At 42.9% G+C, this 144,179-nt stretch overlaps 2 protein-coding genes across 5 annotated transcripts in view; one reads left to right on the forward strand and one right to left on the reverse strand.

The window, feature by feature from the left end:
- The first annotated feature begins 11,206 nt into the window (after positions 1 to 11,206).
- Positions 11,207 to 108,012, forward strand: CHRNA4 (cholinergic receptor nicotinic alpha 4 subunit). Of its 4 annotated transcripts, XM_072996738.2 has the most exons (7): positions 11,207 to 11,429; positions 19,076 to 19,227; positions 47,622 to 47,666; positions 49,578 to 49,687; positions 79,722 to 81,105; positions 100,981 to 101,062; positions 104,926 to 108,012. In XM_072996738.2, the coding sequence occupies exons 1-7, from the start codon at positions 11,339 to 11,341 to the stop codon at positions 105,060 to 105,062; spliced, it is 2,001 nt and encodes a 666-aa protein (XP_072852839.2). In that variant the 5' UTR covers positions 11,207 to 11,338; the 3' UTR covers positions 105,063 to 108,012. The 4 variants fall into 4 exon arrangements, with proteins under 4 accessions (XP_072852839.2, XP_072852840.2, XP_078248127.1 ...); XM_072996739.2 differs by lacking the exon at positions 100,981 to 101,062 and having other exon boundaries at positions 11,209 to 11,429; XM_072996740.2 differs by lacking the exons at positions 11,207 to 11,429; positions 19,076 to 19,227; positions 47,622 to 47,666 and adding an exon at positions 48,217 to 48,340.
- An 18,813-nt stretch (positions 108,013 to 126,825) lies between these two features.
- The window catches only part of COL20A1 (collagen type XX alpha 1 chain), a 135,587-nt gene continuing 118,233 nt past the window's right edge, over positions 126,826 to 144,179 (reverse strand). The window contains exons 34-40 of the mRNA XM_072996741.2: positions 143,443 to 143,514; positions 141,536 to 141,571; positions 138,130 to 138,196; positions 136,745 to 136,933; positions 132,589 to 132,666; positions 130,380 to 130,535; positions 126,826 to 128,924 (exon numbers count right to left, since the gene is read on the reverse strand). Of these exons, the coding sequence (XP_072852842.2) occupies positions 128,905 to 128,924; positions 130,380 to 130,535; positions 132,589 to 132,666; positions 136,745 to 136,933; positions 138,130 to 138,196; positions 141,536 to 141,571; positions 143,443 to 143,514 (618 nt within the window). The 3' untranslated portion in view covers positions 126,826 to 128,904. The remainder of the gene's footprint in view (positions 128,925 to 130,379; positions 130,536 to 132,588; positions 132,667 to 136,744; positions 136,934 to 138,129; positions 138,197 to 141,535; positions 141,572 to 143,442; positions 143,515 to 144,179) is intronic.

Consider the following 144,179-nt stretch of genomic DNA (forward strand, 5'->3'; position numbering starts at 1 on the left):
TGTTGTTTTAAGGATTATTAATTGTTAGAACAGAAATCACTAAGAATGAATGAAGACATCTGGGAGTAGCCTCCATAAGGTGGCTTCTGTGGGTTTCACCTATGTGACACAGAACTAAGTGTCATGCAGAAGGGGCTGGCTGACTCTGATTTTGCAGGGGGTTGAATCTATTCTAGGTTCAGACTTTAAAAGAGCTATGCAATATGCTGAACCTATTGAGTAGGCATCCTTCAGTCTCGAGAGACTATGGAAATGTGCTCTGATTAGAGGTCTTGGAACAGCGTCTAGTGTGGCTGAGAAGGCCAATTGGAGAATGACCATCCCTTCCATACTGAAGACAAATGCAATCTGTCCCCTGTCCAGTTCCCTCGTTTTGCTGGTTTCAGGACTGCCTCTTTACCTCGGCCTGCTGGACAAGGGTCTCTTCAAATTGGGAGAGGCCGTAATGCACTGCCTGCCTCCAGGCTGAACGCTCAGATGTCAAGGTTTCCCATCTGTTGAGGTCCATTCCTTAAGCCTTCAGATCCCGCTTGCAGATCTCCTTGTATCGCAGCTGTGGTCTACCTCTGGGGCGATTTCCCTGCACTAATTCTCCGTACAGGAGATCTTTTGGAATCTGACCATCAACCAACATGCCCAAGCCAACGCAGATGTGAACCTATTACAGTGGGGTCTCTACTTAAGAACTTAATCCGTATTGGAAGGTGGTTCTCAAGTTGAAAAGTTCTTATGTTGAATCTACATTTCCCATAGGAATGCATTGGAAACCATTTAATCCGTATCTGTTCTTTTCCGTCCATAGAAACTACAGTGGAACCTCTACTTAAGAACTTAATCCGTTTTGGAATGGTGTTCTTAAGTTGAAACGTTCTTAAGATGAAGCAAAATTTCCCATAGGAATGGACTGAAAACCAATTAATCCGTTCTGGCTGTTTTTTTTGTTTTGTTTTGTTTTGTTTTTTGTTATGTAGAGGTGCATTTGTACATTGAAGCATTAGTTCCCATAGGAACTAATGCAAAGCTGGTTAATACGTACTCTACCACTAGGGGAAGATTTTTTTTTTAACCTAAGATGACCTAAGGTTAAAAAAAGAGCAGGAAAGGTTTTTTTTCCTGTTCTTATCTTGGATTTCTGTTCTCAAGTAGAAGCAAAATTTAGCAAATGGAGCTGTTCTTAAGTTGGATTGTTCTTAAGTAGAGACATTCTTAAGTAGAGACCCCACTGTAGTCAACTGAATTCAGCACTTTGGATAGTTCCCCTGATGGCTAGGCTTCAGCACATGGGATAGCTCCCATGACTGCTAGCATGAAACTCAGGGTACACCATCAGAGTCACCCACTTCCACAGTGATCAGGCCACCCTGGTGCTGAGAATTTTATTGCCTATACTGCTATGACTGATGGTATGGACAAGCAGTCTCAGTGTATCGTGTTCCTGAAAGGAGGAATGATCACTGTGGCATACCATGACCATATTCACAATTGAGCAGACATTGTTACCCTAGATTTTCAAAAATAGTGTCTGATATCTTTCCTTGTGAACTTCAAGTGGGTAATATAAGCAGCTCGCATAATCCAGGCTTTTACAGTCCAAGTCTAAGTGTGTTTACTCAAGAATAAGAATGCTTGTAGGCAGATTTTTAGTGCTAAGAACTACCAGCCAAAAGACATTGTGCAGTTATTCTGTCTTTTCCTTCTTTATGGAAAAATAAAATAAAATGGTAGGAAGTTAAGGATATAATGAAAAACAATGTTGTCTGAACATCAGTTAAACAGAGGATGCAGGTGGTATCACAGTAAAAAGCTTACCTTGAAACTCACTGAAGTCCATCCCATTCAATATGACTCACTCCCTTGTATTTTCAGATAATGGAAAAGTAACTTTGGGAAAATACTACCCCTATAATCCCCCTAGCCAGTGTGACTACATGTTTTCACCCACATAGGCCACTGAAAGTGCCTGTTAACCATGTACCTCTCAACATGAAACCAAGGAATTTAGAGGAATCTCTTTATGGACTCTGCTAAACTTCTGTTATTGCTGATCCATGTTTTTTACATCCTCCTTTAGGATGCCTTCAAAACAGCATCTCCATGATGAGCTCTCCCCGGTTGTACCATGAGGACCACTCATCCTATATGCCTTTGGTTTATAGTAAGGATGGAGAAAATGGACTGGGTGAGTCAACATTTACAGTTGTTGATCCTAAAATATACAGTAGCTCTTACTCTCAGGCTGGAATCTTAGTGGATTCTGAATTTCACTTGCCTTTGTCTACTCAAGTAAACAGCATGAATTTTAGTATTTATCCTGAGATGAAACAGAATATTGCGGGCCTCTTTCCTCTTGCTTTCAATATTGTTTTTCAACTGCTGATTAACACCTAGATCACACAAACCAGTCAGAGATTACAGTGGATTTAGGGATTTGTGGATCTCAGAAGATCGTTCCTCAATCAAAGGAATTCTCTTGTCTGAAAAAACATCCTAGAATGTAGGAAGGGCCCTAGAAGGGCTCAACCCTCTGCTCAATGAAGAAATCCTAGTTAAGGTATATCTGACAGATGACTCTCTCACTCTCTCCATCTAAGCATTTTTGGGGTTTTATGATCTCCAAGGTAGAGAGTCTTCTCTCGTCCTACTGCACTCACAAGCAAACTAGCAAGGAAATAAGGGAAGGCCTTTTTAGTGGCTGCTCCTACCTAGAGGAGTTTAGAATGACCCCCTTCTCTGATGTTGTTCTAGTGTTGTTCTAGAGTGTTTTCTGCCTTTGAGCAGACTTTTAACAACGAAGTGAACTGTGAAAAGAAGTGGACAGAGAATCTCTTAAAGGTGAATTTTTCACTTTTCTCTTTTTGGGAACTTATATTTTTTTAAAATTGTTTTATTTAGTAGACTTACCTGTTCAATTGCATTTTAATATTTTAATGAGCATCTTTTTTTGGTAAGATGTCTTGAATCCCTCTATCAGGGCAAAAGGCAGGGTATAAATAAAACTTGCCACAATCCCTGCTTTTAAGGAATCTTTTTTCCTTGGGAGGTACCTATTCAGAGATAAAATTCCACCTGATGGTTTTTCATTGACCTTTCCACTTCCTCAAGCCAAACCTCCCCCCCCCGACATGCACATAATCCCTTCCTTAAAAGAAGCCTATACGGAGGAATACACACATTCTTCCATAATCTCCCTATGGCCTGAATTAATACATGTTTTCTCTGGAGGATGGCACAGACCAACATCTGCCACTTGATAACCCTGATGTTGCCTCCAGTTTCATTTGCTACCTGTTCCCTAGGTAACCATCCCCTGAGGCACTGAAAACTTTTCTGAGGTGGATGGAGTTAAAAAAAGACCTGTGGCATGCCCACTCACTCCTCCCACCCCCAGACCATTAAAGAGCCTAAAGATATACAAAGCACACTTTGCTGCTATGAGTGGAAATAATGTATTTTGGGTAATGGAAAGACTGTCAGATATGACATTCCATCTTTCCTGAATGAGCATAAAATGAAACATTTTCCTTGTTTCTTTATTACAAAATGTGAAGGAAATCACCCATGGCTGATGGCATAGCTCAGTGTGGTAGTTCCCAACTATGGGTCTCCAGACGTTCTTGTACTAGAACTCCTAGAAGCCTTCACCATTAGCTGGCCATAATTTACTAGTCCAAGCAATCTGGGGACCCAAGATTGGGAACCACGGGCTCAGTGGGTTGGGACTTCTGGCTTGAGAGCCAGCTGTTGGAATCCCCACTGGGCTTCCTAAAAGAGTGGTCAGCCAAGATTCCCCAAAGTGTATGTTGCTGATGGGGCTCCATCTCCTGCTAGTTGTATGGTCTTAGGCAAAAAGATGCATGATCCTAGATACAACCAGAAGGATGGGCGGCTAAAACATTTCTGAGTACTTTGCACCTTGCGAGGGTCACCATCAGTCAGAATTGGCTTGACAGCCTAAAGTTATCATTCTAGTTCACCTATCCACCTCCATGGTCACACATTTTCTCTAAGAAGGATTTCACACATGTAGAGATGATCCCTAGCCGTGCTGTCCAAGGTGATTTTGGGAGTTGTGCTTCAAAAGAAGGGAGGATCCTGTCCAAGCTGAGAATGCTCCTGTAAGTTGAACATTCCAATGTACGAGAGAGAGAAAGGTGTGGCGCCATAACTCACAGATGCCTAGAGGCAGAGGGACTTAGAGGTCATCTAGTCCAACCTTGCTCTTTGATGGGAAAAATCCTGAGATGACATCTCAGGCTCTCTTTAAAGCACCATTCCAGGTCACTGTTGCCCTCGTCAAAATACTCTTCCACTCAGTTTGTTTGTTTGTCAAATATTATATCCAGCCATTTTTCCAAAAGAAAAGGAAGTGAAAGCATCTAACAAAAAGATGTCAGGTATCTTTGTGTGTACATACACAGGTACGCCTGATTTTTTGTCTTGGCCGACCCAATATATCACCTCACACCTTAAGCCAATCACATCTAATCTTATCCTCTAGAGCAGTTGAAAACAAGTATCTTAAGTGACACCTTTCAAATATGTGACAGGTATGAACCTGTTCTCCTTCCCTTTTCTCTTCTACAGCCTAACCATACCCAGTTCCTTCCAACACTCTAAAAACTGACAATTTATTATGGCATATCGTGTCTCAGACTGCAGCCCACTTCATTTACATCTAGCAGCACCACAGAGAGTGGCCATTGATGACTATATTTATGACTTGATCAGTCGGTGTTATTACTGTTGCTGATAATGCTGAAGAGCAGTGATTGTTAATCATAGAATCATAGAAAAGTGAAGTTGGAAGGCGCCTACAAGGCCATCCAGTCCACCCCCCTGCTCAACGCAGGAATACAATCAAAGCATGTCTTCCAGGAGATTATCTAAGTTTTTCTTGAATGCCTCCAGTGTTGGAGCACTCACCAACTCCAGAAGGAACGGGTTCCGCTGTCGTACTGTTCTAACAGTTGGGAAGTTTTTCCTGATTCTATGATTCTATAATTGCAGCACAGCTGAGAATAATCTGGTGGATCTGAGATAGGGGGTTATTTCATAGTCTCTGCTTGCTACCTAAATGATCCTGGTGCTTTCCCGCTGTAAGACCTGCCTGCACTACAGCTCTTTTCATGCCTAGTCAAGAATTGGACTGTGCAGGACCAGTTTCATACCTGAAACATTCATACCTGAAAACCTCTATGAAACTAGGGTTTGCATCATCTGCCTTTAGGACAGGAGTGCACAGTGTTTCCTGTGTCAGATGTAAATTCAGAAGAGTTAGGGTTTTCAGACTACAACTCATATGATGTCTACAGAACTCTTAAGAACATAGACAAAAAGGTAAATTTTCAAAATTCTAGCTAAGGGTTGCATCCCACGTCAGCTGGGGAGTGTCTGGACAGCCCGCACACAGCATTCACACTTCTCATCCCAGCCAAGACAACTGGGTTTGTGGAAGGGAAAAACACAGCTCCAGGGTTGATTAGAAAAGTGGGGGAGTGTAAAGCCTCTTTCCTCTCTCCAGTGACCACAATCATAGCTTCCCTGTTGTCATTAGGAGCACATGAGAAGCAGCTCTGGCTGCTTCAAGGTCACTGAAGGAGGGGGAAAATTAAAACCTCCCCCCTTCCAGATGCCCAGATTGACACTGCTGCTTCTGTGCTGCTGCTCACATACTCAGAGCAGCAGCATCACCAGCAAATTTGATTGGTGTGCATCAGGGGAAGAAATACAGGGGATGTCCATACAGGATCTCTAGGGGCCCATGAAGGTGGGAGTAGAATAATGGAAAATCCAGCTGAGGCTTGAGGTCAGCCTGCAACCTGACCTCCAGAGGCTGGCCACTCCTTTTCAAGGGAGGGGAAAGACCCAGGAAGACAACTGTTTTCTCTTGAATGCCTCCAGCCTTGGAGTGCTCACCACCTGCCGAGGTCATTGGTTCCATTGTCATACTGCTCTAACAGTTAAGACATTTTTCCTGATATTCAGCCTAAATTTGGCTTCCTGTAACTTGAGCTCATCATTGCGTGTCCTGCACTTCGGGATGATCGAGAACAGATCCCGCCTGCCCTCTGTATGAACTGTTGGAAGATCCTGCACAAAACATGTTCTGAATCTATCTTTGCCCTGTTCATAGGAGTTTTCCACCCTGTGGTTAGAATTCCACGTATGTACTTCATACATCTCCTGAGCATCTGGATGCCCCCTTGCTTTTTAACTTGCCCTGTAGCACCTTCTTCTCTTGCTTACACCATCTGGTTATAAAAAATGCACATATTTTGTTTCCTTAAGGCCTTGGAGTGCCTTTTGCTTTTCCTTCTTGTCACAGACTGTCTGCCTTAACTAGATGTTTTACAGCATCATCGTGACCAGATTACCTCAAAGCAGGAGGTAACAAGGACAGCTGTGGGGAAGCTGGCAATGTGCCCTGAATATAATGCTTCAGAACTATGCACACATAAAAAACATGATGTACCAGAGAGGGAAAAGGTTTGAGTTTTTGGACTGCAACTCCCAGAATTCTTGCATCAGCACAGGATTGTTGGCTATGTAATCCAACCCACCCACCCTCAACATTTTCCGCCTCAGCTCTATACTTGTATAAAGTCAGCTAGATGCAGAAAAAAAAACCTTCACGTCCGAAGAATACAAATTATAACTGGCTTTGATAGGCAAGTGCTGTCACAAAACTTGCCGAGTTTTCTCCTTAGCCATGGTATGTTCACACACACACACACACACACACACACAAACAAACACACACACACACACACACACACACACACACACACACACACACACACACATGTATTGGCCTCCTACATGCCAAAACTGCTTTGCAACATTTCAAAAGGAAAGGAAAACTGCTCTTCTTTCATTTCAGTATGATTTGCTTCCTAGTAATGCATCTTACGATGGAAACGTTTATCATCGGTTCAGTTCCTTTGAGGATGGGAGAAAGATCCACTCTCTTGAGGCGTGAAATGACTAGTTGCTGAACAGTTTTTTAAAAAATCAGTATTTAAACACAAAAGACCAGCTAACGACACCCATCAGTCACAGTGACAGATAATTTCTCCTCCTTATCGCAGCAATACACCCACAACAAAAAGCACACTGATCACCACAGCCACCCATCTCCTGAAAAGGACAAAAGCTGATCCCACAGCTATAAATACTCAACTATCCAACAAACAGCAACAGAGCACGGACAGAGTTCCTACTCTTATCCTCTGAAGATGCCAGCCACAGAGACTGGTGAAACGTTAGGAAGAACAATCTTCAGAACATGGCCAAAGAGCCAGAAAAACCCAGAACAACCATTGTTTATTTGCTTACTTCAGATGAGCTGAAAAAAATTGCCAACTGTGATTCTGAGCCTGGTGATGCAGGAGTTCTGGGCACCTTTTGAAAAGATCTGGGACTGATATTGTTATGTTGATGGTGGTGTTAATGAAGATGTCCAACTGCTGTGAACTTTTGTTGCTTCTGTGTCACCTGACATATATATTGGTCTGTTCTCACTCTCCCAACACTCCATTGGAGTGGATGTCCCCAGGTTCTGGTATATATATATATCTTGACCAAGTAGGTTGTTAGTCTGTGGAACTCCTTGCCACAGTATGTGGTGATGGCACCTGACCTAGATGCCTTTACAAGGGGATGGGACAGATTCCTGGAGGAAAAGTCCATCGCAGGTTAAAAGCCATGATGGGGATGTACAATCTTCAGGCTTAGAAGGAAGGGACCTCCAAATGCAGGGGAAGGGTATCAGGAGACTGGTTTCTCGTGTGCTCCCAGAGATGTCTGGTGGGGCCACAGTGAAATACAGGAAGCTGGACTAGAGGGGCCCTTGGCCTCATCCAGCAGGGCACTTCTTACACTATGTTCTCATCTGACAGATGTCCAGTTATATCTGATTGGAGCCAGAGGTTGGGAGTTTGATTCTTCCACTGTGCCTCTCAGGAGGAGAGCCAGCCTGGGTGACCTTAGGCAAGCTGCACAGTCCCAGGCCATTACTAGACGATGGGGATAGTAAACCGCTTCTGCCTATGGGCTCCCTGCAAAACACTGAAAATGCTCATCATAAGTCAGAGTTGACTTGACAGCACATAATAATGATTAATATTATGTTGCCCAAAAGAAGAAAAAATCCTACAAATAATTTCAGATGTTTCTTTCTCTTTTTCTCCATGTGTTGGTGATTTTTAATGAGATTAAGGCTGCCATAGAGACAGTTTCTTGAGAAGGAAAAATGCTGTCACACATTGAACACATCATTAGAGGACTAGACTCCCCGGAGAAGACAATGATGCTGTGAAAAGCGGAGAGCAGAAGAAGAGGGAGACCAAAGATGAGATGGATTGGCTCGATAAAGGCAACCATGGCCTTTTGATTGCAAATGCCGAGCAGGGCTGCTGAAAACGGGACATTTTTGAGGTGATTCATTCATAGGGTTGCCATGAATTTCAGCTGACCTGATAGCAGAGAAAAATGGCATTTTGCAATGACCTGAGAATAAGCAGAGCTTTGGGGCAAAAAACAAAACAAAACCACTGTTTGGGATTTTAGCTCTCATAATCCCCCATCACTGGCCATTCAGCTTGAGGGATTCTGGGGTTTGAAGTAAAAAAAAAAAATGTAACTTTTTGAAGCACTGGGAAGAAGCCTGATTAATATAACATATTCCTGAGAAACCATGTACAAGTAAAGGTAAAGGTTCCCCTTGACAATTTGTCCAGTTGTGTCTGACTCTAGGGGGGCGGTGCTCATCCCCATCTCCAACTAGCGTTTGTCCGAAGGCAATCTTCCATGGTCACATGGCCAGCACGACTAGACATGGAACGCCGTGACCTTCCCACCAAGGTGGTACCTATTTATCTACTCGCATTTTGCGTGCTTTCGAACCGCGAGGTTGGCGGGAGCTGGGACAAGCGACGGGCGCTCACTCCATCGTGTGGATTCGATCTTATGATTGCAGGTCTTCTGACCTTGCAGCACAGAGGCTTCTGCGGATTAACCCGCGTTGCCACCACGTCCCTTTGAAACCATGTATAGGTTTGTTCTATTCAAGGCTCTCTCTTGGGGAATAAAGGGGTGCCTTTTAAAATCATGACTAGGATGATTTTTCACACAAACCCCCATTATCAATCAATACTGAACACAAAACCTACCCCTGCTACTTTGTTAAATAGAGATCCTTCTCCTTGGCATGTGCAGAGTGTTAAAGGAAACAACAAAGATAAGCAGAGAACATGGACAAAAAGAATGACTGAAACACCCCCTCCCCAAACAAGGAATATGAGACGGGTGTCTTATATTCCTGGGAAGTCAGGAAATCTCATTGGTGCAAGGGGAAGTCTCACCAACTCAGAAAAACACAGAAAATGAGGGTGTTTTTTTAAAAAGTATTTCCTGCATCAAGTCCTTCCCTCTGTAACCAAAGAAAGAAAATTTGCTTTCCATGGCTGGAGGTGCATGGCGCATCCACCTTGGTGAGCCTCTCAGCAGGCCTGACCCTGGGGTCAAGATATGGATTAGATCAATGGTGATTAGCTGAACGGATGAAGGGGATAAAGATGAAAGAGATGGGAAATTAACTGCCCAGGGAGAGGGGAGATCCCCACTGGCGGTGGCTTTCTACTTTCTCTGGCCAGGCATCGGCTCAGTCAGTTCTCCCCAAGGGACGTCAGTCATTTTAATGAAAGGTTTCCTTGCTTTTTGTGGAGTCGGGGCTGTTTCCCCCCCCACCTCTGTTTTGATCGCAGCCTCTATTCTGTGGTTTTAAACATTGCAATATTGTGAGCCCCTTAGGGATTTTTTGAAATGAAATGTCGGGATGAAAGAGGGGGGAGGGATCGACCGTGTGGGTGGAAAGCAGCCTCTGGAAAAAAAAAAGACATGCCTTCGGAGGAGGTAAATGATCCCTCTCGGACCACGTGAAGGGCCACCTAGTGGCCAGTCAGAGGCGTTTCCAAGATCCCCCCCTGGAAGCCCCATCCCTCGCCTCTCCCTGGCATTCAGGGTACACTGCTGCTGACCCTGGAGGTTCCGCAAATCCTGGCACATCGCCCGTGAGACCCGCCATGAGACGGTGTTTTGTCCTCTACAGCAGTGGTCCCCAACCTTGAACCTCCAGATGTTATTGGATGTAAACTCCCAGAAATCCTGGCCAGCAGATGTAGTGGTGAAGGCTTCTGGGAGTTGTAGTCCAAGAACATCTGGCGGCCCGAGGTTGGGGACCACTGCTCTACAGCACTCTGACACAGGTGCGCGTTTTTTCGGAGACTGCTTTATAAAGGCTGAGAAGCGCTGACTTCCTAGCCCAGAATAAAACCCGGTCCAGAGGAAGAACAGAACATCGGCGGGGCTGGTTTCTGAGGAGACCCGAGGATCAGGATCCCAAGGAGTCAAAACGAGTGGAGATTTTAGTCAAGAGGCAGGCGGGTCTCCGAAGAATAAGAAAAAGAAGAGGCACAATAACGCGTGCGACGTTTCCACGCGCGGTGTAAATCTGGAGGGGAGTGAGTTCCAGAGTCTCCCTCCTTTCTTGAAAACACATGAATGCGTGGTTCCCCCCACCCCCCAGAGCTTTGGCGTGATTGAGGGGCGGGGATGCCTCCTCCTCCTCCTCTCCCCTCCTCCCCAAGACTAGGATGAGGGTCGGTCCGGCCGGAGGAAACGCACCGCCGCAGCGCTCTCCCTCGTCTCCTCCTCCTCCTCCCCACCGCCCGGGCAAAGCGGCGGGCTGGCTGCCATCCGCTTCAGCCGTCCACTCTGAGAGCAGAGAAATCCAAGAGGAGCAGCGCTCTCGGTGTGGGACTGAGAGAGACAGACAGAAAGATCCACCGGCTCCCTGAAACTCAGCGAATCCAGATCCCAGGCGAAGCCGGCCAGGGCAAGCCAAGGCAGAGCTAGAGGAGGGCAGAGGGAAATCCGAATCAAGGCAGACCTCCCCGGCGCCCCTGGTTTCGGATCGACCTCCCTCGGAGCTCGGGGACGGCCGACTTTTGAGTCCATGTCGACGTCCCTGGCCGGTAGATTCGCCTTCCCAACTCTGCCGAAACTCCACGCGGACTAGCGCCTCCTCGCTTGGGATTTTGTGGGACCCGCTCCGGCCAGAACGGGCGGAGAAGACGGGACGCTCAGCCGGCGAAGCCGCCGCCGCCTTCTCGCCCGGAGGAGAGAGGGAGAAGCAGATCGAGGGCCAGCGCCGCGCTGCGCGCCGCGATGAGTCGGGGTACCGCGAGGAGGGCGAGGGGGCCCCCGGGGATGCTCAAGGCACTGGAGCGTTGACCTCCTCTCTCCCTCCCTCCCCGCCCCAAGGCGACCGAAGGCGGCCATGGCTTGGCGTCGCCGTGGGAGCCCCACCTTGGGATTCCTGGCTTTCCCGGAGCATCTCCTCCTCTTGCTTTGCGCAAACTTCTTCCCCGGTAAGTTTCACGCGGAGGCGCTTCTCGCGCTGGTCCGGTTCTCGGTCGCGCCGCTTTCTGCCCGCCGCCGGACCGGGAAGGAAAGCCTGGCGCGCTCCCGGCGCTTTAGCGGAGCCGGCATTCCCCTGAAACAATGCCTCTCAGCCCCTTCCCTTCCCTGCTTTCCTTTGCACGTCCCCGGGTGCCTGTAAGATGCCTGAATTTATTGCCTTCTCCTGCAAGGTAAATCTATTTATCCACCTGTCTACAATCTCTCTCTCTCTCTCTCACGCACACACAGACACACACAATGTCTAAGGGCTGAAGAGGACACTCCGGAGCAGCCCAGGAAAGACCGCAGGTTGCTGTTGTGGGTCTTCCAGTCTTTCTAACTCAGGGTGGCCAGTGAAGCTGGCCGGAGAGCTCAGTGGTTTAGATCTCTGGCTGCCGAGCCAGAGGTTGGGAGTCCCCCCCCCCCCCGTGTCCCCACTGAGCAGAGCCAGCCTGGGTGGCCTTGGGCAAGCTGCACAATCCCGGGGCATCCCCAGAAGAAGGGAATAGCAAATCGCTTCAGAGTATTATCTACCTGGAAAACCCTGGAGTGGGCTGCCATAAATCAAAATGTATTGGCCAACAGAGGATAGTTGTTATTATGGATCGTCGACTGGCAGTAAATCCAGTCCTTAGCAGCCCCGCTCAGCTCTTGCAAATTCTAGGTCATCGGTTTCCTTTACAGAGCCCATCCATCTCATATTTGGCCTTCCTCTTTTCCTGCTGCCTTCAACTTTTCCCAGCATTATTGTATTTTCTAGTGAGTTTTGCCTTCTCATGATGTGCCCAAAGTAGGACGACCTCTGTTTAATCATTCTTGCTTCTAAGGAGTCTTCAGGCTTGATTTGGTCTAGGACCCACTTATCTGTTATTCTGGTGGTCCATGAGATCTAAGGAGCTTTCCTCCGACACCCCATTTCAAAAGAATCATTTTCCCCCATCAGCTTCCCCCCCCCTCTCCATTACTTCACCCACTCCCAGTGACTCTATTCTTTTATTTACCTGCACCTTCAACAAACAGCCATAACAACAGGCCTCCGAGGTAGGCTTAGGTTGAGCTAGAGCAGCTAGCCCAAGGTCATTCAGGGAGCCTCAGTGCTGAGATGAGGTGGGCTTTCTGCCCCAGTGGCACTCAGGACTGATGATGTTTGTTATCCTTCCCACAAAGATCCTCTCTAGAACAAGGACGAGGAGGCTGAAGCCTTATAGGAGCCTTCTGTGTTTCCCATGAACCCGAGTTCTAAGAAACAGCCTATGTGAATGGGCAAGTAGGTACACCAAGTGAAATCTTTTGCTCGCCTAGCTACAGCTTTGTTGTCTGTCTCTTCTCCACGGCCTCGGGTAGAGAGGATGGTCTTTCTCCTCACCCGTGGTTGCCTGGTACCTTGAACTCGAGATGAGCCTGGAAGAGCTTCAGGAACTTGTGCTCTAGGACTCAGCCCTGGTCCCCTGCCTGCCATTTCTTAGGCTTAGACTTCATCCATGGCATCACACCAGCTCCTGAATTGGGTTCCCCTTGGAAGATCTAATTCATCCTGGATTCAGTCGAATCCTAGATGTTGTTGATGTTTAGTCGTTAAGTCGTGTCCGACTCTTCGTGACCCCATGGACCAGAGCATGCCAGGCCCTCCTGTCTTCCACTGCCTCCCAGAGTTGGGTCAGATTCATGTCGGTCACTTCAATGACCCTGTCCAACCATCTCGTCCTCTGTCGTCCCCTTCTCCTCTTGCCTTCACACTTTCCCAACATCAGGGTCTTTTCCAGGGAGTCTTCTCTTCTCATCAGATGGCCAAAGTATGGGAGCCTCATCTTCAGGATCTGTCCTTCCAGTGAGCACTCAGGGTTGATTTCCTGCAAAATGGATAGGTTTGTTCTCCTTGCAGTCCAGGGGACTCAAGCAAAGTGAAATTTGGAATGAAGGGGATGGAGGTTGGGGGTCAGGTGCACCCCGAATCCACCCACAAGCTGCCATGGAGAGTGGTGTTCCCTTGCCTTTTCCTTCCAGCGATTTTATCATTTGTTCTTGCTGTGATTTTGATTGTAGGAGACACTTATTTCTATTCTGCTGGTGGTCTGGGGAGCATTAGAGGTTCCTCGGTCTGCCTTGCAGTTGCTTTAGATTTTATTTATTTTGCTTCTGGTTTTGGCACCATCTGAGTTCCTAGAAAAAACCTGTGCCTCCCTAAACATGTGCAAAGTATACAAAGCTTGCAAGTGAATAACCACTGTCAGTCACGGTAGCTTTGAGGTCGGGCCTCTGGCTATCCATATCAGAGATATCAAAGATCCCTATCTTGTGAAAAATAGTTTTTGACCCAGGCTTGAAATACTACAGTGGCCTAAAATAAAAAAACAAAACAAAAACCTTTACTTTGAAGTAACAAGGAACATTTAAAAAACAGGTTCAAACAGGCTCATTGTGCTTCTCTTTTATGGCCTTCACAGGAAAGAATTCTGATGTACCGTGTCTGCAAAGATTACTTGTACCATTTTATGTAGGCAGGCATGCAGGTATGATGTATTTTCGAATATTCAGATACTATCAGAAAAAAACATGAATTTCTTAACTATTTCAGGAAAGTTTATTTAGGTAATTAACAAATTTAGATGCTGCCTCCCCCAATGTGGCTCAAGATCAATTAACATAATCTAGTAAAAGCAATTACCTCCCCTACAATAAACCATCATATTTTTTAAACAAGAGAAATATTAAAAAGTGACATTTAAAAACAGAGATTTCAGATCATGGGGGGGGGATAAAATTTTACACTAAGAATTAATGTTTTCTTTGAGAACTTTGGATACAATATTTTTACTATATTAATAATAAATAATAATTATGTGCTGTCAAGTCAATTCTAACTTATACTGACCCTTTCCAGAGATTCCCAGGTAGAGTATACCCAGTAATAATTTACCATTCCCTTCTCCTTGGGACAGCTCTGGAACTATGCAGCTAGCCCAAGGCCACACAGGCTGGGTCTACTCATAGGAGGCACAGCAGAGAATCAAACTCCCAACCATACCTAAACCACTGAGCTATCCAGCCAGCATTACCATATTAATGAAAGAGAGAAATACAAAACACCACCTAGCATAACTGGAGTGAAAGGTGGCCTCCGAAATTTTGAGACATGGATCCTATTCTGTCCTGGCTAGAGAGGAATTTCTGAATTTTTCTACTTTTCCACTTTTTCTGGGGGGAAAATGTTTTTTCCTCTCTTTTTTTTTCATGGAAAAACTGGAAGTTATTGGGAATTTTACATCTCTAGTTCTGGCTCACTAGCTGCCTCTCCCACCTAGTAACAATTGATGTTCAATATGTCTTCTGCTAGTATTTCTGGTTGTGAGCAATAATTTTAAAAGTAGGTGTAGTGGATAGTGACTGACTCAGACAAGGAGTCCTGGGTTCAAATCCTTACTCAGCCATAGAAATTCACTGGGGGTATGAAACTGGTAAAGTAACTCCTTAAATATCTCCCTTACTTTGAAAGCCCTGCTAGGGTTGCTATAAGTTGATTCTGACTTGACAGCACATAACAACAACAGGAGTAATTTAGCGCAGGTTACAGCCTGGCTCACTCTGGAATATTGCTGGGTTTTCTGTTATTGGGTTCTTCTCTTCCCTATCAGACTCTCTCTGTGAGCACCCCTCTCCCCTCCACCTTTATCTCTTTCTCCTGCTTCTTGTTTCATATTTTTTATGTTCTAAATGTGGTCCAAATGCTGCCGTTAATCATTTCTGTTTGTGTGTGCATTTGTTCTGCATCTGTTCATTTTTCAGAAACAAATAATATAAGCCTAGACAAGTCAATGACTAAATAGTTTTGCAGATGGGTGCAGCAGTAAGAGCCCTAAATGGCCCTTGTCATTGGTATTCTCCGGTTGCTTTCTCTAGAGCAGACTCATTGGCCTGTATGGGTTCCCTGTTCTAGCAGAACAAAAACACAGCAAAAGCTTGTGGCATGGAGATTAACAACAACCATGTGCCATTACGTTAGTACTGGTTTCCAGGGTTTTCTAGGTAGAGAGTATTCAAATGTGAATTACCATTCTCTTCTTCCAGGGGTGGCCTGGGACTGCCCATCTTTCCCAAAGCTAAACAGGCTGAATCTTCTATAACCCAATCTGACTCCCAATGTCTGGTGTTGCAGCCAGATTCCCAACTCACTGAGCTTGCCAGTCATCTCTCTTAAAGATGAATAAGGTTTATTTCGGATAACCTTTCTTCAGTCATTGTAGACTATAGCCTAACACAGCTACAACTCTGCACTTTTCGAGTGTTATCATCAGTGGCCTAGAATAGATTGCAATGGAGTTCACTTACCTGTTTGAGAGCAAGCCCTATTGAATACTGATCAATAGACGTTCATAGGCTTCACCAACAAGAACGCTGACAGTGTGAGCAATCCATCCATTTCTCCATCATCCATAGCATTACTCCCTTTGACAACAGGCTGAGAAAAGAGAAATCTATTTCTTGGCAATTCCTCTACAAGCCCAAACAGGGCTTTTTACTTATTTATTCCTCCCCGCCCCCAATAAGCCTAAGATATACTCCCAAGAGTTCTGTTAATGGTTCTGCAGCCTCTTCAAACTTTTAAAGTCACTGCTCAGAACGAGGGTCATGCCCTTTATTTAATTCTCACCCAAGGGCTTATATATGCTTCTTGTAAATGCGCCGGGAGGAAAGAGTGGCCAAGGAGGACCAGTTCAAAGGAATTCTGGCACTGCAAATCCCCCGTCTCTCTTAGATTGGTCCATTTGCCTATGAATATTTATCACTTGTGTAGCACTTCCAGTCTGCAAATCAAACTTGGAAAATATTGTGTTTTCCTACATTGGCCTGCTTGGAAAACAAAGAAAACTCGAATCCCAAACAGTCTTGTGAGGTAGGCTAGCTGTTGGTTCTGTTACACACACACACACACACACACACACACACACACACACACACACACACACACACACACGACAATTTGTGAAGGACAACATGAAGAGCTACATTACAATGGTCTCACTGGTGGGGGAAAAAATAATCCCATCTGTTTCCTGCATCACCTTCTTCCTCTCTCTCTTTCCCTCTCTCTTTCTCTCTTTCCTTATAACAGCTGGCTAGGGTATCTAGCTATGGAACCAGAGGTTGGCGGTTCGATTTCCCGCTGTGCCTTCTGAGGGAAGAGCCAACCTGGGTGGCCTTGGGCAAGCTGCATAATCCCATGGCCCCCCAGAGGAAGGGAAAGGAAACCACTTCTGAATATTCTATACCTGGAAAATCCAGAAAGGGCTTGCTATAAGTCAGAATGGACTTGACGACACATTAGTATTTATTATGATGATGATGACAGCAGCCACAGCAACAGGAATATCAAATGTTCCACTGAATGCAAAGGGACTTGCTCTCTGCCATCACTTGTTTAGGAACCCTGAATCTAAACATCCCCATGTTAGGTTCACAGAAGCCTGAGAATCACCCGTTGAGCTTTTTAAAATGTCGAGTTGGCTGTCTGACACGTTTACTAAGTCTTGCAAATGGATTTTTCACAAGCAATCGACAAATCCATCCCAAGGCCAAGTGTGTTGCCATTTGTTATTGGTTTTCTGCTAAAAATTAATCCTAAAAGAGAGATGAATCTGTTAAACAAAGCAATCCCATTTGATCTCTTGCTCCTGTGTTTCCTTGACCACCCACAAACATACTGGCCAGGTGTGTATCCGGCACCTGTTTCAGTTCTGATGGCTGCCATTTTTTAAAATTGTGGGCAGCTTTTAATTATGAATTTGGGCTATGCTTCTAGAGAAAGATGTTCTCTAATGGTCGGCTAAGGAGTGTGTGTGTTTGGGAGAGGCTGCTATCTTTGATTGCTTCCTGAAGGGAAAGTATTCTCTGCCACTAGAAAGCAGTTGTGTTATGGGGTTTTCACTAGCTTGTTTCCTTTGGGGCAGAAATGTTTTGTGCGCAAACCATTCAAAGATGAAACCTCTCCCCATGCAGTTCAAAATGGTACGGTCCAAGAAGGACTGTGCTACATGTTCTTTGTCTATTTCGTAATCACTGCATAGTGATAGAACCAGAAGAACTGGGAGAGATCAGCCTCGAGGGTTTTGTAATGGATAGCAACACTAAGAGAGTTAGAGACAAGAGTTTCCACTAGGAATCGGGCCTCCTCGGTGGTGTCCCCATCACTCTGGAATGGTCTCCGATTGGAGATTCGGCAGGCCGCTTCCCTCCTGACTTTGAAGAAGGTAGTAAAAGCCAAATTGTTTAAAGAAAGCTTTAAGGATATTCTTCTCCTTAGATCCACAGCTTGATCTTTTATCTTAGAAGATAGACACCATCATTTAGTCATTAATTTGTGTTTTGGTCATTAGTTCGGTTTCTCTTATTCCATATTTGTTTCTTGAGGGTAGGGGCGGGTAATGAAGGGGTGATTTTTTTTCTGTACGACCACCCAGAATAGTGGATTGTCACTACATAAAAACGTCATAAATCAACAAATAACTGCAGGCAAACCATAGTGGATAACCAGATGCACTGTGGTCTTTTTCTGAAAAGCTGCCCTTGGACATGTTTCCAGTTTTTTTTAGTCATGGCCCTAGCCTATATGTTTTGTTTAAAACCCTCCTAATTATGTGATCCACCCATGCATACCAGTACATGATGGTTTCGGAGTTAGTGAGTGGGGATAAATCATTGCTTTGTATGTGCAAACAAATTATCCTAGAGACATGTTCAGACAAGGAACTCCTATATCTCCTGTTGTTGACTTAACAGTTGGTTAACACAGGCTTGTACATCATTTGACAGCTGCAGCATCAGGTTGTATGTATGAATGAGACTTCATAGACCTGACAGTAGAAGCTGACTCTTTACGTAACACATTATTTTTCAATAACACTGAGCTGCTATCTGTGAAGCTATCAAAACAACAAGGCAAAATTGGATCTTTTTGCCTGCTGCCTCCAGAATGATGTGGAAGTCCCTTTGATGTGCAGAATAAGAACTGTTGGATTTAGTTTAGGGCAGTGGTGCCCAAACGTAGAGTCATAGAGTTGAAAGAGACCACTGAAGCCATCTAGTCCAACCCCCTGCCATGCAGGAACATCCATCAAAGTACTCCCAACAGATGGCCATCCAGTCTTGGGTCTCCAGATGTTCTTGGATGGCAATGCCCAGAAATCCTGGCCTACTTTGCAACATTCTTCTGAGTAGAAATGGTCCTGAATCACCAGTTTCGTGGTTTGTGCTGGTTTGGATGATGGCCCAAAAGGTGTTCCATAGTTTGACACCCCACCCCCTTTGTTGGGTGGCCAATCAAAGGCAGCACCCTAGATCCTCTGCCCCACCTCCTCTGGATACTATCTCTGAGTGGGTGCCCACTGGATGGGGCAGAGTGCTGAACCACAGAACACCTGTTTGGCCACCATCCATACTGGCATGAACTACTGTACTGACGGTTCAATGCCCGTCTCTCCTTCTGAGTCTAATCAGGCATGTGCATCATCTGGAGCAACTTGGAAGGAAGATAATGTAAAATGCAGAGAATAATTTTTGAATTCCAATGACTATCACTTTTCAAATAACTCTTCTGCTTTTTTCCCCTCCCTTCTGGCAGCCTTTAGCCATGTAGAAACCCGAGCCCACGCAGAGGAGCGCCTTCTGAAGAAACTCTTCTCGGGATATAACAAGTGGTCCCGGCCGGTTGCCAATATATCTGATGTGGTCATTGTGCGCTTTGGATTGTCCATTGCACAACTTATAGATGTTGTAAGTACAGCTGATGGAAACTGTCTGTGTGCTTGCTTGTGTGAGGGATCACTCTGATTCGTCTAAGTTTAAGTAAGTAGGTGAGCATTCCCAGTCCGACTCTCATTTCTGCAAAGCCAAAAGCTCTTTGTATTAGAATGTCAAAGCAAAGACTAGTATAATGTAGTAAATAGAGAGTAGAGCCAAGACTGGAGAAATCCAGGGTCAAGCAAGATGCTAAGAGGATTGTGGATGTTCTGCTATTAACCTGTTTTACCTCCCACAGTGGGATTTCCTCAAAATCCCATGTTTTGGCAATCAGAATCGCAAATAAAGCATCTGTTTACTTTCCACTCACCAAACACAAAAGAAAGCACACTAAATGTGAGATTTGTAGGTGAGCAAAATCATACTGTACAGCAAACAGAAGTCTTTTACCACTGCAGGGAGCACTTCTCAAAAAAATCGGATAAATCTAATTGACTGTTAGGTGCAAACTCTCACTTAACTTGTGAAATTCTCTGTGTAGCCATGACAATGATTCTATCAGACCAGCCTCTCTGATAGAATCATTGTCGGGATAAAAATGGAGAGAAGGCCATGTATGGCACAGGTTTAATTACATGGAAACATTAATAAGAAATCAATTCTCCTTTTTAATCAAAGGAAATTCCAGTTTGAAGCATGAACCAAGCAGAACCAAGTCATGAACCAGCCTCATTTGTGGTGGGGTTTTTGTTGTTGTTGCTCATACAGTGGTGCCTCGCTTAACAAGCACACCGTTTAACAACGAATCCACATAGCAATCTATTTTTTAGATCGCTAATGCAATTGCATTGCGATGTTCTGAATAGGCAAAACTTCGCATTGTGATGATCGGTAAGCGTTTCGCTTACCGATCTTCACATTGCGATGTTTTTTAAACAGCTGATCGGCGGTTCCAAAATGGCCGCCGGGTGCCCAAAATGGCCACCGCAAGTGTTTTTGCGCCCTGCCCTCGCTTACCGAGGGCGCGAAAATGGCAGCGGCGCTATAGAGGAACTTCTCTGAAGAGTGAGTTTGGGAGCGTTCCTATGGCTTTTTCCGTTCCGTTTAGTGATGTTTCTGCATAGCGACAATTAATCCGGAACGGATTAACGTCGCTATGCGGGGCACCACTGTAGTTCAGTTCGTGCTCATCTCTGTTATTCTAGCAAAACCCCCAAATGTGTTTAACCCAGTCGAACAATTAGCTGTGACTGTGTGGATGAGATGGAATGGGATTTTTGCCACTTTTTGGGGAAGGAATCTAGGAGCTAATCCCCAACCCCTGTTAGCCACATCTGCAGAACCTGGAGCCATAATCCCGAGGGCTGGAAGAAATCGATTGAAACAAGCAGAAGAAAAACATATTTTGCGTGTTTTGAAGGTGTTACACTAAAGAGCAAGGGTAGTGAATAATAGACACTCCAGGTGGTTTTTTGAGGCTGGGGATTCTGGGAGTTGTAGTCCAAAACATCTGGAATGCCAAAGGTTCAACACCTCACGGCTGTGGGTTGAGAAACTTTATCCACCAGTAGACTGAATGTTGCTTTGCGAAGGGTCTCATGGACCCCATTCTAGAAGTGGATGGGGCTCCAGGAAGGGGTGGAGCCAATGGGAGGGGCTGCGTCAAGGACAGAGTAAGTGGGGCTAAGACAAGGGGGCTGAGCCAATTGTACTTCTTACCTGGACAAAATCCTTTTGCTCAGTGTAGTAAACGGCATTGGAGTCATCCCACTGAATCAATGGGGAATTTGTGAGTTAATACCTTTGTAAATTCTGTTGATTGAAACAGACCTACTTTAACTGCAACTTTAGCATAGTAAGTAGTAGAGAGTAAGCCAATTTGAATTGATGAAATTTACAGAATAGTTGACCCATAAAATCCCCATTGATTCAAAGGGCCTACGTTAGTGCAGTTTCCTATGTTAAGTAGCAGGATTGGGACCACTGTTGCACTGCACACAAGAAGCAAACTTTAATTTTAAGCATGTCTCCTTAGAACCGAGTTCCTGTGCAAGAGCTCTCATGCCCGCAAAGCGCAGCTGAGTCTTATGCAGGGTATTTGAGGCTGAAATACTATTAAATACCTTCTTATCTCTGACAGCAGATCACAGTTAATAGCAGAAAATGCTCTCAGACAGGATGCAGAAATCACCGCAAGCCGCATCTGGCCTTTTTGCTGGAGGTTTTCGTTCCCTGTTCATTCAGGTGATTTGGTAGCCTAAATTTAAAAAGAGTTATGCAGGTCATGGGTGGATTGATCTAGCCACTGTTGTAGAACCTCCATGTACAAATGCAGTCTACCCCAAAAAACAGAAACCGAGGGCAAACAACCTAGCCATTTCAAGGGGCCAGTGTTGAACTACAAAGCCCAGAACAGGATGTGCAAAAACTATCTGAAAGGCCACCCTCTTCATCCATGAGCCTGCTCAGAATTTGAAATTTTTCAGCAAGCCAGCTATGGCCTCTGGGGAAACTCCCAACCATTTTATAAAACAGGTTTTTAACATGTCAGGCAAAAATGAAAGTAAAAATAAAAAGAAGACAAAAACATTGCGCCACCTTAAAGATGAACTGCTATATACTTTCATGGACAAATCCACTTCCTCAGACCTGCTTTTAAATATTTGTCCATTGCTGTTCTGCCTTCCCGGGCTCTTGTAAGCAACTTGCACTACAATGTGTGTTTTGAAACATTCTTTTTAAAATAGATTAAAAACCAATTTAAAAGCCGCTCCAAGGTACAACAGGATGCTATCTGAAGCTGGACAGAGAGAAGCTGACATCCTTTGGAGAAGGCAGGACATTCCACCACTGAGGTGTTGTTGCGGACATGATCCCGTGTGACGGATTCATCCATCCAGGCTGTGCTTGAAAGAGAACATTGAGCCAATGAGCCCCCTCCTCAGGCTGCCTCGTCCCAATAATTCTTTCCACCTTCCCCTGTGGCTGTAGAAAGTCTGCAAGGGAGTAGGGTTGCCCCTCGGCAGGTCTCAGGACACCAGCCTAAGTCTCAAACCATTAGTATGTATCTTTGAGTCTTCATGTACAGATTAGAGATGGGCATGAACCGGTTCGTCCCAGTTCGTCCTTGTTTGTAAAGGGGGCCACACAGCTGCTGCTGCTTCTCTTCTGACTCAATCAGCCCCTCACCAGGCCCAGCATGCTCTCTTCCAGCATCATCTCAACTGATCTTCCAGTTCTGGCAGCAGCTCAGGTTTCTCTGGCCCCGCCCTCTTGCCTGATCTGCCAATCAGACAAAAGGGTGGGGCAGAGAAGTCTGGGCTCTTGCTCCTGACTGGGAGATTAGCCGAGGAGGTGGAAGAAGCCAGCAAGCTGAGGTCAGTGAGGGCAACTGCTATGAGAGAAGGATGGAGGACACCAGCAGGGTTCCATTTAGCCCCATAAGCCTCTTGACTTTTAGGTTTTCTCCGTCTGAGAATCTTGTTCAGGCACAGTGCGGGTTGTTCCCAAGCTGACTGAGTCCACCTCCTCCTGCCCTCTCAGCTACTTCCTCAGCCCTGGCTCAGAAATTCCATTCCTCCAACTGCAGGTTCTTGAAGAGTCTTGCAAACATTTGCCATGTGATAAGTTCGTTTTGTGAATCCACGAACAACTGGGAAGTAAACTTACAAGATGTTATTTCAGTTCTGGTGTCGACTAGAATGTTCTGAGTTCATACCCCATGTATTCTTGACGGCTTTCACAGCCGGGATCCGATGATTGTTGTAAGTTGTTCAGGCTGTTTGGCGATGTTCTTAAGGTTTTTCTTCCTAACGTTGGTGCAGTTTGTGGGAGAGTTGAGTATTTAAGCTGATCCCACAGCTATAAATAACTATCCCACAAACAGCAACAGAGCATGGACAGAGTTCCTACTCCAGTCCTCTGAAGATGCCGGCCAAAGAGACTGGCGAAACGTGAGGAAGAAAAAACCTCAAGAACACGGCCAAACAGCCCGAATAATCTACAAGAACCTTCAAATCCTATCTTTGGCAGCTTGAAAAAGTTATTATAACTCCCCGAATCCTCCAGCCAGTACATTTACTTTTTCAAGCTGCGTCTGAACCTTAATGGTAGCGTTCCTGGGTATCCACAGATGGATGGGTTAGACTTAATGGCGTTTGCATAATCAGAATTGTTTTGCTTGGGACTCCCTGCAGAATGTTGGCATTTTAACCAGAGTCAGCGAGAATCTCTGAGTGTAGGAAAGCCGAACACAAGAATGAAGAAAGATGCTTTTGGTGCGACTTGAATAGAATTTTATTGACCTGGGTTTTTTTGGTCTTTGTTTTTGATGGCACACAAGGGAGGACAGTCTTGCACCCGCTGAAAAGCTTTTTCCAGAGGACTGCTCATTTGATCTTTGTACAAGACTGCTTTTGTTATATATTATGCATAAGATGTTGAGTAACTGTGAAGTTAATTGGGAATGGACACCGTTATGTGTGGGAGATTCTTAACAGAAAAATAAACCAATGCCTTTTTCTTTGCTGGGAAAGTAGAAAGTAGAATCACTGCCCACAGACAGTTACCACTGTCCTGTGCAGTATTAAGCACTCTCACGGATATGGATTTAAATGGGCTTATGGGTACTTTAGTCCATATTGGACGGTAGATGATATTTTAAATGCATAAGTACTGTAAATCTAGGGGGTGTTTAGTCATTTTTAGCAGGCCAGAAGGAAATGCCAGCAAATTCTGAGGTGCAGACGATGGGTAACTGGATACAAATATTCTGAGGTTTTTATTGAAAAACCTGTGGATCAACTAACTATGTGCTTTTTGGTAAAAAGTGCAATTTTGCCCTCATTTTTATAATTTTCTGGCAAAAGATGGCATTGGCCCTGGTAAATCTGCCACTGTCCCAAACTCCTCGTCTCTTCCAAATATTTCTAATAATGTTGAGAATTTTGATTATAACGTGTATTCTCATAACTTCAACAGAGTAAGGAGATATTGGTTAGCAGAGATACTTATGACACTATGACACTGAGAGAGTAAAACCAACAACTTAAGTTTATTTACATATATACATAGAGAACAGACATTCCTCTTGCAGCATAACATGACATGAAGCAACACACAGCATAGGAAAAAGTGATCAGACTTACAGCAGATAAAGACGTTGATTTTACACATGACTTATGCACAGTTCTGTGACCGGTCAGAAAATACATTACTTCATTTTCTGTTATACACAAAGTTTCATCATGTACACAGCTGTACAACGTTAAGCCTTAATCCTCGATACCCACACCCAAATTCAATCAGTACAGTGACTCAGGTAAAACCAGCCATTTTACATTTAACTATACAGTGGTGCCTCGCTTAACGAGTGCACCGTATAACGATGAAATCGCATAGCGATCTCTTTTTTGAGATCGCTAATGCGATTGCTTACTAATGGCCTCTATGGCCAAAACTCGGATTGCAAAGATCGGTAAGCGTTTTGCTTACCGATCTTTGCATTGCGACGCCAGGAAATCAGCTGTTCGGCGGCTCCAAAATGGCCACCGGATGACCCAAAATGGCCGCCACAACCATTTTCGTGCCCTGCCCTCGCTTACCGAGGGGACAAAACTGGCGGCGCTATGAGGAAACTTCGCTTAACGGTGAGTATAGAAGCCATTGGAACGCATTAAACTAAGTTTAATGTGTTCCAATGGCATTTTGTGTCCCGTTTAGCGATGTTTCCTCATAGCAAGGGTTAATCTGGAATGGATTAACCTCGCTATGCGGGGCACCACTGTACAACATTAATATTTCATACATTTTCATATCAAAATCGCAACATGATATTTACACAATCTGCCCTATTTTATCAGATAAAATAGGGCAGACTGTGACTCTGGCTTCGAAGCCCTTCTAGTCACTGGCTGATGTTTCCTGTCGTCACGGAGTGTTCATGAACATTCGGACTCAGCAGTTTGTTGTAGGTGACAATAACAACACATTGACAAGTAACAACAACACAGTCTGGATACTGATTTTCAGGCTGAATTTGCGTTACAGAGCTTTGCAGTTCTGAAAGAATTCCTTTTGCTATATAGTAGAAGTACAGAGACTCACAGAGGAAAATAGCTAGAAATTCCATCCCTTTCTCATTAACTGCCACTGAAGGTCTCATTCATTTGAAGGAAAAGGAATAAAAATGTTTCATTACTTACACTTGGGGACGGATCAACAGCAAACGAACAAACTGACTTTCCAACCCAGGAAAGAGGAGGAATGGGCAATAGGGACAATCAGTGAAGAGGTGGGACTCTCTTTGAATTTCAAAAGCTGGAAGGAGCAATTGGTTAATGCTGGAGAGATTGACAGTTGTCCCAGGCTAGAAAAGCTCCTCCGAGCCCAACAAACAGCAGGCAGCCTACGAGGTTGTAAAAACTCCCAACAATTTGATCTTAGCACTTGAACTGCAAGGTCTGATATCAAAAAGAGCATGCTGGTCTTCCAAAATTCCTTAATAGCTTCTTAGTACTGAGAAATAACATTGCAGATTCAATATATTGCTGATTCAATTTTGCTTAGTTTGGACTTTAAGCCAATTCAGTTTGTGTTGTGGTCCCCACTCCCCCACCCTTTTTAAAATAGTGTGACTGATGGATGATGTAAAAATAGTAGGCTCTTAAGAAGCCGTGGCTTTCAGCATGTTCCAAATAGTCATGAGAAAAGTGGATCGAGATGAGGAACAGCGGTGGTGATAAATGCAACTCTATGTACCTTCTTGTCAATTTGCCATATGATTATAATGGCCTTTATTATGGGCAGAAGATGATTCATGGCTCGATGGACAGAACTGATGTGCCAAATCGGCTCAGCACAACCTTTTCAAAGTCAGCACATAGTTCCAGAGGCCATGATGGCAGCCACATAAAAGCTTTGCCCATTCTCTTAACCATAAACTGGATCATTGTGGGTTGTATTTTGTTGTGTGACCTCATATCTTTGGGCTTAGGATGAAGGAGATGGGGTTTTCTCACCTTTGCATGGAATGAAATGACTGATCAGAGATCTACCCATCCTTCAACACTTAGCAAACTAATGCAGTTGCTTATTTAAAAATATACGTATTTCCTAACCCTATCCCACAATTTGAAGTAGTCTGTGGTTTTAAACACAATAGCAGCCAAGTGGGTCCTAGACCAAATTAAGCCTGAACTATCTCTGGAGGTAAAAATGCTTAAAAGTGAGGCTGTCCTACTTTGGGTATATTACGAGACAGTACGATTTTCTGGAGGAGGCAATAATGCTGGGAAAGGTGGAAGGCAGCAGGAAAAGAGGACGACCCAACATGAGAGGGATTGATTGCCTAAAGGAAACCATAGTCTTGAGCTTACAAGAGCTGAGGGTAGGACATTTTGGAGGTTGCTCATTCATAGGTGGGAAGGTAATGGCATTCTGTGTCTAAGTCACACTGGCCATGTGACCATGGAAGATTGTCTTTGGACAAATGCTGGTTCTATGGCTTGGAAACGGGGATGAGCACCGTGCCCTAGAGTCAGACACGACTGGACAAATTATCAAGGGAAACCTTTACCTTTACCATTCATAGAGTCATCATAAATCAGAGGCAACTTGAAAGCAACAGCAGTAGCCAAAACCTTTTCTATGATATTCTGCATGTTTTACTAAGAAGTGAGCCCCATTATTTTCACTTGGACTTACTTTTAGGGGCATTTGTATAGGACTGAGCATTAAACATAAAACTGAGCATTACACATAAACACCAAGGCACTCAACTAAATGTCAATATACAGTACGTGTTAAGGAGCCTAGTGGCACAGTGGTTAAACTGCAGTATTGCAGTCAAAAAACTGCTCACAGTCTGTGTTCAATCCTAGCAGATTCACACAGCCAGCTCAAGTTTGAAGCAGCTCTCCATCCTTCCAAAGTCAGTAAAATGAGCACCCAGCTCTATGTGTAGCCTGTATAATGAAGTTATAAACTGACTGTTGCATGCTTTAAGCACTATGAGATGGTATATAAGCAGCATGTTTTGTTTTTCATCCAGAGCTTGGGGAAGTTACTTTTTTGGACTAGAAGTCCCAAGCCCTGGACATTTCTGGGCATTGTTCTTCAAAGAAGGTGTCTGTCACCACTGGCTACTGGAGCTTAGAATAGTTACTGCTCAAGACTACAACTCCCAAAAGTCTCCAGCATATAACCTGCATTTCAGGCTTCACAGTCTCTCCAAAAGAAATCAGGACCAAACTGGAAGTGGACATCCAACCTCTTCTGATTTTGATTTTTTTAAATTTTATTTTATTATAATTTTTTTTCATTTTCAAGGGTGGCGTGCCCTGTAGTGAAGCTTATAGGCAGACAAGTGGCTGCCAGACTATTGAACCTCACTCACCCTCGGTTCTTAGAAGAGCAGGACATTTTAGATCTGCAATAGGTGGTAAACTCACACAATTGAAAGTGGCACGCATAGACAGAATAAGAAATCACAGTAGAGAGGTGAGATGGGATAAGGCCATAGAGACCTTCATAGGCAAGAATAAGGAGCATGTGCTTGATGGATAAGAAGAGAGCGTAGAGACAAGTCATCCGTTACAATCGATCCTGGTTTTAAGGGAAATGTGTGCCTCCCATTTCTTCATGTTTGGGAAATCCAAGACCCAGCTATGGCTGCTGGGGGGTGGGTGGGTGTTTTAGGTTGCCATTGAATAATTAACAAGGTTGCCTGGTGGCGCTACATTAACCAAGATAGGCTTTCTTAAATTATACAGAAAGGGCGAGATCGATTCTTAAGCTCCGAAATGCTGTCCCAGCTTAACCTCAAACGAAGCAGGCAGCAATAGATTATCATATTTTCTAAATGCAGAGGGGAAAAACATGCAGCAAACAGGCTGTACTGGAGCATACCGTGATCCCTGTTTTCTGCAGGGATCACAGTAGGTTTTACGGTGCAGGATTCTGGGTGCCAGGTTTTTGTTGGGGGAAGTAGATTAAAGACCAGCCTCCTTTCCTCCTTCTGCTAGCCCATCTTTCAGGTCTCTGCTTGAGCTCTGAGGGACTTCTACTCAGCTTAGCTGCCTGTAATCCTTAACCGTTGCCCCTTGACTTGAACCCGGCTCTTCTGGGATCCGGTTGCCTTTAGAGCCGCTACGTACCCATCACTGAAAAAGGAAGACATTCACCCCCAAAGCAAAAAGGGGAAAGAGGGCGCTGATTTGCATTGAATTGGGACATGCTCCTTTATATGTAGAAATGCAGAATTAGAGGTGAGCTTTGCAACTCAAGTCAGATTTAAGCATCTCTCCGTGGTGAGCAGCAAATGTGAGTTTGTGGGTTTGTGTGCCTGGTGAGTTGACCGTTCAGGGGCTCCCTGAAAATGGGCAGCCTCAAGGTCCCTGAGCTCCCTTCTCGTGATACTTTATCTTTGAATCAGACTTGGTTCAGTCAGTCCATGTAATGGAGAAGACTTAAAAAAAAAAAAGATTGTCTTCACTAATCCTCCCTGTTGAGATCAAGGAATAGGGATTTTTTCTGTGCTGGATGGGGGTTACACTTTCTCTGAAAATATAGGTGTACAGCTTGGGGGTGTTCCTAGATTCATCTCAGAGCCTGGATGCCCAGGTTTCCGTGGTGGCCAGGAATGCATTTGCACAGTTAGTGTGCCAGTTGTGCCCATTTCTGGAGAGATCTGACCTGGCCATGGTGACATATGTCTTAGTTATGCCCCACCTGGATTACTGTAACATGTTCTACATGGGGCTGCCTTTGGAAAGTTTTTAGAAACTTCAGCGGGAGAAAGGTGGGTTAAAATATTTACGATGGTTCAAGTGTTCTCGAAGGCTTTCATGGCCGGGGATCCGATGGTTGTTGTGGGCTCTTACATGCCCAAACAGCTGCCGGAAAACCCACAACAACCATCAGTTGAAGTGTTATTGGTTACCTAAGATCCCTGGACTTTGCAGTTTTTTAAAAAAGGTAAAGCTAATTGGTACTAAATCATATAGAAACCAATAGAACACATTAAATTTTCACTAGCTTGTTTACTAAGCGCTGCAGGCACAACTGTCTTTAGCTGAACTAGGGTATTTATTTGATCTTCATTCAGTTGCTGCTCCTACCCAGAGTAGACCCACTGAATCAACTGTTGAATGGCAAGTCAAAGTTTAGGTAGATCTGACTGATTCAATTTGTCTACGCTAGTTTGTACTAGCAACTGGGTATAGGCTCCTGTCTTTAATTCTAGCCGTTACCATTTCTCTAGTTTATTGATTTATTCCCCACTGCCGCCAGTTTAGCTATGTATCCAAGGCAATTTAATGAAACAATTAAATTAATGCATCCAGAGTAATTTCTTATTGTGAGCTACAGCACTCGTTGAATATCAATGGCTCACAAATTACATTTCTGCAGAATTAGCACGTGAAATGCACACAATGGGCCACACAGGGAGGTGGAGGGAGAGTGAACAGCGTTCTAGCTGTAACTCAGTGTTTCAGGAGAAGCGAAAGCTGTTGGGGTAGAGCAGCAGTGCATGTAGCAAGTGAACGGAACCAGTGAATGGGTGAAGGATACACTGATGAAAATGTGTTCTAGATACATTTTCTAGATTTAAGTGTTAGATTGCTGCTCTTTGGCTCTCTTCCTTCCTCCTCTTTCATCTAAGGCAGGGGTCAGGGAACTTTTTTACCCTTTACCCCACAAAAAATTTATATACACCGACATTACCCCCTTGATTCGAAAGGAAGGAAATCATACATTATTTGAATTAAAAATATTATCGAATCTACACAGGCTGTGTACCAAACTAGCAGGATGCACCAAATTTGATAAAGATGTGCACTATTTTTGCTGGAACACATTGCACTCCAGCCATGGTGTGGTATAGGGAGTAGTAAGGTGTCCAATGTGCCTAGCAAGTTGATTAAATTTTTGCTAGCTTACAGAGGATCATTAGTGGCTGCCAGAGTGGTGCTAGCAATGACATGCTTCCTAGAGACAGCCAACGCAGAATTGGGGGGGGGGTGTTTCCCTACCACTTTAATCATTCTATGTGTGGTGTGCAAAAAGGAAGAAACCAGGCTAAAGGTCATGTCACCCACCCTGGTGCCACAACCCAATATCAAAGGACCAGTGTGCTTTTTTTTATCATCATCAATGGAAAACTCAGCAGTGGTCAGAAGATTGGAAAAGATCAGTCTACATCCCAATCCCAAAGAAGGGCAGTGCCAAAGAATGCTCTAACTACCATACAATTGCACTCATTTCACACACTAGCAAGGTTATGCTTAAAACCCTCCAAGGCAGGCGTCAGCAGTACATGGACCGAGAACTCCCACAAATACAAGCTGGATTTTGAAGGGGCAGAGGAAGTAGAGACCAAATTGCTAATATGTGCTGGATTATGGAGAAAGCCAGAGAGTTCCAGAAAAACATCTACTTCTGCTTCATTGACTATGCAAAAGCATGGCAGAAAGTGAGGAGGAATTAAAGAACCTCTTAATGAGCGTGAAAGAGGAGAGTGCAAAAAATGGTCTGAAACTCAACATCAAAAAAAGGAAGAGCATGGCTACTGGTCCCATCACCTCCTGGCAAATAGAAGGGGAAGAGATGGAGGCAGTGACAGGTTTCACTTTCTTGGGCTCCATGATCACTGCAGATGGAGACAGCAGCCACAAAATTCAAAGATGCCTGCCTCTTGGGAGGAAAGCGATAATAAATCTAGATAGCACCTTAAAAAGCGACCCCACCTTAATTCAGTTTCACTTTTGCTTGCCTGCCACACACACACACACACACAGAGCCCTCCCTCCCTCCATTTTGTACATTTAAATAAGCTCGACAAAGTCCTAGGTCTCTCGCACCTTTCTTTCCTCCCTCCTTCCATTGCTTGCTCCTTTCCCTCCTGCTGCTTGTTTGCAGTCATTTCCGGAGGAAGCAGTCATTCAGAAGCCCTGGACTGGCTGATTGCCGGGGGCTAATCCCCATCTGCATCCAATTAGGTTTATCTCTCCGATCTCTCTAACAGAACGGAGCATTTAGGAGCTCCCTGCTGCAACGAAGGAAGTAACAGGGCAAGGTGGTTTACAATTAAAGCTTTGGCTGCAGAGGGTGGGGTGGGTGGGAGGGAGGGGGTAGCAGCCAGCTCATTACCCCCAGGATTTTCACTTTTACCCCATTTGGGGTAATTTACCCCTGTTCCCCGATCCATGATCTAAGGTTTCTTCCTGCTCCTAGCCAAGCAGAGGCAGACTTGTGTCATTTCTGCATAATAGCTGCAAGCAGACTTTGAACACATGGAAGCCAAATGCAGGAACTTCTCTAAATAAGTTATGGATGCTTTCCTCCTAAATTGAGTTCTTGGAATAGTATAAAATAGGTGTCTCCTTCCTTGCTTGCTTAAAACCAGTCTCCAGAGAGATTGTTCCTTTTCTGTAGTCTGAAGCTCAGGACAAGGCCACTGCACTGGGTGGGTAGAAATGCCAAATAATCCCAAGAGAAAGATGGCTAGTATACAATTTTTTGCAAAATACAGGCTGATGTCAGGAGGTAGTTCACCACAGTGCTTGCACTAAAATTTCATGCAAAATCTATTCAGAGCTGAGTTCAGTGGCCTTTACTATCCGTTAGGTGTGCATTGAAAAGGATTACTGTCTTAGAGACCAGTGGGGGAGTATATTAATTACCATGGGGAGACAGTCAGATCCTCAGAGAGAGGGGAGTTGCACCAATAAAGTATAGTAAAAATAATAATTACATACTCTCCCCTGGGACACACAATGGGGAATCAAAATCCCAACCTTTACTCATCAAACCATACAGCTAACTAATAAAGCACAGTACTTAACTTAGATGTACATGTGAGGTTTTAGAACGTAACATTCTAATGCATTTGATGACTTGCGTTTATTTGCACAGTTAAAGTTAGCCGCCTAGAGTGGTCATATTGACCAGATAGGCGGGATATAAATAGAATTTATTTATTTATTTATTTATTTATTTATTTATTTATTTATTTATTTATTTATTTATTTATTGCAATATAATTATAATCTACACCTCATCACAGTATGATCCCAGGTTGGGTAATTTACAATATCCAATATATTAGCAAAAATATAACATGCAGAGTAGCCAGTCAATCACAGTCGCTCGTGGTGGTATAGAAGTCTAATGACTTATCAATGGCCTCTTGAAAAAGGGTTGCTTTCACCTGGCATCCAAAGCAGACCATTCAGACCTCTTCTCATAGAGCTGCGGTGCCACCACCAAGAAATTCCAGTAAGAACTCCAGAAATCTGGAGTATGGTTGGCGATCAGTTAAAAGGGCTGTCCTAGCAGGTGTTAATTCCTAGGTAGGGTAATAGAAGGAGACACAACCCTTTTAGGCAAGCTGTTCCTAAGCTGCTTACACTTTCCTGCATGAAAAGCAGCACTTTGAAATGGACTCGGTGATAAACAGGGAGACAGTGCCTCTCTTTAAGAATGGGAGTTATGTCGGCTTACACAGCCAAAGGAGCTTTGCATGGCTGCATCTTGCATAGGCTGGCCATTTTTAGATTGTTATCAAGGGCAGCCCCATTTAGAGAGCCTTACAGTACTCTAGCCAGGGAAACTATAATGGCATGAGTAATGGTGGCCTTATTGACTATGTTTAGGTGGGTTTGTGCAATGTGCATGCCAATGAGCTCTTTGTGCTAATTATACCCCCTAGTTCCCATTTATGGGGAAACACCCATGGAATTATCCAGTAAACTATTGAAATCAGGGAATGTTGACTGTTACGGACATCTGCGACAGGGTGTTTTCCCCTCCCATCCTAATTTGATTTATTGGTATACAAACAGACGCACTGTGTTGCAGTGGTGCATGTTATGCATATGTGAATTTTATTAACATATACATTATGCACCCCCCATTGTAAATCCTGTGGGCACTCTTGGTGACCTGGGTAAAAAGAGTTACTCTCTGGTCCAGCATTCCTGCTTGAATTAAATTCAGGGTCTGTTGCAATATCCTAGAGTCAAAACTGAGAGCTCAAAAATCATAGCTCTTCATTGTAACTTATAGTTCGGCCACAATTTGAACACTTAAAAATGACCACAGGACTGGATTTATTCTTCTTTCAACTCCACCTTCAATCCAAGTACATTAGGACACGTGCGTTTTGATGTTCAGGACACACAAGTGGTTGTTTGACACAGCAGAGGCCAGCAAAGGTCGGAATAATGTCCTTAACTGTGAAAGCATTGGCCGTTAGCAATCTGAATTAATTTGGAGCTCGAGTTAATGGGAAACAACCTAGTTCTAAAAGAATCGCTGGTATCTGACCTCGTTTGCAGTTTGGCTAGAGAGAAAGGGATAAGGAAGCGGGAGAATGTAAGATTTTCATCAGCGATGTGGACTTTGTTACTGATAAGTGAGATTATTCAGAGTTAGAGATATACATCCTTCCTTTCATGTTTTATTCCTGAATATTCTTTATTCATGTTTTATTTTCTGATGTTTTATTCTTGAGAGAGAGTTCTCAAACAATTTTCTCTTTACCTGTGAGACAGTGAGGTTTCTGTGGTGGATCTTATTCAGACATTTTGCATTTACAAGAACAGTTTGGGTATAAATTCAGGGACCAGATTTTGCATGAAGAAACGGACTCTTGCACACTGTACAATAACAATTACACAATTTTTAAAAAAGTGAAAGCACTGGATGGGTTGCTTGCATTTTCCTGATTCATCTGTCTTCTGCTTGCTCTGCGTGGCCACAGCATTCTTCACAAAAGGAAAAGACACACAGAGATTTTGCCCAAAATGGAGGTGTCTTAGGGAGGAAGTACACATTGTCTACTTAGTATAATGGTGAGAAATATCATGGGATTAACACACTCTGTTAAAAGGCTGTCTCCACATCGCAAGACAGCCAGTCACAATGGAAGTCAGAAGTTTAGCATATTCCAGTCCAAAGAACCAATGTTTCTAGTACAGCTTTGTTGGGCTTAGAAGTACAATTGTTGAGGAACTTGTGGCGCCGAGTGAGCATTAACATTCTTCTTGAGCTTGGACAAAAATTAAAGCCACGAAGTCATCCCTCTCAAAAGCAACCCGCCCTTCTCCATTCAGTCTCTTATTCATTTCCCCTCAGACACATTTACTTGTATGGCCTGACACCTGGCTAGCTAAAGGTGGTAAACAACTAAAAGGATAGGGGAAGAAGAACATTTCCCAGTGTTCCAGGATCCACTAACCAGATGTTGCTGTTGTTTAGTTGTTAAGTCGTGTCCGACTCTTCGTGACCCCATGGACCAGAGCACGCCAGGCCCTCCCGTCTTCCACTGCCTCCCGGAGTTGGGTCAAATTCATGTTGGTCGCTTCGATCATCCATCTCGTCCCCCTCTCCTCTTGCCCTCACACTTTTCCAACATCAGCGTCTTTTCCGGGAGTCTTCTCATGAGATGGCCAAAGTATTGGAGCCGCAGCTTCAGGATCTGTCCTTCCAGTGAGCACTCAGGGTTGTTTTCCTTCAAAATGGATAGGTTTGTTCTCCTTGCAGTCCAGGGGACTCTCAAGAGCCTCCTCCAGCACCACAATTCAAAAGCATCAATTCTTTGGTGGTCAGCCTTATTTATGGTCCAGCTTTCACTTCCATGCAACACTACTGGAAAAACCATAGCTTTGGCTATGCGGACCTTTGTTGGCAAGGTGATGTCTCTGCTTTTTAAGATGCTATCTAAGTTTGTCATTGCTTTCCTCCCAAGAAGCAGGGGTCTTTTAATTTCGGGGCTGCTGTCACCATCTGCAGTGATCATAGAGCCCAAGAAGGTAAACTCTGTCACTGCCTCCATATCTTCCCCTTCTATTTGCCAGGAGGTGATGGGGCCAGTGGCCATGATCTTAGGGGTTTTTTTTTTTTGTTGTTGTTGTTGTTTGATGTTGAACTAACCAGATAGCTGTAGGGAAATGAAGCTTTTCCTAAGACTACCCACCCGGTACCCTTAATGGCCCATGGGAAATGTAACATTCCCAAGGTTACTGACCTAACTGTAACCCTTGGAAAATTTACAGCTCCTGTGGAGCTTTGCAAGATCCTGTGCAGTTTGCAACATTCAAGAGAAACTTGTTCTTGTTGCTGGAATGTAAATGTGCACGACGTCAGCTGGGCAAGAGAGAGAAAGAGGAGTTTGCAGGATTATGGTGATGAGAAGAAGTGGCTGGATGAGAGGCATTTTTGAGCTCTGACAGGGGCGTGGGGCTGGATCTGGCACAGATGAGGAAGAAGCTGAGCAATACCTGCCCACCCTGCCGCACATGTGTCTTTGCTGGACAGCTCAGTGGTTTAGGTCTCTGGCAGCAGAACCAGAGGTTGGGAATTCAATTCCCTGCTGTGCCTCCTCGACAGGGGCTGAGCTTGATGACCTCTGCAGTTCTAAGATGATGATGATTTCCAAGTGAAAGCATCACAAACTGGGATTGCCCATCTCAACAAGAGCACCGGTTTTCAAGCTAGTACTGCCAGTTTAAAGCCGGTTGGGCAGGGCGATGTTTGATCAATCATCTCCCATCAACCCCACACTGCATAGCCAATGATAAAAACAGTATGGTAATTGTAGTTCAGTTTTTCAAGAGGGAGAAAGGGGCCCCCTCTGTGGTTAAATGGAATTTAGAAAAGTATTTCCATTACTAGCTTATTTCCTGCTGAAGCCAGACTGTTTCTTCCCCTGTATGGCCCACTTAGTATCCTTTGGGAAACCAGCTATCTCTCTCATTATCCCATCAAGTGGTAAGAAGTAACTAAATCTACTTCTCTACCTGATCTGTAATGCAGGAGATTAGGAAAGTAGTAAACATCTGGGTTTGATAGTGCTATTTGAGTGGCTGGTTTGCCAAATTGTCTGTACAGCTTCTGTTTAGTTAAAACTTACTGAATGATCACACCTAGGAACCAACAGCACCAACAACCACAACCTTTGAACTGCACACCTACGGATCATCAAATCCAACCCCTATCAAGGAGGCATCCTGGGGTACTGAACTTCCAACCTCTGGCTAAGTAGCCAGATTCCTAAACCACAGAACGATCCAGCAGTCCTTCATTTGTGAATTCGGAATTTTGTGGGCCCATGAACTGGTTTATGGATTACCTGCATGAAGATAGCTTGGCAGAATTTTAGTAGAAAGGGGGACAGAGCATTGAAAAGTTCCATTTTGGACTCTGGACCCCCTCATCCCTAACCAGCTATGGCAGTTGTTCCCAACCTTGGGTCTCCATATGTTCCTGGACTTCAACTCCCAGAAATCCTGGCCAGCAGAGCTAGTGGTGAGGGCTTCTGGGAGTTGTAGTCCAAAATCATGTGAAGACCCAAGACTAGGAACTCTTGAGCTAGGGGGATTCTGGGAGCTGTTAATTAAAGTGGGGAGCACAGAAGGTGGGTGGCTGTATCGTGTATAATCTAGTTCCTTATTCCCAGTGAGTGGGCAATCTGTCCCCATGTAATTTGGAATTTGATGAAGCTGAATACTGTTAACGTGACAAATGTTTATGGGACACTTTCAGTAAAAGTATTTGAGTTATAAGCCCATTTTGACTCTAATGAGCACAATTAGAAGCGCAGATGGTCCGAGAGACGTGTGCCAGGAGCTCATCCTGAACTCATTTAGCTGTTTCAACAAAAAGCCTTCTTACATTGATTCCTTCTTTTTATGATCTTATACTCTGCTTTTAGCAAAATGTAGATTACTTTCTCTGCACAAACAGTCCTGTACTATGAATTTACGAGTTAGATTTATACCCTGTCTTTTCTCTAATAAACCAATGGCCGCTTATATGGATCACCTCCTCCATTTTACTCTCTGTAACCCTAGGTCACATTGAGACAAAATGGTCATCCGAAGTTCACCCAGTGAGGTTCAAAGCTGAATGGAAAATTTAATCACAATTCAAGTCACTCTTTATTATTTTAATTTTAATTATTGTAAGCCACCCAGAGACCTCTGGGTAGAGTGGGCGGCATATAAATTAAATAAATAAATAAATAAATAAATAAATAAAGAAAGAAAGAAAGAAAGAAAGAAAGAAAGAAAGAAAGAAAGAAAGAAAGAAAGAAAGAAAGAAAGAAAGAAAGAAAGAAAGAAAGAAAGAAAGGGACGTGGTGGTGCTGTGGGTTAAACCGCAGAACCCTCTGTGCTGTAAGGTCTGTAGATCTTCAGCTGTAAGATCGAATCCACACGACGGAGTGAGCGCCCGTCGCTTGTCCCAGTTCCCTTCAACCTAGTGGTCCAAAAGCATGCAAATGCGAGTAGATAAATAGGGACAACCTCGGTGGGAAGGTAACAGCGTTCCGCGTCTAAGTCGCACTGGCCATGTGACCACGGAAGATTGTCTTCAGACAAACGCTGGCTCTATGGCTTGGAAACAGGGATGAGCACTGCCCCCTAGAGTCAAAAACAAACCTTTACCTTTATTATTTTTTAAGTCTTTTCAGTCTTTCTTTTCTTTCTTTATTCACATCAGAGTATTGTACTATTTTAAATTATGGATATATATAAAATATAGGTAAAATTAAAATATTAAGATAATTAGACTTTTTTAAAAAAACTAGAAGGGAGCTACTTCAAAAGCATTATCTCGGCTATTTGTTTGATCTTCTTTTGTACACATGGCGGGGCATAAATTGCATGCACGTAAGTGCAGCATTGATTGAATTTCTCCACAGTCCCAGAATATTGTCCTGTATTGAAGTATCCCCATTTTACTTGATCTTACTGGCTGCTCCTAGGTTGTGGAATGCCCTCCTTCTTGACCTTCTAGCAAAAGGTAAAGATTATCTTTATTTTTTATAGGCCTTTAACAAATATTTTGTTGTTGTTTAGTCATTAAGTCATGCACCATGCACCAGAGCATGCCAGACCCTCCTGTCTTCCACTGCCTCCTGGAGTTTGGTCAAATTCATGTTGATAGCTTTGATGACACTGTCTAGCCATCTCATCCTCTGTCGTCCCCTTCTCCTCTTGCCTTCACACTTTCCCAACATTAAGGTCTTTTCCAGGGATTCTTCTCTTCTCATGAGATGGCCAAAGTATTGGAGCCTCAGCTTCAGGATCTGCCCTTCCAGTGAGCACTCAGGGTTGATTTCCTTCAGAATTGATAAATTTGTTCTCCTTGCAGTCCAGGGGACTTTTAAGAGTCTCCTCCAGCACCACAATTCAAAAGCATCAGTTCTTCGGCGGTCAGCCTTCTTTATGGTCCAGCTCTCACTTCCATACATTGCTACTGGAAAAACCATAGCCTTGACTGTTCAGACTTTTGTTGGCAAGGTCATGTCTCTTCTCTTAAAGATGCTGTCATGGTTTGTCATCGCTATCCTCCCAAGAAGCAGGCATCTTTTAATTTCGTGGCTGCTTGTCTCCATCTACAGTGATCATGGAGCCCAAGAAAATAAAATCTGTCACTGCCTCCATATCTTCCCCTTCTATTTGCCAGGAGGTGATGGGACCAGTGGCCATTATAGTTTTTTTAATTTTTGGTCTTGTGTGTTGGACACTATGATTATTTCATGTGTTCTTTTAATGGGTCTTTAAGGGATTTTTAATCCTTTTACTGAATTGTTTTAATACTGTTGCATTGGTTTTTAGCAATATAATTTACTGTGGTTTTAATCTGTTAATAATTTTGTAGTAAGGTGGCATATAAATGAGAATACATAACATCCATCCATCCATCCATCCATCCATCCATCCATCCATCCATCCATCCATCCATCCATCCATCCATCCATCCATCCATCCATACATACATACATACATACATACATACATACATACATACATCAGAAACAGACCAATGCCATCATGGGCCCAGACAAAAACTGGATGAGAGTGTCCCTTTCATTTGGGTGTGAGATTTTGTAGAATACGAAAATATATCTAGATATTCAAAACTTCTATCCAGTCTGATTTCACCCTTGAATTAGATTGTTTCCTCTCCTGGAATGGGAAAGGGAGCAACCCTTCAGTCTCCTCTTCAATTAGACATTAATTAATGGAAATGAATGCAGACTTAGCGGTCTGTTCTTTTGTGTTAAAATGTGTTAAATACATCTAGTAGAGGGAGAAATTGGCCAGATTGGTTTCCGACGGACCAGATGTCAACTGAGGCATGCAAAAGGCCCCGGGGCAGAATTCTGTTCGAGTGGACCCGAGTAGCAGATATTTCTGCCAGAAAACCTGTCTGAATTCTTGCATTTGAAATCATGCCATCTGCACTGCCAACCCTTGTTTTGGTTTGAGCAAGGGGAGGGAAGCTCTGCCTTCCTTGGTGTAATCTGGCCCATGAAGACCCTCTTTCCGGCCAGCGGAGGTTCCTCCCGTCCCCCAAGTCCTGTCCGCTTTTCCAAAGACCCACGCCTGCTGAAGCAGGGAGATTGACCTATAAATGCAAGCAAGTGGTGCAAGGAAATCCTGCTTTTATCTCTGGTAGAAATGGGAAATTTTTTATCTATATACGAATATGAAGCCCCATCTCTAATCTCTGGCCGTGGCTCAAAGAGCAGGATTTGCCCCTGCTCGCTACCCGTACCTTTAATCAGTTGTAAAGTAGGAATTGGACAGACTGAAATCAACCCTGAGTGCTCACTGGAAGGATAGTGTCCGACTCTTCATGACCCCATGGACCAGAGCATGACAGGCCCTCCTGTCTTCCTTTGCCTCCTGGAGTTCTGTCAAATTCATGTTGGTCACTTCAATGACCCTATCCAACCCTCTTGCCCTCTGTCATTCCCTTCTCCTCTTGCCTTCACACTTTCCCAACATCAGGGTCTTTTCCAGGGAGTCTTCTTCTTCTCATGAGATGGCCAAAGGTTTGAAGCCTCAGCTTCAGGATCTGTCCTTCCAGGGAGCACTCAGGGTTGATTTCCTTGAGAACGGATAGGTTTGTTCTCTTTGCAGTCCAGGGGACTCTCAAGAGCCTCCTCCAGCACCACAATTCAAAAGCATCAATTCTTCTGAGGTCAGCCTTCTTTAGGGTCCAGTTCTCACTTCCATACATCGCTAATGTTCTGGAAAAACCATAACTTTGACTATGCAGGTCTTTGTCAGCAAGGTGATGTCTCTGCTCTTTAAGATGCTGTCTAGGTTTGTCATCGATGGGTGATTCATGCCCATCTCTAAAAGCAAATAAGAAAAAATACAGGCTCAAAAAAAGTAAACTCACAAACCTGAGAATCCCAGAAGCTTAATTCTGAGATTCAAGCTGCACAGCAAAGTTCTACAGTACCTGAATATTGCACCCAGGGCATCTCCCCTGTGGACCTCCCCCTGCCCCATGCTACACCATTGAGTACTGGGGAGTAAGGATGAAATAGAAGGAAGAATGCAGCTGACTCACTTCAAGATTATTGGTGATGGAAAGAACATCTTGTGATTCTGTACCTTTCCTTCCCCTGCCTGGATCGTTGTGAAGATTGTGGTTTAAACAAGGAGAAAAGATGCGGAGGTGATAATGGTTTCTCCCTTAAGCCTTCAGCCGGTAGCCCTCTTCCTTTTATTCATTAATGTTCTGACCATCTGGAAGTGGAATTATAACTACTGGGAATTAAGAACCTTTTCACACTGTAATTCCCTCAGGAAAAGCGAGACGTGTGTGATTCCAGTGAAAACAAATCAGCAATACCTATTACGTCTGGCCGAGCACGGTTGATTTCCTCTCTTGCAGCTTTTTGCCATGATGGCCTAAAGGGTCATGGCCTCTTCATGGTTTTTATCAAAAAGGATGCTGTGGGTAGCCAAGGCTGGGGAAGCAGGAGAGAGGTGGCATGTTCCACAGACGCGGTTGATTTGAGAACTTTTACTCAGATTAAAGAGCAATGTCAAAAAGAAAAAAGAAACGGAAAGATGCTCTGATTTTTTAAAAAAGATTACAAGTCCCATAATCCACACTGGATGACAGAGGGTGTTCTGGGACTTACAACAACAACAACATCATCATCAACAACAGCAACAACAACAGTAAACTGTGTCACACCTCATTTGTGAATGTCCAAAGACCGCACAAAGAGACTACAGTATAAAGTTAAACATGATAGCATGGCAAAATTAGTGCACTGATCATTGTGCAAAACATATAACTTGCCAGCTGCCAAAAACCCATGGGAACATCAGGTAGAGAAGGTGTCGGAAAATGAGGAAGTGGGATTGTGGGATTTCCGAATCCAAACGGATAGACACCTTGAACATAACACACCAGATATAGCAGTAATAGAACGAAGAAATATCCGGATCATTGACCTTGCAATTCCAGGGGATGCCAGAGTTGAAAATAAAGAATCAGAAAAACTAACAAAGAGAACTGGCAACTGAAAAATCTCACCTCTGGAAGAAACACACTCCAGTGGTTCCTGTAGTCATTGGGGCTTTGGGAACAATATCAAGAAACACCACCCAGTACTATAAGCAGGAAACACACTACCATCAGAGCTACAAAAAAGAGCAATATTAGGAACAGCAGACATAGAGCGTTGTTATTTAAAGATTTTAATTTAATTTTGGTTAAGTTTAACCAAAGATACTTAGGCCTTTGGTTAAAACTTGTATCTGTTACATAATGCCAGTCAATGTTTTTATAGTTTTAATTCACTGTGCTTGGTATTTTTGAACAATCAGTCAGTCAATCAATCAGTCAATCAATTCATTCATTCATTCTTTCTTCCCAACTCTTTGCTAAAAAGTATTTATTAGAAAATAATTCTGGAGGGACACAACAGTTTGGTTCAACAAACAAGAAACCGAGGCACGGAGATACCAGAGGAAACAGGGCCAATTGTTTCAGTCTTTCCTCCTAGAGATTGGATTCAAGTCCCCTGATCATCCTTGTTGCAAATGCTGTTTTAGACAGCATTAACAGAAATACACTTTCCAAATCCTATAAAGCACCAATTCCCCTCTTTTCAGCACTAGTCAGACCTCGTCTTGAGTATTGTGTCCAGTGCTAGATACCTGACTTTAAGAAGGATCCTAACAAACTGGAACAAATTCAGAGGGGGGGCCACAAGGATGGCCATGGGGCTGGAAGCCAAGCCCTTGAGGAAAGACTGAAAGAATTGGCCATGTTTAGCCTTGAGAAAAGAAGACAAGGGGGAGATAGGATAGCAATTTTTCAAATACTTGAAAGGTAGTCATACAGAGGATGGGCAGGTTCTGTTCTTGATCATCCCAGAGTGTAGGATGTGTGATTATGGGCTCAAGCTATAGGAAGCCTGGTTTCAGTTGAATATCAGGAAAAATATCCTAGCTGCTAGAGCAGTATGATGATGGAACACATCACAGTGAGCAAACTGAAGGCAGTTTGATTCTGAACATGTTTATTACTGTTGCTAAACAAGGCTGAATTTTAAGAAAATGATGGCATCTAGTTTCTCTTTTTCTCTGTAAACACATACAGATACACCTAAAGAATGATATACTGTATATGTACATTGGAACCAGTTGCCCTGGAAGGTGGTGAGTGCTCCAGCACTGGAGGCATTCAAGAGAAAATTAGACACTTTTAGACACTTTTAGATCGCCTGTGACTCTTTAACTGACATAAGCAATTGAGTGTCACAGCACCACCTTCTTAAGCATTCCTTTGAAATTCCATTTCACAAACATGGAAAGTCTGTTCCAGTCACCCCTCTGCAACATTAAAGTGCTTTCAGCTCTAATTACAGGCGATCTTTAATGTTGTTTCTTGTGTCAATGTGTAATGCTTCTTCCATCAACCAAAAGCCTGTTTATTTGATCAGCATCTTCCTGATGGCAAAATATGGTCGGTTGTTCCTAATTTTTTTAAATGAATTCTTAATAAGGAATTAATAATTTCTTCTTCTTCTTCTTCTTCTTCTTCTTCTTCTTCTTCTTCTTCTTCTTCTTCTTCTTCTTCTTACTATTACTATTACTATTACTATTACTATTACTATTACTATTACTATTACTATTACTATTACTATTACTATTACTATTTATTTATTTATTTATTTATTTATTTATTTATTTATTTATTTATTTATTTATTTATTTATTTATTTATTTATTTATATCCCGCCTATCTGGTCAAGCGGGGACCACTCTAGGCGGCTAACAACCTTAAAAATAATACAGTAAACAATGTAAATAAACAGTTCTAAATCATAAAAACACTACATTACGATGCCAAAACACAAAACAAATATTGCTATTACTATTACTATTACTATTACTGTTACTATTACTATTTATTTATTTATTTTTGTGTCATATCTAGTAATTAGCTTTACTGTGTTTCTGTTTAAATGGAAACCACTTTGGGATTTTTTTAAAAACCAAGTAACAATGTCAGAAATATTTGAAAGTAAAATAAATAAATCGGCGTATAATAAAATGGCATTGACATTAGTTGAGGATAGTCTGTTGTGCAATAAATGGATGCATTATATACAAGGCAAAGTAGAACTTTCACAACTGGTGATAGTGGCAAGGCCAAGATTTACTTCTTGGTGTAAAATTGGCACAGCCCTATTTTATCTGTGAAATGTTGAAGGGTCCGCCTCGGTGGCTACAGTGGACACAAAGTTGAATAGGGCGACTCAGCAGATGACAAAACTGCTGGCCTGTTGGACACGACGGAACCATTCTCATCACCCAAAGGGAGAAAGTGCATCACAAAAAATCAACTGAACAGAGAGATGCATAAAATCTCCATTCACAGATTTATAGATCTAGATGCATAATGTTATTCCTTTCATTATGAGCTGTCAAGTTGCTTCTGACCTGTGGTGACCCTAATAAGTAATGACCGATAAATGATTCTGTTATTAACCAACTTGCTCAGGACTCATGAATGGAAAGCTGTGGCTTCCTTTAATGATACAATTCATCTCATATTGTCACTCTTTTCTTTTTACCATACATTTTCCCTAGAATTATTGGTTTTTTTCCCCCCTGTGAGTCTGTCTGTGGAGCCAGAGGTTGGGAGTTGTTTTTCCCCCAGTGTGCCTCCTGCAAGTAGAGCCAGCCTAGGTGGCCTTGGGCAAGCTGCACCGTCCCAGAGCTGCCCCCAGAAGAAGAGAATAGGGAAAACACTTCTGAGTATTAGCTGTTTGGAAAACCCTGGAAAAAAAACGTCAACGTAAGTCAAAATTAGACATGTGGATGAATAAAAAAAGGATTGCAATATTCGTGAGAAGTTGCTGGTTTGTTAAATATTCATCCCTTCATATTCGTCAGTTCCAGAGACCCTTACAAATACGAGGGGATGAATATTTCCCCATTTTTCTTCATTCCCCATAGGAAGAGAGGGAACGTTTCCCCCCCTGTCTAACCCCTCCACAAATTGATGAATAAATTTGTGCTTTGTCAGTTCATGGGGGGGAGCTTCATGCTTCGTGATTCGTCAGCTTTGACGGATCATGAAGCAGGACGACTTGCCAAAATGGTGAGTCGTCCCCATCGCTAGTCAGAACTGACTTGATGGCACATCATTATTATTACCTGGCTGGGCAGCTCGGTGATTTAGATATCTGGATGTGGAGCTAGAAGTTGTGAATTCGATTCCCCATGAGGTGTCTAGGGAGAAGACCCAGCCTGCGTTGCCTTGGGCAAACTGCACAGTTCCAGGGCACCCCCACAGAAGAAAGGAATGATGAACCACTTCTGAATATCGTCTATCAGGAAAACCCTGAAAAGAATTAACTTAATGGCACATCATCATCATCATCATCATTATTATCGTCATCGTTGTTGTTGTTGTTGTGATGATGATGATGATGATGATGATGATGATGATGATGATGATGATGATGATGATGATGATGATGATAGTACTGGCATGCAAGGAGAAAACACTGCCGTTTTCTAGCTTCCTCCTTTCCAAAATGTTTCCCACCACCATGTCAGCCAAGGTTCATCCATCTGCCAGTCAAACGAAACCTTAATGTTGAAGATGATTGTCCTAAAATGTTCCCCAGATTCTTCTCTGGTGATTCATTGTGGAAGATCAATAGTGGCAGGTCATGCATTCTTCTAGTTGATCTTGCTCTAATTAATAAGCTTTAAGAACCACTGAGCCTAATGAGAAAATGGCAGAACATATTTGACAGTATTTGATGTGCGATAATGCCTACTGTTAAACTGCAGCACGAGCAGCAAAGGAGGGGGTGGCGGAATGGGAGGCAAAAAAGCAAGCTCACACAGACGTTGTTTTAGTGAAGAAAAAGGCCAAAACTTGATTTGTTTCAACCGAAGCACCTGGGCGCAGGATAGAACAGCCCTCCAGGCACTGACTGATCTCCCTCTTAACTGATGTCCTCTGACGGATGGATCATCACACTCCACAAGGGAAAAACAGTGCAGGGAGGAGGAGTCCACATGGGTACCAGCCCAGTATAGTTCCAGAGTCATAACTAGCCCATTTTCTGCCCAAGGCAGGAGCGTAAAATTGCACTCCTCCTCCTCTGATGCTCTTTATAAACAGCAGAGAGGGGTGGGGAGTGGAGAGGGTGGATCCATGAATGCATAGGATACCAAACGAGTTCTGACATTCACAAGGCTTGGCTCCATTTGGATTTTTTTAAATCCGCCCTCTTGCATGGCGTGTCTGGGGCTGTCAATGCATGAAACACAGGCAACAGTCTCAGAACTATGTGTGATCCTGTAAGCTTCCACACACAAACACATACACATGCGGTGACTTAAGGGTATACCCAAAATTGGGCAGAGGGCATGTATGTCTGATGGCCATGGCCAGTATCTATGTTGGAAAATGGCTTGTGAGAGTCGTGGTCTAAAAAAGCACCGTCTTCAAGCTAAGAAGGGATAACTATGGGGTGCATCAGAAGATTAGGATTAGGGCTGGGCATGGGTCTCCTGGTCTGGTTTGGAAGCCAATGTGGGGCTTCTTAAAAGGTCCTGGTCTGATTTAGAACACTTTGGTCTCTGTAACACATTGGATTTTTAAGCCCCCCATTAACTCACACTGGAAAGTCTCTGTATGTCTTAGCCCAGATTTCCTCGGATTTGGGGCACAGCTCCAGATAAGACACTATTTTTTTTCTATGCATGTGTGACCAAGTTCTTAATCGAGCAAGGACCACAAGGATGGGCCTTGGTCTTGGACTTTTCCCAAAGGATCCTGCTGCTTTAAAAGAAATATAGAAGGGAAGGAACAGCATGGCATGGTCAGGAGATAGCTGGAAGGCCCATAGCAAAAAAAATAATTTCAGATTTTTCAGCCTCCTTACAGTGAGTTAACAGACTCTCTGGGTACAGAATAAAGACTGCAGCATTCTCATATCAACCAAGGTGGATTTGCTGGGGTAAAAAGCAAAGAAATCAAATATCCTTCCCTTAGCATCTCATTCCATCAGAGGACATTACAAGAAGGTTCCTCTCCCCCACCAACATGTCCTTTTAAAAATAAATAATAACGGAGGGAGGGTCTCCAATAAATATGAGGTAGGGGAGGAATTCAGCGAAGGTATAGTTGTATTTTAAGGAGCTCCAGCATCAGAAGTCAATATTACTGGATAGTTCGAGATGTCCAACCTCTAGTAAGTGATTCCTTGCACATCCCCTGAGAGAAAAAGAAGTTAAGAGTAGGGTTGGATCTACTGTGAAACGAGGGAAGCTTAAGCTTCAAGGCTCCTAATCTTGAAGGCCTCCTGAAGTGACTTTAGTCCTTTTTTTAAAAAAAATTGTGGTGACCTGTCATGGAACATCCCCATTGTTCAAGATAACAGTGGTTACCCAGAGCTTGTTGCTGGTTGCAAAGGGACTTTCCATAATGGTCCAAGCTTCAGGTGCCCCCAAAATGTAGGTCTACCACTGGTTAGGAGCGATGGAACTGTTTAGAGGTAGGGGTTTTCAATCCATTCCAGGTTTCGGACTGAATTTTAAGGGAGCGATCCATGACACTGAGCTTATTTTGGGGACAGGGTTCAGCACGCTGGAAAGCTTCTGTAAGATTCGTACACAAAATTGGGTGCAGATTCACAAGCTGCGGCTGGCGTCACCCACTTTCACTGCTTAAGAGGACACAGGTTAGTATGGGCATGAAAAACCAATAGCCCATGATTGCTGGGGATGACGTAGGTCATAGTCCAAAATACCTGGTGTGCAACAGATTGGGGTGCATTGCCTTCTAGAGCACATGATGGTCTGATTAAGAATCTAAAACAGCATGGATGCTGCTGGGTTTGGTTTCTGACGGGGCAAAGCCAATGTGTTACGTTTCATGCTAAGCTTCTGTAAACATCTGCTTTTTTTAAAGCAGATGCTTAACTGCATTTAGTACTGCGATTATTGGTGATTTGCAAAATAAATGTGGATGGCGAGAGGGAAAGCTGCTGTTTCAAGAGCATTTGGGGACAGTGGTTGCTTGTTGAACAACTCCATTTTCCTTATTTGTCTTTTTTTCCCCCCTTCCAGGATGAAAAGAACCAAATGATGACCACGAACGTGTGGGTGAAGCAAGTGAGTCAACAAAGATGCTTTGTCTTGTATTTATTTCCCACATATTCCTAATGTCTCACTAAGCAGGGGATGTGACGCCAGTCAAACCAAGGACAGACATTCTCTCTTTTGGCCTCTTCTATATACACACACTCTGCACTCTTTCTCCCCACACTTCTGCCATTTCCTCTCTCTCTGTTTCTCTCTGTTCCTCTTTTCCACACACATATTCTTCTGCACCTTCTCTCTCACATGCACTATACTCTTCCTGAACATTCTTTCTCTCTCGTACACACAAAACCCACACTCTCTGTTTGCTCTTTTTCTCTCCCTTCCACACCCTTCCTGCATTCTCTCCCCCCTCTCTCACACAAACACGACATTCTCCTCTCCACAAACTTTCTTATTTTTTTCTCTCTCAGTCCTTCACACACATTTTCTCTCTCACACACACTCATTTTCAAACTCACCCTTTTTTTCCTCTTGCATACCTAATGCCTGCCTTCTCTCTCTCTCTCTCTCTCTCTCTCACACACACACACACACACACACACACACACACACACACACACACACACACACACACACACACACACACACACACACACACACAATTTAAAAACTCTTGCTGTGAAGATTTTGTGTTCCCTTGCCCTCTTCATCTCCCTTCAGACACTATTCCTGCACTCTCCTAGGTAGCTATTTTTCTGTGTTGTGAATTTTAAAACGCGTTTGAGTTCACAACAACAACAAAATCAAATCCAGGTGATAAACAAATTTTGTTCTTCTTTCCCAATCTTCATCCAAAAGTAAGAGCTGCATTTTGCACACTGAGCAAAGACTTCCATTAGAATTATGGGCTCTCCAAAAAGTCCTTGCGTGTTTACCAGCATCTCTATGTGACCTTGTAAAATGATAGAGATCTTAATATCTGTATGCCTTCCTCGATTACAAAACTGGGCAAGAAATCAATTGTTCAGTTACTCCAAAAACCAGTGGCGGGGGGGGGGGAGAATACTTATTCAGCACGGATGTTGGCAAGTTTCTGCCTCCCTGAAACTTCGATATATTTATTATTTGACTGTATGAGAACAGGTGACATTTGTTAGAGTAACCAATGTGAATAGTGTGAATTATGCCAATACCCCACTCTACAACTTCTCTCTACTCCACCTCCTGTGTGGGAAAAAAAATATCTGTAAATATTCTTATTCTTTAGCACACTCTCTGAAATTTCTTTCCTGGCAGATAAAATGCATAAGCCCACTTTTTCAATTAACTCCCCCTAATTCGTCTTCCTGTAATGCATAAATTTGGGAGAAAATAAGGGCCTAACTGTTCCCTTTTTGAAAATAAATAAACAAGTATTAACAGAATATTTTTTTTTTCACATAACAAGCAATGGGCATTCTGTGCTCCGAAATGTTGCTTGAGGGGAAACATTTTATTGGGTGATGTGGCCATTTCCAAGTGTTTAAAATTAATTAAAAATATTAATTAAAAAAAGGAACCAAAAGCGATGTGGATATTTCACATCAGTTGCCTGTAATCTGTTGCAGCAAAACCAGCAAAGAGTTTTGGGATCACTGTAAGTATTTGTGGGTTGTAGGCATCATCATCATCTACCACAAAGTTGGTTCCAACTTACGGTAACTCTTTCCAAGATTTTCTAGGTATAAATAAAGCAGAAGCGGTTTAACTGTTCCCTTCAGCAGTGAAATCAAAACAGAGTCTTGAAGGCTAACGAGTTTTATTTGACATTAGCTTTTCTGGACTGTAGCCTGCTACACAGGGTGGCTTTTCATATTCGGCTGAATATCAGGAAAAATGTTTTTCTTCCTCATGAACTGCACAGTTTTGTTTTTAGATTAGTCTGAAATTCACAATTACCCTTCTTAGACTTTTTCAGTTGATGACCCTTTTTCCCCCCAGGAGTGGCATGATTATAAACTTCGTTGGAACCCTGAGGAATATGAAAATGTTACATCAATACGAATTCCTTCCGAACTGATTTGGAGGCCTGACATTGTTCTCTACAACAAGTAAGATGCCATTTTGACTACATTTCTATCTGGACAGCACTTTTAAAAGGATGTTGTGGGACACCCAGAGGTTCCTCTGGGACTTCCCAGCTAGAAGTTCTGTAACAGCTGATAAACTTTTTTCCTCTTAAAAGCAGGCTTTGTTCCATCCCTCTTTCTCTGCTGGGACTTGTTGGTTGTGTTTTGGCCATGGGCAACTTTGATGGGGCTGGAGTCCAAATGTTGTCCCCACCCTCATAGGTTGCCCCAGGACCTCAGACGCTGACAGCTGGTGATGGTAGTGGTGGCAAATTAGAGTTAAACGTGACTGAATGTCTGCTTTCTGTGTTGTTGTTTTTTTAATTGGGCTTGGGCTTTCGAATGGTGGTTGTGACCTTACAACACATCTGGAGGCTTCAGAAGCAGAAAACGCACTGTTTGTTTGCTTGTTTCTGCTTTCCGGGGTATCAGGGATGGCTTTATAGGGCTACAGGGCAGCAAATGGCTTTGGAATGTTTATAGTCTACCATTTTCCCATTCCAAATATATGGGAACCATGCAGTCCAATACTCAGAAGTGGCACCTCAGAACTTGTATAAGTTCACATTTTGGGCCACAACTCCAGAATCGCTCAATGAGCATTCCTTCTGAGTCTCCATAGTAACCACACAGCTTTTCCCAGAAACTCTAACCTGTCTTGCTGTCATCGAAGACAAGATAATACACTGTCCTGGTGGGAAGAATGAATTAAGATTTGCTTACCTGTTTGTGTCATTTCGTGCTGTGGGCCAGGATCTTGTCCTTAGCATCATCAAGTTGTAATTTTTTTTACATCATTGTGTCTGGAGAATATGAGGTCACATGAAAATCCTACCTGGTGTAGAGCTTGGTGTTCATGGGTATATCACAGGGGACTGAGTGCCAGAGTGGGGTTCAAGTCCTGTCTGCGTCTCCCAGGAGAAGGGTGGAGATCATCTGTAGCAAGTATATCTGTTGGGGTTACATGCCTTACTACCAGGGCAGCCTTGGGCCACCTGCAGTGGGTTGCCAGAGGTACCACAAGAAGGAGGGAACCCTTAACCACCTCTCAGTACTTTAGACTTTAAAAAACCTGAGAGGATCACCATATACCCAAATCAACTTGATAACACATCATTCACATTTTAACAAATTGGTTTTCCACAAAAACCAAGCCCCAAACAAAACCCATCTAGATCTATATCTACCTCTACATCTAGGTCAGATACTTAGGGTGGTTTAGTGCAGCGGTCCCCAAATTTTGGGGGGGCTGTGGACCGGCTGGAGGGAGCAAGCTCCATGCGCAGTGGGTGGGTGGGCGGGGACACCCCTGCGCTCGTGCAGTGGGTGTGTCACGCTTGCACACATGCACACAAGCGTGACATGCTCCCGTGCGTGAGCGCAACACGGCCACTGCGGATGCTACATGCCCCCTGTGCATGAGCGTGACGTGCCTACCATGGGCCACGACATGCCCCCTGTGGGTGTGACCCCCCTACAGGTTTGACACCCCCCCTACGGGTGCAACACACCTGCTGTGCACATGACATGTCCACCGCGGGCACAATGCGCCCACCGCGAGTGTGACATGCCCAGAAGAATCTTTGTGGAGCAGAAGTAGAGGCTAAGTATTGGAGATGCCATTTTGATTGACAGTTGTTTTGAGAAATATCAATCTATCAGTCTATCGATTTGCCTGTCTCCGGCTGGAATTGGCATTGAAAGATAAGGTAGAATATTTTCGATTTCTCATAACTCATTACTCAGTCAGTTTCTCTGAAACCCCACCATGGTGGCAGCTGTGCTGGAGGAGAAGAGAGGTAGCTTGTAAAAGTGGCTATACAGGCTGTAAAGGCACAGCTCTCTTGTTAGAGGTACTGTGCAATATGAGGTTTGGAAAATGGTTGAGAAACTCAAAGTATTGCTTTTATTTTTCTCATTGCGGTTTAATATTAAGAGATCACCACTTGCCTAAAAGCACCCAAGGCACTATCACAATATGTAAATATTCAATACTGAGTATCTGCTTAAAAACCCAACCATTTCAGAATAGGGCATCTTATAAAAATGGAAAAATCAGGGGATAAGCTGTTTCATTTAAAACCACCTGTAATGAAAATGAATTGTTGTGTTTCTTTCCAAAGAAGTTATTCAGCTCCTCTGAAGACTATTTTTTTTCTCGTACCCTCTGCATCGTCTATGGAATTAATAATCTATGAGCACATGAGACTGCCTTATGCTAAATGGAACGCCGGCACTTTAATATTCTATGATTTGTCCCTTGGACCAGAGCCAAAGAAAAGGAAATATTTGCTTCTGCAATCTTCTCACGTAGTGGGTGTTTCTTTTCAATGTCACGGAGCTTTATGCCAGGATTATTTAGCCCGGCGTGATGGATTTATTTTAGTTTTACATTTTGATACTGGCCAGTTTGCAATCCTCCAAGTATTTCATTATTGAATTTCAAATATGTCAAATATTTATTCTGATACGACAAAGTCTGGACTGAAGGCTGGGAGAAATGCATAACAGGCGTGGGTCAAACAGATGCAAACTTTTCGCTCATTCGGGCATTTCTTTCCTATTGGTGTACCTTGCAATTCTTTGATGAGAAGTCATTGTAGAAGGCAGCCTTTAAAAATGTCATAATGTAATAGAAAAGTCTCCCAAGGAATCAATCAAAGCTCTGACTTGCATTTGAGCCCTTGAAACTATATAAGGGCCAGGCTCCTGTTTGTGCCATGTTATGTTGGCATTAATGTGCCAATCATTACACCTGGCAGTGAGCAATTGTGTTCTGCAACTGTGCAAATAGTCATGCATCTCCAGCTCCCTAGTGTAAGTGCTTTGGGGATAACATGTCTATCTTACTATAGGCACAACCTTGAGTTTTGTATGCGTAGTGGTGCAAAAGGATTTGGCCAATCTTATATTACTTACAGATAGGTGTATGCCACAGATAGGAAAATACTATCTCTCCAAGTCTTTTGCACCAGAACTACAATAGTAGAATATTAGGAACCTGCCTTATACAGAATTCAGTCCTTTGAGACCCATGTGACATCATGGTAAACTTGCAGTTTCCAGATTTTCATTCTGACATCTCCATAGCCAGCCAGCCCTAGAAAGAGAGTCCGTAAAATGTAGGCCACTGGATCTGTGCATATCAACAACTGAAGAGCAGGTCTGTTGCATGGTTAATGGCTCTTAGTTGCCCACTGAAGACCAAACCATTGTCAAATATTTTACATTGCAACAAGGATAGCTTGCAATTGTATACTGTGTTTTTTGGGGAATCCACCTTTCCCAGCAGCTGTACGGATTGCAGCTAAGCTCAAATGGAACAGGGAAGTTTTAAGGGACTGGCAAATGATGTCATAATCACTGCCACTCAGAAAATCCCAGGGGTTCAATCCAGCGAGGCTTGGCTCCACTACAAAACTGTTTGGACCAAAACTCAGTAACAGGAATCTGTGAAGATGCCTTATATTGAGTCAGGTTCTTGACTCATTAAGCTCAGGAATGTTGGCACTGGCTGCCAGTAGCTATTCGGGATTTCAGGTGAGATTTTTTTTCCCTCTTAGTTCTACCTAGAAATCTTTAGCTTTTGAAACTTGATGAGGACAGTGTGCCCAGGGTGAGACTGCAGTGGGAATAATCACCATTAACCATGATCATGACCCTTCATGCGGGCTTATGGATCACCATAACTTAGATTTCAGATAGAGGTATACAAGTCTCATAACTAGGAGTGCTGAGATGGGTGGAGTATATTTTGGTGCAGGAAACAGAGCGGACACAGGATTCAGACAGGGTCAACATTGCAAAATAAAACTAATCCAGGGTCTCACAAAGGGGATTTCACTGGATTTAAACAACACACTTAAAAGAGGAATAATTAGCCACTCCCTTCGTCAAGTGACATGCCTGAAGAGGAAAATCTCTACATGTGAGCAAGAACCCTGATTGTCTGAGCTCTTGCTTGCATGTAGACCCTATGTATGAACAAGAAAGTGTCCTTCTGGGACTCTCCATTCCCCTCAAAAGTGATGATGAAGGGCCTTATAGTTTTGTTTATACACATGTCGATTACAGCTGGGAAGGTGATGATTGGATTGGGCAAGGGTGATTGATGGGAACCACTTTTTCCCCAAACGTTGTGATCATGTCCTAGTTACAAGCAGTCTCTGCTTTTAAGTGCATCTCCATTACATAGTTATCCTTGTAGCTGTTTTTTCTCCACTTTAACTGCTGTGACTCCATCCTGTGGAATTCTGTTACAGATTTTTGAATGGTTTGTTAAAATTCTCTTTTGTTGCATAGAAGAATTACAGAGAGCCTTAAGAGCAGACTAGCTTTGAGTTCCCAGATAGTCCACTCCTTTTCTCATTAACTGGCACTCAATGAATCACTCTGAGGCATTAGTAGCAGAAAGAATAAAAATGCTTCAGTACTTACCGTTGGGAACAGCAAAACAGCAAACGGAACAACCCGTAAATTGCTAACTGACTTCAACAGAGAGGGAAAAGGAAATCTCGGCAGAGGGGGGGAGCCCTCTTTGAATTCTGAAGCAGGAGAGAACGATGGGTTATTGTTGATGGATTGTCAATCGCCCCAGCTCAGAAAGGTCCCTCCCAGTCAAATAAACTACAAGCAGCATGCGAGGTTATAAAATACTCCAGCAAATTCTGGGATGTCTAGTTTGCTGGGGTACTTAGAGTTGCCCGATATAGAGTGCTTATGGCATCCTTCAAACTACAGCAAAATGTTCTAAGTACCCACTAAGTTACAGAGCACAGGATTGATGGCATAGGATAAAGTCACAGCAGTTAAGTGGTATTCTGCCTCTGTAACTCTATTGTAAAGAGTCAGTCCTTGAACCGGTTTGTTTGTCTCCCATCTGCCCGCTTCACTTCTCATTCTGTGCAGCCTCTAGGAAAGCCATTTTATACCCATCAAGACAGAGATCAGCTCAACTGGGCTTCACAGGGCTGATGCAAGAGACATGTACAGGACTGCGTTGTCTGGGGTTTTAGACAAAAATTGAAAGCCCAAATAAAATGTCACGCGTCACTAGGGCAAAAGGGGTGGGAGACGGTTGTCCCAATCTTTTTTTTTACAGGTATTCCTCCCACTCTTATGGTTCAGTTACCCAAATTCAAGTTTTAAGTTTATTGGCTAAAAGCCGTCACAATTGATTGAGAAACAAATATAATCAAGTGAAATTATGACAAAATTACAGAACTATCCACAAAATTACAGACCTATCCACAGGAAGAAAAATAATAATAAAAAAGAAGGGAGGGGGATGAAAATCTGGGGGACACATGTCAGTGCTTCTTCATATCTAGGAGTCCCCCCCCCCCCACAGACACAATTGATCGTGATGGTTTTCAGGAAATTAGCACGAATGTTTCTGGCTGCTTTTGCAAAGAGCGCTGTTCTGTATGTAACAGATGGGCCACAGTCCAAAAGTAACCTGCCCACCTTTATCTGAGGGCTTTCCTCCTGTAGGGCAGCCAAAATGTTTCCCAGGAATTTTTCCCTGGGGTTTTGATAGAGCTGACAATTGAGTAAATAGTGAACAACATCCACTATCTCACCTGCTCCGCAAATATGCAGCCTTAGATGCTTAAGGACATTCATATGCCTGCCATCTAAGACAGCGGCTGGCATGGTTTGAAAACGAAGTTCTGTGAATGCGGATCACAGGGAGGCAAAAATAAGTGTATGTAAGTATTGAACCCTTGAGTGGTTTGTTTTCAGCAGATGGAATCAGTGAGAGAAATTTGAAAAATCTATTAAGGCTAAGTCCTGGTCATTATCCAATTTGTACATCCAGTCCCTCAACATTCTTTTAACTCCAGGAAAAACATGTCTGTGGAGAGGGATTTAGATTTTAGTAAGGTTTGAACTGAAGCTGCCCAGCCACCATTCTTCCATTGCTCTACCATACAGCGTTTAGGTAGACGGTGAATCTGACATATCCATCATCCTCTTATAGTAGAAGAATATAGCTAGAGTTGCCCTGGCTTTAATGGACACCATGCCTGTCTCTGTTCTAAGAAAAGCTGACGGGGTCCCCCGAGGTGCCGTGAGAAACTTGTTCTGTCCTACTTCAAGATGGTGTAGGTTGTTCTGATTCATACCCCAGACCTCAATTCCATAAAGCATTGGAGAGATCATCTTCCCCGAAAAGACTTTTAAAGCTGGGGAGGTTCAGTTACCCCAGACACACATTTCTCTTTCCATCAAAAGATTCATCTAACCAGTTTAGTAGACCTCCTATGGCCTTTTACATCTGATTTAGTTTGGACAATGTTTAGAGTGCTGTTTACAAGCACAGATCTCTCTTGCTAGATCAAACTACTAGTAGTGATATAGTTATTACTTAATTTCTTTATTCCACCCTTCCCTGCCAGAAGTACATACTTAATGATCTTAAGTTATCTGCCTAATGCTCCCATGAAGTAAGAGGTCAGAGCACAGCAGTCTCCCTGTCACATCTGGCTTTTTAGAAGACAACAGAGGTTGTTTTTATTCCAGGGTGTTTTATACAGTTAAAACCTCCTTATTTCACAATTTTTTCAAAGTGCTGTTGTCATAATTTGCCACTTTCTTTTATTTGCAGTTTTGCAGTTCTGTTTCATTTGTCTTGGGAACATCATAGGCATCTTTCAGTCTCGAGAGACTATGGTAACGTGCTCTGTATGGAAGACTTGGAACAGTGTCTAGTGTGGCTGAGGAGGCCAATTCGAGAGTGACAATCCCTTCCACACTGAAGACAAATACAATCTGTCCCCTGTCCAGCTCCCTGATTTTGCTGGTTTGGGGACTGCCTCTTTGCCTCAGCTTGCTGGATAAGTGCCTCTTCAAATTGGGAGAGGCCATGATGCACCGCCTGCCTCCAGGCTGAACGCTCAGATGTCAAAGTTTCCCATCTGTTGAGATCCATTCCTAAGGCCTTCAGATCCCGCTTGCAGATGTCCTTGTATAGCAACTGTGGTCTCCCTCTGGGGTGCTTTCCCTGCACTAATACAGGAGATCTTTTGGAATCCGACTATGAGCCATTCTCACAACATGCCCAAGGCAATGCAGATTCACTGTTTCAGTAATGTATACATGCTAGAAATTTTACCTCGATCAAGGACTACTCTATTTGGGACTTTGTCTTGCCAGGTGATACCAAAAATGCATCGGAGACAATGCACATGGAACAAGTTCAGCTTCCTCTCCTGCTGTGCACAGAGGGTCCAGGACTCGTTGCAGTACAGGAGTGTGCTCAGGACACAGGCTCTATAGACCTGGATCTTGGTACCTGTATATGCCATACTCTCTTTTTTGAGTCTGGAGAACATGGTAGCTGTTTTGCCAATGCGTTTATCCAACTGTCTTGGGAACAGTTGCTGCATTAAAGACAGAATAGAAATGATTCTAGTAACTAAAAATTGCAGTTCCTGTGCCAAGGTCACTCAAGCAATTTCAGCGCTGGCAGAGGATTTGAACCCAGATCCCTCTTGGCCCAAGTCCAACCCGCTGTCTGTTACATCATCTCCTTATGTTGCTCATATAACTGCCCTCCATACAATCATAAAATAGGACCGGTACCGTATTTTGTGTATTTTGCAAATGACACAATATTATCGTTTGACAGCTTGGGAAATGCAAAAATCTGTTTTTCATTCCAGCAGCTTTTCCGGGTTGCAGAGGTGGCAAACGTCATAAACGAGCTGGTTTTGCAGAAGCCATGGATTTGCAAAACATGGGAAGATGGGAGTTTTGTTTGTTGATGTGTTTTCTAGCTTAGCCTTCATCTTTAAAGGATACTTCACAGGCAGCCTTGTGTGGGTTGCCTGCTTCAGCATTCAGGGTGAGGCAAACAAGAAATGTCAAGGCTGAGCTAAATGTGATATGGGAATCAGGAAACAGTTTCCCAACTTCATCTCCACTGCAGCAGGTGAAATGGAAGTGAGGTCAAGAATTTCTTCAGTACAGCAGCAAAGGCAATTAACATTTTCCCTGCAGTTTTTTTTTTAAATCCACAATTTGGAAGCAATCCATTAAAATTACCAAGACAACAACAACAATAAAGTCAACGTTTGTGACACCTTAAACACCAACGAGTTTCATTTAGCATAAGCTTTTGCAGACGGTAGTCCATCTCTTTGTTATAAAGTTCTGAATTTTTGATAGAATACTTTTTTTTGCTATGCAGTAGAAACAGATAGACTCACAGAGGAGAATAGTTTCAAGTTCCCCAGAGTCTGCCCTTTTCTCATTAACTGGCACTTTAGGTCTCAATAACTCACTCAGAGACATTTGTAGGAGAAAGAATAAAACCATTTCTTTCCTTATAGTTGCTTGACATTACAGAGTTAATAATAATAGTAATCTTAGAACAGCAAAGCAGGAAGGGACTCTATGGATCACATATGGATCATGTATCCTATGGGTTGCATATTCTGCTTTCTTTACTGCACAAATACTAGCAATCAACCAAACAGATCAACAGCAAACAAGCAACTGCTTCCAATGGACCAGAGAGAGGCGGTTCTCTTTGAATTCAGAGGCTGGATAAACAACCATCACTCCAGGCCAGCAAAACCCTTCCCAGTCACACAAACTACAGACATCATGCAAGGCTGCAAATAAAATCCCAACATTCTTCAGGTGCATGTGGGCATCTTCCAGAAGTTCAAGGGCCACCCCTGGACCTTGGAGAGCCACCCCTGCTTCTATGCCCCCCATACACCATAAAAATATAAAATTACCTTTTTTAAAAGGCTGGGAAAAAAGGGAGAAAGCTCTCTTTCGCCTTCTAGTGGCCAGTAGAGATGGGCATGAACTGCTGAACCAGCTTTCCTGCCCTGCCTCCTCTGTGTGCTGCCTAAAAGGGGAACCTAACAGAGGAGGCTGAGCTGGGAAACAACTGTTCGGCCAAAGGACAGACTGGGATGAACTGGCTATCTTTAGTGGCCACCTTTAAAAAACATGTACAAATCTCTGGGAAATTGGCCACCTACACCCCCTAGAAAACACATAGGGCTTCTGGGACTTTTTGTTCGTTTGCTAGATGTATATGCTAAAACTGATTAACAATGCCACCTCTTTGAAAACTGCTTTTGTAGTTAGAGGTGATGATGTTGCTGGCAGTATTCTGAGATATTTTAAAATGATAACTAAAAGTAATTATCTTAATTGTTTTTCTACAATGAGAAAGTAAAGAATTCCTGATTATAGTTGCAAGTACAAAATTGCTAACATTTAACATTTGAAGCTATAATTAGAACACATGCTGTTGTTTTTTAAATGCCTCCCCAAGATGGTATTAAATCATCCAAATCTATGGACAGCTTTTGTTCCCCATCAAAGGGAGAAGTGATCCATGGTTTCTGTGGATTGGATTCAGGAACGCATTTATGAGAGTGCCAATTGCAATGGGGAAACTGAGCTGGAAGGTTGTTGGATTTCCCCCACCCCTTGTTTCTTCTTTCACCCCACATCCTTCGGTGTCTGGAAGGTTGGAGGAACTTCTGGCATAGCAGGAGAGGAGATGCAGCAGGTTGAAAGGGGACAGGGAATAAATATACAGTGGTGCCTCGCTTAACGGCGATAATCCGTTGCAGGAAAATCGCCATTAAGCGAAAACATCACAATGCAAAAAAAACACCCCAAAACATTGAAACACATTGAAATCCCTTCAATGCGTTCCAATGGGGTCAAAACTCACCGTCCAGCAAAGATCCTCCATAGGGCAGCCGTTTTCTCTGCCTGTCTTGCGAGGAATCCGTCCCAGAAAACAGCGGGGAGCCATTTTGTTTACCCAGCTGCCATTTTGAAACCACCAATCAGCTGTTTAAAAAACATTGTTTTGCGAAGAATTGGTTCCCAAAGCAGAGAACCAATCATAGCAAAGTGAAAAAAAACCATTTACGCCATCATTTTGTGATCGCAATTACGATTGCAAAAAGATCATAGTAATGTGGTTTCGTCGTAATGTGGGGCAGTCATAAAGCGAGGCACCACTGTATATCACTTACCTGACCCCTGGAGGCAAAAAGGTTGAAACCAAAGGTGACCTGCTTTAGGCACATCCTGAGAAAGCATGAATCTCTGGAAAAGAGAATTATGCTAGGAAAAGTGGAAGGCATCAGGAAAAGAGGAAGACCAAATATGAGATGGACTGACAACCTAAAGGAAGCCATAAAGTTGAGTTTACATGAAATGGGCACGAGTATTGAGAACAGGACATTTTGGAAATTGCTCATTCATAGGGTAGCTGTAAACCAGAAGCAACTTGGCAACATACAACAACAACAACAATTTGCCCCCTTCCTTACTTGCAAAGCATTCCCTAGACTCTGGGATGTTTCTTGAATGGAAGGAGCCCTTCTTTTCCTAGATGACTGACATCCAACTGTACATTATATACATGAAGTATACTTGATAAATCCCTTGTTCTTGCCCATTCAGGCTGGCTCAACATGATCAGAGACTATGATGAAGAATTTTCAAGGATGTCTTGATTCTAGATGGAGAGATAGATAAGGAGTGCTTGTTTGCCCACTATCATGGTTTTGACAGTCTGTGCACAATCCCTGTACAGAATAAGAGTCCTTTCCCTTCGAGAAGCAAACCATGTACAAGCAGCAAGGGCAGAAAAGCTGGCTGACTGTTCATAAAGATGGGTATAACCCATCCTGTGCTTCTACTTCAGTGATGGGCGTAGCATGGCCCTTGGACTGCAAGTGCTTCCCAAGCTATACAAGGTATTTTTGAAGCTCCGCCTCTATCCAAAAAATAATAGCTAAAAAGCAAAATGGAATCCCTGATGAAAACTGTGGCTTGTCTTTTGCTTACCCATCTGCTTAGCAGCTTCCCAGTTATTTTCACCGGTTTTAAAAGTCTTTAGCTACTGTTAGTTGAACTTTAGTAGTTAAAAAGGGCTCGTGCCTTTTATTTCTGTCTCAAATGTCTTCCTTTATGTTGACACTCTTCATTAGAAGGGAAGTGTCCAATTGCTTTTTTCGTTTCCTGCAGTAAGAATTTTCCATTCCATGTTTGTTGGACAGTTTTACATTTCCTTTAACAATCTTGCTGGTTAGGGCTGTTTCAGGCCTGTGTGAAATGTAGTTACTTAGTTCTTTGATGTCTAAACAGACCCTAACCAGTGAGGTTGTTACAGGAAATAAACCAAGAGTCCAATCAAAACCCCTTTCTGAACATTGCATTCACAAAATTTCTTGTGCACATGCCTGCAAATGCACACATATTCAGGAGAGCTGTTCATTTGAAAATGCCTACAATGGGCCTCTTTTCCTGGATCTTCCAGGTCACATCTAGTCCAGCTTTCAGGACTAAAGATGGGCATGAACTGCTAGTTTCAGCAGTTTGTGCCGGTTCGTACTTTGGACAAACAAGGGTTTCGGCGCTTCCCAGCCCCACCTCCTCTGGTGGGTGATCACTCAGAGTCAGTGCCCCAGCTTTCCTGTCCTGCCTCCTCTGGGTACTGCCCCGATTGGGCGTCTGCCTGAGGAGGCAGAGATTCGAACTGCTGAACAGCTGTTTGGCCAAAGTACGAACCAGGACAAAAGGCCAAATCAGTGGTTCATGCCCATCTCTGTTCAGAACAAACGCAACAGAACAAAATGAGAAGCTTCACAGACTGAAATCTCTAACAGGAGACTTCCTCACGTCTCCCTTCTCTTCCCTGGGGAGGACTAAAGAAGAGTGGATGTGAAATTGAAATTTCAGATTTCTATCTTCCAGGGACTCATCCCCATGGTTGTTCAGTTATCTTCTCATCTTGGCTCATTATTGTCAAAAGCTTCCACTGACGCTCTCCGGAGGACCAAATTAAATCAGTAACTGTGGCTAAGCTTGTATATATACTTGTCAACATTCATGAGGAAACTAAAGCCAAATTAATATCCTGAGGGGTAATTAATATGCAGCTGGGTTTCTCTTCTGCAAGCTTTGTTGGCTTAATTTGAAAGCTCAGCAAATCGACTTTTTTAGACCTGGTAAAAGTATATGCCAAAAGAAGGATAATGCCAAAGATGCTTCCAACATCACCCTTCATTTTATTTTCTCACAGCAGGTTGTGCCGGTTCGTACTTTGGACAAACAAGTGGCTCACTGCAGAAAGGGCTAGAGCAACGTGGGGGAACACATGCCCTTACAAATGGCAACTCTCATTGCCCATCACAACTGCAACGCTGGCCAAAATAGCAGCAGTTGTAGCCCAACAGCATTGGGAAAGCCACACATTTCTTATCACTGGAAGGCAAAGCATCTATTATAGTTTACCCATCACTAAAAGAGGGAATTCCATAAGTGCTAATGTTATGTGATTGTAACAAGAAGAGTTTTCTTACATTTCATAGGTTGCGACTTGACAATCCAATTATACCAGCCTGGATTGGTCTCAATCATGCTAAACAAAGTTGCTTTGAGATGCAGTATATCCTTTAGGGTGATCCTGGTATCCACATGCAAGGATTCTTTGCATTGCACTTCAGACAACCCTGTTTAGCACAATCTAGACCAATCTTCTTTCCCTTCAAAGGGAAAGAAAACAATAGCAACATCTGTCTACTTCACTGTGCAAAGCTTTCAGTTTCTTTTTAGTTTTTGCTAAGTGACATGGCGCGTTGGTGATGCCTTGAATTGGCTTTTTTTTAAAAAAGTGTTAGCAATTGAAAAGAAATAGAAAACTTCCTCTCCCTTCCCCTTTGCAGCACATCAGGAAGGAAGCTATCCATTTTTAAAAGATTGTTAGGCAATTTAACCATCAATTTTGGTTCGATCCCAACAATTACTCATGCTGGAACAGAACCAAAATGGAGTGATCCTATCCACACACACAAAAAGAGTAGTTCCTGCAGAGACCCCCTCCCTCAAAAAAAATGTAGGCAGGCATCGAGTAGGGATAGGCTGGTTTGTGATATCACATAGGTCATGTTGTTGCTAGGAAAAGGAGTGAACCAGACAATCTCCAATCCAGACCAAACTGCAAAACAGATCCAATATCCATTGGATCTGTTTTGTGCCTGGGCTCCAGGCCATAAGCACCTTTTCCCTTTGTATGTGTGTTTTCTCTGCCATGAAAGACAGCACCAGCCTTTTAGTTCTAATGATGGGTTATCTTTATGTGGTTTGGCTACAAGTAAGATCTGAGCAGAGCAGAAGAGAGTGTTACTGTGACTTCCCTTGATCTGGATGCTACACTTCTGTTGATGCAGCTTAATATTGCATTAACTTTTTTTGTTACACCATATTTAACTCATATTTAACTCATGGTCAACTGAAATCCCTCCTTTTGGTCCATTTTGCTGCCAAGCTGGGTATCATTCATCCTGCATGTAATTTTTTTAAAGAGTGGAAACTAGAAGTTCTGATGACTTCTGTGTGCGCAGCACTATGTAAAAGACTATGAAATAAGGAATGGACTGACAGATGATCATTAATCATTCTCTAGTTCTACTTTGTATATGTTTCCGGGGGTGGGGGAGGAGGTGTGTTAATCTTTTGTTGCAAAACCAACAGGGCCTCGTGGCACATGAAAGAATAGCACCTTTTATTTGGTGAACTTTTGTGAGCTGTAACCTGCTTTATCAACTACAGTAGATGCCAGGTGGGTCACCAAATTTGGCCTCTGTGGTCACCTAGCTAGCTGTACACAAGTCAACCCCTTTCATACATGCAGAGCAGCTAGAAAGGTCCTAGGGCGAGGGAGAGATGTGGGGTTTTAAGACTGAGATTCTGAAGTGTCCTTTAAAAAGCTGCCCAAAGATCTAGCTGTCAAAGCAACAAATACTTCCTGCTGTGGTGTTATCTCGGCCTTGACGTTTTTGGGTTCCTTTGAGAATGGACTCAGATCTGTGTTTCAGCCCTCAGTTGGAAATGTGGGAAGGCTTCCTCCGCTCAACTCATTAATTTGTAGCTCTAATTTCCTTTGTACTCAATATTTGCTGAACAAAAGCTTTCTTTAATTGGAGAATATTACAATTTGAATGTTATCGTTCGTGCCTCTCTGATGTTTAGCCAGGCACTTTAAAGTGAAGAAGCTGTATTTGAGTAGCCCGCTTCTGTGTGAATGTTGGAGGAGGAACATCTTTGGCTGGATGATGCTCAGAGCCTTGAAAATTAACACAATCCTAGTGGCTGATGAATTTTGGGAGCTGTTGTCAAAATGTAACCTTTCCAAGACCTATGAACCCACAGGTCCAATTTTCAAAATCAGGGCTGGGAAATTTCTGTCAAGGAGCCACGGCTTCCAATGTCTGTCACCACTGACCACATTAGCTACAGCTGAAGGGAATCTGTGTCCATTGACATCTGGAGAGCCAAAGATTCTCATATCTTTATTTTAATGGGCATGCTCTGTCTATGAGAAGGTCTTCATGGATTGTACCTTAAAGCTGCCATTTCTTGGTCTCTTCAATGCATTTCTCAAAGACATTCATAGGCACATATTCAGTACGAGCTGAACAGTCTTCCATGCTCAGTGAAGGAAAAGGAAATAATAAACACGAGGTGTGCAACCTGAATGTAATTATACATTTCAAAAGCAAATATTTAACTCTGTAACAGGAATACTCAAGAAATACTAATTGCATGAGGGTGGATTGGATTTAGGCATCCATCAGTATTGAGAGATTACGGTAACATGCTTTGAACAGAGGACTTGGAACAGCATCTATTGTGGCTGAGAAGGCCAATTTGAGAGTGACATTCCCTTCCACACTGAAGACAAATACAATCTGTCCCCTGTCCAGCTTCCTGATTTTGCTGCTTTCAGGACTGCCTCTTTGCCTCAGCCTGCTGAACAAGGGTCTCTTCAAATTGGGAGAGGCCGTGATGCACGGCCTGCCTCCAGCCTGAATGCTCAGAGGTCAAAGTTTCCCATCTGTTGAGGACCATTCCTAAGGCCTTCAGATCCTGCTTCCAGATGTCCTTGTATCACAGCTGTGGTCTCCCTCTGGGGTGATTTCCCAGCACTAATTCTCCATACAGGAGATCGTTTGGAATCCGACCATCAGCCATTCTCACAACATGCCCAAGCCAACGTAGACATCGCTGTTTCAGTAATGTATACATGCTAAAAATTCCAGCTCATTCTAGGACTACTCTATTTGGAACTTTGTCCTGCCAGGTGATACCAAAAATGCGTCAGAGACAATGCATATGGAAGATGTTCAGATTCCTTTCCTGCTGTGCACAAAGGGTCCAGGACTCACTGCAGTACAGGACTGTGCTCAGGACACAGGCTCTATAGACCTGGATCTTGGTACATGCCATCAGCTTATGCCTAACACCATATCCTCATGACAAATTCTGCTGATAAGAAAATTAATTACAGGCAAAATGCTACCATCTTAAAACATTCATGGTTGTTGTGGATTTTTCAGGCTCTTTGGCTGTGTTCTGAAGGTTGTTCTTCCTAACATTTCGCCAGTCTCTGTGTCCGGCATCTTCAGAGGACAGCACTCTGTGCTCTGGTGCAGTTTGTTTGGAGTTAAGTATTTATGGCTCTGAGATCAGCTTTTGTCCTTTTCAGGAGATGGGGGATTATGGTGATCAGTGTGTTTTTGTTGTGGATATATTGTTGTGATAAGGAGGAGAGATTATCTGTCACTGTGATTGTGACAGATAATACTCAACCCCCAAACAAACTGCACCACAGCACAGATTGCCAGCCACAGAGACTGGCGAAACGTTAGGAAGAACAACCTTCAGAACACGGACAAGGAGCCTGAAAAACCCACAACAACCATTAGTTCCTGGCTGTGAAAGCCTTCGCGAATACATTAAAACATTTAAATTCCACACCTATCTTTTCAGAAATTCCCAGGTTTCTGAAGCACCTCTGTTCAGTATATTTCTTTGCTGTGCCACTCCCCACAAAAACCCTATTTCATCCTCTTTCTTTCTTTTCAAACCCCCTGTCCTTTCACAAAGCTACCTGAACCTAGTCTTATCAAACCTAGAGGATCTGACTTCCAAATCTTATCCACGTTTTGTCATGAAATAAAAAAGTTACCAGTAATTCTGTTTTTACAAAATTAAAATTCCAAAGGAGATAGCACAGATACTCCTTCATTTTTTTCTGTCTGAAATTGTAGAGACATAATTACTCCCTAAAGGACTACAACGTCTGAACATTTCGTCTAATTCTGGTTAACAGGCAGACTAAGTATCTTAGCCATTTGCTGCTTTCCATTTATGCTCATAGGAAACATAAAGATTTGGATTTCAAATCAAGTTTCAAATTTGGAAAAAAAAAAGTCAGAATGTAAGCCTCTTAATTGATTTCAGCCTAATAGGACTATTTTGCAAATAACTGAATGCAGATCCAAATGACACGTTGTGTTGTGTCCGTACCCCTAATAAGCGCTACAATAAAATTGCTATCAATTTTTTTCCAGATAGGTATTTTATCACATTGTGAAGTCTGCCTTTCCTCCAATCCACCTATTCTGATATAAATTTGCCAGACTTCCTGAAAGCCAGTGTGGCATAGTGGATAGAATGTGGGATTTTAGCTTAGAAGTCATAGAATCGTCATAGGGTTGGAAGGGACCTTGGAGGTCTTCTAGTCCAACCCCATGCCCAGGAGACCTCATATCATCTCGGACCTCATACCATCCTGGACAGATGGCTGTCCAATCTTTTCTTGAAAACCTCCAGCGATGGGGCACCCACAACGTTGGGAGGCAAGCTGTTTCACTGCTTGATGGTTCTCACCATCAGGAAATGCCTCCTTATTTCCAGGTTGTATCTCCCTCTGATGGATTTCTACCCATTGGTTCTTGTCCTACCCTCAGAAGCCATGGAGAATGAATCGATGCCCTCTTACCTGTGGCAACCCTTCAGATATTGGAATACTGCTGTCATGTCTTTCCTCAGTCTTCTCTTCGTTAAGCTAAACAGACTTATATTTTTTAGTCATTCTTCATAGGATTTAGGCTCCAGTCCCCCTTATCATCTTTGTTGCTCTTCTCTACCCCCCTTCCAGGGCCTCAGCGTCTCTTTTTTTGCATTGTGGTGACCAAGTCCTGGATTCAAATCCCCAATGAGCCATGGAAACACACTGGCACCAATAAGGCCACTCCTTAAGTACTCCTCTCCCTATCATAGAAACTCTGTTAGGGTGGCCATAAGGTGGAAGTGATTTTGTGGCATAGAATAACAACAGTCTGCTTCCTGGGGATATAACTGCCATTAAAAAGAAATAAGTTTCTGGACATAAGCCCGAAAGTTTGTAGGAACAACAGGTAAAACCTCATGAGCTAGATAGGAAGAATCGGGGGAATAAGGACCAAAATGTCTCTGGCATGGAGGAAGGCTTCATACTTGCTTCTGGAAAGGTGATCGGGGAAGAAGAGGCAAATGACAAAGGAAAGAGAAAGCAAACGGGAAGAAGGGGCTGGACGAATGGCAGAGACAGGGGAAAAACTCTTACCCGTCAAATGAGCAGCAAGTAGTAAATCCATGGGGCGTGCCCTCTCCCACTGATACTCAGTGTTAAGGCATGCGAGATTGCAATTTTCCCAGTGGAAGAGACTGTAGTGAATGCAAAGATCTGTCTTGTCTCAAGAGTATTGCCTCTACTGAATCCCTGTAGATCTACAAGGACTTCAGTGGGATTTGTGACCCGTGTCCTTCCTAGACAAGATGGGGAACGGAACCTAGAACCTTTAGAGCAGTGATCCTCAACCTTGGGCCTCCAGATGTTCTTGGACTACAGCTCCCAGAACCCTTCACCACTACCTCTGCTGGCCAGGATTTCTGGGAGTTGAAGTCCAAGAACATCTGGAGGCCCAAGGTTGGGGACCACTGCTTTAGAGTGTGAAGCAGGGACTTTGTTTTTTATCAGTTCTTCTGCGTCTGGCTTCGTTGAGATTTCTTGGCACTGAGCTGTTAATCTGCAGTAAATACTTGGGTGTATAAATGCCAGCCAAGTTCTCCAGCCATCCTTACAAATGGAATTCTCTCCATAAACCAAAACACAATGTGTTGTGGGTGTGCTGACTCTGTAATTGGCTGTAAGAAATTACTTGGCCGCTTCTTCATAAAGCCATGGAAGGCGTCTTCTTCTGCGAACCAAATTGAGGCTGCGGAGGAAAGAGAGGGAGGAAGAAATAAATAGACAAGAAAAGACACAGGCGTGTAGGTTGAAGGCGAGGCCTTTGCAAAACCAAGTGCCACATGGGGTCAAAAAGCAAAGCGGGCACAAAGAAAAGGAACCAAACCAACAATCAGAAAGCCAAAAGGGGGTCCTTTCCTGAAAAGTTTAGAAAAGTTACATTTTGGACTACAGCTCCCAGAATTCCTTGGCCGGCTTGTCTTATGGCATCCTGAGAATTCCGCAAGTTGTTGTTTATCCAAATTCTGCCTCATCTCTGCAAATCAGGGTGGCCCATATGTGTCCCTCAGCACCTTTAGGGTCTCACAAGACCCTCAACACCTCCACTTAAAAAAAATTTAAAAGAAAATTGGCTTTGAAAATTTCCTTATGTCTTATATAATTTTGGAATATCATCTCATTCATCTTATCCATGTTGTTTTGTCTTCTGTTCTTAAGAAAATGCTAATAATCATTGCAATATCTCAAGGCTGTGAGTTGCATAGCTAAACAAATGAATTTACATTTTACATTTTACCACCCCAGAGAAAGTGCTGTGTCACAGCCTCCCTTCCAATCAGGATTATGTACACTCTTTTTACTTTTACTCACTGCTTCTAAACATTTGTATCATACTTTCAATTAAATGGAGTGGTCAAGATGGCCAAAGATAATAACATGAAGATAATATACATAATTATTAACACAACACAAACACAACTTCTTCTTCTTCTTCTTCTTCTTCTTCTTCTTATTATTATTATTATTATTATTATCATCATCATTATCATCATCATCATCATCATCATCATCATTATTAATTAGGAGAGGAAGTTGAACATGTTCTATATGCTTTGTCTCTGACGCATTGGCAGGACAAAGTTCCAAACAGAGTAGTCCCAGAACGATCTGGAATTTTTAGCATGTATACATTACTGAAACAGCGCCATCGACATTGGCTTAGGCATGTCGTGAGAATGGCTGATGGTCGGATTCCAAAGGATCTCCTGTATGGAGAATTAGTGCAGGGAATTCGCCCCAGAGGGAGACCACAGCTGTGATACAAGGACATCTGGAAGCAGGATCTGAAGGCCTTAGGAATGGACCTCAACAGATGGGAAACTTTGACCTCTGAGCATTCAGGCTGGAGGCAGGCCGTGCATCACGGCCTCTCCCAATTTGAAGAGACCCTTGTTCAGCAGGCTGAGGCAAAGAGGCAGTCCTGAAACCAGCAAAATCAGGCAGCTGGACAGAGGGCAGATTGTATTTGTCTGCAGTGTGGAAGGGATTGTCACACTCAAATTGGCCACACTAGATGCTGTTCCAAGACCCCTATTCAGGGCACGAAACCATAGTCTCTCGAGACTGAAGGATGCCTACATATTCTTGGGAATTGAACTACCAAACTCTGACTCCACAGCTAAAGAACTAAGCCACTGAGCCGTTCAGCATTCTCAAGTTCTTCCCATACGAAGAAGAAAGCAACTTGCTATTAATAAATAAAATGTGACACAATTCTCACTTGGATTTTTTGTGACTGGGATTTTTTGTTTTTGTCTTTGGGGCAGATGGCTACCTCCTTGTTTTTCTTCGTTTCCACTTTTTCTTCCCATCTGAGCTTCCTGATCACAAACCATAGAGGAAGCGAGTCGAAGCTGAGAAACATCTTGGAGATCTTTTTGTGACAAACCCAACCCCAAATGCTTACTTCTGTGCCCCTCGTATATAAATAGCAAAAAACTGAAAGGATGAGCTCTCTCTCTCTCTCTCTCTCTCTCTCTTTCTCTCTCTCTCTCTCTCTCTCTCTCTCTGTGTGTGTGTGTGTGTGTGTGTTAAAGACAGCTGGGAAGTGTACTAGAAACGCAATGACCTGCTTTAGAAATTTTCTGTATTCTCCTGTGGCAAAGGACACCAAGAAACAATTATGTAAAATGCTCCAGACCAGTCATTTTGCATTTGGATCATAGAAATGTGAACATCTCCTTTGCTCCACTTGTTTCTCTCCCAGTTTTGTTCACCACTGACAGCTGTTGTGGTCCTCACAGCTTGTTCCTTCCTCCACATGTACAGAATGCCCTGAAAAGCATGGAAATGCCTCATAAACACAAAAATATTGTGACACCTTTAAAGCTACCAAACCATAAGAGCTTTCATAGATTTTAATCCACTTCTTCAAACTGACCGTAATCCGCAACGGCTCACACTGAAATAAATTCGCTAGACTTAAAGGTGCCACAAGAGATTTCTTTAGTTTTATCCTTTTTTTTTTCCTGAAAGGGGTGATACAGTTACTTCTCTTTTAAAAATGGAAATTCTTGAACATGGCACTAAAGCAATGCTGGCTACTAGTTTTGATACTGTATTTGGTTCCTTCACAACATTTGCATCTCCTCAGTCATATTAAGGGATGAAAATTGGTTCAGTTTTTTATTACATTGCTAATGTACATTATCCGGACATTTTGGAACCAATGTGTAGACGGAAATACAGCTATCTCTTGAAATTTTAGTTTCTTTCGCTTCTGCAGTGCAGTGTTTTTGAATTCATGCATACAAAAACATGTATACTCATAAAAATTGCAAATAGAAATAATTTATATTAGAGAAAAGTGGTTGCAGAAATATGTCTATTAGGCGAAATGGTTTAAAATCGTATATGCTAGAAAGCAATTACCAAAATATTTATAAATTACAATGTGTTCCCAAGTTGATGCAAAAATGGTTTGAGCTTTGGAAAAATGAGAAAGTTAGAGAAGCCGGACTGAAGGAAGCCATCCTTTTACTGCATCCAGATCCTGTGTACCTCTTGTGCTGAGTGCTAGTGTTTGTTTATAAAACACCACAAAAGGCAGGCTTTTGAGTGGGGTTGGAGTAACCATGTTTCATCAGTGTGTTTTCATGTAGGTTTGTTGTTGTTATTTGCCATCAAATTACCTTGACCTATGTTTTTTTTTTAATTTTATTTTTAACAAAGGGTGACAGAAAGGAAAAAGGTTAAGGGGGAAAAGGAGAAACAATGACATAATAACATCCATTCTATACATATTGCCATATCAAAATTTCAGATTGCTCTTTTTACTATTTTCTGCCTTCCAGATTTAAGTTCTCATTTCAATGTATGCTCTTCATACAATGTCTGTTGACTCAGTCCATTTATAGAATAAGTCCCTTCTTTCAGTTGCCTTTTGTAAAGGACAGTCCTTCATCACTTCTGATAAAATGTCCATTTCCGCTGTTTCCCGTATCTTCTCTATAAAATCTTCTTGTTTCGGTACCGTCAGACTTTTCCAATTTTTGGCATAAAGAATTCTGGCTGCAAAATTACCTTGACCTATGGTGTCCCCACCCATGAATAACCTCCAAAATGTCCTGTCCTCAACAGCCCAGCTCAGCTCCTGCCCATGGCTTCCTTTAAGGACTCAGTTCATTTTGCATTTGCTCTTTCCTCTTTTCCTGCTGCCTTCCACCTTTCCTGGCGTTATGGTCTTCTCCGGGAAATCCCCCCTTCTCATGATGTGCCCAAAGCAGGACAGCCTCAGTTTGTGGATCTACTTGTTTGTCTTTCTGGCAGTCCAGGGTATAAAGCTTTACTTTATTTTACTTTATTTAGATTTATACCACACCCCTCTAGACAAAGCTCTCCTCTAGCACCACATTTCCAATCAATTGTTGTGTGTTCTGTGCTGTCAAGTCAGAATCGACTTAAAGCGACCCTAGCAGGGCTTTCGAGATAAGTGAGAGATTTAAGGGGAGGTTTTACCGGGCTCCACTCCCACAGTGAGCTTCCATGGCCACGTTGGGATTCGAACCCTGTTCTCCAGAGTCCTAAACCATCACTCTGCTTGCTATACCACACTACATTCATATAGTTAGAGGGGAGAAGAACATATGATGACATTACAACAGAGATTAAAAGCTGCAACTAATGGAGCCACCTCTGCCTTCTGTTCAAGATTCGGAAAAGTGGAGGGAAAGTCCCAAATAAGTGGTTTCTCCCCCCCCCCGGGCCATCAAAGCCCCCTCCGAGACTTCTAAAGATTCCAGGAGTAGTAGTTTGAATGGAGGGAATGTACTGTCCCCCCCCCCCAGCCACTCTCTTAACCTCAGAAATAAAAGATGGAAATGGCCTATTTGGGGCCATTTTCAAATTGGTGCTAAGGGCAAAAATGTCAGGACCAGACTTGCCAAAATTGTCTGCCTCTAGAGCAGACCCCTGAAATCCATGAAAGTTAAGGTTATCATGATGCACTTACTATAAATTCCATTGATTTCAATGGGTCTTCTCTGGAGCAAGTTCAGAGGAGGGCAACAACGATGATCAGGAGACTGGTCTATGAGGAAAGACTGAAAGAACTGGGCCTGTTTAGCCTTGAGAAAAGAAGACTGAGAGGAGATAGGATAGCACTTTTCAAATACTTGGAAGGTTGTTATACAGAGGAGGAGCAGGATCTGTTCTTGATCATCCCAGAGTGCAGGATGCACAAACACGGCCTCAAGTTACAAGAAGCCAGATTTTGGTCGAATATCAGGTAAAACCTCTTGACTGTTAGAGCAGTATGACAATGGAACCAGTTACCGGTAGCTTGAGAGGTAGTGAGCGCTCCAATGCTGGACGCACTCAAGAGAAAATTGGACAACCCTCTGTCAGATCTGGATTCGAATTTGGATCTCCCCCTTCAGCAGGGGGGTTGGACTCGATGGCTTTATTGGCCCCTTCAGACTCCATAATTCTATGATCCTCTTCATCTGGGTCCAAATGATTGTGGAGTCAGGCAAGAGGCCTTTTTTTAAGGGGTTGGTGGAAGAGAAGAGAAAGTATGGAAAGAAGGTTATCTTGCAGATGATTGCACAAGCAAAAGCAAATAAAGGCCTACAAGGAAAAGATAGTCTGCCTTTAATTTGAAATAATCTTACTAAATTTATTCTATGGAGAAGCTGTCTCTTACCAGCCGTCCCCTTCCTGAGAGAGAACTCATCTAGGAGAAACATGTTCCATTTATGAAAAGTACAGATTTGCCCCGAACTTTTCATGGTTGCTTCGGTGCACAGATGTGATGCGACAGCAACAGCATGGGGATTTGATTGCTTTCGCTTGCCTTCTGGAAGGAGGACTCTAGATATACTGAGATGGAGAGCGGAGGATGTAAATGACATACCACTCAGAACTCGAGGTGGCAGAGATGAAATTGTCAATCGGACGAGCTGCTGGCAGAGCCTACGGTTTGCAAGAAATTGCTGTCAGCCATGATCTATGTCCATTCCAACACAATGCAGAGAGAGTGAGAAAGAAAGACAGAAACTGTTTCAGCGTAAGATAAGAGATGGGAAGTAGTTGGTTACAATCGGTGGTGTAGTGGAGCTAGTTCTCTAAGTCCTGGAATGTTCTTGGTGGCAAGTTGTACAAAATCATCCACCTCTCCAGGCTTCCCTGTCTCTTGTCAGCGTAGATGCAATCTGCACAATAGCTGGCAGGAAAATGGATTTTTGCACTGACTGTATATTATTGCAAGCAGTCTCTGTTATAATGCAACGTATGTGAGGGTAGTTAGGTCTTTGATGGGGCATTAAGAGCCACTGGCTTTACAAAAGACCTGCTCCTGGTAGAAACAAAAAGGGCTAAAACTCATTTACTTACATCAATAGAGAGTTTTTCAGATTCCCCTTGCTGTGGGACTGGCTATGTGAATGGGTCTTCTCTGGAGCAAGTTCAGAGGAGGGCAACAACGATGATCAGGAGACTGGTCTATGAGGAAAGACTGAAAGAACTGGGCCTGTAATGTCAAAATCTGACATTACAGTATTGGTTATAATAAGCAGATTTATTTGCAGGTAATTGCTGTAATTACCCCCTTCATGGATCACTGCCTTGTCGTGGTGAAGGGGCTTGAGTAACTCAGAGAAGCTATGGGCTATGCCGTGCAGGGACACCCAAGACGGACAGGACATAGTGGAGAGTTCCGACTAAACGCAATCCACCTGGAGTAGGAAATGGCAATGCCACTCCAGTATCTTTGCCAAGAACGCCCCATGATCAGAAACAAAAGGCTAAAAGATATGACGCTGGAAGATGGGCCCCTCAGGTTGGAAGGCATCCAACATGCTACTGTGGAAGAGCGGAGGACAAGGACAAGTAACTCCAGAGCTAATGAAGTGGTTGGGCCAAAGCCGAAAGGACGCTCAGCTGTGGACGTGCCTGGAAGTGAAAGGAAAGTCCAATGCTGTAAAGAAAAACACTGCATAGGAACGTGGAATGTAAGCTCTATGAACCTTGAAAGAAATTGTATTTGAATAAATGCAGCCTTTCATGCTTCCCCCTTCTCCTTACAGTTCTCTGAGTTCCTCGACTGCAGAAAAATTCCATCCTAACTGGAAAATTGTGTGCCCAGAAGCTTCTGGAACAAGTGAGCCTCTATTTGAAAGCTGTTTTCCCCACCCATGCAAATGCCACAGGGCCCCCGAATAATCTTCAAAACATGGTGAAATTTTTAGGAAATTGGTCTTGCTTCAAAAAAGTAGAATCATAGATTCATGAAGTTGGAAGGAGCCTATGAGGCCATCAAGTCCAACCTTCTGCTCCATACAGGAATACAAATCAATAGAGATCTGCCAGGCGGTTGTCTATGTTTCTCTTGAATGCCACCAGTGTTGGAGTGCTCACCACGTCTCGAGGTAATTGGTTCCATTGTTGTACAGCTCTAACAGTTAGGTTTTTGCAGATATTCAACAGAAATCTGACTTCCTGTAACTTGAGCCCATTGTTGTGTGTCCTGCACTCTGGGAATGATTGAGAAGAGATACTGCCTCTTCTCTGTATGGCTGAGTATTTGAAAAGTGTTATCCTGTCTCCCTTCAGTCTTCTTTTCTCAAGGCTAAACATGCCCAGTTCTTTCAGTCTTTCCTCATAGGGTTTGGTTTCCAGTCCCCTGATCATCTTTGTTGCCCACCTCTGAACTTGCTCCAGTTTGTCAGCTGCCTAGAGTAGTCCTAGTAACCAGATAGGCGAGGTATAAATGGAATAAATAAATAAATCCTTCTTAAAGTGTGGTGTCCAGAACTGGGCACAGTAATCTAGATGAGGGCTAACCAATGCTGAATAGGAACAAAAATGGATCTTCTAGGAAGTGAAGCTGGGGAGCAGTTTTCATAACCGTGGCACACTGGGCCAAAGTTTTCATATGCAATGCCAAGATCCCTTGCTTGGTTGATTGCCACCAGATTGGATACTCAGTGATTAGACTGGAACTTGACTGTGATAATTAATAAATTGGGTGTCAGCCCTTCCAGACTAAACATTTACTTGCAAAGCAGACTGAGTAATTACGTTTCCCAATTGCAGACATAATATGCAACAATGTGATGTCATTAAGTTTCTATCATCATCTGTCTGTCAGTAAAAAAACAATTTGACAGACACAAATATGCTGCCAATCCATTATGGGTACTTTGATGGTAATGTACCAGAGTGGATAAGAATCTGGATTTTGAATGGAAAAAATTGCAGTTTACCTTGCCTCCTCCCCATTTCCATTCCATGGTCTGTTGAAGTTGTATCTCCTCTTCCATTTCCATGACAGTGGAGGACAGACTACAACTCCCAGCGTAAATATTACTGGGGTCCAGAAAACAAGTATCGCCCATCTTTCTACTCGTCCTGTATAGAGATGGACATGAACTGAAGCATGTGCTAGAAAAAAATAAACATAAACTGGGCTGGTTCATGGTTTGGTTCATGGTTCAGATCAAGGATCCTGTTTTGCTGAAACAAAGCAGAGTGCCAAACTTTTTCTCCCTTGCTGCTTTGTTTTGCTTTAGCAAAATGGGATACACACTACTGCCCCACCACTTAGCTGACCATTTAGCAGGCACATAGGCAGCAGGCCCAGCTGCCGTGCAAGGATCTGGGCCTGCTACTTACCAAGATGGTGGAGGCAGCCTCAGTAACTTCAAGGCAAGGGAGGGAGATGATGGGGACAAGAGGAGGTGGTCACCCCCTCAGCATAACCCTGAATAATGAACTGGGGACAGTTTGTTTTTTGGGGGACAGTTGTTATAGTTCATGGTTTGGAGGTACCCACAAACCACAAACCATCATGAAGCACCAGTTTGACACTTCGTGCCCATCTCTTATCCTGTAGTTCAGTGCTTTTTTTAAAACTCTAGCTGTATAGGACTTCCTCTCTAAGAATCTCCAACCACCTTCGTTAAAAGCCAGGGATTCTGGAACATTGTATCCAGACCTTTTGGAAAATCAAAAATGGAGAAAAACTTCTCCAATTGGCCTAAAAACAAAAAACAACCAAAAAAATGGAGTCTCCAGTCAAAATGTATTATTTAATTTTGACTTGAGAAAATGCCATCTTTCGCTTAATTCTTTAGATTTCATCCCCACCAAATGAAGTAGACCCCTTCACGGATTGCTGCCTTGTCGTGGTGAAGGGGGGGGGGCTTGAGTAATCTAGAGAAGTTATGGGCTATGCCGTGCTGAGACACCCAAGACGGACAGGACATAGTGGAGAGTTCTGACTAAACGTGATCCACCTGGAGTAGGAATTGGCAAGCTGCTCCAGTCTCTTTGCCAAGAAAACTCCATGGACAGAAAGAAAAGGCTAAAAGATATGATGATGGAAGATGAGCCCCTCAGGCCGGATGGTGTCTGGCATGGTACTGAGGAAGAGTGGAGGACAAGGACAAATCGCTCCAGAGCTAATGAAGTGGTTGGGCCAAAGCTGAAAGGATGCTCAGCTGTGGACGTGCCTAGAAGTGAAAGGAAAGTCCGATGCTGCAAAGAAAAATACTGCATAGGAACCTGGAATGTAAGATCTATGAACCTCGGGAAGCTGGATGTGGTCAAACAGGAAAAGGCAAGAATAAACATTGATATCCTGGGCGTCAGTGAACTAAAGTGGACCGGAATGGGTGAATTCAATTCAGACGATTACCATATCTACTATTGTGGGCAAGAATCCCGTAGAAGAACTGGAGTAGCCCTCATAGTCAACAAAAGAGTGGGAAAAGCTGTACTGGGATAGAATCTCAAAAATGATAGAATGATTTCAGTATGAGTCCAAGACAGACCTTTCAACATCACAGTAATCCAAGTTTATGCACCAACCACCGATGCTGAAGAGGCTGAAACTGATGAATCCTATGAAGACTTACAATACCTTCTAGAACTGACACAAAAAGGATGTTCTTCTCATTATAGAGGATTGGAATGCTAAAGTAGGGAGTCAAGAGATAAAAGGAACAACAGGTAAGTTTGGCCTTAGAGTTCAAAATGAAGCAGGGCATAGGCTAATAGAGTTTTTTTTTTAAGACAACAAGCAGGTCATCACAAACACTCTTGTCCAACAACACAAGGAAATCAATCCTGAGTGCTCACTGGAAGGACAGATCCTGAGGTTTCAGTCCTTTGGCCATCTCTCGAGAAGACTCCCTGGAAAAGACCCTGATGTTGGGAAAGTGTGAAGGCAAGAGGAGAAGAGGATGAGAGGGTTGGACAGTGTCACTGAACCTACCAACATGAATTTGACCAAACTCCAGGAGGCAGTGGAAGACAGGAGGGCCTGGCGTGCTCTGGTCTGTGGATTCATGAAGAGTTGGACATGACTTAACAACTAAACAACTAACAACAAAATGAAGTAGATGGAATTGTATCAGTTCCTCTCAACTTTCTCATTCTTAGTTTCTTCCTTGTTGAAATCTAATCTGTGAACTCTTTGAGGCTGAATCTTACGTTACTGTGTAAACTGCCATAAACAAAAATGTGCTAAGCAAAAATCTGTGTGAAAATTCCCAGTTTTGTGCCATTGCTATAGATGTGTAAGACTTCACAAACACTACCAAAACATATAATAAAATTTAGTCAGATGGGCATATTTCTGAACATGAGATTTTTATTTTATTTTATTTTGGATTTTTCTGGGCCCCATGTGACTTGCCCCCAATTAGCAAGTTTCATACAGGAGCACAAATTAAATCTCCAGCCTGTAGCAATTGAACAGCTTTGTGCTAACAAACCTCCAAACCAAATCTTAATGGGAAAGACCACACAACGTGTATAAATCTAAAACCAGTAGGTAGTATTTGTGTACCAAATACCCCATCAGCAGCAATTGGTATCTCTGTAAGAACATGGTCAGGGTTAAGCTGCATTATCTTGTAGAACTGGAGACCTGATTTTGGGTGAACTCTTTGTGAAAGAGGCTACCAACAGAGGTAATCTTATTTTCTATATTTAAGCAAAATACTACATATCCTGAGTTAAGGATTGAAAAGATGAGATCTCTGGGAACATCTTTGCATATTGCTTATACTTGAGAACCTGCTTTTCCCTTCCTCCTTATTAGTCTCTACTGCAGTCCCTACATAACAATCCAGTTTGATAGTTAAACAAATATCTCGTTGTTATTTGTTTTGTGTGATGCTAAGAAAAAGGAACCCAGTCTACTAACAAAAAATGCACCCGCCACTGGGATTTTAGGCATTAAAAGATGTGTAAAGGTGTCGGAGTGGTCCCCGCAACAGCCTGAGAAGTGTGTGACCCAGCTAGTGTAAAAATTAATGGAAAGGTCAACGCCTCCCCCGGCTAGACCATCACAGCCTTGTTGAGTGTAAAAATAGGACTTCTAGTCTTTGAAGCAAGGAATCTTCTGAATACTGCAAATTCCCCACTGAGGTGCTTCAACATGTCAAGACAGAATAAATCAATGAGGAAAAAAAAAGAATTTAGAGAACAAAGAATTTAGAATGTGTGTATGGGGAAGAGGGGATTCCTGTGTGACTACAGTGTTTAAATGGATCAGTATGCTTCAAGCATTTAAATGTGAAGCCATATTACAAAGTACTAACGAACCATATTTATTCAAATCTGTATTTCTGTCCCTGTATATTTGTCTCTTTAGCTATGGGAGACAGACCATCTGGAATCAGAGAGGGTTGTAAAGTAGGTAACTTCCGTGAAGCTGGTGGCCAGTTTCCTGGATCATGTTATAGAGTCACTGTCATACATTGTCATACTTGGTAGTATGTGAGGGGGACCCTCACTTCTAGTTGTTAAGAAACAATATCTTTAGAACAAAACAAGTTGCCTGAGAGTTGCTTGTTTTGGAATCATACAATCTCAGAATAATGGAGTGGGAAGGGGCCTATAAGGCCATCTAGTCCAACCCCCTGCTCAATGCAAGAATCCAAGTCAAAGCAGATCTGACAGATGGGGGTCCCATTTTCTCTTGAATGCCTTCAGCATCAGAATGCTTACTACCTCCCAAGGTGATTGGTTCCATTGTTATACTGTCGATGCTGCAGAGCAAGACGCACTGTCCCTGTGCACCCTGTTTTAGTGGAAGAATGCAAGATGGTTTCTATCTGGACAAATGTATTTGGAGCAAAATTCAATGGCTTTTCTGTGCTCATTCATTTTACAAATTGCATTGGAGGGTAGTTGGGTAAGACACACAATGCGTGACAGGTGTAGCCATAACTCTATTTATCATTGTAATCTCAGGTCTATTTGAAACCAATTGACACACCTCCCACTAGAGAAATAAGTACTTTTGATGTGTGCTGTCCTAAGTACTCTTTTTTTAAAGAGGAAGCAAATAACAGAGAGGAGGAGAAATATCCATACTGCTATTTATTTATGTTGCGTACTTCTGTCCCACTCCATCTTGAAAGATTTCAGGACAGGCTGCAAGAAGGGCAGGACAGGGCGAGTGTCTATGCAGGACGTGGGAACACATGCTTCAATTTTCTAGGCAACCCAGGATATCACAAAACACAATTCACATTAAGCAATGATCCATCCAAGCATAGCTCATTTTGGGACAACTCCGTAATAACCCTATGTCTGAGAAGGTCTTGTTCTGATGGTTATCTTTGGTTTTCTTCTTCTTCTCTCCTCACGCAGTGCCGACGGGGATTTTGCCGTCACCCACCTCACCAAAGCCCACTTGTTCTACGACGGACGTATCAAATGGATGCCTCCAGCCATCTACAAAAGCTCCTGCAGCATCGACGTCACCTTCTTCCCTTTTGACCAGCAAAACTGCACCATGAAGTTTGGCTCGTGGACTTACGACAAGGCCAAGATAGACCTGGAGAGTATGCATCGCCATGTGGACCAACTGGATTATTGGGAAAGTGGAGAATGGGTGATCATCAATGCCGTGGGCAATTATAACAGCAAGAAGTATGAGTGTTGCTCAGAGATCTATCCTGACATCACGTATTCCTTCATCATCAGGCGGCTCCCTCTGTTCTACACCATCAACTTAATCATCCCTTGTCTCCTGATCTCCTGCCTGACTGTCTTGGTCTTCTACTTGCCTTCAGAATGTGGGGAGAAAATCACTCTTTGCATCTCAGTCCTTCTGTCTTTAACTGTCTTCCTTCTCCTCATCACCGAAATCATCCCCTCCACCTCCCTGGTCATCCCTTTGATTGGGGAGTACCTGCTGTTCACAATGATTTTTGTCACCTTGTCCATCATCATCACTGTGTTCGTGCTGAATGTCCACCACCGCTCCCCTCGCACCCACACTATGCCAGATTGGGTGAGGAAGGTCTTCCTCGATATTGTCCCACGTCTCCTCTTTATGAAGCGCCCTTCGACTGTGAAGGACAACTGCAAGAAGCTCATCGAATCCATGCACAAAATAGCCAACTCTCAACGTTTCTGGTCTGAGACTGAAGTGGAACCCAAGTTCACTACCTCATCCTCCAATAGTCCCCAAAGCAACGAGCAATCACCCACTTCCTCTTTTTGTGCTCATCTTGATGACCAAGTGAAACCACCCCCCGTCTGCAAGTCACCTTCTGGACAGTACTCCATGTTGCTTGCAGAGCCCATTCGGGCTAGTTGCACGTCCCTCCAACCTCCCTGTCACCCACTGGGAGACGCCCAATCCAGTTCGATCTCCAAAAGCAGATCACTCAGTGTCCAACAGATGTACAGCAGCCCAGGAAAGGCAGAAGAAGGAACCATACGCTGTCGGTCCAGGAGCATCCAATATTGCTACTTGCAAGAGGAATCCTCACAGACCAACGGACAGTCCAGTGGGTCACCGGCCTCTCCGCGGTGCCATCTCAACGAGAAGCAGCCCAAAGCCAAGCCTACTCATTGCAAATGCAAGTGTAAAAAAAACGAGTCAACCAACACAGCAGGGCAAGGGAGCAAGACTCTGGGCATGAAAGATCAGCAGCTTCTGCTGATGTCACCTGCCTTGAAGTTAGCTGTGGAGGGTGTCCATTATATCGCAGACCACCTGAGAGCAGAAGATGCAGATTTTTCAGTAAGTAAGAACGACTTATTTTCATCTTCCTCTGTTCAACTCTGTGAGACAACCCCCAAAGCTATTTAGCATAGGGTCTCCTTTGCTAATAGAATCAAGGAATCATCGTATAATTGAGTTGGAGGGGGCCTATAAGGCCATTGGGTCCAACCGTCTGATCAAGGCAGGAATCAAAATCAAAGCAGATCTGACATAGGGTTGTCCAGTTTTTTCTTGAATGCCTCCCAAGCTAATTGATTCCATTGTCGTACTGTTCTAACATTTAAGAGGGTTTTTTTTCCTGATACTCAGCCTAAATCTGGCTTCCTGTAGCTTGACCCCATTCTTTGTCCTACACTCTGGGGTGATTGATGACAGATCCTGCCCCTCCTCTGTATTTGAAAAGTGCTACTAAGTGTTGAGTGGCATGAATCGTAGGCTTGCCTTTTGCCAGAAAAGTGGTGATGTCAATATTTAAAGCATGCCCAAACTTTGACTCTTAACCTTTAGCCTTTCTTCAAAATCAATGTCCCTTATTATTTTTCCTCTTTGCTATCTTGCCAACATCTTTTTCACCTTCCACTAGTTTGCTTCGTCCTCCCGTGATCCTAGCCAGTCTGGAATCATGAACTGGATATGATATCTTCAGAAGAGTGTGAAGGCAATTAGTCTTAGATACAGTGATCTCAGAAAGGGCAAATAAAAACTATTATTAAGATGAGGAGAGTGCTTTACTGGTCATGGGGCTGATCTTCAGGGATCACTCCCATCTTCAACATCCTCAGACCCTTAGCAAGGATTCATAAACAGATCAGTGCAAAGGTCTAGGGCAGTGGTTCTCCACCTTGGGTCCCCAGATTTCTTGGACTAAAACTCCCAGGAAACTTCACCATGAGCTGTGCTGGCCAGGATTTCTGGGATTTGTAGTCCTAGAACATCTGGAGATCCAGGTTTGGGAACCACTGGTTTAGATAATGTTTTGATTTTAATAAGCTTTTCTGTCAAGCTCCTCTTTCTTCCCATTTCAGATCAGCATTAATTCCTGTTGTTGTTGTTAAATCTCCAGTTGTGCAGCATCCTGCAAACACATAGAACCATGCTTAACCAGGAGTCATCTTAGAAAAAAATTATTTTTTGGACTACAATTGCCAAAATCCTCCAGCCAACCTGGCCACTAGCTGGGGTGTGTAGGTGGGTTGGAAGCTGGACACCAAAAGACACCAAAAGACAATATCTCTAAGTTCTAGCATTGGTCTTCTGTAGATGCCTATGTGTGATAACTTGTACCCATTTGTTCAGAACTTTTAAAAAACATGGTTGAAATATCTGAAGCATTAAAATCTTTCTCTCGTCCTTAAACATTAAAATCTTTCTCTCGTCCCCTCCTGCCTGGCTGATCCAATCACTATACATAAGCAGAGCTGGATGTGTTCTGATGTTCATAACTGAAAATGTGATTTTGGGCCAAATTGCAAAAAGCTGGGGCATTTTCTCTAACAGCAAGCTCTGAACTATACTGGAAGGAACACCTTGTAAAGTATCTAGAAGCCAAGGGAAGGTGGGGATCAGGGAATCTGAACAAGCGTGGCGAGGGCCAAATAGCTTTCCTCCTTCAGAAAGAAAATACAAAACCTTTTGTTCTTGAGGCATATGCTTCTTAATGGTTTTCTCATCTGTCAATTAGTTTTACTGTGTGAATGATTCATTCGTTTTCCAGTATTGCTCATGTTTTCTCACTCCATTTTCTGTAAGCCATCCTGAATAGTTAATTTGGAGAAGTATATATGACCTCAACGCTTCTCGCCCTTAAAATCTTATACCTTCTCTTCAGTAGCTATAGATGACGCCTTAACCTTTTTCTGACTTGGCAGCTTATGGCCTTACAGAACTCGGGGGGGGGGGCTATTTCTCCCTCTACCCCAAACTCTGTAATGCCTGCCTTGAGGAAAAATCATCAAAATCCTCCTTTTAAATCACATTTTTGTTGTTTTCTAGGTCATCAAGTTACTTATATGTATGGTGTCCAAGCAATGGTTTACCATTAATAGCCCCCCTCCAGTGAGTTCCTGTCGTCCTGTATGGATTTGAACCCAGGTTCCCTGAGTCCTAACCCAACACTCTTTCTATTACACCACACTGGCTGAAATCCAGTAGTAAGTTACAACAAAAGTAACCCAATTGAACTGATGGGATTTGGTGAATTAATACCCCTGTAAATTCCATTGATTCAATCGGCCTCCTCCAGTTGTGACATTCTACTGGATTTGGCTCCTTATTGGCTCACCAAAATATCATTTAAGTGGGCTAATAAAGTTATTGTAGTGAGACATGATGGCGCTGTGGGTTAAACCTCGGTGGGAAGGTGATGGTGTTCCGTGTCTAGTCACACTGGCCCCGTGACCATGGAAACTGTCTACGGACAAAATGCTGGCTCTACAGCTTGGAAATGGGGATGATCACCATGCCCTAGAGTCGGACACGACTGGACTAAATGTTAAGGGGAACCTTTACCTTCACTAAAGCTATTGCCTAACATTGTTTTTGATTCTTCATAGAGAGACTTTGTAGTTTGCCCTTTTGTGCTGTTGGTCTCTTTCTTTAGATGCTATTCTTGGGCCTTCAGGGCCAAAATCAGATGTCAGAAAGGTTAGCGAGAAAGGCCGAAATGACTTCCAGTCCAGGAGATTTCACAAGCAGGCACAAAGCCTCTCTTTCCCTGCTTCGCTCCCATGATGGGTTCACGGAGATGAGCTCACCATCCCTTCATCTGTTCTGCTTTTTCCGACCCAAGCTAGACCATCGGTATCCTGCTTTGCCCTCTATCCTATGACCTCCCCACCTCCTTTGCTTTGGGTCACTCGTCGCCTCTCCAGCAGCTGCAACGTGACCTAGCAAAATCTCCAGTGGCCTAACGCTAGGTCTTGCCTTCATGCCTAAGTTTAGCATCCTGCAGTTTGCTGTGAAAGCTTCAGGAGCTGAGCTTCTTTTTCATCAAAAGGGGGAGGGAAGAGAATTGAAATGTTCAGTAATCACAGAGGAGAGAGCTGGGATCCTTCCCCAAGGAAAATCACAGGGGGAGAGGGAGGGTCAGAATTTCCCAAGGTTTGCCTAGAGACCCCCATCAGGTTTTGAGTGCTGGGATCGGAGAGGGCTCCACACGGTGAACCTCATGGATCCTAGCCGCTGTTGATGGCGCTGAGCTCGCTTGCAGGACTGAGGACCAAAGACTGCTTGGTATAATAACCCATCCCTAAAGCTATTATCTGGAAACAGAAAGTCTGCACCTTGCAAGAGACAGATAAAAAAAAGCCAAAGAAGAGAATTCAAAAGGCAGGCTGCAGTGTTCATTTCTGGAGAGTACGACTGCATTTGCTTTTAAAGATAAGCCACCAACAAGACAGGGAATTATTATCGCCTCTGTCTGCGATTTACAAAAAACCGACTCTGGGTCATGCCTTGGTTCGGAAAGAGTGACACAGCAAAGGAGTGCTCTGTGGGGAAATCTAGACAGACAGGCTAGCTTTTCCTGGCGGGACCTAAACTTCAGATTTCTGCTGGGTTCCAAACAGAATTTGGAGAAGCTGCTTTTTCAACTACAATTACGTCAGAATGGCTGAAACCCTGTTCACAGCACATGCCAAATCATAACGCAGTAAACTGTGCTGCTTATATACTGCCTCAAAGTGTTTAAAACACTCTCTAAGCAGTTTACAATTTAATTATGCGAGTTATACATTGCCCGCCGCCCGTAGTGAGCTGGGTACTCAGTCTGGAAGGACGGAAGGCTGTCAACCTTGAGCCAGCTGCTTGAGCCCGTCAGGATTGGACCCATGTTATGAGCAGAGACTTGGCTCCAGTAACTTGGGTGCATAAAGAGCTGGCTTATATATACACACTGTACATATTTTATATTAGCATATTCAAATGCTAAGCATTAATTACTATTAATATGAGTATTAATAGCAATATTTATTAATAATTTGTATTAAATATTAATAATATTAATATTAATTAATAGTAATTTTTAATGATACTAATTATTAGCATCTGCAAATACAAATATACAATATTAGCATATTAGTATGTGTGTGTGTGTTTAGTCGTTTAGTCGTGTCCGACTCTTCGTGACCCCATGGACCAGAGCACGCCAGGCCCTCCTGTCTTCTACTATCTCCCGGAGTTGTGTCAGGTTCATGTTGGTTGCTTCGCAGACACTGTCCAGCCATCTCATCCTCGGTCGTCCCCTTCTCCTCTTGCCATCACACCTTCCTAACATCAAGGTTTTTTCCAAGGACTCTTTTCTTCTCATGAGATGGCCAAAGTACGGGAGCCTCAGCTTCAGGATCTGTCCTTCCAGTGAGCACTCAGGGTTGATTTCCTTTAGAACTGATAGGTTTGTTCTCCTTGCAGTCCAGGGGATTCTCAAGAGTCTCCTCCAGCACCACAATTCAAAGGCATCAATTCTTCGGCAGTCTGCTTTCTTTATGGTCCAGCTCCCACTTGCATACATCACGACAGGAAAAACCATAGCTTTGACTATTCGGACTTTTGTTGGCAAGGTGATGTCTCCGCTTTTCAAGATGCTGTCAAGATTTGTCATCACTTTCCTCCCAAGAAGAAGGCGTCTTTTAATTTCAGGGCTGCTGTCTCCATCTGAAGTGATCATGGAGCCCAGGAAGATAAAATTTGACACTGCCTCCATATCTTCCCCTTCTATTTCCCAGGAGGTGATGGGACCAGTGGCTACGATCTTAGTTTTTTTGATGTTGAGTTTCAGACCGTTTTTTGCACTCTCCTCTTTCACTCTCATTACAAGGTTCTTTAATTCCTCCTCACTTTCTGCCATCAGAGTGGTATCATCTGCATATCGGAGGTTGTTGATATTTCTTCCGGCAATCTTAATTCCGGCTTGGGTTTCTTCCAGTCCAGCCTTCCGCATGATGTATTCTGCATATAAGTTAAATAAGCTGGGGGACAGTATACAGCCTTGTCATACTCCTTTCCCAATTTTGAACCACTCAGTTGTTCCATGACCAATTCTAACTGTTGCTTCCTGTCCCACATGTAGGTTTCTCAGGAGACAGATAAAGTGGTCAGGCACTCCCATTTCTTTAAGAACTTGCCATAGTTTGCTGTGGTCCACACAGTCAAAGGCTTTCGCATAGTCAATGAAGCAGAAGTAGATATTTTTCTGGAACTCTCTGGCTTTCTCCATAATCCAGTGCAAGTTAGCAATTTGGTCTCGAGTTCCTCTGCCTCTTCGGAATCCAGCTTGTACTTCTGGGAGTTCTCGGTCCACATACTGCTGAAGCCTACCTTGCAGGATTTTGAGCATAACCTTGCTAGCGTGCAAAATGAGTGCAATTGTACGGTAGTTGGAGCATTCTTTGGCACTGCCTTTCTTTGGGATTGGGATGTAGACTGATCTTTTCCAATCCTCTGGCCACTGTTGAGTTTTCCAAACTTGCTGGCATATTGAATGTAGCACCTTAACAGCATCATCTTTCAAGATTTTAAATAGTTCAACTGGAATGCCATCACCTCCACTGGCCTTGTTGTTAGCCAGGCTTTCTAAGGCCCACTTGACTTCGCTCTCCAGGATGTCTGGCTCAAGGTCAGCAACTACATTGTCTGGGTTGTCCGGGATATCCAAATCTTTCTGATATAATTCCTCTGTGTATTCTTGCCACCTCGTCTTGACGTCTTCTGCTTCTGTTAGGTCCCTCCCATTTTTGTCTTTTATCATGTCCATCTTTGCACAAAATTTTCCTCTAATATCTCCAATTTTCCTGAACAGATCTCTGGTCTTTCCATTTCTGTTATCTTCCTCTATTTCTTTGCATTGTTCATTTAAGAAGGCCCTCTTGTCTCTCCTTGCTATTCTTTGGAAGTCTGCATTCAATTTTCTGTAACTTTCCCTATCTCCCTTGCATTTTGCTTCCCTTCTCTCTGCTATTTCTAAGGCCTCGTTGGACAGCCACTTTGCTTTCTTGCATTTCCTTTTCTTTGGGATGTTTTTCGTTGCTGCCTCCTGGGCAATGTTACGAGTCTCTATCCAAAGTTCTTCAGGCACTCTGTCCACCAAATCTAGTTCCTTAAATCTGTTCTTTACTTCCACTGTGTATTCATAAGGGATTTGGTTTAGATTATACCTGAGTGGCCCAGTGGTTTTTCCTACTCTCTTCAGTCTAAGCTTGAATTTTGCTATGAGAAGCTGATGATCAGAACCGCAGTCAGCTCCAGGTCTTGTTTTTGCTGACTGTATAGAGCTTCTCCATCTTTGGCTGCAGAGAATATAATCAATCTGATTTCGATATTGCCCATCTGGTGATTTCCATGTATAGAGTCGCCTCTTGTGTTGTTGGAAAAGAGTGTTTGTGATGACCAGCTTATTCTCTTGACAAAACTCTATTAGCCTTTGTCCTGCTTCATTCTGAACTCCAAGGCCAAACTTCCCTGTTGTTCCTTTTATCTCTTGGCTCCCTACTTTAGCATTCCAGTCCCCTAGAATGAGAAGAACATCTTTCTTTGGTGTCAGTTCTAGAAGGTGTTGTAAATCTTCATAGAATTGTTCAATTTCAGTCTCCTCAGCAATGCTGGTTGGTGCATAAACTTGGATTATTGTGATGTTGAATGGTCTGCCTTGGATTCGTATTGACATCATTCTATCATTTTTGAGATTGTATCCCATTACAGCTTTTCCCACTCTTTTGTTGACTATGAGGGCTACTCCATTCCTTCTATGGGATTCTTGCCCACAGTAGTAGATATGATAATCATCTGAGCTGAATTCGCCCATTCCTGTCCATTTTAGTTCACTGATGCCCAGGATGTCGATGTTTATTCTTGCCATCTCCTGTTTGACCACCTCCAGCTTCCCAAGGTTCTTAGATCTTACATTCCAGGTTCCTATGCAGTATTTTTCTTTACAGCATTGGACTTTCTTTTCACTTCCAGGCATGTCCACAGCTGAGCGTCCTTTCGGCTTTGGCCCAACCACTTCATTAGCTCTGGAGCTACTTGTACTTGTCCTCCACTCTTCCTCAGTAGCATGTTGGACGCCTTCCGACCTGAGGGGCCCATCTTCCAGCGTCATATCTTTTAGCCTTTTTTTTCTGATCATGGGGTGTTCTTGGCAAAGATACTGGAGTAGCTTGCCATTTCCTACTCCAGGTGAAGTAGGAAAGTATAAATTTATACAAAATTCAATATACAGTAGAGGTAATACAACATTCTTTCCTTGATGTCCTTTTTAATAATGCATGTCAATTTTTTTAAAAAAACTTAACTTCAATTTAATTTAATTTGGCAATCAATGTTTTCCATGTCCTCCTCTCTGATGGTGGAACAACGATAACCCGAGTTGTTGTATAGCATCTTGAGTGCATTGGTGGAAAGGCGACATAGAAGCCAAATAAAGGAATAAAGTTATGTTCTATGATCCCTATTGTGAGTAGACACTCTGGCATCTGTGCTCCTAGGGCTGTTTGACTCATACCCAATAGTTTAAACTGAAAGTATGTCCAGGTGAAAATGAACTGGGCAAAACTCTTGATCATTTCATCCACGTACTTACTCTGTATGTAAATAGCCAGAGATGCTGCTTCTGTTTGTGGTGCAATGTTGGGGGCCTTACATAATTTATTGATGGGTGGATAGTACTTAGTGCAGTGCAATGGACAGGGTGACAGCCTAGGACTCAGGATACCAAGGCTCAATTCTCAACCATGGAAACTCAGTAGGGATGGTGGTGGAGCAGATAAAACCCCTTCTTGAACACCTCATTTGCCTTGAAAGCCCTGTTTAAGGTCACTATAATTTGGTTTCAGTTTGACAGCGCTTAACGAAGTTTGCGCCTGAAAGAATGTAGAACCTGAATGTAATGATACATTTCGAAACCAAATATTTAACTCTGTAACAGGAATACTCAAGAAATACTAATTGTATGAGGGTGGATTTGAATTTAGGCATCCATCAGTCTCGAGAGACTATGGTAACATGCTCTGTATGGAAGTCTTGGAACAGCGTCTAGTGTGACTGAGAAGGCTGATTCGAGAGTGACATTCCTTTCCACACTGAAGACAAATACAATCTGTCCCTTGTCCAGTTTGCCGGTTTTGCTAGTTTCGGGACTGCCTCTTTGCCTCGGCCTGCTGGACAAGGGTCTCTTCAAATTGGGAGAGGATGTGATGCACCGCCTGCCTCCAGGCTGAATGCTCAGATGTCAGGGTTTCCCATCTGTTGAGGTCCATTCCTAATGCCTTCAGATCCTGCTTGCAGATATCCTTGTATCGCATCTGTGGTCTCCCTCTGGGGCGATTTCCCTGCACTAATTCTCCATACAGGAGATCTTTTGGAATCCAAACATCAGCCATTCTCACGACATGCCCAAGCCAACGTAGACGGCGCTGTTTCAGTAATACATGCTAAAAATTCCAGTTTGTTCTAGGACTACTCTGTTTGGGACTATATCGTGCCAGGTGATACCAAGAATGTATCAGAGACAACACATATGGAATGTGTTCATATGTGGGTGTACGCATGTATGAGGGTATATGTGTTAAAAATGCCCTTTGTTTATGCTGTCCCTTCACCTTCCCGATGTGAGAATCTGAAAATCATAGTCTGAACGAGTAATTTTTTCTTTCTCTGAAATTCATAATCATAGCCTCGCACGCTGCAATTCAGCCCCTGCAGACATATACACACCTCAGCTCACATCTTTATCTTGCAGTTTTAATAATAGGACTAGTTCCATTTCTGGAGTCCATACAATAGAATTTGTTCCATATGAGGTTGTCCATGATGGCTTATAAGTGAAGCAATCTTTCTGAGGATGTTAGAGAAATCCTATCACAAATTTCCAATAAACATCTCTTCGTCTGATGTTATTGCAGAAATCATTCTGCTATTATTATCCCCCCACCCCACCCCAGCCTATTCTTTCTCCTCTCTAACTTTCAACATGAAACTTTGAGACAGAAAACTTAATACTTGGATGCATCTTTTTCTGGTGTGTTGGTGTATTGTGGCTTTGGGTGGGCATGCGCTTTACACCGTAAATGTCAAGCCAGCTGTGCTGGCAATAAAGGACAGGCCCATTACACGGTTAATCCAATGGAACTAAAATAATAAGGGACAGCCACTGTGAAAGAGAGGGCTCAGATGGCAAAGAAATACATTACCATCAGTGACCTTGGGTTTCCTTCAACTTTATTGCGGAAAAATATAGAGAGAATCTACCATAGGAGAATACTTGTTTTGTTCCTGGTTTGGAGCTGAAAAAGGAAATTGCTTCTCTGGCTTTCAGTGCTGTAGGGACTAAAATAATTTTCAAAAGAAAAAATAAATTAAAAAACGCTTTAAAGTAATCTTGGGATGGCCTGTAAATATTTCATACCAGCATTTACAACATGCCTTTTGCACCAGAGAAACTCCAGTTTTGCTCCAAGAAAGCAAAGTTCCACTATTTACATGCATTGTATTAATTAGGAAGAACACTGACAATTGCTTTTAAAAGTGTCATATCATCACTCCTTCTAGTTTAGTGTTGTCTGCATAGACAGGTCCTTAAGTTCTTCCTTCCTTCCTTTCTCCCTCCATCCCTTCCTCCCTCCCTCCCATCCACCATCAGCTTGCTCCTTCCTTCCTTCCTTCCTTCCTTCCTTCCTTCCTTCCTTCCTTCCTTCCTTCCTTCCTTCCTTCCTTCCTTCCTTCCTTCCTTCCTTCCTTCCTTCCTTCCTTCCTTCCTTCCTTCCTTCCTTCCTTCCTTCCTTCCTTCCTTCCTTCCTTCCTTCCTTCCTTCCTTCCTTCCTTCCTTCCTTCCTTCCTTCCTTCCTTCCTTCCTTCCTTCCTTCCTTCCTTCCTTCCTTCCTTCCTTCCTTCCTTCCTACTGCCTTTCTCCTGAAGGATCCAAAGCAGCTTCCAGCATTGAAAAGAAACAAAGTTAGAAGCCAAACAATAAATTATTACACTATTTTAAAAAGCATTAAACATATTAAAACACAATAAGAGCAATATTAAAAATACAAGTAAAACACAGGAAAAAATGCTCCCTTATCAAATCTCCTTGGTCAAGTGGACATGTAAAGAAAAGCCTACCTGAAAAAAAAAAGGTCTTCGCTTGTGGAAGGACAGCAGAGATGGGGTTAGCCTGGCTTCTTGTGGGAAGGAGTTCCAAAGTCTGCAACCAAGAAGTCCCTCTCCTGTGTCCTAACTAATTGTGCAGGTGATGAGACCAAGAGAAAGGCCTCTCCTGGTTATCATAACACCAAGCAGGATCATAATGGAAGACACAGTCTTTTAGATAGCTTGGACCCAAGATTCTTAGACAAGAGATCTTTCCCAGAGTTAACTAGAGATGTTCAAGGTGGAGCCTGAGACCTCCTGTGTTCAAAGCATTGCTCCACCACTGAGTTGCAGCAATTTGTGGTATATTCACACCTTCTGCAGAATGTATACCTCTTTGCTAATAGACTGAAGGTTCTGTGCCCGGGTTGCCCACTCCAGAAGGAACTTAATCCCCACAAGTTGAGGATGAATTCTTTCCATATAAAGGACTTCCATATAGAGGGCATTGTTCTGGAAGATGGTGGCTCTGATTTCACTAGAACAGTGAATCTGTTCCACTTGTCTCTTTGAACTTTCCAGGAGCCGTCCAAGTGGCCAATTCTACTCTCAAAATAGATTCAGCACCTTGGAGAGGTCGTGTGAGCATCACATTAAAATATGGGGCAAATTCACCACTTCTGCAAAAATGGGAGTTGGCAGCCTGGGAGTTGGTAGTTTCCCTTTGAACAAGGGTGCTCCCCTCACATATGTTGCTTTAGCCAAAATCTGAGCTGGGTTTTTAAAAATGAAACTTTAAAAATCATACGTAAAACCAGCCTTCTCATCTGGAGAGGTTTGTCATGCCCCGGAGAGGGTTCTTAGGCTGGAAAAAGGTCCCTGGATTCTTACCTATCCCACTCTTAGAACAGCATCTGCTGAGACCATTCTGGGAATGCTTCCCTCAAAGCAAGAGCCAGGCTTCCCAGGTGGCTGGAACAGTGCCCCAAAATCCTGGCCTCAAAATTTTTGTTTCTAATTTTAAGCTCACCTTTGCCATCTTATGAACTAGACAGTTGGTGTTTTTTTTTAAAAAAGTAAGCTCATCAAGTACTGAATTCTATGTTTGTCGGGTAGTCCTTTTAAGGAGAAAGGTGGGGTAAAAATATTTTAAATAAATAAATAAATAAGATTGCAAAAGACATGTTTCCCCTATCTAAAACAGCAGTCGTTGAGGCTGCGTCTCCTCTCCTGTCTTGCAAACATTGGGGGTTTGGTCTTATTGAGCGTCATAAATGGGAGCTATTAATCCTCGGGAGAGGGAATGAAATGTTCCTGCATAAACTAGTGATGGGGGATGTGATTTATTCATCCTTTGTACCTTTGCAACCATTACAATAGAGCAGCACAATTACTGGAAACGGAATTGGTTTTTCCTCACCCACTTAAACAGTTTCCAGGAAAGTAAGAAAAGGACAACTTCCTCATTGAACCCCATTAAATACTGGGTCTCTTAAAGACGGTTGCTTTGTGTGTGACCAATTGCTTTGAAAACCAGAAGCTATTAGAACAAGCATTTCCTAGTTGTCCTTGAGTCAATAGAACAGTTGCAATATCAAAATAAGCGGTTGTGCTTTTTCCATTGTTAGTTCAATTATTGATAAATGGCAAACTGCCTACCATTATAACAGGCTGGCAGGAAGCTGAGCATCTATGTTTGCGTATTGTTTGGTATTGTATTAAGCAAACTAGCTCAAAGAATACATGTAACACTTTAATGCACAAAGCACATATTGTGAAAAACGGCCACCTGTTTTGTTGCATGGACATGGAAGATGGAGTAGTATGCGATGGGTTGTTTGCTTCTTTTGGCACATCCACCCCATTATCCTGTGATTGTTCTGTATGTGTGTGCTTTGCTTTCCAAAAGAAAGAAGGACACTAATTTTGCAGTTTGTAAAAAAAATATGATTCCTTGTCTCTCTCTTGCATGGATGTGAGGAATCTTCCAAGTAGAGATGGGCATGAATTAAAAAAGAATCACCAAATTTGTTCAAAAATCACTAATTTGTCACTTGGTATTCATACGAATCAATGCCCTGAGGAATACGAATCAATGAATTTTTTGTGATTTTTTAAAATTCATTGATTCATTTGGCTATAAAACAGCCCCCCCCCAAGCACCTGGAGACATCATGGTCACAGGGAAGCTTCTTCTGATTCTTCTGTACAATCCTCCCATGTTTGGTGGGGAATTTCAGATGTCTGATGTATACACACACAAAGAGGATCCCCAGGAACCTAGAGAAGCCAAATAGAATCTTCCCCTGACTCGCCTCTACAAGCCCTCCAAGTTTGATGAAGATTGGGTTTCCCCAAGACTGCTGTTAAAGGGCACTTTTCTGGAGAGATATAGCTTAGATGTCTGAAACCTACTCTTAACCAAATCTGGAGGGGTTATAGAGGTGGTTCATGGGAAGCTTTCCTTTTATTTTGGTGTCTCTAGGTGCTTGTAGGGAACTTTCCGGGGGGGGGGGCTCCTTGTGGGTCTATAACTCAGATGTCCAAAACCCAAACCTCACCCAACGTTCTGAGCTTGTAGAGGACAGTCTGGGGGAAGCTTCCCTGTGAATTTGTTTTCTCTAGATGCTTGGAGGGGGGCATTTTATAGGGTTTGAAAGTTAAAAAAGCAATTCACAAAATCAACAATTCATCAGAAAATATTCGTAAATTCTTAATTTGTGATTCGTCAACCTTGACAAATTATAAATCGAAACGAATCACTATTTTTTTCTGATTCATGCCCATCTCTACTTACATGGTTTGAACTTTTGCTCATAACTTATTTCATCACATTGAGACAGCCTAAATTGAGGAGAAGAAAGAATTCAGCGAGCTTTCCTTACATGTCCTACGGACTGGCAATAAGGCAAAAAGGAGTCACACTGTTTATTATTTATTTTTAGAAAACCAATTTGTAGAAAGTATCAGTGGGGGTAAATGATGTCTAACTTGTTTACAGGAGTCCTGCAGCTGGCTTCCATGAAGTCTGTCTCTCCGTAGCTAAGAGAAGAAAGAAGACACATCTTCAGAGTAGGAAAGAGGCAGCTTTCACAGTATTAGCTGAGAAATAATCAGAATTTCTATACCGTAAGAGGCCCTCCCTGTGTCTACGATTCATTTCTGTGTGATATTTTCGGGATCCCAGATCTGGATTGTCTGGAGACAGGAGGGATACTTAGAAAAGGAACTCCCATAATCCTTAAATGTTAGTGGTGATACCAGTTTCTCCACAGAAGTGAATAATAACCGTTTGCCACCACTGAACACAGATGTCTGCCTGTCTCTCTGTTTTAACCATAAGCACTCAGTCCTGCTCTACCTATCATAAGAGCTAACAAACTCTCCTTACTTCTTTTTGCAGGCAAAGAGACAAGGTTGTTTATTTCTGGCTTGATAGAAAATTCAACTGAAATTTAAAGAGGAAAGCAGAGCCAAGAAGAGTGGGAAAGGGACGGAGTCTGGATCTAGCCCAAAACACAAAGTTTTAATATTTAGCTCTTCAATGATTAACGTGTCTTGTTAATAGGCAAGGTGAATTTTTCATACTTCTGTGAAAAAACTCCCCTTGGTCATGGAAAGCTGTAAGTGAGGAGACTTTTAAGGCCTCTTCCTGATGAGGTTTTAGTTGTCTGTGCACTCATCATATATATGTATGAACCAGACCTTAAATATATATATTGAAGGTCTGATTCATACATATATATGGTGAGTGCACAGACAATATATTGAAGGTGTGATTCATACGTTGCTCATGTTCCCATTTGTTAAATGGAGGCTTTGTTAAATGGAGTGGGAAAGTTGCTCATGTACTTCATTTGCTCGTGTTCTCCGTTTGTTAAATGGAGGCTGTTATGGTCTGGCACACCACCCAGTAAGAAGACAGTTCTGACAATCATGGGGTGGGTGTGTAGCCTCCATGACACCCATTTGCAGTAACCTGGCTAAGGAGCTGAGGAGCCTTGGTTAGCTGGTCACTGTCTTCCTTCTTAGGGCGAGAGATAGTTTAATCCTGTTTCAATTGTAAACATAATTTCTACATTTCCACCAGTACATATCAATCAGCACATGCAATTTCCAGCATATCAATTATAGAATAGAGTAATGTAGCTGGAAGGTGCTTATAAGACCATCAAGTCTTTTGTCGCCCCCTTTGTGTGCTGCATAAATCATAGAATCATAGAATAATGGAGTTGCAAGGGGCTTGCAACTCCATGGTGGCGCTGCGAGCTAAACTGCAGAAGCCTGTGCTGCAGGGTCAGAAGACCAAGCAGCCGTAAGATCGAATCCACGCGATGGAGTGAGCGCCCGTCGCTTGTCCCAGCTCCCACCAACCTAGCGGTTCAAAAGCATGCAAATGCAAGTAGATAAATAGGGACCACCTCAGTGGGAAGGTAACAGCGTTCCGTGTCTAAGTCGCACTGGCCATGTGACCACGGAATATTGTCTTCGGACAAACGCTGGCTCTATGGCTTGGAAACGGGGATGAGCACCGGCCCCTAGAGTCGAACACGACTGGACAAAAATTGTCAAGGGGAACCTTTACCTTTACCTAAGGGGCTTATAAGGCCATTGAATCCAACACCCTGCTCATGGCAGGAATCCGAATCAACACAAATCTGAAAGATGGTTGTCCAATTTTCTCTTCAATGACTCCATCGTTGGAGCTCTCATCACCTCCTGAGGTAATTGGTTCCATTGTCATACTGCTCTAATAATGAAGAAGTTAAATCTGGCTCCCTATAGCTTGTGCCCATTATTATTTGTTTTCACTCTGGGATGATTAAGAACATATCCTGCCCCCTCCTCTGTACGACAGTCTTTCAAGTATTTGAAAAGTGCTGTCGCATTTCCCCTCAGTCTTCTTTTTCGAGGCCAAAGATGTCCAGTTCTTTCAGTCTTTCCTTGTAGGGCTTGGTTTCCAATCCCCTGATCATCCTTATTACCTTCCTCTGAACTTGCACCAGTTTGTTGGCATCCTTCTTAAAGCATGGTGTCCAGAACTGGACACAGTAATCTAGGTGAGGCCTAACCAGTGCTGAGTAGAGGGGGACTAACACCCCACCCCTACATTAGCTACCCTGCATCCATGCCATTATGCCCACAGGAACCATTCCTTGATGTTCATGTTACCACTGTTAGTAGAAAACATTCAGGAATCCCATAGACTCACCTCGAGGACAGCTGCTTCCCATTTCTCATGTGGTCTAACTCAGCCCTTAATCCCCATGAAATCACTAGGATTTACCTGCCAGCAGCAAAGCAAGTGAAGGATTGGGCTGGAAGCCTCTTGTGAGTTTAACAAGACATCATTTAGCAAGATGGGTCCATCCTCAGTTCCCTGATCAGTATTCTGTGGACACGCCACTGCTGCAGGGAAAAGGTGGTGGTTATATTTAAAGTAAATAGTTCCTTTAATTAAGTGATTGAGGCTGTTGCTTTTCGTTCAGTCTTTAAAAATAGCAAAGCCAAAAGGCAGGAAATGACTGTCTGTTGCAGAAATTGGCTCATGTAACTCGAATCTGTCAGGTGCTAACAACTTGTTATGTGGTCTCATCTGCTCTCAGGATCACCACTCCATGCCCATTCTGCATGACTTACTGGGTAACAAGATCAGCCGATTTATATTGCTCACATTACTTAGCTAGAATCCTAAATACCCTAATTATAGAATCCTGTATGTCCTTTGTTGTTGTTGTTTAGTCGTTTAGTCATGTCCGACTCTTCGTGACCCCATGGACCATAGCACGCCAGGCCCTCCCGTCTTCTGCTGCCTCCCTGAGTTTGGTCAAAGTCATGTTGGTCGATTTGATGACCCTGTCCAACCATCTCATCCTCTGTCGTCCCCTTCTCCTCTTGCCTTCACACTTTCCCAACATCAGGAACTCTTTTCCAGGGAGTCTTCTCATGAGATGGCCAAAGGATTGGAGCCTCAGGTTCAGGATCTGTCCTTATTGATAATGTTGTTCCAAATATTATGTTTCTATGTTGAAAGAAAATTGATTTTCTTTCGGGAGAAATCACATCTCCATATAATGTGTTTCTTGTGCTTGGAGTGTTTTCAGTAGTAGACTATTTAATTTCTTGTTAGAGATACAATGAACTTCAGGAGAACTGAACCTTAAAGTGTTTGCCCGCCATTTTGGAAAGCATTCTTTGATTTTGATCTAATCCTCAATGCTGGATTTCATGCAAAACCACTTACAGGAAGAACCACACACACGTGTGTGTGTGTGTGTGTGTGTGTGTGTGTGTGTGTCTGTCTGTCTGTCTGTCTGTCTGTCTGTGTCTCTCTGTGTGTGTGTGTGTGTGTGTGTGTGAGAGAGAGAGAAGGCAACTTGACATAAGGTTTCTCATTGTCTTTGACCAGTGTTGTGCCGCACGCCTCATTATAGCAAATCAAAAGGGATCAAATACCAGTCCTCCAAATGCATTTTCATTTTAAGTTGTTCTTTGAAATAAACGTAGCTCCTTTTCATTTCACCTCTTGCCTCATTTATCCATAATTTGGGAATTAATTGCCCTCCAGAGATTACTTCGGGTAGTCTAGTATTAATTTAATTTAACTCTTGGGAAAACATATAGACGTTGATGGAGTTAAATAACTTTTGTTCATAAGTATGAACAAAAAAGAAAAGAAAATTGAAATTCTGCCACAAAAGTTAGCTAGGCCTAATTAGAGTTGTACAACTTTTTCCTGTTCTTTCTGTGTCTTTTTGAAGTTATTGTCTTCTAAGCTAAAGGTGGGACAGAAAGAGAGAAAGAATGACATATCATCAGACCTATGGAGGCATTAATGTATTTTAAAGTTCACATTTATGTCTTGTCATCTTATCGCTATCCTCGTCCTCAATTAATTAGCAGGAAACAGTGCAGATAATAAAGACCTATGTCATCAAACCTATGTAGATCAGCAGCAGTTTATATTTATCATCATTAGCATCAGTTATCCTGGCAGGCTGGTTGCCAGTGTCTGGTGCCACCCATATTACCAACAATTTCTTCTCAGACCACATGAGTAGAGACGGGCATGAATCACCAATTTACCACTGTGACAGGTGTTTGGCGATACTCCACGTCCTCCAGTGGGCACCTGTAGGACATGGGTCAGGACACTACCTCTGAGTGGAGTCGGCAGCCACTCAGAGGGGCCAGGGTGCGTAACTGCCAAACACCTGTTGCAGCGATAGACGAATCAGGAGAAACTGCTCAACCAGCAGTTCATGGCCCTCTCTACAAACAAGTAATCTTTGGTGTGCAAGACGGGAGGCTGACTGACCTCAGAAAAGGGCAAGACAATTTTATATGAAATCCAAAAGGTTGTGCTTCCTCTCATTCGTTAAATTGAACTATTTGGGTTTCAGAAGCTCTCTTTCGGGAATTAGTGCGAGAAGTTCGAAAGCAAAAGAAAGAGCCTTCTTTGTGTTGTTATTTGTCGGTTACTACTCAGAAAGCCCAGTCCTTTTAATAGCAGGACCTTTTGCAGTTAATTCATTCATAAAGTCCTTAAAAGTCAGAAATAACTTGATGTCCCATAACATAAACTGTGAAGCCTAAAAACTAGCATGTTGTTGACGGCCAATAAACAGACAGGGACCCAGGGGATATTTTGTTTTAGTATGGAATGAAGGGAACACTATATGTGGGGTCACAAACTGTTCTCTCAACACTTGCAACTTGATAGCGCATTATAAGAAACTGGGGCATGTTTTTGAAATGATGTTCAGGTAGAGCAAATTGCAGGATAACTCGTGCCTTGTAAATAATTCTAAGAGCTGTTAGCAGAATCACAACAGGCTTCACTCTGAAGCGAGCACAGCCTTGATGTGACATGATTTTCCTGGCATATGAGATAAAATACATACTGTGTGGTTATAATTAATGTACAAAGGGAAAATGATTGATGATTCTACACAGCAGCCGTCCTCGAATGTGTCAGTTAGGCAGAACGAGAGATCAGAAGACTGGAAATGTACATAAGGGTTGATATTGTCAAAAGGGTGAGAACAGTCCAACTTGCCAGCACTATAGTCAGGCCAACTCTCTTCCCCAACTACCCAGAGTAGCTTTCTTTTTCACTTTGGTTGTTTCCAAGTACAGTGGTGCACCGCTTGACGCTTATCCTGCATGACGTCAAAATCGCTTTAAGATGAGTTTTTTTGCGATCGCTATTGCGATCGCAAGACGATGGTTCCAATGGGCTTTTTTCGCTTGATGTCGATTCGAAGCCTGCTTCGCAAACCATTTGTTTTCTAAACGACGATTTTTCCGGCTCCGCAAAATGGCTTCCCTTCATAAAATGGCTTCCCTCCCTTCACAAAATGGCTGTTTTCCAGACCCCTGCTTCGGAAGACATCGATTTTAAACAGCTGATCGGCGCTTCTCTATGGGCGATCTTCACTGGACGATGAGGTATTTCCCCACTGGAATGCATTGATCGGTTTTCAGTGCATTCCAATGGGGTTTTATTTTTCGCTTGACGCTGATTTCGCTTAACAGCGATTTTCCTGGAACAGATTATCGTCGTCAAGCAGGGCACCACTGTATTTTAAAGACTAACTGCTGTATTTTAATGTGTGCGTATTTGTGGACAAAAGTCCACTTCCTCAGACATAACAGTGGGACCAAATGGCAAATATTTACACATTTATTGTTGTTGTGTTATTTAGCCATTAAGTGGTGTCTGAATCTTCATGACCCCATGGACCAAAGCATGCCAGGCCCTCCTGTCTTCCACTGCCAGAGTTGGGTCAAATTCATGTTCGTAGCTTCGGTGACCCTGTCCAGCCATCTCGTCCTCGGTCGTCCCCTTCTCCTCTTGCCTTCACACTTTCCCAACATCAGGGTCTTTTCCAGGGAGTCTTCTCTTCTCATGAGATGGCCAAAGTATTGGAGCTTCAGCTTCAGGATCTGTCCTTCCAGTGAGCACTCAGGGTTGATTTCCTTCAGAATGGATAAATTTGTTCTCCTTGCAGTCCAGGGGACTCTCAAGAGCCTCCTCCAGCACCACAATTCAAAAGCATCAATTTTCTGGTGTTCATTTAAAAATGACCTAAACCAGAGATCGTATTTGGGCAGAAGTTGTTGACCTGCCAATGACCTTTAGGACTCATGTTGATATTTAGTTCCCCTCACAGAAAGCAGTATTCTCTAAACCAGTGGTCCCCAACCTTTTTGCCTCCACAGACTGGTTTAGCGTGCGGTGGCATCCGTGCATGCATGGGAGGGACCGTATGTGCATCTGTGCATGGAGGGACCGTACGTGCATGGGGGACATGTGTGCGGGAGGGCCGTGTGTGCGTCTGCATGTGCAGGGGGGCCAGCAGATTTGTCTCCATGGCCCAGTCCTGGCAAGGCCACAGACTGGGACTGGGGACCCCTGCCCTAAACAACGACAATGATTAGTGGCTAAATTAATCCCAGAGAACAAGCAGGAACAACATGATAATGAGTGTCTCTAATCACCAGTGGGGCTTGTGAGGTGGCACAGGTTAGTTAGAAAAGGGATATAGCTGAGAATATAACAGATACAATAAATTATTATATATTTGATAGTGGTCTAAAAAACCTTGGTTTATATTAAGACCATTGAGATGGTCTTTAAACATATGTATACATTTTTATCGCAGCTGTTTCTCTATGGATTCTTGTCCTGTAATTTTTCTTCGCCAAAATGGCAACTTTCAAATATTGTGCAGAGTGTCCAGGTAACTTAAAATGATTAGACACAGGTTTCTGTGTATTACCACTCCTGATGTCAAATTTGTGTCCATTAATTCTTTTGCGCAGAGATTGTCCCGTTTGTCCTATGTAGAATGCAGAGGGGCATTGTTGGCAAAAGATGGCATAGATAACATTGACAGAAGAACAGGTAAAGGTACCCTTGATGTTGTGTGTGACACCTAAGTATTTTAATCTCTCTTTCCTTTGCTACTGAAATACTCAGGCTCGTATCCTATTGTCTAATGCAGAGTGGAAGGTAAATCCCATAAACTTCTCCCAGGCTTTGGTAGATTTCTCATGACATTCCTATCTAGCTGTCCAAGAGGAATTTTTTTTAAAAAAATAGATTTTTGTACCTTGTTGTTTTAACTGTGTTTTTAGTATTAATTTTATTTACCATTCTTAATATAATATTTAATTCTTTTACAATATTTGGATACTTATTGTTTTTAGCTTTTTAATGATATTGTTTTTGTCTTTTTAATGATAAAAGACCACCTTGGGTCTTTTTTTAAGGAGAAAGGTGGGGTAAAAATATTTTAAATAAATAAGTAAATGCCCATTCTTGCACCGATCACAAAACTAGTTGTGCAGTTCATCGCCGACATGATTCTTTTCCCCAAGGTTGGGAATCAAACTGTCTTAAGAGAAAGGCATTCCAACCTCGTAGAAGGGGAAAAGAAAACTATACAAAGGTGAGAAACCAGCAATTGATGATAGCATAGGAAAGAGGGATACAGATAGGCCTAACTGGAACTCCAATAGGGCAGGATTTGGCCCTAGGCTTGACATTCTTCTTGCCCTAAAAAGATATAATCCTTAGATAACAGTATTTCCTCTAGTGAGATTACCAAAAACATATAGAAATATAGCCAGTATATGTTGGAGGAGATGTTAAAAAGCAGGGAATACCTTCTTTAAAATCTCCCACCTGTATGGAGATTGTATTTTTGAAGCATTATTACAAGAGCAGTTCAGGATATTATCAGATATGAAAGTTCCCATTCAGCCCCTATGTTTGTTCTATTAGGTTATTTGGGGGGAAAGCAGTGTTAAAAATAGATCACAGATAATTTTGGATGGTGACTTGCTTATCACTGCAAAGATGTTATTTTCAGGCTTTTGGGAAACAACAGCAGCTGTTTCAGTATGGAAAGAGCTGGATGCGAAAACAGAAGATGAATCATAGAATCATGGAGTTGGAAGAGCCATTGAATCCAACCCCTTGCTCAGGGCGGGGTCCAGATCCAAGCAGATTAGACAGAAGGTTGCACGATTTTCTCTTGAATGCCTCCAGTGTTGGACTGTTCACCAGCTCATGAGATCATGTGTTCCATTGTTATACTGCTCTAACAGTTAAGAAGTTTTTCCTGATATTCAGCTTAAATTTGGCTTCCTATAGCTTGAGCCCATTCTTATATATCCTGTACCCTGAGATGATTAAAAGTGGATCCTGTTCTTCCTCCATAGGACTAGTATTCCAGCTGAGAGCGAGTGCGTATCATTTCAAAACAGGACAATGAGGGCAAAAGAATGCTTTAAATTGAAAAGCCCTGGCCACCAGCTGAAGCTCAGAGCTGGGAAAAATTTTGGACTGCAACTCCCAGAATGCCTCGGAATGGAATTGTAATGCAAAAATAGAACTTTTCCCATCTCCGTTGAAATTTAAGAGATACAATGCTAGACATTGGTTCTGTCGTTTGTGCAGTATCTAAATGAGCTGCATCCTCTGCTATTATGACATAAGGAGATCACCTACATTTCTCCTCAGGTTGCCCCCCCCCCTCATCTCCCTAACTTTAACCCACAGAAAAACAGATGGGAGAGCCTCCCTGTTCATAGTTGACAATGAAAGGCTGTCAGGAACATAGCAAAATTTCATATCCCCTTAAGTATACTGAAGGGCAACTGGGGAAACGCTTACCTGACAGGATATCCCTAGGTAGAACTCTATTCTTCAAAGCAATGGTTAAATAAATAAAAATTTGACCTTTTTCAGCTGGAGGTGATTTATTTTCTCTCTTTTTAAAAATCAATCTTTTCTGCTGCAGTCGACGCAGGATGGATCGACATTAGGAAGTGGATGATAACCCAAGTAGCTGAAAAGGGAATCATGTCCATTTTTTAAAAAAGCTGGCCATCACAACTACTCCCCCTTGAGGTCATTCAGTCCTGGTCCTATTCAATGCAGAGCTACAAATTAGGAGAAACAGAGAGTCATTTCAAAAGATGACATTTGTGTATCAAGTTTTCTCATGCCTGGCATCCGTTTTCTGTCTCCCGCAGGAATGCTTACAATAGAACCTAACACCAAATACATCCCATAAATTACTGCATGTGAGATGTAACCACACAACCAAGAGCCTTAGAGCCAATGAATATTTAGTATGCTTTACTTGTGAAATTGGTATTTCATCCAGTATTTCTCTCTTTTTTTTCTTTTTTTTTCAAATATCTGATGACATGGGTGCATCCACAAAAGCTCACATTAAAACATAATAATTAATCTTTAAGGTGCCACATATTTTTGTCTCTTTTGTTGTTCTTGTTTTGTTTTGTTTCTTTGGATTCTGCCTCACAGGTTTTCTCTTGTTCATGAGACATAATAAACCCACCTTGGTGTCCTTGGACTTCAACGCCCAGAAATCCTGGCCAGCAGAGGTGGCGGTGAAGGCTTCTGGGAGTTGTAGTCCAAGAACATCTGGAGGCTCAAGGTTGGGGACCACTGGGCTATAGCATATGGCCAGAACTTGGAAAAATTACTTTTTGGGACTATCGTTTTCGGATTCCCTCAGCTGTCCTTTGGCTGGAGTCCAAAAAAAGTATCTCGTGATGTCCAGTGTCATCTTTAATTGTTTATTTATTTAAAAGATAGGTCAGCTAATCAGTGATTTATTAGTTAATAATATTAATATTAGAACTGCAGAGCTGGAACGCACCCAATGGATCATGAAGTCCAGCCCTTAGGAAGGAGGCACCGTGGGGGGAATAGAACTCCCAATTTCTGTCTACGCAGGCAGAGACCTAAACCACTGAGCAGCTCTGGATTGATTGAGTTGTCTGTTGATTTGCATTTGTATCTATTTTTTCTTATCGTATTTTTTGTTTTATAATAAGACCACACACCCCTTGTGAATACTGAAAAGCGCAGGTATAGAAAGGCTGTGTAGAACATGGTCTCTTGTTCCCTCTGGTGGGCAGTTTGGGTAATACACATTGGAAACATATTTCTGGAGGGTGGTGTAAGTACTATTTTCAGGCAGCAGATAAGTGAAACTGCTGGTACTGATCCCATGGATCTAACACTCGTATCGTACACCACCCAGAGAGTGCATTGCACTATGGGGTGTTCTATAAGTTGAATTAGTGGATGGATGGATGGATGGATGGATGGATGGATGGATGGGTGGGTGGGTGGGTGGATGGATGGATAGATAGATAGATAGATAGATAGATAGATAGATAGATAGATAGATAGATAGATAGATAGATAGATAGATAGATAGATAGATAGATAGATAGATAGATAGATAGATACCGTATTTTTCGCTCCATAAGACGCACCTTTCCATAAGATGCACCAATTTTTTAGGAGAAGAAAACAGGAAAATATAATCTGTTTTCTTTGCTCCATAAGACGCACAGACTTTCCACCCCCCTGTTTTGTGGGGAAAAAGTGTGTCTTATGTTGCGAAAAATACGGTAGATAGATAGATAGATAGATAGATAGATAGAGAGAGAGAGAGAGAGAGAGAGAGAGAGAGAGAGAGACAGACAGACAGACAGACAGACAGACAGACAAACAAACAAACAAACAAACAAACAAACAAACAAACATCTTTTTCAAGATCTGTATATGCCAGCATTCCCATGTCCAGGTGCCTTGGACTACATCTACCACCATCCCCAGTGCTTCTTCCTCAGATAATGATACTACCTTCAATCCCCCTATGCTTTATGAATTTATTTTTCTTGATATGTCCTCGTTGTTCCCCCTCTCCTGTGTTGCAGGTGAAGGAAGACTGGAAGTACGTCGCAATGGTCATCGACAGAATCTTCCTCTGGATGTTCATCATTGTCTGCTTGCTGGGGACAGTGGGTCTCTTCCTCCCGCCTTGGCTGGCAGGAATGATCTAGGAACAAAATAACTCAGAACCCGAACCCGTTGCATCCCATTCCAGAGATTTCAGTCCACCGGGCAAGAAGGGGCAAAGCTGAACGCTGGAGGCAACTGCTATGAATAACAAAACCATAACGTCTGCGCATGAACTGTTTCCTGGATGTTCTGGGGCTGCCTGTCTAAGGTTGCATCACTGCCTAGGCCATCTTCATCTTCTATATCTCTTTGAGGGTGGGAGGGATGGGAGGGAGCTGGTTAATTAAAGTCTATCCATAGCATGGTGGCATTCGTTGTCGTATATACTCCTAAGGACACAGCTGTGGTCCCTTTGTAGTGAGTGCCAACAGAAGCACTCTCAGACATACTCAGTCCCTATGAGTCAAATGAGAAGTTAAACACTCCGGCTTGGTGTTGAGTGAAGGTGTTCCTCACCCAAACAGTCTGATTTCAGAGTTTTCATTTGCACAACAGGCAAGGAGTTCTGAAGCCCAAGAAAGTGGTTAGAGCCAGAATCCTTGTTTCCCACTTCATGCGGCCAATCATTCTTTATATGAGTGGTTGAGCTTTTTATTTTTCTGGCCTTGCACAAGAAGGGATCCAGAACACCATCACTGCAAGAAGATTATTAGCCTTGTGATTGTTAGAACCTCTTAGTGAAAACAAAATATTCCCAAGTCCAGGAACAAGTTTTCCTGAATCTCAGAGTTTCATATCACAGCAAAACTGAGTAAACAGATGAAAAGACATGCTTGTTTGTCTATCCACATTTTGATGGGTTGACATAGGTCAGTGGTGCCCAACCTTGAGTCCCCAGATGTTCTTGGACTACCATTCCCAGAAATTCTGGCCAACACAGCTAGTGGGGAAGGCTTCTGGGACCTTTAGTCCAAGCACATCTGGAGACACAACATTGGGAAGAAACTGGCTAGATCATCTAGGCACTGGAGCATATGACTGGAAGATTCACATTGAGCTGGGCTGTATCGCATCCGGCTGGATTGTGGGGGAGATCACCTTTGAAAACATACCAAACTAACACGCCAGAAAGAAGGTGAGGCTACAAGTAGTTCTGCCTAACTTGTTAAATTTATATTGGCAGAAACAGTTTGTGGGTGAGAAATATGAGAGCTAGACATGAAATAGTTCACTTGCAGTTTTACATGGGGCAGCCTAGCAGAGCTTGTGCCATTCGGTGAGTGAGATTGTGTGTCAGCTTTGGGGCTCTGAGATAAAGGGAGGAGAAAGCTGGCTGTATTTCAGACCCTTAAAAAGACACAAGGGTCCTGTTTCCCTCAGTGCTGAAAGGGCTTTAAAAGCAGAGCTTTGAACGTTTCTGTTTTTTTGGACTACGACTCGTATAATTCACTGGGGATTTCTGGGAGCTGAGGTCAAAAAAAAAGAGAGAAGCATGTCCAAGTTCTATTTGAAAGCTCACGGGGCATCTTCCTCTGTAATGCCAGTGATGTGAAAATTCAGTTTCCCTTCTCTGTTGAGTTGAAACAGTGCCTCAAAGCTATGATTCCAGAATATACTAGCTATGTTGGTCACCAGGAAAGTCTGGAGAGATCCAAAATGCTGCTTACAACACCGTTTACTAGACAGACAACAAAACAGGAATTGTGGCAAACTTCAAAAGCATCTAGAAGTAGCAAGCATCATGATTGTTATGTTACCTCTGCTATCAAAGACAAAAGGCCTTTCAGTTCCAGTTTTGGGTGAAGGCAAACCACCGAGCATTACTGCTAAGTTTACAAGGCCAGGACCATTCCGTTCCCTAGATTTCAGGGGTCAACCCTCACAAAGCCATAGCAGGTAGGTCATTCAGCAACAATTGCGTGTATAAGAAAGAAAGAGAGCGGGGAGAGAGAATGGGGTAATGCCAGAGCATTCAGCATCAAGAACAGCTCTGAAACATGCAGGCTAATAGAAAAGACAAGGACACTCCTAAGTATGTCAAAATGGCATGTCCCCAAATCTAAGATTGCCAGCTTGCAGGATCTCATTCCCTGAAATTTTTGGGAGCTGGGAGCTGAAGAATAGACCATAAGAAGAACAGACCACAAAAAATAGACCCCAAACCAGGGAGCTGAAGAATAGACCACAAAATCTGATTCTTGGAGTTCAAAGCCAACACCCGGTGATGCCAACCTTTGTATTCATGTCCTGGTTTTCCTGGGTGTCTAGATATCTTCTGTGGGAGCAGAAAGCTAGACTAGATATAAGCCTTTGCTATGATCCAGCACAACACTTACACTCTTAACTGCACCACACTCTTCCTCCTGAAGGCTTGGCCAACAAAGAACCCTAAAAACCGATACTCTACCAACTCTGTGGTTCAAATACAAGGCATTTTTAGCAACATTATCGTCATAAGCTATGAGTGCCTCCTATTTGTTTTCAAGCCATCAAGATTAATTTGCATAATATAGTCCAGTTGTAGAATTCACATTTTCTAGAGGCGTAATGTGGATTATTCTCCTGGTGAGACATAAATGCAGTCTAATATTGACAAGGAGTGTTATCTCCCGCAATCCACCACAAAGAAGACACAGCTTCAACTCTTGGATCAAGCCATAGTTATTGACCAGAGCAGAAAGGGACATCTAAAGCCACATAACCCATCACCACTTTTGGTACATGTGAGAAGGGAGTTGAAGGAAAGGGTGTTTAAAATATGAATGCTCTCCTTTATGGCTTGATCATCTTTGCTAGAACTACATGTGGATCTGTCCTAAATTTTTAGTCCATTCCAGTCTTTCTCTTGAGAATATGAACTCAGGTTAATTCTTCAGATTTTTTCAGATGACACAGGCGAAATGGGGTGGAGGATCTTCAGAAGGGAGGGAGATAGAAAAATGAGGATGATTCCTTCAGATTTTTATTCCCCATCAATTTGGGCCCATCCTTTCTCAGTTCAGAGAAACAATTGTTGAAGCTTCATGAACAGACTTGAAATAAAGAATTTCTGAGTAATCATGGCTTTGTGTCTATCTCCTCTTTTCTCCAATGGTTAGCTTCTCTCAACACAAAGGGTCTGCCATTCCAAGCTCAGTGGGTTTGGAGGAAAAGAAAGAAACCCTTGTCGCGTTAATATGGGTGGAATCGGAAGTGGGTGGTATACTGGCTTATATATGATATATACTTATATCTCAGCATTGGATAAAATCCTCCAGGAATGGCTTTAGAAAAAAATTACCAAAGAACTTGATCATTACTACTTATCCTTCAAATTTCTTTTTTTTAAATCATCAAACGTTTCAAGAGATGTTCATTTTCCAGATCATTTACAGAAATCTTTGCTCCTCAAAAACCCTTCATTCTTTAAATGCGCCATCATCATGGAACACACCTTCCATGAAGTTATATTAAGTCTTGGGGTGGTTGAAGAGTATATTAATATTAATATCCATGAAGCTTTATTAAGTCTTGGCATGGTGGTGAAGCATATTAATATCAATATATATTTTTCTTCTTCTCTTTTCTCTTTTTTTTTTCTTTTAAGTCACCAAATCATTGTATGTATTGCTATCTGGGATCTGTAGTATTTTTAAGTTTAACTTGTAAACTGCCCAGAGTATATCTGTGAAGATTCTCAGTCATCCAGGTGAGATTATCTGGAAGTTGAGTCATGGCGACTCGAATTTTTTCTTGTTAGGTTGAAACATTTCGCTACTCATCCAAGCAGCTTCTTCAGTCTGAGGTGAGTTGGTAGGAGACCCGTTACATCCTCCATGTTGGTTTCACTTCCCCCTGGTCTGAATAAGGAGTACTGCATGCTCTAATGGAGTAGTCAGTCTGTCTGTCAATCAATCAATCAATCAATCAAATAATTGAGTTTGAATTGAGTCCAACTGCCTGCTCAGTGCAGGAATACAAATCAAAGCAGATCTGACAGAGGATTGTCCAATGTTCTCTTTAATGCCTGCAGCGTTGAAGTGCTCACCATCTCCTGAGATAATTGGTTTCATTGTCATACTGCTCTAACAGTTAAGATGTTTTTTCCCACAGCAGCCAGATTACTCTGGGCCCAAAAATGGAAGAAAGGAGAAGTACCAACAATGGAGGAACTATTAAAGAAGCTACTGGACATTGCAGAATTAGATATGCTTTCAGAGGTAATATGGGCTCAACTGAGATACTTTGTGAAGGAAAGCTGAAAGCTGATATACAGTTGGGCCCAGAAAATAAACAGGAACTTATGGGAAGAAATAGTTACGGTGAATTAGTGCTCAGAAGAACCTTTTGATGATATTAGATGACCAGACATTGAAGAAATTTCTGATCCATACATGCAGCATGAATGCTTAGTTTTCTGTCTTTTATTATCTATGTTAGTTTTTTAAAGATCTATTATTGTTCTGTATGTTTTGTATGTATGAATCATCATCATCAAAGTTTTTTCTGATATTCACCCTAATTCTGGCTTCCTGTAGCTTGAGCCCATTGTTATGTGTCGTGCACTCTAAGATGATCAAGAACAGATACTGCCCCTCCTTGTGTATGACTGTCTTTTAAGTCTTTGAAAAGTGCTATCGTATCTCCCCTCTGTCTTCCTTTCTCCAGGCCAAACATGCCCAGTTCATCCAGTCTTTCCTCCTAGGGCTTGGTTGCCAGTCCTCCGAACATCCTTGTTGCCCCTTTTCTGAATTTTCTCCAAATATAAACATGCTTTGAGAAAGACTCGGGTGCCCCATACTCTGACATGATTTTGGTTACCCCAAAGTCACACAACCACACAAGCCAGAACCCTGGGGAAAAAAATCTGTCTTAAGAATGGCACGGCTTGCCCCCACATAGGCCAAATGCTCTATGCTGCAGGCCCATTGCTTTTCAAGTTAACAAAAACAAGGGCAGGAGAGGCTAGTGTGTTCCCATTGCGCCATGTTTACTTAATCTCAAAAAGATGACCAAAAAGGATTAGAGTTATTTCTTAGACAGAGGTGGCCTCTGTTTTATTTGTTCCACTGGCCAATACAGGGCACAAGGCAGTTTAAAAACAACAGCAATTTTAAAAAAAGCCCACAACACCCCATTGTACTTTATAATATTAAAATACAAGCAAACAAATTATGTTAAGACACAAATGAATTGAAAACAATATTAAAGCACAGCTCTTTTTTTAAAAGGAAGCCTAGCACCCAGAGGTTCATTGCATTCTCCTCCCTAGGCAGCCGAAGGGTCAAAGCCCACCTGAACCTGCATATTAGTAGAAGGCAGGGATGAAGATTTAAATCACAGGACCTGCTGTCAATTCGGACTTAAGTTGCACTGGTGACTTAACTTGGAACTTCTGACCAAAGGCTCACTCAGAACCCCTCTTTTTCATCCCCACCAAACATGACTCTGAAGAGGGCAGGTCCATGAAGGGGACAGATCTTGATGAGGACTCCTACAGATGAAGGATCATCCTTGAAGGCTGTCCTTCAGGCATCCCCACTATCGGACGTAAGGCAGGTGGGAAACAAGAACAAGTCCCCTTAATTGTGAGTCCCTTCTTTCCTTTATTCTTATCAGAGCAGTGTACAATCTAAAAAAGATGGACGGATCTGAAATACAGGTAAAATTAAAAATGAATTAAAATGTTGAGATAATTAGACTATTTGTGATCAGAAGACGGCTACTTTAATAGCACTCTCTCAGCCATTTGCTAGATCTTCTTTCGTATACAGGGTGGGACATGAATGTCCAGCACATAAGTGCTGCATAAGAACTGTAGAGCAGTACAACAACAGAACCTATGTCCTCAGGAGGTAGTGAGCCCTCCAAGGCTGGAGACATTCAAAGGAAAAATGGACAACCCTCTGCGAGATCTGCTTTGATTCAGATTCCTGCTCTCGGCAGGGGGTTGGACTCAATGGCCTTAGGGACCCTTTCCAACTCATGGTTCTATGAATTTCTCCACCACCATGGAGAGGGTGAAATGTTTATAGCGCCCACTCCACGACATAACTTTCTCTTACCCTAGGAAGGTGGCACTAATGAGATGTATATATATTTTTATACTGTTTTGTTTTATTTTGTAAGCCGCCCCGAGTAGACATGGTCTAGAGGGGCGGGGTAAAAATCAAATAAATAAATAAATAAATAAATAAATAAATAAATAAATAAATAAATAAATAAATAAATAAATGTTAACCATGGCATATTTTTTCACATGGTTGTTTAAGGGCCACTGTTTCTCTGTGAAGGGAAAACTGTATCCATAGCCATTTGTTACAGGAAGCCATCATTAAAAACTCAAATTCATTAGTGTTCTAGAGACATGCTTCTAGCACGCTGCCATGACTGAGCAATCAGACTTGGACCGATCATAAAACAAAATAATCTAATTTCCAAACTATTATTTCTTGGTGTGTGAACAACTCCTGCTGTGACAATCAAATGCTTTCAGCACTTAAGGAAGGTCTTCTTCTAATTGTCTGCTATAATGTACAGTGGACCCTCAACTTACAGATGGCTCAACTCTCAGACTTTTCGAGTTACAGACTTCTCTGGCCGCAAAATTTAGGTTCGACTTGCAACCGGAGAATCGACCTACAGACCAGGAAAAAAAAATGGAACAAAAATAGAACAAAAATGGCCAGTTACGGGATTAACCAGTTTTCAATGCATTGTAGGTCAATGGACTCGACCTACAGACTTTTCGACCTGCAGCCACCGTTCCACTATGGATTAATTCTGTAAGTAGAGGGTCCACTGTATCATTCTACCCTCAAGTTCCTGGCAAGTTCCTGGATGAGCTAAACATTTCTTAAATGGATGTACATATATGTCCAGATGGGTGCTGTAGTATAATCTCATCTCCCGGTCTGATCCAACAGCCAGAAGATCTTTCTCCCAGACTGCTTTAGGGATAAGCCAGGGTGTATTTAGCGCACCTCTACTAATCAACTGGGTGACAGAGCAGCATGTGTTCCTCTGGTTGCAAAAATGAGGATGAAGGGATTTACTGCCAAAACCCTGGCAGTCCATTATACTTGGCTGACTAAGTGCTTTCAGCTTGGAAGGTCACTGGCCTGGCATTAAATGCGTTGCACATTTAACAACCTTCGTATACTGCCTTTAAGAGGTTTGGCTGGGAGCATCCCTTTTGAGCTGGGGCGAGTGTCAATCAATCCATCAGCAACCAATTGTTGCTCTGCCTCAGGTTTTGAAGAAAGCCACACCTCTCTATTTAAGAATATTCCCCTCTTTTTTGTAGACAGTTTTGTGGTCGTCTGCTGGAAGTTATGCATTAGTCACTGGATATTATCATTATGGACTGTTCATATAACTAACCATATTTGTATAGCATGCTATTTTTGATCTGTTCAGAACATTGGGTGAATAAGGACCTTTTATTCTTTCTCTTACCGATGTCTCACAGTGAGTTACTGAGACTGTAAGTTCTAGTTGATGAGAACCCAAAAGAGGTGGTCTGTTCTGGGGAGATGACCTGAATACCGGGGCAGATACTGCCATTCAGTGTTGGCAATACCGGACTAGACAGATCAAGAGTCTGACTCAATAGAAACCAATATCCTATATTTCTAGCAATGGCTATAATCCAGTAGTAAATTGCAACTAGAGGAGGCCCATTAAATCAGTAGAATGGACAGAGGAACTGGCTCACCAAATCCCTACGAATTCTGCTCTCTAGGTCCCTCCACTATCTGCTGCATAACTAGAGGTTTTTAAGCCAAAATTTCACATTCTGCCCATCATCATCATCATCATCATCATCTGTTTCAAAAGTTATGCTTTGGACAAGATCACCAATTTTGCATCAAACTCTTTATATTATCCCCCGCCTACATAAGAGCCTCGTGGTGCAGTGGTTAAACCGCTGTCCTGCAGCCAAAACTGTGCTCACGACCTGGGGTTCAAATCCCAGGTAGCCGGCTCAAGGTTGACTCAGCCTTCTATCCTTCCGAGGTCAGTAAAATGAGTACCCAGCTCGCTGGGGGGGGAGGCAATGTGTAGCCTGCATAATTAAATTGTAAACCACCCAGAGACTGCTTGAAGCGCTATGGGGCAGTATATAAGCAGCACGCTTTGCTTTTGCTTTTGCTTTACACTCTTCAAATTTTAATTTTAAAGCCACACATTGAGCGTTAACAGGCTTCTATATAGTGTGGCTTCACATCTTAGACTTACACCCGGTTGTTTTCCCCATTAGTTGGCAAGATGGAATCATCAGGAACTAATTTGAAAAGACCTTTTAACCTTGCCATCTCTTTTAGACGGAAAAACATGCCTTCAAGAGCAGGGACTGGATTCACTGGGCGGAAGATAATGAAGCTTGCCGTTTTACATCTACGTGAGGTGGGGGTAGGGATGTCATTACCAGCACTTAACGGTGTGTTACAGGATTCAGGAGAACGCCTCTGGCTTGAGGGTCAAGAAACAGCGTGAAGAAATTTCCAGAAAGCTGCCCAAACCTGGGAGGCAAAGAGTCTTTTTGTTTCTCAACATCAAGGGGAAGCATCTTCTCCTCTTAATCTTCTATTCCACACTAAGACTGAGAACAAAATGGGAAAATTTTGTCCAGCCTGAGGGTTATGATGGCCCACTGGTAACCTTTGAGAGGGTACAGGCCTTTATAGCCTACAACAAACCAAAGCCAAAAGACACAGAGAAAATCCCAAAACAAATGAAAAATCAGAGCCACGTATGATAAGACACTCATTTCTAGCTTTTATTGGGGAGGGGGGCTTTGAGGGTAATTCTAGGCCTGAGACTCCTCCCAAAAATACTGCTGTTCCTGGATTCGTCCAGGACCGAAACCCCCCAACCCCCAATTTTGCTTCTAAAACTTTGTTTTTACTTTTTGCTACGAGGAGGCATCCGTACATCCGTGTGCACGCACCACAGCTGGCAGCTTATATCCCTCCAGATGTGCTTTAGGGCTGCAACTCCTACCATCCCTCTGTCTGAGTTTTTCCAAACACGCATGCTGTCCTTGGTAGGTTTGGCTGGGAGGGGCCTTTCTGGTCCTGGGTGACCGCCAATCTATCCAGCGATAACCATTTGTTGCTTTCCTGCCTCTGAGTTCAAACAGAGCCCCACCTTCCTGCTCTGTGTCGTTTTTCCTCACTGAGTCTATTGATGTCTGCCGATGATAGGCACCCATGGCTGCCAAGTAATTTGCTACACACAGACAAGTAATTTGCTACACACAGACTTCCGATTCCACCCAATGCTGGAGGTTGGGGGGGGGTCTATAGGGGGGTCATCAGGAATGTCTCTTTCATCCGCAGAAGAATACAAATTAGCATCAGAATGAAGAGGCATTTGAGCTCGAAGATAATCACATTCAGACTTGGAGCGGGCCAAAACGTCCACCAAATCCTGTCCCTGGGGCTTGAAGGGAGCAGGGGAGGGTGGAGGTTGCTCAGGCTGGTGTTGAGGTTGAAAAGTTGAGCTTCGAAGTGACTCCCTAGCAGTTGAGCCCGAAGGGCATTCTGGAGCCCAGGGTCAAGAAGCTTGGGTGCAGAGTGGAGGACAAACCGCAGGATCATCTGGTCTTCGGAATTGGTCTTGTGGATAAGGAGGAAAGTGGCACAGATAGGGGTCATAAAACAGGTCCCGGGTAACCACCAATTTGAAGAAACCCTTGTCCAGTAGGCCAAGGCAAAGAGGCAGTCTGTAAACCAGAAAAATCAGGGAGCTGAGCAGGGTACAGACTGTATTTGTCTTCAGTGTGGAAGGGATTGTCACTCTCGAATCGGCCTTCTCAGTCACACTAGGCGCTGTTCAAAGACCTCCCTATAGAGCATGTTACCATAGTCTCTTGAGACTGAAGGATGCCTAATCTAAATCTAATCTTTCCAGAGTAATGGCTTGTCCATTAAATGGGTAAGTTATAAGTCTAAACAAGATGGGCGGGATATAAATCAAATAAATAAAAATAATAATAAAAATAATAAATAAAAATAAATAAATGTTTGTCAGAGTTGCTGTTTGATCTGCTCAACTGTTCATAATGAAACCTTTTATTCTTTCTCCTACTTATGTCTCTTGCATCAGTTATTGAGACTACACATGCCTATTGATGAGCAAAAGGGATGGACTAATCTGTGGAAGCTATGGTGATTAGCCGGTGAATCACTATACATCTGCTGCGCAGCTAGAGGAATTTAGCAAAAAATTCAGAACTTTGCAACACCCTCATCACTGACTATGCTGATAAGAGCTGATAGGAGCCGTACATGAGAAACATCTGGAGAATCATTGTTCCTCATCCTTGGTATATATGTTCAGCCAGTCACAGGCAGACGAGCAAGAATTCAGTAATTGTTCATCACAGTTGCATCCCATAATATTAAGATATGTGAAGGAGGTCTGCTCACAGCTTGGATGTGAACTCCCTGCAGAAAGTTCTGTTACTGTTCTAGCCATAACATCTCAGATGTGATCTCTGATCAGATATTTGGGTTGGCATTTGCAAATTTCTCATTAAGCTCTGGATTTTACAATTTAACATTCTGATATGGGAAGTTTTGCCCAGTTTTGCTCTGTTAAGTGTCATTTAAGTTATTTGAGTTTGCTTTCTTCTATGCACTAAACAATACAAAAGGAATTATAGACTAATCTCAGTGCAGTCATATGGCAGTGAAATAGCATTTCATTTCTCCTCTGCAACAAGATGTTGCAGTTGGGGAAAAAGAATGTAAATTTGGGTGGAATGGAACACAAAGACAGGAATCTTGAATAGAAGTTGTATATACTGAACAAAATGCAGCAGAATGGATGGCATGTGATGGGATGCTTATGCCTCAATATCACTAATGCATTTGTTGAATTGCATTTCTTTCCAGAAAGAACCGAATTCCTCTTGCCCAAGGCTGTCAGTGGAATGAAACACATCATGTCTTGGAAATCTGTACATTTGTAAGTCTTATGAAGCAGTTTTGAGTGAGATAAATGAACACAATAGGACTAGTATATCTGAATAATAATTTCATGCCCATGACTAAAAGATGTAAGTATGAACAATGCATGCAAATATTTTGTGTAAAGTTGTATGCCAAAAGGGGTGCATTTTGGAAAAAAATCATGCAAATGCTTGATTTAAAAATACAGAAATAGGTATGTGAATACATCTGAATAATAACTTTTGAATGCATCTGAATAACTTCATGCACATGACAAAAATGTAGAAATATGAACAATGTAGGCAAATATTGTTGGTAAAGCTGTATTAAAAATGGATACGTTTTGAAAAATGCATGCAAATGCATGATTAAAAATACAAACATATGTGCATTTTTTAAAAAAAATCATAATATAGACCAAGAATTTCCATGCTGAAAAATCCCACAACCTTCACAATCTATTAAAAAAAGGGGGTGTAGGTTGAAAAAGCCAGTGGGAACTTGGAAAGCTCATGGACAAGAACACGGCTCGTTTTTCACATCTCTGCACTTGCATGACTGAAAGATATTGGTCTAGAAGGCAAACTAGAATAGGCACACTGCAGTTTGAAGCCAGAACATGGGGATCCATTAATCAAGGATCGCAGAAAGCAAAGCTTTCTTAGGAATCTATTGCACTTTCTTTTCTTTTCTTTACAAAAAAAGAAAACAATTGGTTCAAAGTAACCCCGAGCAAATTGCAAATATTAGCTCAGCATCGCCCAAGAGGGAAACTCAATAAAGCGTACTACTGCTGAACCAGCATTTCCTGCTAGCAAAAGCAACTGATGAATATGAATGAGCTCAGCTTGAAATTCAACCCAAAGAAAAATTTACTGTAAGAGAGAAAATCACCCCTTTTTAAGGGACAATCTGAAGGTGCCTTCTGAGCTCAAAGGATGCAACTATTTTGTTTTCAAGGCCAGGTGGAAATATCAGAGAATGATGCCTTAGCGCTCATGGGGGTGATTGACTTGTGTCTGGATTTTATTGCTCCATTCTAGAATACCTCCACCCAGAATACTCACAAAATCCTGCATGCAAAATAGTAGCATGTCAAGAAGAAACCGCGTGCAGAAACCTGCCCTTGATATGCTAGCTTTTGATGGACAGAATCATTTTTCAATTTTTTTATCTGGGGGAACACTTAGCAAGGTGATTTCTGAGATGCAATCTGAAGCGGGACCGTCCAGATCACTTGGAAAAGCTATTTTTAAGGGGAAAGCCCTCCAGAATCTCCAAGCTAGAATGGCCAGGCACCTAAAATTAATTTCCCCAAGCTCCCATCCATATTCTAGTTTATTATCCAAGTCAGAATGGGACCTGTATATTAGTGAATGCTTTTCACTGGGAGAAATCACTTGCAAGTATTAGCAGTCGTGTTAAACTGATCCTTTAACACAATGTTTTCTCATCAGTGGCGCTAGACTACTTTGCAGAGATTGGCAATTGTTAAGAGTGGGATCTGCTGATATGCTTGGAAATTTAGTCTGGACAAATTATAGTAAATCAGTAGGATATCGAGCTGGATAAAAGCATTGGCAAAGCAGCTCCTATGTTCTCTAAACTCACAAAGAGAGTATGACTTAATAAGAAGCTGACGGCATAGACCAAGATCCAGGTCTATAGAGCCTGTGTCCTGAGCACACTCCTGTACTGCAGTGAGTCCTGGACCCTTTGTGCACGGCAGGAGAGGAAGCGTTCCATATGCATTGTCTCCGACACATTTTTGGTATCACCTGGCAGGACAAAGTTCCAAATAGAGTAGTCCTAGAACGAGCTGGAATTTTTAGCATGTATACATTACTGAAACAGCGATGTCTATGCTGGCTTGGGCATGTCGTGAGAATGGCTGACAGTCAAATTCAAAAAGATCTCCTGGATGGAGAATGTGTGCGGGGAAATTGCCCCAGAGGGAGACCACAGCTGCGATCCAAGGAGGTCTGGAAGCGGGATCTGAAGGCCTTAGGAATGGACCTCAACAGATGGGAAACCCTGACATCTGAGCGTTCAGCCTGGAGGCAGGCGGTGCATCATGGCCTCTCCCAATTTGAAGAGACCCTTGTCCAGCAGGCTGAGGCAAAGAGGCAGTCCTGAAAACAGCAAAATCAGGGAGCTGGACAGGGGAGAGATTGTATTTGTCTCCAGTGTGGAAGGTATTGTGACTCTCAAATTGGCCTTCTCAGCACACTAGACGCTGGTTTCAGAGCTTGTTACCATAGTCTCTCAAGACTGAAGGATGGTTACTATTTAGGATGTTGGTACGCCGTTCATAGTGACATCAATTTAGTATTTTCCCCAAATTATATTGAAGAGTTTTGGTTAAATTCCTCTAGCTGCACAGCAGAAGTGCAGGGATTCACAAAACAGAATCGTTTCAAGTTCTCAAAATTAGACAATCCATTTTTTCTCACTAACTGGCACTTACAGTCTCACTAAATCACTCTGAGACATTAGTGAGAGAAAGAATAAAAGATTTCATGGCCTTACAGTGAACAGATAACAGCAAGTTAAAAACCTAACTGCTCTCAACAACAGGCCTCAACACACTTACTGCTTCCAACAGACGAACAGGAGGGGAAAAGGCACAGCAGAAAAGTGAAGCTGAATCAGAGACAGGGAAAGAACTGTTGGAAAGTGTTTAGTGACTGAACATCACCCCAGCTCAGAAAGGTCCTTCTCAGCCACACGTGCTCCAGAGGCCGCATGTGAGGTTGCAAAAAAACCCTCTAAACCATTTTTGAAGCACCTCAAACATTTTTTCAACTTTGAAGTTCCTTCTCTTGAACCACAATTATTGCCTATTTCATGACCTCTGAGCATTTCGCTTATGAAGATCTGTACATCTTCATTTTTTTTCCTGCCTTCTGGACTTAGTGCTCTGTTTATCCTGAATGCTGAATGGATGGCTTGTGATGGTTGGTGTTGTGTGGCAGCTGTGGTAGCCATACAGTGATTCCTTCCTTTTAATCTTACAGACCCCTACAGAACAATGCTGTGAGTCCTGTTCAGTGTCCCTAAGTGACCCCAGGTGTGGTGGTGGGGGATGCCATCCCCTTGGCAGTGTTGAAGAAAGATTTGACTACATGTCCATTTGACTTCCATTTGTCTCTCTCTCTCTCTCTCTCTCTCTCTCTCTCTCTCTCTCTCTGTGTGTGTGTGTGTGTGTATGTGTGTGTGTGTTCTGACTTTTGCCTCAAGTGACAAAATACCTCACATTGGCTCTGCATAGATGAACAGCTCTCATCTTTTTCGATGTACAGATACTTGGAAGTTAGTCCTACAGAGAAGGGGAAGGATCTGTTCTTGATCATTCCAGAGTGCAGGGCACATAATAATGGGCTCAAGCTACAGGAAGCCAGATGTAGGCTGAATATCAGGGGGAGGGAAACTCCTTAACTGTTAGAGCAGTACAGTGATGGAACCAATTACCTTAGGAGGTGGAGAGAGCTCCAACGATGGAGGAATTCAAGAGAAAATTGGACAACCCTCCATCAGATCTGCTTTGATTTGGATTCTGGCATTGAGCCGAGGGTTGGACCTGGTGGCTTTATAGACTCTTTTCAACTTGATTATTCTATGATTCTATGATGTAAATCATTCATAGGTGCACACAAACACATTCACAGGCACACATTTCAAATGCCTACTCTGCTACTGTGTCTTACTGGAGATAGCCTGTTGCAGCTAAAAGGGAGAAGGAAAGGTTTTTAGAATGAAAAGGGATCCTCCAGATATTTCTAATTCTCCAGTACTGATGGTTGAGTGCTCCGTTAACCTAAGAAAATCTGCTGCATGTGGAAGACCGTCAACAGCTGCTCTAGCGTGCAAGTGAAAGAGAAGAATCTAAAAATACAGATGTCTCTGGGGAGCTGCTGGTGAGTAAAATCCAAGGGCAGCTGCAGGAGAACTGGATGTTACTTTGCAGCCTGAACATTGAACTGCCAAACACTCAGACATGAATTTGTGCATGCACATGGCCACATGCACACAAATGCGCCTAACGCTAGTATATCATCGCTGCTAGAACAGACGCAAAAGTTGCTTGTAAAAAGAAGCACATGGAGCTAAACCCAGAGGATTCATACAAAACTTTTATAATCCTGCCAATATGGTCAGTAGAAACATCTGGCAATATTCAGCCCAACTAGAGTTGCCCCCTTTTTCGGCTACGTACTATTTCTCCCAGCTTGAGCCAAACTGGTGTAAATCCTGCTGTCAGGATTGTGATACTAGCAGGTGCTCAGAATCATGCTATGATATTCTGTAATTATCCTTTTCTTTTCCAAGTCAACTGTGGAGCTTGGCAAAGGTATGCTTTGGATTGTGAGAATCCAGCAAGCAGGAAAAAAAATTAGAAAACTAAAAGTGAAATACAGAGAATTACACAAGAACAGTTGAACTAAAACTGGGAAGCCAAAGAAAAATGATAGTCCAAATAGCGTTTAGAAATAGAAAACCTGACGATGATCCATTTATCCTTCAGTGTCCACTGTAAGCTCAAGAAGGCCTCAGGCTTTTTTCAAACAACAATTATGTCCATTACAGATAGAGAATAATACCCCAATACTTGACATGAAGAGTAAAATCACAGTGGGAAGAGATTATATTAAATTGTTGTTTGAACGTAACCAAATTTATTTGAGCAAAAGACCAAACTAGATCAGAAATACCAAAACCTGAAATCTGAAATGCAGTGTGACTGACAAAAAATAACAAAGCATTTGGAGAAGTAAAACCAACAAAAGGGTAACTTAGAAGTTTTTCTGAATATTTCTTCAAGAAAATGATTTTTGGCCAGTGTACTATTGCTAGTTTGCAATAGAGTCTTAAACATATTGACTTAATGGGAATGCCTTATCTACCATTCCTCTGCTCTCTAAATAAAATCGGCAATAGAATAATGGTCTTTGTTTCTTTGTTGTTTGTCTGTAGTTGATGGCGTGGCCAGGATGACACCTGTATTTTGGCCTTCAGTACACCGGAGCACAGGGACATGGTGGCACTGCGGGCTAAACCGCAGAAGCCTGTGCTGCAGGGTCAGAAGACCAGCAGTCGTAAGTTTGAATCCACGCAACAGAGTGAGCTCCCATCGCTTTGTCCCAGCTCCTCACCAACCTAGCAGTTCGAAAACACATAAATGCGAGTAGATAAATAGGTACTATCTCGGTGGGAAGGTAAAACGGCATTCCCTAGTCACGCTGGCCATGTGACAACGGAAACTGTCTTCGGACAAGCGCTGGCTCTACGGCTTGAAAAACGGGATGAGCATCTCCCCCTAGAGTCAGACATGACTGGACTAAAAATGTCAAGGGGAACCTTTACCTTTACCTTTACACTGGAACACATAAAAACCAGCACTAAGGGTTTTGTATCTAAAATTCAGTTTTAGCCCATTTTATTCAGAATAGCTTTCTAAGATTTTCCTTTTATTGTGTCATGAGCATCCTCAATGAGTACTTTGAAATCATAGTTATAAACTCACCTTGTTAGCTTACTCAGTTCTTACTCTCAGTGATTTCATGGCTGAATGCCACCTAGAGTGGTCTGGTAGTCCAGATAGGCGGGGTATAAATCAAATAAATAAATGCCATGAAATTTGAACCTGAAGCTTGCTAAGTTTTAGTTAAATGCTCAGACTAATGTACCTTGTGATGTTAATCACAATTTGTTATAAAATTAGGCACCTTTTCGTTTTTTGGTCTCTCCATCATGTCGTTTTCAGTAGATTTTGGTATCACATCTACACCGATAGATTTGAGTTTATGAGCTGCTTTTCTAATTAAAAGAAGAAGAAATGAAATGGCCTACAATAAAAACTTAAAGCCACAATTAAAATAATACAGCAATCATAAAAGAGAGCAATGAAATAGCATAAAATGTTAAATAAAATTAGCAATGCCACACAACACACACACCAGCTAATGTTTTTCAGACATTACCTGATAATGCTGCAAAACAAGTAGAACCATTCAGTTTGAATTTCAGAATTCAAAATGAGGAAACTAGGAGAGAAGAGGATGGAGAGAGGTCTCAGCAAGATTCAAAGGTCTGCTCCCGTGTAATTCGATATTTAAATTGGAAAAAGAATCAGTGCACTTTAAGAGCATTTACTGTGGTTACATAACTCTAGCTAGCATCAATACTATTTGTCTACTTTTTTTTAAACAAAGGAAATTACTCATTCATTGTACATAGCAAATCTCTTAGGCCACGAGAGATGGGCATGAACTGAACTGCAAACTGATTGGTTCGGTTTGCGGTCTAGTTCAGGGATCCCGTTTTGCAGAAATTAAACGAAGCCCCCAAATTATTTTTCCTGCTCAGCGCTTCCTTTTGCTTCAGCAAAACAGACACCTCGCCCCCTTTCTGCTGCCCGTGGTCACCTCCCTGCCTGGTCCTGTGGCCTTGTCCTCTTCGTCCCTGGCTGCTCCCATCTTTAGAGACAACAGCCCAACTTCCCTCCCAGCTGGGGGTTCTGCACATGCTCGCAGGCAATGTCTTGGCTCCTGGAAGCCCATGAGGCCACCTGTGATAACCACTCTGTCATCAACATCAGCTGTTAGTTGTCTAAGTTTTGGACTGCCTCACCTGTTGGTGAGTGCTCCAACCCTGGAGGCATTCAAGAAAAACTTAATCACCTGACAGATATGCTTTGATGGTCTTCCTGCATTGAGCAGGGGGTTGGACCTGATGGTCTTGTAGGCCCCTTCCATCTTCACTTTTCTATGAATCTATGGTTGGCACTTCCCAAAGTATCTGGAGCAGAAGGCTGCGGTGAAATGCCAGCTGGAAAAAGTGTCCACCTTACTCAGATGGTGAGGATACACAGGGCAGAACTGCCAGGAAACAACATGATAGGAGGACAGGTTCATGTGGGAGAAGCGGTCCTGACACAGAAACATAGGAAGTTGCCTTATATCATGCCATGGCATTGGTCCATCCACCTTATACAATGCCATGGCATTGGTCCATGGCATTGGTCCATCTCAATGTTGTCAACTCTTGATCAGCAGTGATGACTGTTCAAGGTTTCAGGTAGGTTTCCTTTCCTATTCCTATCAGAAAACTCCTGGTCTTATTTGGTGGTTCTCCCATGTACTAACCAGCCTGACCCACCTGACTAGTATCATTATAAGGTACGGCGATTCTTTGAGCATCATAGTTCTTTGAGTATTGTAGGGCCCTGTTTTGAATGATGAACATTGGTACTTTTAATTTTGGCCTGGAAACCAACCTGAAGTCAGAACTACAGTCATAAAAGTGAATGTTCTATGTTACAATGACCTTGAAGTGGGTAGAAACACAGGAATGCCATTAGCCTAGTTCTCAGAAGTGTCCTGTCATAGCAAGGGTGTTTCTGTTCTTGTTGTTAGAAGAGGGAGGGAAGATGGCTAACCTTCCCTGCTTCCAGTCATATGCATTCCCATAAAACTCTCAGACAATGTGTCATTAGAAGGATATGGAAATCAACTCCTGTCCCAGAAGTCATGACAGCAAGAAAAGAAGACAATAAAATGGAAATCTGACAAAAAGGTGTTTTATTTATAGTTTATTTATAGGGTTCGAATCCCCACTTGGCCATGGAAACTCAGTGGGAGAGTGGAACTGGTAAAACCAGTTGTCCTTAAATATCCCACTTACCTTGAAAGTCCTGATGAGGTTGATATCCGTCAGCTCCGAACTGACAGCATGGAGCAACAACAATTTGCATCATTGGCTCTTTTTGATTCAGAGATTTCAGCCCCTTGATGTTTTGCCCGACATTTTGGTCTTGAGTGAGACTTCTTGGTCTTCCTAACTAATACGATTGACATGAAATTCCAATATTAATGTCATTATTGGAAGGACAACAATGCCTTCTGCTTGCAGGAGGTGCCTTTGGAAACCTATCAGGACGTGGGAATTTTTGGTCTTTTTTCTTGCTTTAATGGAAGTGACATGGACATCATTAGGGCTTGGTGATCGTAGAGCGAGAAGGCTGCTGGGAAATGATGGTTCTATCATCTGTCCAGGAATTCCAGTTGCCTAATCCTTAGTGGGTTGGAAGACAGGTTATGATTGTATGACTATCATTTCATGACGAAATCAAGGGTAGAGATGGGCATGAACTAGTTCATCGTAGTTCACAAAAGCAGCGGCATGGGTGCTGCTCCTCTCCTCCTGCACATCCTCTGGCTCAATCAGCCACTCATCAGGCCCAGCATGTTAGCTTTCTCCACCTTCTCAACTGCTCGTCCTTTCCTGGAAACAGTTCAGGCTCCTTTGCCTCGCCCTCTTGGCTGATCTGGCAGAGAAGTCTGTGCTGTTGCTTGTGAGTCGGGGTTTAGCTGAGGAAATGGAAAAAACAAGCAATCCAGGCCTGGTAGGTGGCCGCTCAGCTGATGAGGCAGAGGGCAGCCTTTACAAACCAGCAGGAACCAGAACGGATGAACCAGTTTGTGCCCATCTCTAATCAATGGTTAAAGTATACATTACAAATATCCCATTGCTGAAATTCTTCAAGGGCTGAAAGATGTCTGATTGTCATAGACAATCAATGTATCCCATAATCTGCAGATTGGCTTGCTTTGCTTTGTAATTTGCCAGTGAGGGAGTGAACCCATTTGCACATATTTATTATTTATTTATTTAAAGTATTTTTACCCAGCCTTTCTCCTTAAAGAAACCAGGTCTGCTTGAATCACATCTCTGAAAGACTAATGCAGTATCACCTTCTAACGATGTGCTATCTGTTATGTATGAACTAAGCCCATTGTCATCGAGTTGACATGGCCAACATGAAACTCCAACATTAATGTCCATATTAAATTGATACCCAGCTACCCAGTCCCTGACTGATGGGTGTCCAAACTCTTGTTAATAACCACACAGGGAAGAAGAATCCATACCTCTTGGTGAACTTTGCCCTGCTTTGAGTAGCTCTTGCTGTTAGGAAGTTCCTCCTCATGCATGGCTGAAATCTACACCATTGCAAATTCCCACCAGTTGGTCCCTTCCCTCCCCTTTGAATCAAGAAAAAATTAAATCTGCTCCATTTATTGCATGAGAGATATTCAAAGAGTGATATCCTGCCTCCATTTTATCTTTTAAAAAAAAGAGAGAGAAAATAACTCAGCCAGCACTAAAAGTGGAAAGATATAGGACTCCTGGTGCAAAATACTCAGCCTTGGGGACAGTATAATTATGACACATATTTTGGGAGACATACCGCCTCTCCCACCTCACGCTCTCATCTGCTTCAATGACCACAGTTCATGGGTTCACTTGCCTCAAGGTAGAACCCCTCAGGCCTTCTTCCCGTTTTATTAAGAAGTGCAACCTTCCGACTGACACTTTGGATTTCATCTGATGGCAAATATATCGACATTCAGGAGCACTACCTAGAAAGCCCAGCTCACCCAGTGCTTGACAAATGCCAAGCACACTGTTGAGAATGCAGCCGCTGACCAATTCAGACATGATTAGCTCCCAGCCCTTGAAGTAGATATGCAGTTTTATATATATATTGTAAAGTCCTTCCTCAACACAGGTCAGTGGGGATAAAATCTGGCATAATTCGATCATTTGCAGAATTTGGTTTGCCTTTGGCAATTAAGGCTTGCTGAGGAGAAGGATGTGTACTTTCTGAGCCCATGCATGTAGGTGCTGAGGCCAGTCTACCACTTTGCTGGGACTTCAGATGTTGGTCTGTGGTGAGCTTGATTCAATGTGTGTCCTGCACCTGAAATGATTTGGAAGGTCCCATTGATAGCTTTCCAGATTTGTATTGGAAAGGCAAAATGGCTGCTAACGATATGGAGACTTCACTGAAACTTCAGAGAAGTGTAAATGTGCCAAATTTCACATACTGTAGTTTGTTGTGTTCTCTGCCGCTCAGTGGCTGAAATGAAATCCTGGCCTCATTAGGTGCAACTGGGGGTTGTGAGCCTCGTTTCTCCTTTGGCAGGAAGCTGGACTTGATGACTCCTGGAATGACTTCCAGGCCTAGTATTATATGAGTCTATGACCCTAAATCAGTGGTTCTTAACCTTTTTGAAAGAAACGCCCCCTTGAGCTATTGAGGAAGTTATCATTGCCCCCCTCCCCGCACTGATATCTTATGTATGTATGTATGTATGTATGTATGTATGTATGTATGTATGTATGTATGTATGTATGTATGTATGTATGTATGTATGTATTTATTTATTTATTTATTTATTTATTTATTTATTTATTTATTTATGACACTTAAATCCAATGACCCCTGAAAACAAAATTCAATTCCAAGAAAATGAAATGCCCCCCAAAAGTAACATTTAATGATTTAGTTGCAAGTGAATTTTAAGACACAAAAAGAAATATAAAAAGGGCATAAAAACAAACCACAATGCAGGAACTAAAAATTTCAAATGAAAACTCTAAAACTAAATTAAGATTGGAGGAAAATATATATTCATGCACACTGTAAAAAGGCTGCAGCCATCTTCACAGGTTTGGCTTGCTCCAGCGCCCCCACACCGCCCCTTTTCATTCTACCACCCCCCTGAAAAATTAAATTGCCCCCTGGGGGGCATTATCGCCCACGTTAAGAACCACTGCCCTAAATGATTGTCCTCAAGAAGGAAATACCACATGACAACAGCTGTTCTGTTCTCTGAACAGCTCGTGTTGGTCGGGGAGGTTCTGTAGTGCGAACAAGTCGAATTTATGAGCTCTGCTTGCTTGTTACTAAAAAAGACAAAATTTCCAGTCCCGTACCTTCCTTCCTTGACACGTGGCATGCTATGGAAAGTGACTTCTCAACATAGCAGGACAGAACTAGGAAGTTGGAGAAACATCCTGGGAAAACCGTAGAGATACTCTTCAAATCAAGCATTTTTTACAAAATGGGTTCTCTTACCTCTTTGGATATTTTTATTTGGAAAGCTACCATGCTGTGCAAGAGGCTTGCCCTCTTGTTTGGGCCCATGTGCATTCCCAAAATTCCCAGTCAGTTCTTAAATTACTCCCATACAAAATGTGGCTCGGAATACAACTTCCATGGCTTTCCCCTCATGGCACATTCGTCAAACTGAAGTACGTACTGCAGCCAAAACTCTTGCTCACCAACCAGGTTGAAAACCAGATAGTTGCTCAAGGTTGACTCAGCTTTTCATCCTTCTGAGGTCATTGACTACCCAAGCTCATGGGTGGGGGCAGAGGGGGAAATGTGTAGCCTGCATAATTAAAAAACAAAACTGTAAACCACCCCAAGAGAGCTTTAAGTGCTATGGGGCTGTGTCTTAAGGAACACACTTTACTTTTTTTTTTTTTTTTGTCTTTCCTTCAAATCATTTTGGAGGACTGTAGGTGCCTGTTGCTTGAACTATATTGGTCTAACGGAGTCAAAATGCTAGAATGTCTAATTGGTTCCTGCGTTGCCAGGTAATGGGTCAGATAACCTTTATGCATAACCCTACCCCCTTCCTGCAATCTTTATTTCCTGTGAAATTGTTTCTCATCTTGCCATCAACAGGGCCAAATAACACAAATGCTCAATTTTAACTTTCTGATAAGCATGCCACTGTTATCAGGTGGCAATTTAATTGTATTGGCCGGGATCCACTGTCTGTATCAGCACCCAGCTGCCAGGCTATTAGCACAGATAGCTCGCCCCCTTGCACTGTGAACGTGGATAGTAATTCTCTGCGCAGCCAACTTGCACTAGTTGAGGCTGGAGTTTATATGCTGACTCCTTGCCAGTAATTGCTTTTGTGTTATCAGTTTATTAAAGATCTCATTCCATGAATAAAGGAATAGTGGAGGTTGGTGTGTTTTTTTTAAATGGGTGTGGGATTCAGAAAGTTTTAAACAAGAAGTTACGTGCAGATGTGTGCATTTCGCATAAGGACTGCTTCCGATAGATACATACAGGGTTGAACATGGATAGGGGTTTTCCCAGAGGTCTATAGGGTTGATGGATGTCATTTTCAGGTCCAGCAAAGACTATGCAGTGTCCACTGATCCCCCCCACCTCGCTTTTTGAGTGCAAGAGTGTTGCCACATTACAGTCATCTGTACTCTTCCTAATGACTGCCCATTTTATCCCTTGTTCAGAATTTCCTTTATTTTTCCTTGTTAAGAAGCACTACACTTCTAGAGGCCTTACAAGACAAGACAGTAATTCTGTATCTAGAAGCAGTGCGTTCTTCAGGGAAAGGCTGTCTGCCGAGTAGTCGGACTTGCAAATGAAGTCCATACTTACCTCCCAGTGACCAATCACAAAACAAAAGAAGCTAATTTGCAAATTTTATAAGTGACAGAAGCTCCCACTGTGAAACGTATACACACTTATTATCCCTTAAAGTTTTCCTTTTTGTTGATAAGCTACACGTAATGTCTGTTTTCGCCTGCAGGAACCTGGCATTAAAATGTTTGCATTGCTTGTATCAGATGCAAGCAGAAGGGAAATGTTTTTCTCTTAGCATTGGAGTGGGACCTGTGTCTACCACTTTCACAGACATCTTGAATGAACACATACGCACATGCACATGCACATGCACACGCACGCACGCACACACACACACACACACACACACACACACAGACACACACACACACACAAGCCTGTGTAAAAAAAAACCCCGTGCTTTCCAGGAATCCAGGTATACACTCTATATTAGACAATCAATTCCCACTGCATTTATGAAGTCTTGATTGCACCAAATTATGCACTGCAAGTATATAAAACTGTTTTAACTGCCCTGCTGGGTATACGGCCAACTGGATACCTGAGATGAAATACTTAGGACACGTAACAGGGTATATAGCATGGCCGTTAACTGAGAGCAAACTGACACTTTTGCTCAATAGATCAGACAGAAAGTTTTTTTAAAATGGTGCCACCGAGCAAGAGGAAATGTGGAACGTCATATTTCAGCTGTCCTTTTGATACCAGCATTTACAGCAGGAGTAACAGGCATGGAGTTTGCAGCAGCCTGTACACCACCGTCAGGGGATCATGTCTACATCTGGAGACAAAAACAGGACATGGATTTTAAACCACAGAACAAACCACAAAGGATGAAGAGTGAAATACTTGTGATGAGTGACAAGGACCCTCCCTGCCCAAGGATCTTGAAATATGGTTGTTGTAGTTTTTTCGGGCTGTTTGGCCATGTTCTGAAGGTTGTTCTTCCTAACGTTTCGCCAGTCTTTGTGGCCGGCATCTTCAGAGGACAGGAGTCAGAACTCTGTCTGTGCTCTGGATCTTGAACTAGTTCCTAGAAGGAATCAGTGCTTCCAAAAGCTAACGGGAGGAACCAGACTTGTTTACAGCAGGGACCAATATAAACATGCTTCATACAGCCTTTTGTGGAGTTTGGAAGAAGGTCTTCTTGGATAACAAATCCCCAAATCCCCAAGTGGCAAATTGGTGGCCATGCTCATGATGGGATTCTAGGACATGGTGCAGTCAAGACAGCAAATACTTAGACCATAAGCTAGTTTTTGGATAACAACTCCCAGAAATTTCCAGCCAGCATGGCTGCTGTCGTTTGGCATTCTGAGGTCAAAATCCTCTTCTTCTGCGTGCAGAATTGTAATCACAGATGACATGCCAACTGATGGAGGCTAATTAATGAGGTGCCAGTTATGTGCCTTGTTGCACAACTGAGCATGTGACCAGCATATTGTTAACTAGCCTCCATTAGCTGCTACAGTTTCCATGATAGTGCTATTGCACATGGAAAAAGTCATAGGATTTTGATCCAACTGTTGTAGCTCAAAAAAAAAAAATCAGTTGCACACTTTCCAAACTCTGTATTCTTGAAGGCTTTCACGGCCGGGATAGTTGAATATTTATACTCACCCAATCTCCTGAAAAGGACAAAAAGCTGATCCCACAGGTATTAATACTCAACTATCCCACAAACTGCACCAGAGCACAGACAGAGTTCTGACCCCTGTCCTCTGAAAATGCCGGCCACAGAGACTGGAGAAACATTAGGAAGAAAAACCTCAAGAACACAGCCAAACAGCCTGAAAAACCTACAGTACAACTTTCCAGATTCTGTCTGAAGTTATTGGAAAATATTTTATGCATGCATAAGGACAGGAATGCTGTCTTATTTCTACTGTTTCCCCACTTGGCTAATTTTGTCCCTTTGTTCACATTACCATAGACTTTCGAGACTGAAGGATGCCTAAATCTCAGTGGTTCCCAACCTGGGCCACCCCATATGTTCTTGGATTACGACTCCCAGGAATCCTGGCCACAACAGCTAGTGGTGAAGGCTTCTGGAAGTTTCAGTCCAGGAGCATCTAGGAACCTAAGGTTGGGAGCCAATGTCTAGATGTCCCCCTTCCCCTTAATAAGGGCTCCTTGGGAGACCCAAGATCTTGATGGAGGAAGAAGGAAGAATAACTCTGCTTGGGCCTCTCCAGATCCTTCCCGTTGTCTTGTCCCAAATTCAACCAGGATTTACCTCTTAAGATTTCATCATAGCATCCTGAAGGGAGACAGCCACCGGCAGGACCAGGTTCTCCAGGCTGACCCCTCATTCCAGGAAACCCAGGGGAGCCTGTGCTTCCGGGGGCTCCCTTTGCACCTTGCTTGCCGAGCACCTCTTCCCCTGTGGGACCTGGGGGGTGGAAACATCAGAAAGACAACGCTAGGTTGACCATTGGCTTTGGCCCCTGATTAAATGCTTGGAAGAAAGAGAAGGAACTGCTTCATTGAAAAATGGGGGAAATCATCTTTTAAAAGTGCAACTCTGAATATAACAGCAAAGCATGGCTATGGCCATTGTGGCTGTGGGACTCGAAGAGCTGGATTCCCCAAAAATTATCTTTTCTCATCTTAGCTCTAAGCTCATGTATTCACCTAGTATGAAATGGCAATAATATAAGAATATAATATGCTTCTTTATACAGAGTCAGATTAGAACAGTTGCCAGTGACAGGCAGCAGTTTCCCATGTTTCCAGGCAGGTTTTGTTTTTCAAAGCCCAACTTGGAGATGGATGGAATTGAACCTGAGACCTTCCGGATGCAAATCAAAGGCTCCACCACTGGCTATGACTTTGCAGAAGAGTGAGGCTAGCCCTGTCTCGTCCTCCACCCTCTTCCATGTGCACCAAGCTGTCCATGTGAGTGGCTGGTCAGGAGGAATCCAAGCTCATCTGAACTCTAGCTCTTCCTGTTTGAGAAGGAAGCATCCTACAGGCTTGGCTTCCACATGTTCAGGGGCTCACACACATTTCAGATGCTCAGTCCTCCCCAGAAGCAACAACTCAGTGATAAAGCAAATGTTTTGAATAACTAAGAGCAGTTCCCAAACTTTTTGGCATTGTGGGCCTTTGTTGACATTTTTTGAGAAGACATTATCAATCATGCCTCCCCCTATCTCTTTTATCATCACTTCAATGCCCTTCTAGCAAAGAAATCAATTCATAATTTGAAATTTAAAATAAACACAAACATATAATAATAATGTGATTTAAATTTAAAATATGTGCAAGTTGTTTTTCTTGCAAAATCCTTTAAGCTGGAAATAAAATATTTATTTATGGACATCTTACGGTCTTCCATCCTGAACATCTTCACTTTTACCCAATGGGGCATGTGTGGCTTATTTGTAGCACCCTGACCCCTGTGGTTTCCCCAAATGTAGGAACTCCAACTTTATAACTTGTGGACTGCCAACTATGAGTCAGTTTTCCCACATTCAAGGAAACTCCAAAGATCAGCACATACAGGGTGCAATAGATGCTTCTTACCATCTAATGGAATTGAGTTACAACTGTGTGTTTGTTTTTACCATTTATTACTTCCAAAGTCTGGGAAGAAAACTGCCTGGAACCCTGCAGAGCCCCTCCACTCAGCACTAACAAGGCTGATCTAAATACACCAGAGCTTGGAAACGTTCCTTTCTTGGACTGCAAGCCCACAATCCCTGAATCTGGGAAGTTTTGAGAGACACAGACTGAAGAATGGGTTAAAATTCTTAGATAGACCAAAGGCACACAGTACTTCATATGTGCAACCGCCTTGCATACCAGAAGCTGCTTGATACTACATCCAATTCTAAGCCCACAGCTGTCTACTCCTGAGTTTCCCAATCTTGGGTAACTCATGTGTTCTTGGACTGGAACTCCCAGAAACGCCGGCCAGCAAAACTAGTACTGGATGCTTATGGGAGTTGCAGTCTAAGAACATCTGGGTTACCCAAGGTTGGGGACCTATTAGTCTACTCCAACCAGCAGCATCTCAGGAGAGGCCTTTCCCATTGCTTGCCAGGCCTATGCACCACAAATTTGCCTAGTTAATTGTATGCTTTTTCACAGACCGGAGCTATCCAACCACATCTGTGGAGAACCAAGGGCCCTATTGGTGGTGATCACATCCTCCCACCCCAGATTTGAGATCTGTTTGCTCATTTGGGGCAACCCATAATTCAATCTGGCAAGGAGGCTGGTCGTGATTGTCTCCCTCTTTCCCTCCTATTGTCACTGCTGGTTTTTGGCCAACGAAAGTGTCACTTGTCAAATAGGTTGGTCAATGAAATGAAAAATAAAAAACCCACACAGGTGAATCCCTCAAGAAATCCGTGAGTTTTTGTTTGTTTGTTTGAGAAAGAAAAGGAATAATGCTTCTTTATTCTCTTCCTTCACACCAACAATGCATTGACTTTTACCTGCTCGACCCCTAGCTCCTTGAGGGCCTTCTTCATTTGGTCCAGCAGCACCTTTCTCCCCCTTGGGTCCAGGGGCACCTGATGGACGAGAAAGGTAAAATCCCTTAGCATTAAATGGGTCTTTCTCCCAGAGATGGAGGCATTAGATTCCAGCCTTAATGGTTATGAAAACTGGAAATCTCTTCTCTAGTGCGTCTACTTTCTAACCTTCCATCAGACCCTCTGGGATTTACTTCCAAAGGTTACACCTAGGTAAGGAACACACACACAAAATCATGAATTTAGAACCAAATTGCTCTTGTTGTCAGCATGTGCTGTCAAGTTGCATGCCCAGTAGGGCCTTCAAGCAATTTGAAATATTTAAGGAACCGTTTTCCAAGCCATAACTAGTAATTTTGGTACTTGGAAGAAACCAAATTCTCTGCCCTCCTCTCCACCCTAAAGTATAAACAGGATGTTTATGCTGTAAAAAAAACATGGGCAGGATTGGGGAGGATGGCCATTTATTCTCCTGATTTGCTTCTCGATTTCAGTGACCTCCAAATTTTGTTGCTCCTGGTCAAAGCCGCGGTTACCCTTCCCTATTTAAAGCCCTGGCCATTTTGCCACTGGCATCCCCCATTTTCAGCAAAACAAAGACATGCAATTTGTTCAAATCTCCATCCCTCACACCATTCCCTTGCTAAAAAGAGAGCAACAGTTATAAAGTGTATATTTTTCCCCTGTCCCACTGCCAAGGGGGGCACTCAATCACAGCAGTCCTGAAAGCATTTGGAAGAACAGAGTTCTGGGGAAAACGCCGTCTCATATGAGAATGGGATCCCAAGACAATTTTCCCCCCTTGAAAGGATTTATGGTCTTCCTCATTGGATCTGGGATATATTCTTGGAGATGATGATTCTTCTTAAACTTCATTTCCCCTAACCTGAATCCAAACTGTGAAGTGTATTTATTTATTTATTGTTAATTAAAATATTTTTACCCCGCCTTTCTCCTCAAAAGCACCCGAGACAGCTTACAACAATTAAAAGACAGCATTTTAAAGGTAAAAACAGTGAGTATACAAATATTAAAAACAAATTAAACAAGTATTACATTAAAAAGGTCAATAAAATAAATTCTAAAAACACACTGAAAGTAACAAAGCATAACAATCCATTTAAAAAAGAAAGAAACCTTACTATTCAACCTGTTTCACATGGTTCGAAAAATCATCACCACACTGATGATGATGACATACATCCAGCTATGCATGCAACACAGGCAGGATGTGAAGACACCTGCTTACATGGGCCAATCTCTAATCAGAACATGCAGTTCTTTTAAGATGGCTTTTAAGTTCTTTTAAGATGGTGATTTTGCAATACCAAAGCCTGATGCTATAAAATCACCCTGTGGGCTCCCTCCAGTTTATTATCCACGTTGAAGCCCTTAAATCTTTCTCAACCATGTCTTATTTATTTAAAATATTTCTACTCCATCTTTCTCCTTAAAAGGACCCAAGGTGGCTTACATCTTTAAAAGACAATATAAACTGCATTGGCTGCCCATTCGGTTCCGCATCGACTTCAAAGTTTTAATGCTTACTTATAAGGCCCTAAACAGCTTAGGACCTCGATATTTGGCGGAACGCCTACTCCCACCAAGCTCCACCCGGATCACCCGTGCGAGTCAGGAGGTGAGGCTGAGGAGCCTGACGCCGAGGGAGGCCCGTAAGGAAAAGACACAAAATCGGGCCTTCTCGGCGGTGGCTCCTCGCCTTTGGAACAACTTCCCTCCGGAGATTCACACAGCCCCCGCGCTGGGTACCTTTAAAAGCCAATTAAAAACATTGGATGTATATTCAGGCCTTCCCTCCTGTCAGTACTTGATTTTTCTTTATTCTTTTTAATTTATTTCTTACTTCATTTTGTATTGTAATTTGTTATTGGATATTTTATGTAGTATTCTTGGGTTTTATTGTTTCTATGTTATATTGTAAGCTGCCTAGAGTGGTCGTATAGACCAGATGGGCGGGGTATAAATCAAATCAAATCAAATCAAATCAAATCAAATCAAATCAAATCAAATCAAATCAAATCAATCAATCAATCAATCAATCAATCAATCAATCAATCAATCAATCAATCAATCAATCAATAAAAGCTAACAACAGTGAGTATACAAATGCTTAAAAGGATCACACAAATACCACACAAAAAGCATAAGCAACCCCAAAACACATTCAAAGCAGTGAGGTATAACAATCCATTAAAAAAAAATCCACTCGGGCAGCCCAGTCATTGAGGGGAAAGCTTGCCTGAAAAGAAAGCTCTTTGCCTGCTTGCAGAAGGACAGCAAAAATGGGGCCTCTTGTGGGAGGGAGTTCCAAAGTCTAGGAACAGCAACAGAGAAGGCCCTCCGTTTGGTTTCCTGCACCTTTGATTCCTCCATATGCAACAGTTTAACGGTTAACTTTCGACAGAAACAGCTCTACGTTCCGAAGGCTCTTCTTTCTACTGGACATGTTCCTTCTTAAAGGAGTCAATCTTCGAGATCAAGGATGGTTTATTAAGTTCCGCTCTGACAAGCTGTCAGTCGGGTTTCACCATCTTTCTCTCAAGAACCGGACTATAGGACCACGGAAGGCAAACTAGAGAGGCCGGCTCTGCCCCAAACGAAGCTTAGCCAGGGAACCGTCCTCTAGGGTCCTCAATATAATCAGTTGTATCTGCAAGCAACTGCAGAGGCCACTCTAATTTCGGAGTGGGGAAAGAGGAAGGAAAATGGTTGACAGATCCAGGTTGGTATGCGAATCTGCTCCCTGTAGCCTGCCAATTAAAAATTCAACTTTGACCCTTAGTTATAACGAGACAGCGGCTGTCACCAAAGGAAGAAGCCGAAATTTTCCGTCTTTGCTCCTGGAGAGCTTTCTCTTCCTCTCGGTTGGGCTAAATAAACCCCACTCCCTTCAGCTCTAACAATGTAGCTTGCACCGTTCTGGAGCAGCGTCTAAAAGGAGGGAGGGGGGAGGAAGGTCCTTGAACAGATGGAGGCTTAATCCTTGCATTAAAACCAAAAGAGCTGCCAGAATGACTTGGCATTTGCAGTAAAACAAAGAACGGCGTTGATGCCTCTTCCTCACAGATCAGGACAGCTTTTAGCTCTGGGCCAATAGGGCAGGGAGATAAGCCAGTTATTTTATCTCAAGCTCAGAAGAGAGCCGGTCCAAAAATAAAACTAGCCATTACGTGTACGCCTGCCTGCCTACTGTGTTGTCTGATAAGCTTCTTTGGCTGTCACATGGCTTTGCGAGGTTGGAAAAACTACTGGTCCAGACATGCCGCCATCTTTTCCCAGGCCCAACACAGTCCCCAAATTTGATTCTTCATGGCTCAGAAGGTGACGACTTTGATTTCCCCTTCTTCGTCCTGGGGTTGGACACCGTCTGCCTACAACATGCTATGTGCATGTGCGTTCAACCCTCAAACCTGATCCTTTCTAAGAAGTTACAGTGGGTGGTAGAAACGCAATGTCACTATACCCCATCATGACGTAGAAACGCAATGTCACTATACCCCATTGGCCGATAGGAGCCAACACTTGTGGATACCTATAGCAAGGGTCATCTAGAGCAGTGGTTCCCAACTTCAGATCTCCAGGTCTTCTTGGACTGCAACTCCCAGAAGCTTTCACCACTATCTGTGCTGGCCAGGATTTCTGGGAGTTGTAGTCAAAGAGCACTGGGGACTCAGGTCTGGGAACCAGTGGTTTAGAACTGCCATTCTCAGTGGGAACCATGTGGCCCCTGGGGGGGGCCCTGGCACCTTTGAAGGGGGCCATAGACTGGAAACAGCTCTTCACACACCATCTTATAAGGTTTGTTACGCGACTTACACAATCCTGATGCAGCCTATGTTTCTTTCACGTTGCATTTATGGTCATGGCCCCCAAAAAAGGTCGAGAATGACTCGTTTAGAGCATTCCTCTTGTTTTCCTGTCTGCGACACCTTCTCCTTGATCCTGCTGTAAGAGACAAGCATTATGAGCCAAACTGAGAATATGTTTCCGAGCTTCGAAACATATGGCTCAAATGGCTCAAAATGCCTGCTCAGCATTTGACCACATTTGTGCTGAATTTTGCTTTAGGAGCACATAGCAAGGTTTCTCTTCGTACCTCTTTCTCCTGGATATCCGTCTCGGCCAGGTTGCCCAGGCATTCCAACCTCTCCTCTTTCCCCTTTCATGCCGGGGGGGCCGGGGAGACCAGGTGGCCCAGGTTCTCCTGCCTTCACCTTCTCCTCCCAAATGGGAACCGGCTTTTGCGAATGTTCGTGGATGAACGAATCAAACTTTAACACGTGAGCTGAAGTAGGGAAGGGTTGTGGAGAGGAAAAAGGAAATGGATCCCTTGGGATTATAATCATCTCCGTTTCCTAGACTCATAGCAGAACAATTCATATACAGTACGTTGGCACCACACGTATCAGTGTAGAAACATCCAAGAGCTTGGAAATTGGATTTGTTATGTACGCTTCTCCCTTGAATGGCATGGGTCTGGACAGCATGGCTTTAGTTATGCACAGATTAATTTATTTACTTAAATAAATAAATAAATATTCCGATAAATAAACATTCAATAAATACTGTACCCTTGGCCACCTAAAACCCCAGGAGTTCAACACGGAAGGCATCAGAGTGGTCTACTTACTCTTTAAAAACATCATCTCTAATTCAGTCTCTAGATCAGGGGGTCACAAAGACCTTTAAGGTCCATTACACTTGGTACTATATGGAAAGGATTGTCAATGCTATGAAAGAAATCCCCGATAGAGAGAACTGTCCCCCCCCCCCGTGTGTGTGTGTGTCTGTGTCTGTGTCTGTGTGTGAATCAACTGTTTAGACTTGGTAGTTACATTTGAGGGGGCATAGGAGTTATATACAGATTTTGAACCACATAGGGGTCTGGTTCCTATAACCCCAGCGTTGCTAAAGGGAGAAGTATAGTTCAAAAACAGGCAACTGTCCAAGCTCTGATAAATCCCTATAATTTATTAACAATAGGGTATTATGGCTATATCAGAGGAACTGCAAAGCTCACAGTTAATGGTGGACCTCCATTTTTGGGCCTCTGAAACTTGAACTGTTACGGGAGCCCCTTTGCAACCAACGAGCTCTTGATAACTACTGTTATCTTCTTCAATGGGGTTGTTCCAAGACAAATCACCATCCCTGCTCACACTGTACTGGGGAGAAGCTAAACAGTAGCTGAAATCCTATTCCTTAGTACAGGAAGTTGCAACTAAAGTAAGTCCACTGAATCAATGGCATGGCAGAGTTGACTCACCAACTCCTCACTGATTCAATAGGCCTGCTCTAGTTGTATCTTACTATTTATTTGTTTGTTTGTTTGTTTATTTATTGTATTTATTTATTGTATTTATACCCCGCCTATCTAGTCATTTCGACCACTCTAGGCGGCTACTACACGAAGCAACAGGATTTCAGCCACTGATGACTGTGCTAGGAAACGAGTAAGCTGCTCAAGAGAGTTGTACTTACACTGGATCAGACGTTCACAAGCCTGATTAACTAGGTGATAGATTGTAGCCAAGGATTGTGCTTCACCCTGAGGGAAAAGCAGGCGAGGATGGAAGAAAAAAGGGTTAGAAAATCAAGACACAAGGAGCAGCTTGGAGACAGGAACAAATGGCTTAACTCAGCTACTGAATCAGGAAGCAGGGGACGTGAACAGGATGAGTATTTTTCTTTATTGCTTATAATTTAAAGAAGCAGCTAAAAGGCTATGAGTTCAACAACCACAGAGAAAGAAAGTGAATACAGTGGTGCCTCGCATGACGACGCTAATTTGTTCCGCAAAAATTGCTGTCCAACGAAAACGTCGTCATACGATTTTTAAAAGCCCATAGAAATACATTAAAACCCAATTAATGCGTTCCTATGGGCTTAAAACTCACTATCCAGAGAAGATTCTCCATAGCGCGGCCATTTTCGCTGCCCGTACAGCGAGGAATCCGTGCCAGAAAACAGCGGGTGGCCATATTTTTCACCTGGTGGCCATTTTGAAACCGCCGATCAGCTGGCCGAAAATCGTCGCTTTGCGATGATCGGTTATTGAAACAGGGAACCAATCATCACAAAGCAAAATTCCCCCATAGGGAACATCGTTTTGCAATCGCAAAATCTTCAACGTAATGCGATTTTGTCATCAAACGGAGCACTCGTAAAGCGAGGCACCATTGTATACGCATATGTTTATGTGATCTTTGTGTAATGGCAAACTGAAGACCATTAAAAGAAAGAGGAGACAGGAGTGACACACCCCAATAAATAAATTATCATCCTCATTTGCCACCAATTCTGACTTATGGCAACCCTTTTCGGGCACTTCCAGGTAGAAAATACTCAAAAGTAGTTTACCCTTCCCTTTTTCTGGGAGTATCCCTGGGACTGTGCAGCTTGCCCAAGGCCACCTAGGCTGGCTCTTCCCACAGGAGGCACAGTGGGGGAATTGAACTCCCAACCTCTGGTTCCACAGCTAGTAACTTAAACCACTGAGCTATTCGTTATCCTCCATAAATTTTGAAGTCTACAATCCAGAGATGACTACATCACAACCTCCCTCAGCATCTGGGGTACCTTAGCAGCCAGATGTGTTGGCCTCTAGCTCCCATCCTCTCACCTCATGGCCGACACATCTGGAAGGCTGCTAATAGTGCATACTGTTTCCAACATCTGCATCTGTTCTTTTTGCAAGCCGGCCATCCATAACAGCGCTCTCTCTTTCTCTCAGGGAGTAAAGTCATGCTTCTCTGCGGATTGTTGCTACTCGTTTTAATGCACCCTGACTTGGTTGAGACCTTCAACTCTCAGACTGGCCACATCTTGCCTAGGACATGTAAGGTTTGCAAACAGCTAATGGAGGAGGTGCCGGCACACATTTCAGTTGCACAAGCGCATACAGGACCAGATACACAACTGGGATGTGCTGAAGGACCTCATCAGTTAATCACAATGATCTGTGGCAAGTTACACAAATCTTATGTGAAGAGCAGTACAAACTCTGGCCATCCTCTTTATGAGAAGTTGGACTAGGCAGCTTGCCTGTCAGCAGTGAATATTTCATATGCATCTCTCTCTCTCTTTTTTTTTTTGAAAAACAACATTTTTTGAAAAACATTATTTATTTGTCTCTTTCCATGTGATTGTGGGCTCACAGGAGGTATTAATTTTAAACAGCAATAATTCCCTTTCTCAAGCTGCTGTAACCTTATTTTACTAACTAAAGCAACAATAAATCTAAATACAATTACAACTGCACATGGATCCTGAAGCAACTCCAGAGCAAAGTTCGGATGCTTAAAATGCATAGGGACAAACATGGCTATTGAAATGTATATGTTTTTAAATCTATAATGATTTCTATTGTGATTTTCTGTTGCTACTTAAGAACCAGACTCCATTTCCAGTGGCGTCTATTCATCTTTCTCTATGCAAACATCCCATGCGCACTTATGCGTGTGCACGCTGACCCATATATATCTCGTGGCAGATAATAAAGTCATCAAAATGCTGACTACAACGGTGAAAATAAACATTGCTATTACCCATAAAAGCTCTTAACTGAATGGGGAGAGGACTCTGTATCAAACCGTATGTCTTTTTGATGACACTGTCTGGATCGATCGGCAGTCTTTACATGAAATTAAACAAAACCCAGGCAGGGGTCCCAGGAAATAAAAATGAAAAATGTGATTGCATCTCAAAAAAGAAAGAAAGAAAGAAAAGAAAAAGAGTAAAAAAGGAAAACCAAATGGGAATCAAATTTAACAGAATGGCTTTTCCCTTCTCTTTTAAAGGAAAAAAAGAAAAGTAGAAAAATCAAATGTCTATATATAATATAATCTTAGAACTACAGAACTGGAAGGGACCCAATGATCATCAAGTCCAGACCCTTGATGTCAGGGACGCACAGTGGGGAATTGAACTGCCAACCTCTATACCCATAAGCCTAAACCACTGAGTTATCCAGCATTTGATACAAGACTGATCCTGTTTCTGAAGAAGGAATCCAGCAAAAGCTTAACACCCATCAGCCAAAATAACCTCCAGATATGGTGGACTACAACCCCCATAATCCTTGCTGGCTGGGGACAATTGGCATGATAGTCCAACACATATGCTTTCATAGAATCCCAACTCTTGCGCCAGATTTGCCTTTACAGAGATTGAAACATATCCTGGAACCCATATTAAGGGGATTAGAGAATGGCCCTGAAGGAAAAGCTTGATTCTTCTTCTGAGAACTTCTTCCAGAATTGAAGTCAGTTGATGCTTGTATGGGTTGGAGGAATGCTAGATGTTCCACGAAAGTATCCCATAGGCTCGTACTGTTTGCTGAGCCATCACCAATTCCATGGCACCATCATTAACACTCTCTATTTTGGTACCCCAGCATGCAGCCAACTGATCATTGTAAAGCCAGTTCAGAGTGAGGGCAAGAAGTAATCCCGCTTATTCCCACTCTAGCATCTTCTGATTCAGAAATGTCAAGCAAAAGAGGGTGGGTCCAACAACAGTGGGAACTGGGTCAGACTCTGCTCATGGTCTCAGATAAGTATAACGCCCCCTTCCCAACTTTGCAGGATGTGAAGAGGGAGGTAAAATTGGTACTAGTCTGCATCAATAATAATGAGGACACTTCCAGTTGCATGCGTTCAAGATCCCAGGCTGGGCAAACGGTGGAAATGGATCACGTTATCTTTCGTTAAACATGCAAAATAAATAAATATAAATATCGAGCAAGGCAATTACATTCTTTTTCATCATTGCTACTCCCGATACACCACAAACTATGGTCCCTACACTGGTTTTAGCCTACCCTGCTTTATGAATTCTAGCTAACAAAACCAACAAAACATCAAAAGCAAGAAACAAAGAGACTCACTTTCTCTCCCCGTTCTCCTTTTGGACCAGGCAGTCCCTGTGAACAAAACAGGAAAAAGAAATCAACTTATTTTTCTTTGCCTCTGAGGCTGTGAACCAAAACGAAACAGTCACTTTATAGCAGCGGCCTCATAGTTCCACCGTGGTCTGCTTGCGTGATTCTCGGGGGGGAAACCTGGAAACCTCAATTAGACCCCTGCCAGTGGATGTCAGAGTGAGGGGACAACCTTTCTGATAAGGCCTTTAATGGGTTGTTTCCTCTCCTAAGTGAAAAACCAACAATTTTTCCCCCAGAGTATGGGTGAAGGATTTCAGAAGGGGAGAATGTTCAGTCAAGGGTATAACTTGTTTCCTTGTAGAACATAGTTCTACTCTCTCTCTCTCTCTCTCTCTCTCTCACACACACACACACACACACACACACACACACACACCACACACACACACACACACACACACACACACACACACACACACACACACACACACACACACACACACACACACACACACACGAGATGCTCTTCAGGGGAAAATTAAGCCATGAGGAGGTTTCTAAGCAAATCTACTCTGCTATGGATTGGCCAGTGTTCAGACAGGTTGCTTAGGAAGTGGCGGGGGGGAAATAAATCAGGCAGTCAACAGCTGCAGAAGTAAGCGAAATCTACCTGAAATATAAAAGTATACAGACAAAAGCCAATTGGGAACTGGAAAGTTGAGGATGGTGAAGGTCTTTGCTAAGGAAATCATAAAACCCCATAGAAACTATTTGCAGAAGAACATGTACAGGTAATAAGAACGTCCTGCACTTTCCCCCACAAACAACCTACATGTGCATGGATGTAATCAGCCTTATCGTATTCTGTACTGCTTTGGAATATCCTTGGGCATTGCTCTTTGATGTCCCCCATTGGCTGCAACAATTTTGAATAAACAACCGACTCTAAAATTGTCCCTGTTGAGTTATTACGCTGAGCCAGCTGGAAATGTACAGAATGCCACATTTTAGTTCTAGAATTGAGGGAAGGTGGGGCATAAACAGGATTTCAGTTCATAGGAGTGTCATGAGCAGAAAGCAGAGAGAAGGCCTATGTACGCTCCCCTGAGCTCACTAGAGGAAAAGCAGGCTTTAAATGCAGGCTTATGACAATGACCACGATGATATTGATAAATACGTGTATATGATTTCTGCCGGAGAGTGTTCAACAGCTTCCATTGGTCTTTGTGCAATTAACCAAAGAGTTCAGAACATCTTTTCAGCTGAGGGCCAAATTTCTTTTCAAAGATGTTTTGAGGAAGCACATTCAAAGAGTGGAACCAAAAACAAAGGGGTGGAACCAAAAAATATGAGCATGTAGATGTGACTAGAGTGGGATTTGTTCCTCAGTTTGGTCCAATTTGGAAAGGGCTGGTTCGCTCCTTTTCACGGCACCTCCGTGATGTAAGAGTCATCCCAAACCAGCCCATCCTTGATCCAGGTCTAACTATACCTTTTCGGATCCCAGTCCAGGTTTACTCTTTTTTTGGATAGGATTGCTCTGTTTTGGTTCAGTTCTACCGGGATCAAAACAAAGTGACCAGAATGGATCACTTCAGGATTCTGAGAAATTGAAAGGTTGCACAATCTAAGTGAACGGTGGATGTAAGAACAGCTTTTAAGAGAATCTTACCATTTTGGAAAATATGACGTAAGTATAAATTCAAATAATAAATAAATAAATACTGGCTCGTTAGGTTGCCTAAACATACAACCCCGCACCGTTCCAACAGATGGGATGAATACCAAGAGGTTAACTGACCTGGATGTATGATGACAGTGCTAATCCGACCAAAACCTTGTATGCAAAAATCAAATAGTATGGTTTTACATATCTTTGCAAAGAGGAGGGGGGAAAGGGGGAACCTTACTGTTGGTCCAATATCTCCGGGGGGACCTTTGTCCCCTTGGCTGCCCCGGACACCTGCTGCCCCTTGAAAACCCTGCAGAAAGAAGAGAAGCATCATCCTCATTGACTATGCTGGAATATGATCACAGCCATGCCCTGAGGCTCTAACTGAAACCAATGAAATATGTTTGCCAAAGCACCACAGAGAGAATGATGCCCTCTCGGGTGAAACCAGTGCCCCACCGAGTCGAGAAAATTAAGATTAGAAGTGCATCACATATGACCATGCTCGTTTCATTTCCTATTAATGTCACCATTTGTGGGTTCAATACTAGGTCGAAACTGTATACTGTATCCAGGGAAGATGTTACGGGGTAATTTCTCCCTTCTGTTTTTAATAGCTTTATTATGGAAAGAGAAACAAACTATCACTGGCTTGCTGTGGTTTTGTTTTTAAAGACTCTTTCTTCCTCATCTACCTTTCCCTTCCTGTATCTTCTCTCTGTCTCATGAGAAGAGAAGACTTCCTGGGAAAGACCCTGATGTTGGGGAAGTGTGAAGGCAAGAGGAGAAGGGGACGACTGAGGATGAGATGGTTGGACAATGTCATTGAAGCGACCAGCATGACTTTGACCCAGCTCTGGGAGGCCGTGGAAGACAGGAGGGCCTGGCGTGCTCTGGTCCATGGGGTCACGAAGAGTCCGACGCATCTGAGCGACTAAACAACAACAATGTTCTCTCTGTGTCTTTTGTTTCCTA

This window comes from Pogona vitticeps, chromosome 4 (assembly GCF_051106095.1).
Source record: "Pogona vitticeps strain Pit_001003342236 chromosome 4, PviZW2.1, whole genome shotgun sequence".
Lineage (NCBI taxonomy): Eukaryota > Metazoa > Chordata > Lepidosauria > Squamata > Agamidae > Pogona > Pogona vitticeps.

Excerpts from the sequence above, each read along its gene's own strand:
- CHRNA4 (XM_072996738.2), top strand. The coding sequence starts at position 11,339 with ATGGCTTGGCGTCGCCGTGGGAGCCCCACCTTGGGATTCCTGGCTTTC. Across the intron at positions 19,228-47,621 it reads TTGCACAACTTATAGATGTT|GATGAAAAGAACCAAATGAT; the intron begins GTAAGTACAGCT and ends CCCCCCTTCCAG. Across the intron at positions 49,688-79,721 it reads GACATTGTTCTCTACAACAA|TGCCGACGGGGATTTTGCCG; the intron begins GTAAGATGCCAT and ends CTCCTCACGCAG.